The sequence below is a fragment of the Eucyclogobius newberryi genome, unplaced genomic scaffold (genome assembly GCF_026437365.1).
Source record: "Eucyclogobius newberryi isolate DKJ021-1_F unplaced genomic scaffold, fEucNew1.0.hap1 SCAF_2, whole genome shotgun sequence".
NCBI lineage: Eukaryota > Metazoa > Chordata > Actinopteri > Gobiiformes > Gobiidae > Eucyclogobius > Eucyclogobius newberryi.
The window spans coordinates 40,671,841-40,801,840 of NW_027315834.1; the positions used below are offsets into that span (position 1 = coordinate 40,671,841).

Sequence of the window (130,000 nt, forward strand, 5' to 3'; positions counted from 1 at the left end):
CTCAGGAAGGAAATACTCTTCGCAAACCGTATTCGTTTACATGATTATTAGGATGTCCAGCTTCCTCCTTTCCCCCCGTTAGAGCCCGATAAGAGCACCCACCTGGATTAAGCACCGCCACCACATCTGTACACGCACAGCCACCAATTACATCTATAAATATGAATAAGCTGAACCGTAACAGAATGAAAAACAATCTTCCTTGAGATAGCCGACCAAATAGTTTGTTTTTTGCACGTTAACAGTGCTGGACTTTGCTCAATCAAAAAGGAATCAGGAAAAGAAAATGGAAAGGTTGTGTCTGCTACTTTGTCCTTCGTTACTGTATTGGACATGTTCAATAATAACTCATGAAACCAATTAAGGGTCAAAATTAAAAAAAATACATAATCCATAAGCATTAGAACAAATCGCTTATTCAAACATTGCAAGTCTGTCTGTACTTTACTTTGGTTCATTTCATTTTACAGTGAGTACTTTTTATTTCACAACATTTGGGGGCAGGTATCTGTATTCCACTAGTTTGAACTGGACTGAAAGGTACAATTATGAATGTATTATGTATTATTGTATTATTATTATTGTATTATTTTATTATTATTAATAATAATAATAATAATAATAATAAATATATATTTAATATGATTATTATTCTGGCACGTTTATGGACACATTACGGTTTTTGTGTTTCCTTAGAACAAACAGAAATAGACATACAATATATATATATATATATATATATATATATATATATATATATATATATATATATATATATATATATATATATATATATATATATATATATATAATAAAGAGAGAAATTTTGACTTTGAAAATTGCTTTAGATGAGTAAAATTTTAAGGGAGTACTTTAATACCTTCTCATGTGATATTTTTACTTTTACTTGAGTATTTGTTTGTTCCTGTATCTGCACTTTTATTTAAGTAACACAATGTAGTACCACCACTGGAAACAACAACATTGCAAAAATCTGCACCTAAAGATGTTTTGTCATTTAATCTAATCAACTTGAATCCATACATTTGCATGGAACATTGCAACTTTAAATGCCGTTTTCCCAAAATGCACTTTTCTGACATCAGGACATAAAGATCAACCCTCACGTTCGTTTGGACCAGCCTCTTCCATAAAACGGCAGCCCATTCCCCCGGTAGAGCCGGTAAAAGCACCCCCTGGATTAAACTTCACACAACATGCAGCCACCAATTACACCCATAAATATTAATAGACTCATCTGCACATCTTCTTTTTTACCGTCACTATTACCACTAACCCGAGAAGGGTCAAAGATGCTCTTATGAACATCCAATCCATTTAAATGTTAAGCCCAATTTGCATATGCAGAGACTTTCCTCCCCTCGATACATCTTTCCTCCCCCCTGCCATCATCACATCACAAGAGGAGAGTGCATTTAGTATTCACCACTGATTGGATGCTTGATGAGATCTTCAGCAGGGCTTCTCACTCCAGAGGCGACGAGGAGCGCGAGCGTGTGTGCGAAATGTGTGTGTGTCTGCAAGTTTCACGCTGCACCGTTATTCTGCAGCGGCGCGCGGATCCGGGGAGACTTCAGGCTGTAATCACGGCAGACACACACACAGAGAGAGAAAGAGAGAGAGAGGGAAGGAGACGCATATTCTCCATTTCCTACACATATACATACAGCCAGGGACGCGGGCACTTTCCTCACACACTATGGATTTACAGTGTAATACAGGTCTTTTTGGCAAACTACTTTCGCCCCATTGCCGCTCTCAAACTACTCCAAAGTCTCATGAATAATACAAGGATTGGAAATCTGCATCAAAAGTAAAGCGGAATTGAGAAGTAGTAAAATGCTAAGAGGCAAATTGTCCGGAATAGAAGACGAGAGGCCGGAGCAAGTGAGCTGAGAGCGACACTTTAGACGCGCGCCTCTCAATACAGATGCGGCATGTTCCTCCATCATTGTATTTGTCGGCTCAGTTCTGTGTCTGAGCCGTAACAGAATGAAAAACAATCTTTCTTGCAGAGTTGTTAACTTCGATAGCCTACTTTCTCTCGAGGTAAATAGTTGCATAGAAAGGTTTTTGCACTTAAACGGTGCTGGAGGAAGTGGAAAGGTTGTGTTGGTTATACTCTATCCTTAAGTCATGTTCTGTGTGTGTTTTTTTGTTCTGTTTTGTGCTCACTGCTTAAGAAAGGTGGCTATCATGTTCAGTAATTCCTCATGAAAGAAATTAAAATGTCAAAACACAAGCACATGAATGATTATTTCATAAGCACTGTAACAAATTGCCTATTCAAAACTTGTATGTAAATTCATATTTGGTTAAGGCGAAACAGGCAATACTATTTTATTTTTGCTCTGTTTACAAGTGAGCTTGTTCATCAGGAAATCATATTATCCAATCTGCACCTAAATATGTTTTATTATTTAATTTAAATCAACTTGCATCCATAGATTTATGTAGATCACCCCTTCGCACCTACACAGGCCAAACGTTCCAATCTTGTACTTAACAAGACTTTAAACGATTTTGTTTGTTGATATCTAATTCCAAGCCTGATATATTAAAGCTTTAACTTTAAAAAAGGAGGTGAAATTAGAACGTTTACATCAAACTTCAGTAAGATCTAGTTTCCTCAACTACTAGACTTCCTCTGTGAAGTTTTGTATCCACTAGGTCAATAAAAAGAAGCAAGAAACTATAACCTGCTCTAATTTTCCAGACTTACAGTTCAAACATGTATTTATATATGTATTTATATGAAAACAGTACATGATGAAAAACTTGTAGCACATTTGCTTCTTACATTGCTCCACAAGTCGTTTCTCTAAACTTTGGTTGCTATTGTCTTGCAGCGTCTCGCCTTTTTCCCTTTGGTCCGTAAACGTATTGAATAAGAGCGCACAAGAGGAAATGGGGAGCTAATGGAGGGAGATGTTACACTGATAGAGCTGGGACAAGGCCACGAGCATAAGAGCTGCTTCTCTAACCAATGAGCATATATTATAATATTATTTTTGATTGTTTACTGTTGATTTTGGAATGTTAAACCAGAAAGGGTCCACAAGAGGGACTAGGGTAATACTGCTACTTCAGTGCATCAACTCTAAATAGAGCAGTACAATACACTCATCAAATCCAAACTTTACTGAACTAATTTGAACTTGTATATTTTTGTGAGGAAGGGCCAGGGGACACGTCCGAACTTTCACACAGTAGAAGCCTGGAGTGCAGTTGTAGCTGGCACACAAATGCCAACACGTACACACTATAGGATATGTCAACCAGTGGTGCTTGTAGTACACATCTGAAGTAACAGGGGTAATTCACTTGATAAATGTCAACTGAAATGAAGCTATCAGCTGAAAGCAATTTCCTTGTGCTTGCCTGTGTTCTGCGCCAGAGACTTTTCAGAGATTTTCACCCCTCCATCGATCATGAAGCCTCTGTTTTAAGCCAAGGTACACAATGCCCTCAAATTGCTGACATATGGACCAAGAATCACCACAAAAACCTGCCATTTCCACCACGGCCCGCCTCTGTCCAGACCCAGCCACTCCTCGGCTAAACTCTTGTTTATCCAATGACTCCAGTCTGTTTAGGCCATTAAGGCCAAACCATTTAGAAAGAGAAGGAGCCAAGGCAAATGTAATAAAGCCACAATCTGTAGCAATGTTGCAAAGCAGATTATATGAAAAGTCATGCTTTTCAAATTGAATTTGTAACCTAATGATTAGTTCTACAAAGTTAAAGTGGTGTAAACTGTAAATGAGAGTGCAGCAAGTGTGTGGGCAAAACGTGTGATTTAGGCCGACCGCCACGTGGGCCGCTTGCACGCAGTAGCACAGGAAGTACTGAAAAACAAACCATGATAGAGATGAAGACACTCACCACATAATCATATGGAGAGGTTTTCACTGGTGTAAACAGCAGCAGATGAAAGACATGTATTGTGTTCATCATTAAACATGCATCGATATCACTTCAATTTCTCTGTAGGCCATTCAAAGATAATCTATTTAAGGTAATATTAAATACATGTTCTACTGGACGTGATGTGCAAAAGAACAGTCCATGATCACCCAGACTAATGCTGGAAGCACATTTTAGATCTAAGAAAAGAAAACAGACAGCGGGCGCTTGTGGTGTTTGTTTAATGGATTTCATCAATATTGTTTTTCTCTGGAGTTACTTTGTTGAAGGAGTCATCACATTATCCATCCTGAACAGGAACAAAGGGTGTCAATTTTTCCTAAGTGCATTTTCAACAGGCTTAGCATCAATGTGAAACAAATGTTTGGCAACAGGCTAATCACGCTGCTTCTTAAGAATCCTACAGTTTGCCTCTCGCCCCATTCAGGCGAGTGCACTGGTTTTATATAAACAGACAGCCCTTGTGGCACAGAGTTTGATTAGGAGGAGGCCACAAATCCCATTAAAAGTCCATTCATCCCTCCCTTGGTGTTTGTTTGAAGACAGAAGTGTAACAAGGCAGGAGGGTGGTGACTGCTGCTGTGCCACTGCTGCCAGTCTGTGCCAGTGTCTGTTTATGCTTCAACTGTTTAACATAGATCCAGCCCAAAAGAAGAGGGCAAAGATACCAGGGGTGTGGGCAGGAACTGGTGTGCAAACAGAAAATGTCAAATTTGTTTTCCATTTGAAAAAAGACAAAAAAAAAAAAAAAAGTCTGATGCTCGAGCCACTTTTTATCCCAAGAGTTCATCTGTGAAAAACAATTGTGTCCTCGGTTACTTTCACAGTTAGCCCAGCAGTTCCTTGGTTTTAAGTACAAGGAGCTTATCGATGTCCACCGCACTGTTGTCCGCAATCTGCTGAATCTGTGAAAGAAAAGGACATGCAGGTCATTTCCAGTGGTGGTAAGCAGCAAAGTACAAAAATAAAAGTACTGTACTGAAGTCAAATTCTTAGGTGTTTGTCATTTACTTAAAGTACTGTCAGGTTGGACTACACATTTGTCTAAATCGTAGTGAACATGATTAAATTCAAGATTTTACTGAACATTTTGCCTATTTTCCACCGGGTTGACAATTTTGGTGATGTTTTTAATGTTACTTCCTGGTTGGACATGAGCAGCAGATGTGACACTGTTACTTAGCAACCACACTGTAGACCATATCAATACATATCAATTACACAGTAGTTATGATTTGACAAACAAGAATACCTTAATGTTTATTTATGTTTAAACTGTCCAGAAAATGTGTCTGTTGTGTGTAAATTGTCTCTGCAAGTCGCTCTTTGATGACATCATAGAGGGATTCAGCTCTACTTCCTGTAATTTTTTTCCCACTTAAATTTTTCAATTTTTCTTTACAAACTGCAACTTGACTGATGTAAAAACAAAAAACAATTTGAAAATCATGTGCACTTTAACTAATGTTTACAGTGGATACTTTTTACCTCACTATATTTGAGAGCATAAAGGATTTGAATTCAGGCCAACTTTGGGCAAACAGAAATGAATACATAAAATAAAAAATAGGACATTTATTGGAATTAATACTATTTACCAAAATCAGCAAAATTTTCAAAAATCAAAACCAACACAATTAACGCTTTAACAGTTCTCAAATACGTTTTACTCTTAAAGTACATTTTTAAACCTTTACTTCGATACTTATTTTTCTGCTCCTGTATCTGTACTTTTACTTGGAGTACTACAACAACAATGGAGTACTTCATCCACTACAGGTCACTGTGTGTAATTTCATAAAGATGAAGTATCTCTGGTCTCAAACCTGTTTCTCCACGAGTCGTATGGTGTCTTCCGAGTGTGCGTCCTTGGCTTTCTTGACCTGTGCGACGGCGTTAGTGCGCACTCTCCTCACCGAGTCTTTAGCCTTGTTGCCCAGCTGTTTGGCCAGTTTGCTCAGGTTTTCTCTATGTTCACGTGTCACTCTGCAAAGCAATAACAAGAACATTTAAGGCTGAGAGAGAAAGGCAGAAAGTGACAAAAGCTTTATGTTGACAATATTAAAGGATGTGAATATATAGTTTAGTTTATTTAAAAACCCCATTAGAAAAACATGTGCAAAAACCTCAGAGTGCACAGCAAACAACCACACGAAGAAACAATATAACTAAACACACGTTACAAAACATTTAAAAAGATTACATTTCTATGGTTAAAGCGTTGGATTAAAGTTCAAAGTGCATTGCTCAAGCTTGTGGGAAGAAGCTTTTAGCGTGACAAGACTCAGGACTCTGCAGTGGCCAAAGAGCTTGAGTGAATCGAAGGACTCGGTTTAAAGTCTACATTTGTAAAGCGCTACAAGAGAAGGCAGGTCACATCGTTTAAAGCTTTCCTTCTCTTTGGCTGAACAGTACCGAAGCTCACAGTTACGCAGCCAATAAAAAGTCCTTCAGTGGTGCAGCGTTAAAGGTGCATCAATGTGTGTTTCTTGTACCGCTTCTTGCGCTTTAGTTTCTAATGTTTTTGGTCTATACTTTGACATTACCAGATTGGGTCATTATTTCATGTGTTGTCCTCACTTCATTCATGCTTACATTCAGACCGTTATTCTTACAATTAGTCTTACTTCAGTAGAAGTTTCCCCAAATACTTTTTTTACTCTTACACAAGTCATTTCTTAGACCACAACTTTGCACTTCTACTTGAGTAATATTATTATGAAGTATTAGTGGTACTTTTTTGACCACGCTATAACTCTATAATGTATCTTTTACTATTCTATTATATATTTTGTACTATTTGCAAGTACTACTTACTGTATTACTTATTAATCTTCTACATTGACTGAATACAACCTTTTAAATGCACTTCATAAATGTACGAACAAACAGAAAATGTTTACAAGGGTAAATCTGCATAATATACGGTAGAGAACACTTATGAGCTTTACATAGGCAGCTCCATGCTCCGACTGTAAACAACTTAGTATCAAACCACTAATCAGCCACTTTCTACAGGTTTAAGTTGCCGCCCACACGTCAGTCATTCCAACAAGTTTTCACTTTTGCACTTTGTAATCACTCCACAAATCCCATTTCTCCCCCGTTTCGCTCTCCCACTTTTGTCTTTAATTGGCATTTTTTCGTTCTTTTTGCCTCATGGATTATTTGCAAACAATCCGAGTGTGGCGCGTATTTACCACAAACAATACGGCCTAATTACCCATTCCAGAGCCAATCAAGGAGCGCCTTCTCTTTGGAAATGCAAATGTAGGATCGGAGCGGAGCGTGCCGAGACTGATTGCAGGGGGGAGAGTGGTCTGACTCTTGTGTCCCTCCTCTGCCAGACAAACACCTGCTTCTACACACATATATATACACACACACACTCACTGTACATGTCCTTTACACACACACACACACACACACTCACTGTACATGTCCTTTACACACACACACACACACACACACACACACACAGTACATGTCCTTTACACACACACACACACACACACACACACACACACACACACACACACACACACACACACACACACAGAGAGAGAGAGGTGTAGTGAGTGAGGGACGGATAGTTTTGTGCCAGCGTGTTTGATTTGGAGCGGTCAAAAAGAGGCTGCAGAAGGACCCGGCGCACACATCAACACGTCGGGGGCTTTGTAAGGCTAAAGCACAAGCCAATAATTCTGTCACTCACAGTTTAGAGCACGGAGACTTTGGGATTTACCAAAAGTTGAAACGCAACACTAGAGCTCTCCAAGTGATGGATGAATTTATGCATTTGCAGATACAAAGACATGGGAAATTTATCTGGACAAAAGGCCCCAAGAGTCACGTTAAAATGATTACCACAGTCAGAAAAAGGATGTTTTGAATGAAATATGAATTATTGCACAAGGTAGAGGATAGGGAGAATTCAATAAAATATTAAATTACCATTTATTATCGTGGGTCAGTGGATGAAAACAATATGTTTTTTGCTGTTAATATTTTGGAGCAATTTTATGATTAAGCAACAGGAACAGTTGTTTGAGTTTAATTGAATACTTTTTCTTTAATTGTACATTGCTCTATTTTCTTCTGGTATTTTACGTTTTTTTTTTTAAATTATTTTATTTTTTAAGTTATTTTCTCCAAATAACCTGTTGGCTGATATTTATATAAGACAATAATAAAAATAAAAAAACACATTAAAAGTAAACAATTCAATGCAACACTTTTAGCACTTTATTGAATCCCAAGGTCAGTTGTGCCCCTAAATGCAATACTATATATTCTATGGTAATAATAGTAATTAAAAACCAAACCTTGCTTTCATTAACCTTTGAGTAAGACCGACTGCAGTATGGTAAATAAAATGTTTTATTTGGGACCAGATCAGTGAAGCGCTGCATAATTTCAAGGTCATTATAGTTCCACTTTCAATCCATCAGCCACTAATGGCCTGATGAACCTCCCAGAGTATTTGAAGTCCTAATGTTTCTAAAAACCAGGGAAATGTGGAAAAGTCAGACAGAGAAAAAGTGCAGGGAAAGTTTGGGAGCGACTCACTTGGGAACAGGCACTTTGATGACGGTCCCGTCCGCCTCTGGGTTCAGGTTCATGCTGCTCTCTCTCAGGGCGCGAGTGGCCGCCGCCGTCGCCTGGAGACACACAGGACACACACGGCACAAAGATATATGAGTGTGTTGTTAGCTTTAACCAACGGGCAGCGCGGCGAGGTGCAGGTAGTGGTCTGATCCCAGCTGGCAGTCATTAAGGTGCTCCACGTTCAGTGTGTGTGCAGCACAGGCAGCAGTGTGTGGAAACGCCTCGGGCCACTGTCAGCCCAGGCCCACTGGGACACCACTGAGAGGTTGCAGGGCAGAGCGCTGACCCCTGCTGACCCCGATCCAGAGTCTGCAGTGCCGTGTATATACATGGTTACCAGCACAAACACAGATGTGTGCAGGGGTTTGTTCGTTCTAATAAGCTAATTCAAACTATTAAGTCCAGTTAACTCTTTGAGTCCATTACTAATGTCTTCTTTAATGCATATTCAAAATGTAGTCTTCCAGATCTGATATTTTTCAAATAACTTATATGCCCCAATTGTGTTACATAAAATGATTCCAAGTGGTAAATTTATTTTGTATTTATTCATTTATTTTATTATTACAATTCTACAGCCCTGCAGCATTTACACATAAACTATTTCCATTAAAATCTTAAATCCTTATAGTTGTACTGCACCAACAAAATATTGTCTTGCACAGACAGAATTACTTTTGAAATGTATGTGTCCTTCATTTATGAACACAAGTAGTGATGAAACTAAAGATTATTTTACCAATCGATTAATGTAGGGTTTATTCTTTCACTTAATCGATAAGTGATGCTGCTTCAGGACATCCTGATAGAGTTTAATTTAAGCTAAAACTGTTTCTTAATCATAAAACTTCTTCTCTCAGCCCACCATGGCATGTTTTGGAGTCTTTATAGTCCTGATGACGTTTATTTTAATATTAAATTGCTTGACAATCATTTCAATAATGGATAAATTGCCCTTAATCCGATTAACTTGTTTTAGCCCCAATTATCCATTTTATGGTCACTGGTTACTTCTGTTCACATTTTCAACAACCTTTCCCCCCCGAACAACACCGCTCAGTGCTGAAGGCGATAAGAGCAGCTGACTGTGCTCTAGATTAGAAGAAGCTCAGTGAACATCACAACATTTCTGTATCATAAACATAGACACTCTTTATGTATTACAATCAGTTTCATATGCAACACGTCTTCTCTCATGCTAAAATACAAATCCCCTTTCCCCCTAAATCACTAACAGCTCCAGTAAACACAGACCCGCGCACAAAAAGGGAACGAGGCCAGATTCTTAACAGTCACACTGCTCAAACTGCGTCGGCAAACCACATGACAACTCCCCGAGCGGAGCGTTACAAAGGGTGCAAATGTGCAACACGAGCAACACAGCCTTTCATTTCCGATGTGCCGTCTCCTCTTTCTCCATACTTTCTCGACAGCTCCTCCTGGCCTCCTCCTCCGGAGGAGGAAACGCGATGGCAGCGAGATTAAAGGAATTTATTTGTATGCATTAGATTAATTCAGCAGATCTCATTTCTTTTCTTTTGTTAAATTCATCCGGTGCTCTCCAGACGTTCTCTTTGAGCGCCGGGTGATGAATTCAGTTCATACCTATGTTTGATTGTTCTCAGCATCATATTCATCACGGTTTCCTGCCTCCAAAGACCGCTCTGGTGGTTTCTGAAAGCCGAGTGGAATTCTCTGGGAAGCCAAACCAGGCAAGATCTGGTTAATATGTTGGGAGAGGAAGAGGAATCACATTGAAATGCAACATCAAACATCAAAAAGGCCTGGTTCAAAGCAGAGTCTGACTAGGACTGGGTTTGTAGAGAAAGACATTTCATTAACAAACGGAGTATAGTGACTTTAATAGGGCTGTGGTCCTTTAACGTTTAGTCGCTCCATCGGTTGAGTTTGCCAACATTTTTATTTGACTACTAACTATTTTGAAGGAGTTGTATTCACAAACAACAGCAGAAAGGAGAATGTTGTGAGATATGCATTTTCTGGTAAATGAAGTAAATTACTTTTCTAATGTACAACTGTGAAGACAAATGTACAAATAAGGAAACTAACTAACTACCGTATTTTTCGGAGTATAAGTCGCACCGGAGTATAAGTCGCACCGGAGTACAAGTCGCACCGGAGTACAAGTCGCACCGGCCAAAAAATGCATAATAGAGAAGAATAAAACATATATAAGTTGTACAGACAAATAATATCACATATAAGTTGCTTCGGAGTATAAGTATATGTATATAAGTATAAATATAAATATAAGTATAAGTCGCACCCGGCCAAAACTATGAAAAAAGGTGCGACTTATAGTCCGGAAAATACGGTAATATCTTGTGATTTTAGTGTAACTTGTTTGTTTGATCTACCTTTTTACAGATGATACACTGTTTAGTAGTAGTCTTAATATTTGTAATTTCCATGATCTCGTGTAATCTTGTCAGTCCGTTTGGGTCAGAGACTTTGATATTCACCTCGCTTCAGATACTTCAGTCGTCTTCTCGATTCATCGGACATGTCGACTACAAGCCTAGACTTTAGACACACACTTTTCCTTATGCTAAATGACGACGGCCTTCCGATTTTTATGCTCCTAAAGTTTTGCCGTGGTTTGACTACAAATCAATGAATGGAAAACAATCGCCACAACGCCGCGGCTGCACTTGGTAATGGATCGTCGTCGTTAAAAGCTGATTACCGCTGCGTGCAGAGGACTTCGGTGCAGCACGGGGAACATCACCATAATCTGTGTGTGGTCCAAGGGCCAATTTATGAAAGGAGAGTTCAGACTGAAGCTGTGACTGATGCCAAGGTTTGCATGTGTTTTTGCTGTTGCGATGGCTCAGTGAAATTGGGGAAAACACTAACTATCAGGGCTGCTCGATTATGGCAAAAATCATAATCACGATCATTTAGCTCATAATTGAAATCACGATTATTTAATTCAAACTATTGATTCTCTACTGTCAAAATTATATTTTATTCAACTTTTATTTTTCCAATTTTCAAGTAAAAATTTGAAAAATATGGAAACTGTCAAATGAACTTTCATTTGGACGTTAATCAATATTCAAAGGGGCAGAATGTCCCTTTACTAGCAGAGGATTCACCACTTCCTTGTCTCAAATGCAAATGTTTTTACTGGAATGTTCCACTGTAAGGCATTAAACTTAACCAGCTTACATCTATTCTATTTACAGGCATTTCAATTTCTAAAACATACCCTGTATCTGTGAGCGGTGTCGCCTCTCCACAGATCTGAGCTGTAACTTGGCCTAAAGCCACTCGCTTATAGTCACGTAGGTTTAAACTGTGGATAGTTCCAGGCAAAGCTATAACATCTCCATGGAAACAAGCATCTGGCAAATGAAATATTGCACCTTTAAATAAAAATGTGTCTAAAGTTTCCCCTTTGTGAAAACAAACAGTCTACAGCAGAATATAATCAGTGTGTGGTTAGGAAAGCACTCAACATTAAAAATTGTAATTAAATAATTAAAGAGAAAATGTGTTTGTATTTTCTTCATAAAAGAAAGTAAAGTCTTGCTTTGACCCACGAGACCGTCACAGTCAGTACATGGAGCTGTGATCGGGGCTGCCACTGACTAGTCTGCGGGTATTTCTATTGTGTATTACGATTCTTTAATAAATATATAAAAACAAAGATCAAAAATATGCTGCCTGAGCGTCTGGATAGAGAATATTTAACAGTAACATTTATTATTGGTAAAAAATCTAAATGGTTTAATCTTTTAGTCTTTGTTAGTCTTCTGGCATTTGTTTTGCAGTCTGTATAGTCCAGATAACGATCAACTATTACTAGTTATGTGAATAATCAATAGGGCACAATTATTCAGATTCATCGTCACAGCCCGAGCTGTGATTGCTTAAGAGACGGGCCATCTAGAAACAAGAAAAGTGGGAGTGAAGAGGGTCAAACGGAGAAAAATAATCTGTTCCTTCCTAACCTGAGGGTAAAATGAGGTCATTTCCCTTTCTGTGACAACTCACAAGCTCAAGTGCCCACATCTCAGCAGTTATACATACACATGCTGCCATCTTTCACTCAGAACAAAGGACTGCGTGAGAGATCAATCAATTAGCATACGAGACAAAGTCCAAGGGAGGCCCAGATCAGGTTTCACTCCGGTTCTGCGCTCGCTCACTCTTCCTTCACAGAGGGTTATTTTGATAAAGCTTATGGTTACTGCCCGTTTGTCGGCGGGAGACAAACGCAGAGCGGGCAGAGGGTCCTTTTACCTCAGGGAAGCTGCTCATGTTGACCACAATGAGCAGAGGGGACTTCATGGAGATCTGGCCCAGCTGGTTCAGAGGGAACTTCCCGTCTTGAGTCGTCACCACAATGTGATCCAGAGCTCCTAAACAGGACACACACGTTTAGTCACTGGAATGGCGAAAGTTACCCTTCAATTAAACTGGTTTAAAGCTCCCAAGTGTTTAGACATCATCATTTGGACTGTTGGAATTATTGATCTAACGACTTCCCTGTGGAATTTCACATGTGCAACGAGGACAGTATGAGACAGTGTAAGTGTCATAATAAGAACTATAATTATGACCACTGATTGAACAGTATTGTGCTTGGAGTAACATGTTTATTATGCAAGAATTATATTGCTTTTGAAATGTATTCGTCAGCCCCCTTTCTGCACAGATCATTGTAGACAGAAATTCAGGCAATAAAATAATAAAAATATTGCAATTAATAAAATGTTATCGTAAATCCAGTGTGTAAATACAATATGACAACGATTAAGACAATTTGGCGTAATACATATTCATACGTTCACAAAATTAAGATCCATTTGATAAAAAATAATGACAGATGAAGATGATTTAAGTTTAGGCCATCTTGCGAGAACATCTTGCAAATAGGGACGTCACAATATCAATTTGAAGGTCATGATTATAGTGAGAAGAAACATCACAATCTTATGACTATTCACGATTATTAACTAAGACCAAACAACATCAAATCCTTAATTAACTTTCTTTCACAATGTTTAATGGATCTCTATCCTCACTAGCGTTATGAAATCAAACATTCTAATGAAAAAGTAATATTGGCACATAAACAGCACGAAAAAATATGTAGTTTCGCTTTTTTGGAGCGTTCAGTTGATTTTATTTGTACCTGTAATCAACCCTATTAATAAATACATAAATAAAATCCTTAAGATTAAATAGAATAGATTCAACTGAAATGAATCAATGTTGCTGCCAATGAAATGTTATACGTTTTTGTACTTTTACATTATTCATCAAAGTGCTCAAACTAATTGCCCCTGGTGGGATGATAACGTTATTTTTTTAATTCTTAAGTCACAATGTAATCCTGCATTTTTACACTGTGACCGGAATAATCACAACTATTGATTAACCGGAAAAATCATGACATTCCGACTTGCAAGCACAGCCATCAGCCAATCACACACTGGTAAACTGAAGATGAAAAGTGCCTTCTGTGGTAGAAATGGCAGCATTGTGCAAGTGTTTCCATGAGCTCCAGTGCGAGGTGCAGTGGACCTGTGTGTATCCCTCCCCGGCTCAGTCTCTCTCTGTCCCGCTCGTCCATCTGGCTAAGCTCAGACGCTGTTGTTTCCTTCTTCTGCACCTCTGCCTTACATCACTGCTCCCTGCGGCCCAGTGCAGACTGTAGCGCTGCTGCTGGGGAGTGTTTCTGTGCTGGAGAAGGGGGAAGGCGAGGTGAGCCAGAGGTAATGGCACTATATGAGCGGACTATAATTAGCTTTCAAAGAAAACGCTGTGGTAATCATATCCATCATGCAAGTAGTTAAAGAGTACACTCCGTGAAATATGAATACCCTGTACATTTTGAATATTGAGTGTATCGTTTATAGTAAAAAAAATGCTACAAAAAGATTAGAAATAAAACCGTAAACTTTCAAATTCAAGCGTATAAATTGATATTTCAGCAGGGTTTTTTATATTTGTTTTTATAGGCATTTCACTAGGACGGCAACAAATTCATTGATTAATTGCAACTGATATTATAGAAATATTGATCAAGAAATGTAGTCTATACACAGACTACAAAAGGTTTTATCCAGAGGTTTTATTTCTCAGGCAGAACAAGAATCACAGAAATATGACTAAATGTTGTGCTTTTAATGAAAACACCCTTTTAAATGTAAATATTCTCCACCAGGATGTCCTCATACCAGACAGCTTCAGTTCAGCTTTAGCTTTCTAAAATTGAGTACAAATATCATTTTCAGAGGCCTGTCACATTCTAGGCAGCTAATCTATATATATATAAAGACTAATTGCTAGACTAATCGATTACCAAAATAATTGCTATTTGCAGCCCAACCTTTTACATTTGTCTGATAATTAAATATCAACTAATATGTTTAAAAACATGTTTTAACACATGTTTTAACACATCAACTGAACATCATTATCGGGATAGTACAAAAAATATTGAGATATTAATATTTGTCAAAATCGTCCACCCCAGATTGTTACTTGAGAATAAGTGTGATTAAAATGTTTCCATATTTGTAGATTAAGTGGGAGAAAAAAAAAAAAAAAATCAATCAAATTAGATCATATAAATAAATATGTATATATAAAATAAAATATAAAAAAAATATTTTTTTAATAAAGATTATTTACATTATGCAAATGTAAATATTAGCTGATATCAAGTAATAATCAGTGAATCGTAAATCCTAACCAACAGGCAAGTGTTTTAAACTTATAAAAGTGTGAAAAATAAATGCTTTGTAGTGTTGTCACGATACTAACATTTCAAATTCAACTTCGATACTGAGGAATGTACTCCATTCTCAATAGTGATATTTATTAAACATTACAGTCTTATACTAGTAGAAGCTCAAGATACTTCTCACACTGTTTACAAAACAAAGAAGGCGTATCTAGTTTCTATATTAGTTTTAGTATCGATTAGTATCTGATTTTTGATACTTTTGACAACCCTAATGCCTAGTACCTGCAGCTTTGTAAGACATAAGTCAAGTTTTAACTATTAAACCAACTGTACCCCTGCAGCTGAAAGAATAAGGCTGAAAAATGGTATGATAAATGCATTATTTATACGTTATTATGTTGTTATATTGACTAGGGCTGTGCAATTAATACACTTCAAATAGAAATCCAATCATTTCAACTCATCAGTGATATATTTGGGGTTTTCAATTGAGTTCAGACTTTGAAGGAGTAGTGCTGATATTATTGTTTATGCTCTTGAAATATATGTAAAAATGTATGTATTTTAATTTTAATTTAAAACTTGTTATTAAAAAAGGTAAACATCTTTATCTGATATCATTAAAATACACCGAAAACAACCACTTTTCACTCAGAACTCCAAGTACATTTCTGCAGCGTTAACGCATAGAATATTTCTGTGTTTTCTGTTGTGCCAGTATTTAGCCATATCGTGTACGAATCAGCTGGCATTCCCACAACCCAGTGCTTTCAAATTTAGAAGCCCACACCTAAAAATTCCCAGACAATCATGACGTTCTGAACAGCAATCATTCTTAGGCTAGATAACTCCTTTTTTTTTACATAATGACATGATGACTTGTTTGGGGATTGTTTAGTCTACTCCACGTTACCACAGAAACAAGTTCTGTCCATCATAGTTTACTCTGGGAGACTGATCTTTTCACTGCGGGCCCGAGTATAACTTTCTGCCACACATTTAGCTCACACAACAAGCGCACGTATATAGAAGCGTGTCCGTCAAAGACACACAAGAGAGGTCGTCACGCACAAATGTACAGCAAATGTTAAGTAGAGCCAGATGAGGAGCTCGCGGAACAAACACACACATTGTCATACGAGACTAAAACAGACGTCATTTCATTCCACCGACTCATCTCTGCCGTCAACTCTAAGTCCAGTTGCATCCGCGGATTACGGTACAGCTGCTCAAAAAAGAGGGACAGTGGTTTGGGATTAAGGAACAAAACAGGAAAGGCAAGACATACAGATTCTTCCTGGTTGTCCTTCCAAATTCTATATATGTTCCTCACTGATTAATGTTTTCGGAGTTTGAGTTTAATTTTCAGCGTCCAGAAAAATAAAGAGGCAAATGCTTTCATGTATGTTTTTACCTGTGAATGTTTCTAAACGCAACTGGACAGAAAGATGATGGTGGTAAGCATATACACAATAACATCTTAGATACTTTAAACATGTTTTTATGGATAAAACAACCGCAAATGTTCCATCCACCAACAGAGAGAATCAGAATCAGAAAAGGTTTATTGCTATTGTCAATGAACAAAATTCACAACACATAGGAAATTGCTTTGGCGATTTGGTGCAACATAAAACAATGAACAAAACAAGATATAAGAACAAAAACAAGATATATAGAATCAAAAAGGGCATGCATGAAGAAAAACAATTTAAATTTACTATAAGATGAAAATAAAATAGGCTTACAATGCAAACAAAATTCACATTTACATTTACAGATGTAGTGCAGAAAGTGAACAGTGCAGTGAGTGATTGATTAAGCTGTATTTAAAGTGGCAGGTGTTAGGGAGTGTTCATGTGGCGGGAGGTTCTTGCCTGAGGGGAGTGGCCTCCTGTCTGAGGGGAGTGGCCTCCTGCCTGAGGGGAGTGGCTCAAATAGTCCGTGTCCAGGGTGAGAAGGGTCGGCTGTGATCCGACCTGCACGTCCTAGACTCCTGGAGATAGAAGTCTCTGTTTGTCCCTGGCTGTGGCTCCAGCGTACCACACAGTGATGGAGGAGGTGAGGATGGACTCAATGATGGCCGTGTAGAACTGCACCATCATCTCCGTTGGCAGCTTGGCTTTCCTAAGCTGCTGCAGGAAGTACATCCTCTGCTGGGCCTTCTTGATGAGGGAGCTGATGGTGGGCCCCCACTTGAAGTCCTGGGTGATGGTGGTGCCGAGGAAGCGGAGGGAGTCTACGGTGATGATGGGGGAGTCTGAGATGGTGAGGAGGAGCTGGGGGGCTGTGACTTTCCTGAAGTCCACGATCATCTCCACTGTCTTCTGGGCGTTGAACTCCAGGTTGTTACCGCTGCACCAGGACACCAGCCAGTCCACCTCCCTCCTGTAGACAGACTCATCCTCGTCCGAGATGAGACCGATGAGGATGGTGTCGTCTGCAAACTTGATTAGTTTAACAGAGTCGTGGCTGAAGATGCAGCAGTTTGTGTACTGGGAGAAGAGCAGGGGAGAAAGTACACAGCCCTGTGGAGCTCCTGTGTTGATAGTCCGTGTGTCCGAGACATTCTTCCCCAGCCGCACGCACTGCCTCCGATCTGTCAGGAAGTCGGTGCTCCACCTGCAGGTGGAGTCAGGTACATTGAGCTGGGAGAGCTTGTCCTGGAGCAGAGCAGGGAGGATGGTGTTGAATGCAGAGCTGAAGTCCACAAACAGGATCCTGGCATAGGTTACCGGGGAATCCAGATGCTGCAGGATGAAGTGGAGTGCCAGGTTGATGGCGTCGTCCACTGACCTGTTGGCTCTGTAGGTGAACTGCAGGGGGTCCAGCAGGGGGGAGGTGAGGGACTTGAGGTGGGGCAAAACCAGGCGTTCAAATGACTTCATGACTACATGACTACAGACTACAGACTACAGACGGGGGCAGAGTTGGGTTGGGAGAGAGGGTGGTCTCGAACCTGGAGTAAAAGGTGTTGAGTTCCTCAAGGCAGTTTCCGGTCATTGCAGCGTGGGGGGCTCTGGGCTTGTAGTTGGTGAAAAACCAGAGCCCACTCCAGACAGAGGCAAGGTTGACGCCTTGGAGGGCGTCATTCAATGAAGAACAGTATTGTAAATCTATGAGAATAAATAAGCGTCTTTTACACCATAGACTTTTTGGTCTGTATCTAATTAAATATATTTAGCATTTAAACAGGGGTAACTACTCATGCATTACAAAGTTCCTAAAATAAAGCATATTTTAAACATCAAAACATCTTTCCAGATATGAAAGAAAAAATTATATTTTTTTTCCCCTCATAGGGATCGTTCTCAATTTTTTTCTTCTTCTAAATGTTATCAAATGAAAACAAATAAAATGGCCTTCCCTTGCCATTTAATACAAAATGTCAAATTTCTTCCTCCAAAAACTGAACTTTGCTCCAAAATATGTGGTTTTATTGACAGAGGAAAAGCTGTGGCCCTCTTGATTAAAATGACCCAAGCTAATCATTGACCATTAAAAATGTCTGGATAAATTGCACAGCTCTAATAAAAAAGATTATGTCTTACCTAAATTGAATGTGCAGTGAAGGGTTAAAGGGAGGGACTGAAACAGACTCAGGAGCAGCTGAGGTCAGTGGGCAGGAGAACAGAAGTTTAATGAAAGGAAAAGATGAAATGTAGTGAGATCTATAGAGAACAGTGAAAGAAGATATGTTGTGCTCAGTAGAGATGGATGACATGAACAATGATTCATGTCTTTGCTAAGGAAAATCACAGAGCAAACAAAATATCATGTAATTTTAAGGATAACTCCATCTACTCTCCCTCACCGTCTCAGCTACACTTGCTACAGCTACTCTGACCAGCGCTTTGTATTATCTGTTTGCCTACACTTGTTTATTGTTTAGCTACACAAATTCAACTATTATGTTTGCATATAATTCAAACCTAAAACATCAATTGCAACTAATGTTTCTTTCTTTCTCAAAAAACAGTTTGTTAGAGTGTGACACGGAGACGACCTGGATGAAATAGAGGAAACACGGGTAAACCTGCGGTCAAAGTAAGGTCATGAAAGGCAACTGCTTACTCCTGAAGTATAGAAATATGTACATATTAAATATCTATTATAGACAGAAATTGTAATTGTAATATATTGTCCAAAATAATGGGTGCACCGGAGTAAATGTTCCATTCTGTTTGATCTATTATTAATTCTATAAAATATGAGCCAATAACCAACCACAAATTGCAACAAAAATGATTTTGCTGGTGATTCATATTGACAGCTGTTGCATTTGTCCATAAAATGTGGAGAATTTCCTTAAACAATCAAGTCAATGTTAAACATAAGAAACATATTCAGAAACAAAAGACTGAGGAAGTGTGATGGCTTGAATACCTGGGGTGGTCCTGATGCTGAGGTTGCGTGTGAAGTCATTTTTGAGAGCATCAAGCACTGCATTCATGTCCATCTTCACTTCATCCAGATTAATGATATCTTCCACCAGCGCTGAATTTATATTCACCTTAACCGACTGACCCTTTGCCTTGGCTAGAGATGAAAAGACACCAAAATGAATTCTAATAATCAATCGGCTCATGTACTAAGATCCTGCCAAAAGATTTCCAGAGGACGTATGTCAATTATTATTTCATTACAACACAAACCTTTTGCCTTTTTAGTAGCATAATAACGACTACATGCAGTGGGGAAACAGGTCGTCTGTGGACAAAGTGTTGGCACGCTGACGATGCGGACAGCCACAGCAGGAGACCAGAGCTGCTGCAGCAAAGGCCGGAAGAGCAAAGAACGCAGCAGGCCCCCGCTCATCGCCATGACTGAAAAAACAAAGAAACAAGACTTTTAACCTATACAATAATAAGAGGCAGCACTATAACACGATTTTTGTCTGCTGGGAGAAGTAATGACACATCTCAACCAGCAGGAGGTAGACCTACTTCATGTTCAGAGCTGTTTTGAAATGCCTACAATATTACAATTAGAAATAAATCTCTTGTAGATTATATAAACAATATGGCAATTAATCAGTACTCCTTTTCAATTTTCTTTACAGCTCTGCTTAAGTCTCTCATTGGCATTTTGTCTGACTATTTAACATGTTTGCTGAACTTCAGATCAAGTATTAATTTTTACAATCACACCGAGTCAATACCGAGTCAGGAAAAAAGGCCTTCAGCAACTTTGCTGCCCATCAGACGAACAAAACACAGAGACGATTTCAATAAAAAAATATTTAATGATTTTAAAGCACTGTTTAAGGACTACCCTTGATGCTGATGCTTTTGCTTGCATTATTTTTTGTGTCTATGGTGTCTTCTGCTCACATCTAAGGCACATAAATAAACTTTCATGAAAATGATAAAGGGTGGATAAAAATATAGAACGCAATAGAAAGTTGGATTTGATTAGTCTTGTGGCTCAGCAAAAATACTTTAAAGTAGCTCTGCTTGTGTACAGCACCAAAGTACATCTCGGACATGTTAGTGCCATATGAACTATCTCGGACTCTGAGGACCTCAGGGACCGGCCTCCTGCTGGTGCCAGAGTCAGGACTAAACATGGACCGGCCTCCTGCTGGTGCCCAAAGTCAGGACTAAACATGGATCGGCCTCCTGCTGGTGCCAGAATCAGGACTAAACATAGACCGGCCTCCTGCTGGTGCCAGAGTCAGGACTAAACATGGGCCAACCTCCTGCTGGTGCCAGAGTCAGGACTAAACATAGACCGGCCTCCTGCTGGTGCCAGAGTCAGGACTAAACATGGACCGGCCTCCTGCTGGTGCCCAGTCAGGACTAAACATGGACCGGCCTCCTGCTGGTGTCAGAGTCAGGACTAAACATAGACCGGCCTCCTGCTGGTGCCAGAGTCAGGACTAAACATAGACAGGCCTCCTGCTGGTGCCAGAGTCAGGACTAAACATGGACCGGCCTCCTGCTGGTGCCAGTCAGGACTTAACATGGACTGGCCTCCTGCTGGTGCCCAGAGTCAGGACTAAACATGGACCGGCCTCCTGCTGGTGCCAGTCAGGACTTAACATGGACCGGCCTCCTTCTGGTGCCAGAGTCAGGACTAAACATGGACCGGCCTCCTGCTGGTGCCAGAGTCAGGACTAAACATGGACCGGCCTCCTGCTGGTGCCAGAGTCAGGACTAAACATGGGGAATCTGCGTTTCAGTTTTATGCAGCTGAAATCTGGAACAGTCTTCCTGAAGATGTGAGACAGGTTCTACTCTGACAATGTTCAAATCTCTGCTCAAAAACAGCTGTTGTATATGACTGAAAGGATTGTATCTACTCTCTTCTCTTTTTAAGTGAATCATTATTATTTTTGTTCTTATTGGTTTGTGTTGTGCTTATTATGCATCTTTTCCTGTTATGTTAAGCACTTTGAATTATTTTGTGTACAAATTGTGCTCTACAAATAAACTAAATGTTTAGTTGTTTAAAGAATTATACCTCTGACAACCAAACAATTACAAGTAAATATTTAGGCTACACATGAGATTAGCATCTAGGAGATAAAGCTTGGCCCATCAGGTGGCCAGGTGTAGCAGATGGCTTCAGAATATGTGACGGTGACAGATCTTTTAGAGGTAAAGTCAAGCAGAAAAAGGTGCAGATGTTCAGCTGAAAATACCCCACTCTAACCCTCCTTTGTTTTGGAGCTGCGTCCATTTATGGCATGAGTTTACATCTGCTCCATGTATAGTAGCACTGCCAAATAATAGGGGTCTAAACATGTTCTACCAAACTTGATATTACAAACGTGCAAAGATACTTAAAAGGACACAATATAGGTTTTTAGGGTCCAAAACCTTCTTTTCTACATGGAGATGTTACTTTGTCTGAAATGATCCACAGAACGGCATACAACTAAGTACTGTTAGACAAATAATTGAATAAATGAAATATAGAAACGTTTATATTGTAGTGTAAATTTCAGGCAAAGCCATAACATTTTGTGAAATGAGAAAAGCAGGTTACGGACCGACATTAGAAATGTTACATAGTGCAACTTTAAAACAAGAGTCAAATAACACGAATTTTGTGACACAATTATTTATAAGAATGTTTTTTTTACATAGCCGGCTAAGACATACAATTATACAATCATAATGTAATATGTTCGGGCGATTTAGGTCAAATAATTCTTCTTGATAATGAATATTATATAATTACACATTCATTGAAGTAGCCCATAGTACGTGTAATATAACATTATCATTAGAAATAATTAAAAATTACCACGTGAGTCAGTGTTATACATTTAGTTAAACGTATTGAATGGGTTTTAAGAATGTTTTAAGACAAATTAAATAAGAGTTGAAGGTCGACCACACGCTGTAGTGGGCATTTAGGTAAATTTAACAACTCATACGCTTCCAAACATCGCAAATATTCTCATAAATTTCAACACGTATACGTACCCTGAGTTTTAAAGCCTATGGGCGAACATTAAACCTTTGACTGAAGCTGACGGGACCCCGAAAAAGACACGATGGACCAGTTCCTACGTCACAACTCTGCGTCGACTTGAAACGAAACCCAGCGTATGTGATTATATTTTTAACGCGACACACCAACGGGGCGGTGTCGAACGTCTGTGAGCTGCTCTGACCTCCAACGGGAGATCCATTTACGCAAATCAAGCACACACTAGAGACAGCTCCGAAAACACACTACCGCATCATCCTGCGCCTTTGTTGTGACACAAACGGATGTAGTATCTTGGAGCTAACCAATATCGATCACGTTTTTTAGACCGATTAATTAGCAGTCACGCTATGATTTGGACACGCTTTATGTCCTGAACGGGGATTGTATTTCAGCTTTGTATCGCACGAACAAAGGCTAGCTATAGCAAGAAGCAGAAACTGATCCAAGGTAAAAACAGGTTCAAAGCTTTAGCATTTTAGCCCGCTGCGACAAATCCGGGTTCAGGGCTAATACGTCCAGATTTGGTTCAGATTACATTTTACTCTCAGTGTTTCGTTCATGATATAATGGCACAAATATTGTTTACATTAATAATTTTCTCTCAAACTATTTGCGGAGTATACATTCGCTTTCATGTTTAAGTAGCAGTTACAGTATATTTACTCCTTTATATTCTCTATCTATGACAGCACAGACCAAAACATGTTGTTATGCCAGTGCGTGTATAGTCCAGGTTGTTTTTTGACGATGGGGGAGTTAATATTTGGAAACACTTTTACTTTTACTCTTAATAGTAGTGTAAAACCATGCCAAGCTGTGTAAATGTGTGGATGGAGCAAAGTTATAATTGTAATGAGTTAGTTAAGAGCATTAGTTAAGTGCATTTACCAGTTAATGTCTTCTGTTTCTTCTCTGTCCACCTTCCATTCCTCAGGGGACACATGTCGTCTGCCTCAGAGACAGTCGAAAACGCCTCCATCCTTTCTGAAAGTGGTGCCCATGATGGAAACCGCTTATGGATTGGCAACATTGATCCCAAAATTACAGAGTGAGTACCAAGATGTGCGAAAAATAACAATGGATATTTATATTTGATTAAAGAAAAATAATCGGACCTGCAAAAGTAGTTAAACACTGTACAACAGATCTCTAGTGGCTTATTACCTTTTAAAGTCCACCCCTGCTTCTAGATAAGTCCCATCTTACAATTGCGTTGCACTTTTAAAGCTTAACAAGACTGTGGCGCTGATAAAGTGTTTCTGTAGCCCTGGAGCAATGGATAAGTCCGTCCACAACCTGGGACACCAAACGGTCCTGGCATGAATTTAGGGCTGTGCATTTCATCAAATCCTAATCGAGATCCATATTTTATATATATATATATATATATATATTATCCAGGTGTAATCAAATGAGAAAATACAAATAAAACAACCACAGGATATCCAGATAAACTGCCAATAAAACATTCAATAAAACAAACAAACAAACATTAAAACACACTTGCACATATAATATAGGATAAAATCATACAAAGCAAATACACTGGCATCATGGGGAGTTTTTACCAGTGCTTTGAATTCATTGAAAGGCATGAGGTTATCTAATTGAAATAGTCTTTTTTGTTGCTGAAGGCCTTTTTTCCTACTCAGTGTGGCTCTGAGAACTTGATCGGTGAATGCTTGATCTGATGATACCAATGACTTTAAAGTATAATTCATAGTTGTGGGTTCTGTATCCTTCTCCTGAAATCAACCTTAGAGCTGAGCTGAGTTCAGAGGTTTTAAAACTGTTGCTTTTCTGCGCTTTGAGAACTCAGGCGGAAGTGCGCATGCGCACTCCCCCGTGCGGACTGATACAACACACACGTGCGTTTGTTTATTAGCGCGACGGATCGCATCGCATCTCTCGTCTCCCGTAGATTTCCGTCTTCTTCTGAGTCAGCTCGAACAGTCTTTTTCTGTCTTCATTTTGTCCCGTACACTGAGGGAACTATATTATGATAGATCAATGCGCTTAGACACGCGGAAATGTGCTGCTCTCATGGGGACGAGCCACAAGCGGCTGCAGGTGAGCGGTAGGTGCGTTTTATGATTGATACGTGGCAGGACTAATCGGCAGTCCACGTCACGAGGAAATAAGACTCAGATTTGGACCAAAAAAATTGTCCATTCAACCTTTAACTTTCTTTCTTTTTTTTATTTAAGAGGAATACACTTTTTATTTTTAGTCTAGAATCTGGCTTTAAGCTTATTTGTCAGCTCTTGTACATTTATGTAATATCCTTTGGACCTAAACTAAGCTTTGGACCTTACCAAGTATTTGGAGCAGAGTCAAATTAAGCCCTTCATTGACACATAGCCATGGTGGGTTAAATGTCTCGTATTGAACAGGAATTAAGTTATAAAGTAGAGGGAAACACTTTCTTCAGTTTAACTTTAACATGCATCATCCTCATGTTGCTGATTTCAAACAGGAGACAAAGCTTTGGCCCCCATTAGATCATTTTCTTGGAACCAGGAATAAAGTTATAACAAACAAATTGTTATTACAAATATGCAGGAGTAGGTTTTTGCTCGTGTGCATCTTTCTAGTGAATCCATTGAACCAAATGAGAATTAAATTATATTTTTGATCACTAAAAGCTCAGAATTGTTGTCTGTCAACAGCAGCATAAACAGATAGATTTTTATTTTGACCCTTAGGGGGAAACTTTACTGCATAAGGTTAATGCAGACAATTAAAGTCAACAATCAATGCAGCAGATTTAATTAGATGTTAATGTTAAGGTTCCTGTAGTATGGTATAAATCAATGGTCGTGCTCTCTGACTGGCCTGGCTCTGCCTTATGCAGAGGTGAGGTGAGGCATTGTGTGCACACCTATGATTGATGAACTGTGTGTATAGGCTGTGTGTGTGTGTCACAGGCTGACACTGAGCAGGCGGCACTAGGCGTGTGAAAGACGGGCAGCGAGGCGTGGAGACCTGCTCGGCTAAGGACCAGCCATCATTCCTCACTCACCTGCACTGTTTACTGTCCCCAAGTCAGCCTCGACCTGAGCGTGTCTGAGTGTGTTGCACTGTTTGTGTGGTGAACAGGGGTGTCGATGCATTACCGTACTTTAAACATGTCTTTTTATGCATCATCTTTCCCTCTTAAAACATTGTAGCTCCTCTAACCTCAGTGTGTTGTGTGTAATTGTGTCACAATGTGATGGAGAGGAGTCGTTCTGTTAAGAGTAATGGGCATGTTTTTACGCCTGTGGGGGCTGCTTGAGAATGTTCGGGGTGCAGCTCTGGTGGGCGTCTAGACAGGCGTTTCCTTCCCTTTCTGCTGCTCTGCTCTACTTCTGCCTAAATAGGCCAATACCTCACCGTAAAGAGAAAAAACAAGAGAAATGCCCATGGCCTCTGTTCCTGATTGGGAAGATTAATTAGCTCCTGTAAAGCACTTACAACCTTTTGTATGTTCCATTCACCCACAAGCTTTGCAAGATATAATAAATGCATACACAATTTGTTAATTACATTTTGTACTTTATTGTAAATATTAGTAAGCCAAGGAATATATCTGACCGTTTTAATGTACCAAGTTACTTTTTTAAATATTTTTGATTCATTTGATTTGACCAACATATGTTTCTAATTCAATATAATTTTGATTATACAGTATAATAATAGAAAGAGCCAGCAAAAACCTTTAGAATTTCCTGCTCTTCTAATCGCTTTTGCCCCTCTCGATAAAGCAAGTGCAGGTGTGCTAGAGGTTTCATCTCATGTTGATGTGCCAGGTCTTTGGTTCAGTTCATATGTCACCTTCCCATTAGTGGTAATCCATCACCCTTTCTGTTTGGTCCACTCTAGGGACGTCCTTTTACATTTCCATAAGCTCTACTTGAAGTAATACCAGTTAAAACAAATGACTTATCTCATTACACACAGTGTTGTTCCGCAGCCACAGGTGGCTTCCAACTTTAAACACTCCTCTTCCCATCCTGATTCCTGGCACTTTTGTGCGATTAACTATTTGTCTTTAGTATCTGCCTGTCTTGTGCTTGCATCTCCCTTTCCTTCCTTCCTCTTCTGTGCATCCTAAGTGCTTTTATAAGTTCTACCTGGTTCCTACTGTCCTTTGACTTCTCGCCTCTAAGCTTCTCTTGGCTGATCCCCGTCTTCCTCCACCTTTGACCTGAGCACCGACCAACATCGCTGCAATGAACCCTAGTCTCCTTTTCCCCAGCCCTCTCCTCCTCTTCCTCCGGAGGATTTAACAGCCCTCAGGAGGAATGTTCCATTGTGGCTTGGCTCATGGATCCAAACATGTTCTGGGACATGGAAACCATTTATATTTATGTAAATCTGGCTCTGCACAAATTGACATACAGAACATTAGTACAATACACAAATGACAAGATTTTTGGTGTGGCAAGGACTTGTTTTGCGCAATTTTATAAAACATAATTAATTAAATTGTTGTCATAACATTCCAGGGTGTTGTCTGGGAAAAAGCAGAAGTCCTCTCTGCCTGAAGACTCCAGGGAGACATTACGACAACCTGTACCTAAAAGCCAAATCCGTCACAATTGTAAACACAAAAAAATGAACATCTATCAGTCATCTTTGTTATGACACATAAATGCATTGTTTTCCTGGTTGATTGTTGCTAAACACAGGTCAAACAGTACAGTCCCTTCAAGTACACTTGAGAACGATGGGAAGACATTTGTTGATTTCGTTTATTGCTAAAGGAATTCTTGGTCGATTAATGCATGCCCTTTGTATCTATTAATAAACTAAAATGAGGTGTGTTATGGGGGTGACAAAATCTCTCAATACTATAAAGTATATCTATAATCTGATCGTGCATTCATAAAACCACTTGCTCACGGATTTATCGCATTAATTATTTATACATTAAAGCTCTAGTAAACTATATTTGTATGTAAAATGTCAGAGTAAACTCATGTAAATGACTAACAGCTTTCATGGGACTACAAATGAAAAACAGCCTTTTGGCTTATTCAGGCATATTTACAGAATGTTTTATTGATAATGCGCTGTCCCTGAAATAAATCGATAAATAAATAAACTTCTCTCCAAAACTTCAGCCAACTCATTTCATGCCTTTTCCTTTCTGAAGAGGATCACATCAAATCTAAATTACACAACACTAAAACCGGGCACAATTGTGAAGACCTTGACACCATCAACTGACCAGTCGTCTAGAGCTACAGCCCAAGATATCTCGCGTTTCAAGTTTAGTCATCACAGTGGCTTTGAATTATTTTTAACTTGCTCATGTTTACTGAACATGTTTGGCCAGGACAAGGACATAGAAAGTTCACTTTCTATGTCCTTGTCTTGCAGAGCTCCTCAGACTTGCAGAGCTCCTCAGAGACATACGTCAGGGTCGCATTCAGTAACATGTATTCAGTCTTTGGAAAGTGGGAGAATCCAGTGTAACGCTGGCAGATACCATATTTATTTTAAGGTAATCAAACCTTGAATATTCTTGCAGTCAACATCACAAACTCTCCTTTGCTTAATGAAGAAACCCTAACAACATTTGGATACAGTCATCCTGCCATTAAAGCTCCACTCACGGAGCAGTGACAAAAGAGAAGCCCGGCCCTGACCTTTGTGCCTGCCCACATGCATTTCCACATTATTGTCACACAAGACGTTTTCCCATAGCCTCAGGTGGTCAGTGACACGCACACGTCCACACCTTTTCTCACTGCTCGCCTGAACGCTGTCCCGCTGTCTGCTGTGAACAGTGTTTGTGCTGGGCCCCGTGCTCAGGGGGCCTTTGAGGTTTCCTCTGTTTTATTCCCTCATTGTCCTGCAACCGTATCCTCCGTATTGTCTCAATAAAAGATTTACAACTGGGCTCATGCTAATGAGGTGTTGTGGAAACTAAGCTGTCATTCTCATCAGCCGGTTATGACCATTACTACAATAGACAAGTTTTATTCATTATACAGCAGTCATTTTACTTTTCATGTAATGCAGCTTTTGGTTATTCTTCCAAATATAAACTGAAGTTTTGCAGTTATTTATTTTCATGCATGTTTTAATACTCTATTCATGTTTTCTATTGTTTCCTCTTGTCACTCTGTTCAGGTATCACCTTGTGAAGTTGTTGGAGAAGTTTGGTCAGGTCAAACAGTTTGACTTCCTTTTTCACAAGTCCGGGCCTATGGAGGGGCAGCCACGAGGGTACTGCTTTGTCAACTTCAGCACCAGAGAGGTTGGCATTATTTACAGAAACATGTTTTATTCCTTCTTAACTGTAGAATATAAAGGGTCCAAATCATTTCTTGCACACAGACACATTAAAGTACCCTTTCTTCAAACTTTTTAAATGTTTACACCCAAATGAGTGCATCATATGTTGTACAAACACTTGAGACGAGCTCCGCACCGCGGGCAGTTATGTGTTTTTGGAGTGAGCCTGGGGACGGTGATAAGCATCTTGTTTCACAGCGAGCGAGCATCAGTGGGATATGAATCCCTCCCTGAAGGATTAAACGGAGGAAGTGGCTGTTTATCTTTCACTCTCACACGTGCCGATACAGCACTTCATTAGAAACATTTAGCATCAAAGACACTTAAATGTTTGATGAGACGGACCACATTTTTTCACGCTGCTTCCTAAATACAAAGACACACTCAGTGGTGGCTCACATCAGAGCATTTCATCACTACATAAACTGTAATGATTTAATGACTCACTTGCAGTAATCAAGGCTGATTCTCAATCATTGGTGAACAAAGCTCTTCCGTTTTATTCCTCTTTTCACTCTCTTTCTGTGTGTCATTGTTCGTAGGAGGCCGAGAGAGCAATCCAGCGTTTAAATGGGAAACTGGCATTGTCTAAGAAGCTAGTTGTGCGATGGGCACACGCACAGGTGAGGGTAAGTGTCATTACACACAGCATACATGTAATACACATGTCATTCAATTACTGCTAAACTAGTCCCAAATAAATCTATTGGATAATGCCACCCGTGTAGGAAACTCATCATCCCATAAAAGGAAAGAAGTTACTCTGGGTTTTAATTATCTCCAGGTTCCATATTCAGAAGGAGTTTTTTAAAGAAATGAGAACGGAGAATTTTTTACCTTTTTTAAAAAAATATAAAAAGTATTTGTGCAATTGGAAGATCATGAACACCAATTTATTTTGGGATTTCTGCTGTTTTCCATGCAGAGGGAGCCCTGTGGTCCCAGTATATTACTTCTGCCCGTGTTTTAACAATAGTCATCCTCCTGGCCATGGGTGAAGGGAAATCCTGTATAGAGACCAATCACGCACACGCACACACGCACACACGCACGCGCACGCACGCACGCGCGCGCACGCACACACATACACGCACATACACACACACACATACGCCACACACATGCATACACACACACACACGCGCGCTTACATACACACATGTGCATACACACACACGCGCATACACACACGCGCGCATACACACACGTGCTTATACACACACGTGCTTATACACACACGTGCTTATACACACACGCGCATACACACACACACATATACGCACATACACCTACGCCACACACACATGTGCATACACACACACACACGCGCATACACACACACACACATGTGCATACACACACGTGCTTACACACACACGTGCATACACACACGTGCTTACACACACACATGTGCATGCACACACGTGCTTACACACACACGCGCATACACACGTGCATACACACACACGTGCATACACACATGTGCTTACACACACACGCGCATACACACACGCCACACACACACGCGCATACACACACACATGTGCATACACACACGTGCTTACACACACACGTGCATACACACACGTGCTTACACACACACATGTGCATGCACACACGTGCTTACACACACACGCGCATACACACACGTGCATACACACACACGTGCATACACACATGTGGTTACACACACACGCGCATACACACACGCCACACACACACGCGCATTCACACACATACACACACACGCGCATACGCACGCACACATGTGCATACACACACACGCTTACACACACACACACATGTGCATACACACACGTGCTTACACACACACGCGCATACACACACGTGCATACACACACACGTGCATACACACACGTGCTTATACACACACGCGCATACACACACACACACACGTGCGCACACACACACACACACACACGTGCGCGCACACACGCACGCACACACACACACACACAGAGGGTCAGGGTCAATGCTGCTGCAACGGCTACTGAGAAAACCACTGCACTGATACTTAATTCAAACAGTCTTTATTGTGAGAAATCTGCAATTGCAATGTCAAAATATTAAGTAAGACATTTTGGGGGGACATTGAGCATAAAAAATTTACATAGAAAATGTACAGTTTTGAGGATGGTTTTAAGTTTGTTTAGTGTTAAAAATCACCAGTTTAAAAATATTACCAAGGTAGTAGTAGTATGTCATGACAGTATCTCAACACACCATCTAGTGGTAACAAGTGATTCTGTTTTTTTCTAAAACCATTTTCAAAATCAATTTTTTGATAAATTGTTGAACCATGATTTTTACTGTTGAAAATATAAATTACTAAAAATAAAAGAAAATGGTTTTAACAGGTGGTTATTTAATTTACAGACTTGCAGGAAGAAGTGAGTCATAAATAGCTTTGGTTTTGAATGCCGAGTCTTAATTAAAATAAATGATTGACTCCATTTCTACAATAATGGTTACAAATATTTTTCCAGTTTTTGAGCTTTTTAAGATTAATTTCCTGATTTTAAGCATTGAAGACTTACAATCTGTTCCTGCCCTATGCTCTAGGAATAGCTGGAAGGCTGTTGTTAGCGTTATTGTTTTGAACCTATTCTTGGCCATACATGTTATGGACATTCATCAAGATGCTTTGTGTTCGTGACCGGTTCTCCTCTAAGACATTTGACAGCCTCATACATCTGCACATATCTGCCTCATACGTCTGCACATATCTGCCTCATACGTCTGCACATATCTGCCTCATACGTCTGCACATATCTGCCTCATACATCTGCACACATCTGCCTCATACATCTGCACACATCTGCACACATCTGCCTCATACATCTGCACACATCTGCCTCATACATCTGCCTCATACATCTGCACACATCTGCCTCATACATCTGCACACATCTGCCTCATACATCTGCACACATCTGCCTCATACATCTGCACACATCTGCCTCATACATCTGCACACATCTGCACACATCTGCCTCATACATCTGCACACATCTGCCTCATACATCTGCACATATCTGCCTCATACATCTGCACACATCTGCCTCATACATCTGCACACATCTGCCTCATACATCTGCACACATCTGCCTCATACATCTGCACATATCTGCCTCATACATCTGCACACATCTGCCTCATACATCTGCACACATCTGCCTCATACATCTGCACACATCTGCCTCATACATCTGCACACATCTGCCTCATACATCTGCACATATCTGCCTCATACATCTGCACATATCTGCCTCATACATCTGCACACATCTGCCTCATACATCTGCACACATCTGCCTCATACATCTGCACACATCTGCCTCATACATCTGCACACATCTGCCTCATACATCTGCACATATCTGCCTCATACATCTGCACACATCTGCCTCATACATCTGCACACATCTGCCTCATACATCTGCACACATCTGCCTCATACATCTGCACACATCTGCCTCATACATCTGCACACATCTGGTAGTGCACTTAAACACAGAGGCCGATATATGACTGCTGTTCTGTCTCTGTTTTCTCCACAGGTTGGAAGAATGTGTTGGCGGGTGGAGATGTTTGGAAGGTGGTTTTGAAAGGAATGAGTGCGGACATTTGTTTTTGCTCCTCATCTTCGCCCACTTGATCCTCACTCATCCTTCTAGGGTGTGACTGTGAGGTGGAAGCGCAGTTTTGCTTGGTCACGCTGCTGTTTTTGACGCAGACACAAACAAATTCACTAATTTGATTCAATAACGCTGATGTTTGTGCGAGGAGAGCTGCTGTCAATAGTTATTATGGGCTTTGGCCGTGGTTTGCATATGATTTATTCTCCTCAATTTAGTGGTGTTTCTACTTTGATTTGATTCAGATATTATTATGAATTAATATATAAATACCGTATTTTCCAGACTATAAGTCGCACCGGAGTATACGTTGCACCAGCCAAAAAAATGCCTAATAGAGAAGAAAAAAACAGATATAAGTTGCACTGGAGTATGAAATGCAGTTGCAAGTGTGAAAATAACATATCGCATATAAGTCGCTCCGGAGTATAAGTATAAGTCGCACCCCGGCCAAAACTATGAAAAAAGGTGTGATTTATACGGAAAATACGTTATATAATCTGATCTTTAAACAAACAAACAAACAAATAAACAAACAAACAAACAGTACTGATATAAATAAATAATGAGTGTTTGGTGCCACTAACTAATAACTAATGGTACTTGCTGTGGTAATAACTAATTGTGATCCAGAATAAATAAAGCACTACCCCTAATACAAGATGCCTACCTCAAAAAGGACACACTAACAACATGTAATAACTTTCAACGCCTGTAAGGCACACCGTTACTACCATGTTATTACAAAGGGAAATGTACTGTTACTCAATTCTCAAAAATAACACAATAAACCATGATCATAGTATCAATAGAATTAAGACTTGTGCAGAATGCATTTTAGAATTCACGTATCAAACAAGCATATTGATGTTTTTCTATTCTTCTTTGTTTCCTCACTCCTTGCCTGTCTTTGTCCCTCATCTCTCTTTTTCTGTTCCCATCACACTTGTCTTGTGAAATCTACCACTGTGTCTGTTTGGGTGGATCTGTGCTTCTCTTCTGCAGAGGTTTGAAACTTTCCGAAACGAGAAGTCAATGCCTTCCAGTCTGGAGCCATCGTCCAGCGGCGGAGCAGAGTCTCTAACAGCAAATAACCTCAGGTCCGTGTCTATTCTTTGTTCTCCCTATCTGTCAGCATAAATCGCTGTTGACGACTAGCAATGCCAAACCCCTAAAAACAATGTATTTCTGTAAGATTTTAATTCGTCACAGAAGGTCGTAATCACGCTTTTCCCTCTCAAATAAACACTTGTGCGTGTTAAGTGCATAAATCAATCATGGACATCTTTACAGAAAAGGGGCGTAAATGACAAGTATATATTGTAACCCTCAGATACAACAGACTGTTCATCCACAGCTCATTTTACTGTTAGATTCACTGTTATTTACCTCTATTTACATTTCCCTGTTTTCTCCAGTCTGATCATTTTGGTGTTGTTGGGTAAGAGGGCTAAGACAAGCACAGCCATCTTCCTCGCCCTCGTATTAGCCTTTGCTCTCCTTTAACGTACCTTTTTTTCCCTTCTCATTTCGCTCTCGTAGCACAAGCGCTAAGATACGAGCCATTGAGGCCAAACTGCAGATGATGGAGGAGAACCCAGATAGCGACTGCGGGGGCCCGTCTCCCTACATTTATAACAAGCCTCCCGAGAGGAAACGCTGGGAGCCCTACGGTAAATCGCAGAGCAGGCCCTTCCGACGGTTTAGGAGATGACCCTTCCTCCGGCTCCGATGATATGATACCTCCTCCCACCAAACAATAAACATAAGTGGACTGCTTTACAGACTCTATGCAGATGATTGTAAGAGCGCTCGGCCTGGGCCTCGTGAATACCTTTTATCAGTTGGTTTCTGCCCTTTCACGTTCTGGAAATCGACTATCGCTCTACTCCCGGAATAATAATACCATGTGATGCAGGTAGATTATGTTTAAGTTGTGATATAGAGACATTAAATACGTTTTTGTGTTAAGATAACTGAAATGTTTTTGACCCTATAGGGCTTTCCCAACAGTGTTCACTTCAGACCTCAGTGGATAGATGCAAAAATGGTGTCAAATAAAATGTTAATTTGTGATTTGATATTTAATGTGTGTGTGTGTGTGTGTGTGTGTGTGTGTGTGTGTGTGTGTGTGTGTGTGTGTGTGTGTGTGTGTGTGTGTGTGTGTGTGTGTGTGTGTGTGTGTGTGTGTGTGTGTGTGTGTGTGTGTGTGTGTGTGTGTGTGTGTGTGTGTGTGTGTGTGTGTGTGTGTGTGTGTGTGTGTGTGTGTGTGTGTGTGTGTGTGTCGTTTTGTTTTTTTCTGCTACACTTAAACAGTGTACATTGTCTTGTTGAGTGTGTTAAGGGTTTATACAAACATGTAGTGAAGATAGTCTAACAAGATCATTTGAAAGCATTGTCTGAAAAGAAAATGTATTTTTTTTGTTCGGCCAAACTTAATACTCAAGCAAATTATATATATATATATTTTAGGTGCTGTTTGGGATATAAAAAGTGGCACAAGATGATTTACAACAGGCTCGTGCATTAAACCCTACCTCTGAATAATGTTAATGTTTGGAAAATAAAACTCTGAACTTGAGAGAAAAAAAATAATCTGAATTGTGTCAATAAAAATCTAATCGTTAACATTTTCTGGCTTCTGTTATTTTTCACATTTCTGTCCTGTCTTAACAAATAGTTGATTGAACGTGTTGGTGGTTTATTTATTCGAGATCACTTGTGCGCCACACACACATTGACTGATAATCACGGGTTCGTCACGGACAAATTAAAGAAAAATCTGAAAGTGGTGTGTGGCCTCGAACAGATCCTGTAATTAACAGATTCTGCTTTCGCTGTACGGCCTCCTATAGGTGCTACTTTCATTTATTGTTTATGTGGCAGAAATATGCTACTTTTAATTGATTCAAAATAAAAAGGTTCTATAGTCAGACATGTTCTTTATTTGGCATATAGGTCGCCATAATTGTAATCGTTGTTATGGGACCATTAGTTCACTTACGAACATAACGTTCTAAAACATTCTTTGACACAAATGATCCTAAAGGTTCTATTGGTTACTCCAGTCAGTAGATGAATAAGACACAGCACCCCGCACACATTGCTGTCCCAGAGCGTGTCCGCCCTTCTCACGCACATCATCATCTGCGTGTGTCGGCTTCACCCTCCCCTTCTTCCTAAAACTTTCCCTGCGCAGCCCTGAAGCCTGCAGCCTGAAGCCTGAAGCCCTGAAGCCTGCAGCCTGCAGCCTGCAGCCTGCAGCCTGCAGCCTGCAGCCTGCAGCCTGCAGCCTGCAGCCTGAAGCCTGAAGCCCTGAAGCCTGCAGCCTGCAGCCTGCAGCCTGAAGCCTGAAGCCTGAAGCCTGAAGCCCTGAAGCCTGCAGCCTGAAGCCTGAAGCCCTGAAGCCCTGAAGCCTGCAGCCTGCAGCCTGAAGCCTGAAGCCTGAAGCCTGAAGCCTGAAGCCCTGAAGCCTGAAGCCTGAAGCCTGAAGCCTGAAGCCTGAAGCCCTGAAGCCCTGAAGCCCTGAAGCCTGCAGCCTGAAGCCTGAAGCCCTGAAGCCCTGAAGCCCTGAAGCCCTGAAGCCTGAAGCTCTGAAGCCCTGAAGCCCTGAAGCCCTGAAGCCTGAAGCCTGAAGCCTGAAGCCTGAAGCCTGAAGCCTGAAGCCTGAAGCCCTGAAGCCCTGAAGCCTGAAGCTCTGAAGCCCTGAAGCCCTGAAGCCCTGAAGCCCTGAAGCCTGAAGCCTGAAGCCTGAAGCCTGAAGCCTGAAGCCTGAAGCCTGAAGCCTGAAGCCCTGAAGCCCTGAAGCCTGAAGCTCTGAAGCCCTGAAGCCCTGAAGCCCTGAAGCCCTGAAGCCTGAAGCCTGAAGCCTGAAGCCTGAAGCCCTGAAGCCCTGAAGCCTGAAGCTCTGAAGCCCTGAAGCCCTGAAGCCCTGAAGCCCTGAAGCCTGAAGCCTGAAGCCTGAAGCCCTGAAGCCCTGAAGCCTGAAGCCTGAAGCCTGAAGCCTGAAGCCTGAAGCACTCCCTGACTGGAGCGCGCAAAGTGTCCGCGGCGGTGTCCTGAGTGCGTCTTCAGCCTCAATAACACACAAGCTGCCACTCTCAATGTGATTCACTTCCTTTGCTCTAAAGTGGAGGAGGAACAGAGAGCGGAGAACACACGCCTCGGCTCTGCTCACTTCACACATGATCAGCAGTGGTCAGCAGGAGTCAGAGCTGCAGGAGTCAGAGCTGCAGGAGTCAGAGCTGCAGGAGTCAGAGCTGCAGGGCCCGCGCGCCCTCGGTCCATGCGACATTTGGATGTACAAGTTTTGATGCGGTTCGTCGACTCGTCGTCGCACTCCCGACTTCGGACGCGGTGCGAGGCTCCGAGGGCACATGTACTGGAAAAATGAAGCGTTATCCCCTCTCTCAGAGGGAAATAAGATTCTGTCCGAGGGGATTCCCACAAAGAAGGTATTACTTTTGATCACTCTTACGTTGATTTTATAACTGTTAAGAACCGTTAATGCAGTTGTAGATCAGCCTAGGCCTAGTTCTACAATCTTATTTTCAGGGTTAAAAGACTGAAATGTTTTTTTTTACAATTAATCCAACGAATTTGCTATTATTTAGCCAAATTAATGAATTTATTTTCATATGTTTTCCATGCATTTTCATAGACACTTAATAAAGCCAAAGAAGATGTTTAAAGCTTTACGCAGTACGTGTGGCCCTGTAATGCATGCGTGCAGCAGCATATGTGCTGCAGCATATGTGCTGCTGCACGGTGCCTTAGCCAATGCCTGTATTGAACAGCAGCTCGTGTCAAGTAAGATTGATCCTTGTCTTTGACATGTCACTGCATGTATTTCCTGCACACGTCTGAATTTATTACGTTTAGCGCTGCCATTTCTCCCAGGAAGAATTACATTATAATTATAGACATTAAAAATCAAATTTGCAATTTCTTAATGACCCGTTGGCTTCCAGTGATTGGCAGCTGAAATTGACACTGAGTCCCTCTCATAGGCCCACTCCGCGTTTGGAGCTATTTGTAATTACAGGTAACCCCAGCCCCCACCGTCTGCGGGAGCCGTTGTGACTCGCTTGTGGCTGTAAAGAAATCAGTTAATTGTAGTGGATTGATTAAAACGTGTCTTTTGTGGGCACCAGGACATAACCGTTTACTAAGATGCAGCACTGTCTCTAATGTTCACCCCGGGCTGTCGTCTAGGTGATCTGCACCGAGCACGAGGGCACACCGGGAGTCACGCGCCGCTTCACGGACCCACAGCACGCGCCGATGGTGAGCCTTCTTTGCACTTTGCTAAGAACTAAACGCTTTTTAGGCCGATAGTCTGTGTCCATTTGTGTCCAATTTTGGTAACGAAGAGACAATGGTCATCCATCAGAACCAAATTATCAATTTAGCTTCACTGCTGGAACTTGTAACACAACAATAGCCCTATATTTTCATTTATACAGAATCCCAATATGTCAGGACGCTGTGTGTCTCGAATCTAGCTCTGTTATTTGGCACGGGTTGTTTCTTTTGTTATACTGTGTTTATGTGTAAATAGCTGCTGTAGCATTTCACTGCAGGGCTCAGACTGCACGGCCTGTGGTTTATGACGAGGCAGGGGATGTTTTTTGGTAAGCAATAATTCCAAATCCAACACTTCTGAAAAGAGATGTGTTGCATGCCTTTTTTATTGTGATTTGAAAAATGGCCGAGCTCGTTGAGTTAACCTTTTTAAGAAGCTTATTAGACTTTTTAAATTTGTTTTCACTGGGTAAATGGCGCTGATCTTGTTCTGTTGTGTTCATGGCCTCGCCCTGGTTCAGTCTCACTCGGACGCAGAGTCACAGTCCAACATGGAGCGGGAGGACACGCGCTCGTCCCCGAGCACACCGTCCACACCGTCTGTGTGCTCGCCCGCATCCACGGTCAGCTCCGAGCCCTCCACGGGGAAGAATGTGTGCGCCAGCTGCGGCCTGGAGATCCTCGACAGATATCTACTCAAGGTCAGTGCAAACAAATGAAATAAGTCCTTATTATTAGCCGGTGGTGGCCCAAACCGACAATGTTGTTATTCAATATTCAACGCTCATTTACTTTGGCTTGACTCACTATAGACTACAGAAATATTGGTAAGCCTAAATCTGCATACATCATTAATAATAATAATGATAATGATAATGCTAATAATGATAATAATAAATAATAATAATAATAATAATAATGATGATGATGATAATAATAGTAATAATGATACTAATAATAAAAAGCAAAGTGCTTTGCCAGGCACAATAGACAGATCACAGTTTGACACAACATGTTTGGGTTTCAGTGCCTCACACACCGGAGGTGTCGCGTGCCTCGCGTGCATCCCGCTACACAGTGCAGTTTTCCCTAAGAAAAAAATCTAAATTTATAGTATTTGAACGTGTCTACAGTTACATTGCTGTCTTTAATGGGATTGTAATTTGACTGGGATTTTTGAAAAAAACCTGGCACATTGTTTCCTTGCTTTATATAATTTATTATTTGTGTTATTACTATTTATACAACATTTCCCTTATTATTATTATTATTATTATTATTATTATTATTATTATTATTATTATTATTATTATTATTACTGCTTTATATTGTTGCCAATATTGTGATTGAACTGTTAATAATTTCGTGCACAAATTAATTTAGGCCTATTCGAAAATCTTAAAAACCTGAAATAATCGGAGGTGCACAGTCAGATGTTATATTATATATTTGCTATTGATGTCTGTGCTAAAGATGAAGACGCTGGTGTCTGATGGTCTTTGTGCTCGCGCGCGCAGGTGAACAACCTCATATGGCACGTGCGCTGCCTGGAGTGCTCAGTGTGCAGGACGTCGCTACGTCAGCACAGCAGCTGCTACATCAAGAACAAGGAGATCTTCTGTAAAATGGATTATTTCAGGTAGGGTAAGTCTCTGACGCATGTTTCCACAACAAACGTCCTCACACTCACGCACAGTGGCACGCTTTTCTAAATGGATGCGGGTGGCCTCGCGCCCCTTTTAGATCTTCCATTGAGCCCAACGTCCTGTAACGTGCTGAAAGATCCACTATTGTTTTGTCTCTAACTGCACGAACAGCTCGGAGCATTCTGAGAGCTCGTTAGACCTTTACTGTAAACATGAAGCCGCCTCTTTGTGATGCTTCTGAAACGTTACACAAGTTACAAGTTGAGTTTGGGCAAACTTCACATTTGTTTTATAAGTAATTTGACTTGTCACTCTGTCCACGGGGTAGTTTTATCAGCTCAGGACTGGACAGAGGGACGAGTGGAAATCACCGGAAACACACGCGCTCAGGCCAAACCGTGAGCAACGCGCCACAGAGCAAAGCGCACGGCCGCACTGACATAAGCATTAGGCCTATTTCATTCATCTATTCTGAATTATTTGTAGAAAGAGAAGCAAATATAACTAAACATTTCTGTACCATTACTATAGCTTTTTTGTGCCTATTTATATTTGACTGATAGCTTGGAAACAAAACCAGAAAGTCATTATTTGGGGTCTTGTTTTAGCAGGCCCGTTTTAAAATCAATTCTTAATCATTTGTTAGTTATCAACAATAGTACATAGCCAACAGTAAAACGAAACAAACCGAATGCATGACTCCCTCACATTAATCAGGATTGAGTATTTTCGTTAGGCTTAGGACGTTTTTAGTGGAGCACAGACCGTGCAGGATGGTATGCTGACGGTTTACTTACAAAACATACAGAGACACAATGTGAGGATTTAAGCAGTATAGTCTAATACAGAACTGCAGTTACTTCACACGTCAATGTTTAGCTTGGGACAACCACACGTACATTTCATTTGTGTGCACAGTGTTTGTCTCTGTGGAACTGAAGATGCAGTGCGAGCGCAACACGTTTAAACAATAACTTACTCTGCACTGTCAATTTGACCACAATTGAAAAACAAATTAAAACAAGTAAAAGTAACATAAAACAGTTTAGAGAGGAAAAAAAGTTGAACAAAATAAATTAGGATTGTGGAGACCCGATCCTGGGTTATTGCAAATGGCTTGTGTGCGACTGTGGTGCTTGAGGTTAAACTGGGTTCACTCAAAAACCGTGTTATGAAATTTGGAGCCACGGAAGATTTCAGAGACACATTGGTGACCCCGATGCATTAGAATTCTTAGCCAAGTCTCTTAACTGTAATGACCAGCAATTAGTCATTTCCACAGCACCAAAGCACTGCTCCAGAAATGGAACGGTACGAGTGCCACATAAGCAGAATACTCTACAATGTACAGTACTGTGTCTTTTGTGGCTCCTTCTGCAGTGACAGACAAAAACACACTGATATCTTTATTTGTTTTTGCATGTCCAGCAGCTGCCACTCATTTTGCTCGATTTCTTCCTTAAGTGATATTCAGCCTTCATTTGGGCCTTATCTGAGCACGCAACACGTCTGCAGTCTTATTTGTTTACTTATTTCAGTCTTGAAAAATTACACACCTCACAAAAAAGGTGTTCAAAAAAGCCTCAGAAGCATTTCAACCCACACACTAATATAATAAGTAACTGTATGTGGTTATTTAGTTAGCGTCTCTCCAATGTTGTGAATTTGTAGTTGTGAATGAAATAATGTTTATTATTGAATGAGGTGTGTGTAAATGCACAAACACTGGCATATCTTGTGTTGATAACTGAGTATCCACTGAAAAAATGCATAAATAAATCTGGACCTTTCCTATATATATATATATATATATATATATATATATATATATATATATATATATATATATATATATATATATATATATATATATAACGGTATTACGCTGTATTAAATTTCCACAGTATCAACTGATGAGGATGGATTTCCTGGTTGACAAATCTTATTTGTTGCACAAAAAATGTATTTGATAATTGATAGTGGTATTACGCTGTATTAAAATTCATATATATATATATATATATATATATATATATATATATATATATATATATATATATATATATATATATATGTATATACATATATATATATATATATATATATATATATATATATATATATATATATATATATAATATAATATAATATTCATGAATTACTTTGGTCATCATATACATCAAAAACAAATAATAACATCTTTTAGTAAGATTTCATGAACTATAATTAACGATACAAACTTTTAATCTCTCCTACACTACATCACATTACAAGAAATAATAAAATGTCTTCCTTAAAAATCCGACCTATATTCTAAATAGAGTATTGGCTGTGGACCAATTGAATAATAAAACCCAACCATATCATTGATGATTAAACATCACTGACTCATCACTGAATCTAGATCTCCAGATCAATTGCCCTGCCCTAACATCACACCATAAATAATGTCAAGAAGGAATAGGCAGAAGTCTATTTCAGTCCACAACTATGATAATATAACATTTAAAGGAGACTAACTACAGTGATGCACCTTATATTTTATACAAACAATATTTTTGGTTTTGAGCTACTTCTAAATAACATTTTATAGCACTGTTGTACTATGATCATGAACATTGATTTTCTCGTTATTAACTCTCCAACATTAGAACAGGACTGTGTTGGCTGGACCAGCTCTGAGACTTTAGTTCATCTGGCTGCATTAAACCTCTGGAGATGTTTTCTTTGTGTCAGCCTCTCATCTGGAGCTGGACTGACAGCTGCTTTAATGGGGTGTAATAGCAGGAAATCAGAGCGGGTTTCCCTCTGAATATGCTTGTATTTGTGGGGGATGGGTAAGGTGGATGGAGGAAGTCGAGGCAGTAGACAGAGAGCAAGTTGAGCCTCTGTCAGGCCTTGGGGGTGCGCTGTACACGCTCACACACATGAACCATTTCTGGTGGGCCTAAAACAACCCCTCCCTCACAGCGTGGCCCACACAGGAAGTGCAGGACTGCATTAATCAGGGGCACGTTAAGGTAGTGCCACTGTTGAGTCCATGTGGAGCTTCCACAATCCCAGTGCTTTTGTGTTACTGTACTTAGAATCAACTCACCACAGGCTGTTCCAGTTGCCATAGTAATGTAAAGTGCTGAAAGGTTAGATTACATGTTTCACTAAAATGTAGTGCATGTGATTTTATTTTGGATTTGACTTAATATTTTGCCTATATCCCCAGTTTGACAATTTTGGTGAAGTTTATAATCTTACTTCCCGGTTGGACATGAGCAGCAAATATGACACAGTTGGAGGTAGCTAGAAAATATATTATAAACAAGGGCCAAAATCCAAATAATTTACACAATATATGATCTGACAGTAAATATTACCTTTATTTTGTTGAATGATTGTTTGAACTTTCATAAAATTGTGTCGGTTGCGTGTATCTTGTCTTCGTGTTTTCAACGGCACATCGCCTTTTGATGACATCACAGTTCAGTTTTAGAACTCAACAGCACTTTCTGTAATTTTAAAACAGAAGAACCTGACCTGCAATTTTAAGTTGTTTTTTTCCCCATTCAACGTAAAGACCTACTTACTGGGTTCCATATCAAATATGGTACATGCATTGTTTTTTTCCCTACAATGTATTGTACATTGGACTCAGTACTTCAAAAACAGGAATAAATGTCATCTTTCTGTCTTGCCCTATATTTCAACAGATGTTAAAGGGAAATGTTTGACAGGGGGTTTGTAATGTTTTGGCAAGAGCAGGTTATTGTGGTGTGGCTTTATCATGCCATACTTTTTACTTCTACATTTGAAGATACAGGACTTTGGTTTAGAAAAAACAGGTGTTTTTATAGCAAATGAGCTTAAAATAGACCGACATGAATTAAGTATTTGCCTTATGGGTGTTTTATTATATGCACCTTTGCTGTGAGGGGGCTTGTCTCTCCATTGACCTGACTTGTAACTTATCTGTGTTTGGCCACCTGCTTGTTTCCATGGAAATGGAAGCAAGGTGAAACAGGTGGTGTGTCCACCATCAGGAATCACCTGAACATTGACAAAATGTTAAGTAAATTAGATAATTATTATTATTATATTTATTATTATTATTATTATTATTATTAATTTACTTCTAATTGGTTAGTTATTTCCTTTTTGGTTTCACGTTTGATCATATTGTTTCAAAGTAATAGAGACTTGAGGTCACATTAGCTCAATGATCAGCATGTGTACGGACCACACAGTTCGACCTAAGTCATCAAGACAAAATCTAATAGAGATAAAAAGATAAAATAAGTCACAAGATATGCTGCTCCGCCCCCTCTTAAAGGTGAAGGTGAATTGCTGTTAAAACAGACTGATAAAAGAGCCAATAGGTGGTGTGAGTTTGCGGCCCAGGGGTGATATAGGGGTTGTGAAGATTGACGTTACTCCAAAGTAAACACAGGGTTCTTGGGACAAACCCAAATCGAGATATGAAAAAAGGGTAGAGCGAGGGAGGGCTCAGCGGAGCTACAAAAAGGGATGAATTGCTGCTTTTCTGTGTTCTGTCTCACAACATGGAACTGACAAGCTGTCATGCTGGATTAGCCACAATGTTCCACAATGTTTTCCTCTCTACTGTAGGACCAGACAGGAATTCTCCAAAACAATCTAAATGATACTTACATGAAGTATAAGCCACAGAGTCCATTTGTCTCCAATGGCTTCACTGAGTTATAGGAAACTTGGTGGTTAGCCTGCATTAATATAACAACATAAATGTCCAGTAAGTGCTGAAAACAAGACAATTCGATTCTAAGGTAAATGCAAAGCCAAAATTACAAACTGGATAAAATAAAACAAAGTTCATGTTTTTTACAGAATATTTTTTCAAAAGTATTGAAAATCAGACACTAATCGATACTAAAACGAGTAGCTAGTAACTAGATACAAAAATATTGATTAAAAAAAGTTTACCTTTCCTGGATCGTTTTGATCTTGATGTTTTATCAGAACTAGTAAAGACCACATGATAAATAAAAAAGTACTAACATTGTCTAAAAACTTAATTATTTTATGTATTGGTCTTGAAATCGGTCTCGAGCCTATTCCTTTGTGAAAAAATGTAGTTTGAAATGTTACTATTGTGACATGGATGTCTAATGTGCATAGCATTATCATACTGGCAAAAACAAGCATGTAGAAGCTTTTGGAGCTGTCCGGACTATAGTATGCTTTCATCGCAGACAGAGTGGAGTGGAGTGCGGGGAGACTGTGCCAAACCTCGTCTCTTGGCAGCCCTCATACTCCCCGCTCTCCCCCGCTCTCCCCCGCTCTCCTCCGCTCTCTTGTTGCCATTGATGTTCTCTGTTACTATGCTATTTTCCCGAGCACTACAAGCCCCACCACTCTCACACACACTCATCCACTTCCCTCAATCTCTGCTGCTCATGTCATTGCACTCTTATTCTCATTGAGCCGTTGTCCCTACAGCAGTGTTCTATATCGATGAAAACTTTATGGCTAAATCTGGATTGTGTTAATTAAAATACACTGTCCCATTTCAAATAAACACACATAAATAAATACAATTATGTTTGAAGTTTACATTTCAAACGCAGAAAAAACGTGTAATGTAAATATGTAATGAGTAATGTGTATTTTAGAACATGTACAGATATACATGGGATGTCTGTACATATTTTGGATATTTTGTTATTTGTGGAAGAAATGATGGTACTTCAAAAATGGCAGCCTTTGGGATTTGCTAATTGCATCCATTTAAATTGCTATTTCAATTAATTTGCGTTTAATCTTGAAGCCCTATATAGGGTTTTTAAGTGATGATGCTGTGGTGTTTTGAACAAAGGTATTTAAAATTCAAAACTGCACAAAATAATCAGTGGTCTTCCTCTCGAGATAATTTTAGACAGACATTATCAATTATTATTTTTCATTAAAATCTGGGGCTGAAAAAAACCCCAAAAAAAACTAAAAACTGATATTATTTAGTCTTGAACCTGTTAATGTTCCCTAATATGTCTTTACTTAATCAAGAGTCTCAGACCTGTGATGTCACACTTAACAATCCCATCGGCCCAAATACGTTCTAAATTCCAAAATGGAGGCAAAAGTGAAGTGGAACAATATTGTGATTTCAATGGAGAAACAATGGAGGATTACACACAACAGAATATCATAAAATAAGAACCCGCCACAAGATAACCACTCAGATACATGTGAGTAATGTCAGAGCTCCGTTTAGAACATTTACCATTACTATTTACATCATTTGTTTATTTAAAATGATTATGGTAGACAATTTGTATTTTTCCTTCATAAAAAATCCAGATTTTTAAGTTTTACTGGACAGGAACTCTCAGAAATGTCATCGGCCGTTGTCAGAGTGCACCAGCCACACCATTCACTCGTCCTAAGGTGCGTCAGGTGGTTTTAGTTTAGATGCTGCCTGACCTCACTGTTGCTATCGGTTACAGCAGGAAGAGTTAAAGTGATGTCATACACGTCTTTCTTCATCTTGGGTTCTCTGTGTGTTGGTGTGTGTGTACATGTCAGGGCCTTCATGCATCAAGCAGGAAATTGCAGGTGTTGGTTTGTTTGCATTCAAGGCTCAGCTTGCAGCCGCAGTCAGGGCGCTTTCTGAAGGCCACGTCCTCCTCCAGGGGTTCTTCCTTAAGACCTTTACATTCTGCCAAGTGCTTAATTTTAAAAAATCCACTGCAAGTTCTAGATTTAACTGTGGCTTCGTCTATTTGCTTTTGTGCATCACCAAAGATCAGGGATGTAATTGGCTGATTCGTAACTGTGTGGCTTCCATCCTCTGATCCTTGTGTTCTTCTGTCTTTGTTTCTCCCTCTTCTGCAGTAGGTTTGGTACTAAATGTGCCCGCTGTGGTCGTCAGATTTATGCCAGCGACTGGGTGCGGCGTGCACGGGGTAATGCCTACCACTTGGCCTGTTTTGCCTGTTTCTCGTGCAAGAGGCAGCTGTCTACAGGAGAAGAGTTTGGTCTGGTGGAGGAGAAGGTGCTGTGCAGGATCCATTATGACACAATGGTGGAGAACCTCAAAAGAGCAGCAGAGAGTGGTGAGTATAAAACTAGTAGTAGGCCAGACGTTAACCTCCCACACTGCCCAGAGCATATGCTTCATATCACAGAGCAAGACCAGATATTACATAGTCTACGCATGCATTGTTTTTGTGGTTTTGATTAGAGGCTGTAAAGGCCTGGACAGTGTTTCAAAACGTTTTCAAGTATGTCTTGAATTAAATAATTTATTGTCAACCCAGGTTCATATATGTCCCCAGAGAACGTTTAAATTTGTGTTTAATTACTCTGCTTTTTGTTCTACATTTCTGCTTTTTTCAGGCAACGGCATAACGTTAGAAGGAGCAGTTCCAACAGAACAAGACAGTCAGCCCAAACCAGCCAAAAGGGCACGGACCTCCTTCACGGCAGAACAACTACAGGTCTGATTCTTTAGTTTCTCAAACAATAAACTGACAACAAATACATTTTACATAGACTGTATGCTAGTGATGGGATACCAGTCATTTCTGTTTCAATCCAAAATTGCAAATATCCCCAAATCAATTGGACACACCTACGTTTTGTGTTAAAATGCATAGAAACTGCTCAAATGAAGCCTGTCACCTTGGAGTACAGAGGCGTACACTGTTTTTGCTCCACCCAAGCTTGAACTAAATTAATAATAAAACATATGTGCAGAGAGACAAAACAATGAACAATACATACTTCAAAAATCTATTACAATTTGATTAAAAACACATTAAAGAATGTTTAAAAGTCTTCAATTCTTCAGTATCGCTGTGTCAATATCTGGTATCGATCCGCCCATCACTTCTGTATGTGACTCTGACTCTTTATGCAGATTATGCAGGCACAGTTTGCCCAAGACAACAATCCAGACGCCCAAACGCTACAGAAGCTGGCAGACATGACCGGCTTAAGCAGAAGAGTCATACAGGTTTGTATGGACCAGCTACTAAAGCAACATTGAACTGTAACTCGGATCAGTCTTATATAGTTTGTTCTGTTTTTTGTCATTATTATGATTTCATTATTTTTGCATCAGCCATACTTGAGCTTGTATCAGCTCTCTTCTAAAAGCTCTCTGACCTCTGGTTGTGTTGCGTCTTCGTAGGTGTGGTTTCAAAACTGCAGAGCAAGGCATAAAAAGCACACACCCCAGCACAGTGGAGCACCCCAAGGCCATCCCCAGTCAAGGATCCCGTCCTCTCTGCCTGATGAACTGCACTACTCGCCCTTTGGAGGTTCGGAGCGGGCACGCATGGTAGCTCTTCACGGGTACATCGACAGTGAGTTTTTCTTCATCAAAAATCATTATAAACCAAAGTATTATCAAAGCCGTGTAGGTAACAAATGCTTGTCTTTTGCAGGTCATCCTTTTTCAGTGCTGACCTCTCAGAGTCTATCCCACCAGGCCATGTCACTGCCACAGCTTCCTCTCAGCCGCTAGCAATGACCCCTGACCTCCCAATCCTAACTCTGACCTGCTATTAGTAAACGAGGGGTTAGAGAGGAGTCAGCACGAACAAAGTCTCTCTGAACTCAGTCTTGAGGAGGAAGTACTGAAAAAAATCCCTTATTTTGTATTCCTGAGGACTGAGGGCCGGAATCTCCCATGTGCAGCCGCTCTTCAAATGGCAAGTGACTGAATGCCTTGTAAAAGACTGCTTCAAATGTAGTGTCTGCTTGTGAAGGTCGGAGTCTGAAGGAATGACAAAAGAAGCAGGACTGACACGTCGTGCTGTTTTAATTGTGAAGATAAACAAAGAGGTGGACTTTAAAAGACAGAACGATGAGGTAAGGGCCCTCCCTGTATTTTTTATTTTTTGGCAAACATGAAGGATATTTAATGTTAACCGTAGCCACTTCTCTACTTTTTGCCTCAAATGAATTTATTCCCAAAACAACAATTCAGATTTTCAAAAATAGTGAAAACAATCTGTGCCTTACATTTATGGGTCTTTTTTGGATCATTTAACGTTTTGCAGTCAGCTTTTGATAATGTTTGAAATAATATAATAGGCTAATGTTTCAGCAGGCCTTTTACAGTTATAGTTTGTTTTTGTTTTGTTGTCCAAAAGCCAAGACATCTTCGATTGCTATTTTGGAAAGTATTACTTTAAGATTAATTTACAATTAGGCATTGATATTGGTACATGAAACGAGGCTTGTACATAGTTAGGTGTTTATGTGTGTGTGAGAGAGTTGTGTTGTGCAAAGGTAAAAGATGTGTCTTTATGTAGTGGCAGTCTGACAAGATCCAGCAAACCTCAATGTTCTAATTGTATTTATTGAGACTGTAAATTCTTGTAAAGCACTTTCCCCCCTGTAAATGTTTGGTTTTGTAAAGAAAAAGAAAAAAGAAAACAAAAAACTTATTTGATAGACCACGCATCATAAATGTCTTGTGTAATGAAATGCAATAAATTAAAATGTGATTTTTCAGTGGACATTTGTGAATATACACAATCTTGGTTTGCATGCATGTTCTTGTTAATTCTTGTGTAGATCTATTATTACATGTTGGATAAAGAGTTTTAAAGGAATCAGAGACATATTAAAAAAGGGTCAGATCAGAAGCACATGCAATGCATTTTAGTACATTCCAGATATTATTTATAAAGAACTACTACGACTGCAATCATTTTTATTTCAATTTTTATTTTTATTTTTTGTTATACAGTACAAGAATGTTTTTTGGGGTATCTCTTTAAAAAAAAAGCAATACCCCAAAAAACTATTTTTAACACAGTGCTTTATTTCATGACCTTGTTGACCTTTTCACTATTGGTTCCAATAGCTTCTTCGTCCCAGGCTTTTATGCATGTCCGAACAATCCATGCATGCTCGTGGTCATCTGTTAACAGAAAAAGACATGTTTTAGTGATAATTCTTTACAAACCTTGACCTGTAGCCCTTGTGTATGAATGTAGCCAACTGCTTTCATAGACTTGGACTAGTCTATAAAAGGCATCCAAATATCAATGCCTTTTTCTTCTGGACTTAAAGCGCAGTTATTAGCATGTCTAATCGTTGCGGGCTGCACAATGAAACCACAGGTCACTCTGCATGTCACAGGCTGCCACACGCTCAAGTGGCATTCAAGTCATGGCTAAATTTCTCAAATCAAGATAAGCCCGACAATTTGGAGAAAATAACTCGCAGCCACTTCAGACACCTACAAACAATAACGACACGGTGCTAAAAACCAAGCGACTGCTAAAAGAGCTGACAACAAACCAGTTTTTTCATTGTCGAGCAGAAACGAGTAGCTAATTGCAGGGGAAGTGAGCGTTCGCTGGATGCACGTGCATGCAGCTGCACACACTTGAGTGGCGCGCGGGCCTCTCCCCCAGGTTGCATTGCGCGTGGGCTCCCTTTGTGCACACGAGCAGGTCTGCAGCGCGCCGTGATTGTGTGTAATTGGCCTATAGCACTAACAGCCTCTTCAACTTTAACTCCCACCTGATTGGAGGTCATTGAACGTGTCGGACCAAGGACAGCTGCCACGCAAGGCCCGGACACGTCTTTGTGACATTAAGCATACAGTAATTATTCTGGCCTCAGTGTTGCATAAACTCAACGTTCACTGACCTCAATCAGCACGGCTCAATCTTAATGATAATTACATTGAGGCATTTTGATATTTGCGGTAATTTGAGCCTCTTCACTTTGTAAAGCAGCGTTTATGTCAGGATTAATGTCATGTTTAATTGAGTCACTTTATGGTACAGGTGGCTGCTGTGTTGAGGGTATGTATCCTCAGAGCCACTAAATAATAACAGCAAGTAATTATTTTGCAAATACATTATGGCTTGTTCTCAGCACACTATAAACTTCTTTAAGTCTTCTGCATCCTGAATTATAGATTCAACTATTTTAGCTCCAGTAATCAGTGTTGGTGAGTATTCAGAAAGAAAACAAAATTTTAGTAACTGAATTCAGGTTACTCTTTCAATTCAATTTGTTTTTGTAACACCCAAAATCACAACATAAGGGATTTTTCCCCCTGCTTTTGCTTTTAGAATGATTGCTTTAATTTGGAGGTATTTAGAATACAACTATACAGTTATACATTAAAGCGATACATTGCAGTATTTGATTACCAAAAAAAAGGATTCAAACTAATAGGGAAATAACTAACTACAACTTCATTAGCCTTGATAAAGCATAAGCTAAAACCTAATTCACAATGAACAAACAGTTTATCAAGTAGGATTTAAGCTTGGTAACTACTTGGTTGTGGTTATGGTCAGGAGTTTGGGTATTTGTTAAGTAGTTACTAATCCTGAATCCTTCTTAATACACAATTTGTTCCTTATAAATTAAGCATTTGTACTTTATTAAGGCTTTTAAAAGTGTAGCTATTATAAAGTGTTACCTGCGTTTTTACTGTAAGATAATGCAACACAACTAAGTATTCAGAAAACAGTACACTGATTGGACCATGTAACATGATATATATATACAATATAAAATCAATTTCAATTCAAGTACCGGTATTCAGTATTCTGTCACTAAATACATTTTCAACATTGCCAGTAATTCAATATCTCAGACTGTACAGAGGCCCCGATGAAGACCACACCTTTTCTTACTGCGAGATCGACTCTTTTGGATGCCAGATAAGACACATTCATCTGTGTCATACTGTTGTACTGGAGGAAACACATATTGCATATATTCTGTGATAAAGTATGTGCTCACATGCAACAGGTGCTTGGTCAGGTCACTAGAGAACAGAACTGCACAGTTCATCACATGAATATAATAAGCAAGACCAAATGCATTTATTAGTTTATTATTTATTCAAGTTAATACGTGGTTCCAAATAGATAAACACAAATCTATTACATTTGACTGAGATCTAATTTAGCTTGTTACGATAAGTTAATAAAAAGGCCATCTTTGCCTTTTGGGAAAAAAAACAAAACATCTATTCACTTTCAGATCAATTTCAATGCAACATTTGTATTGTGCTGTTGAATTGTTTTGTCACAAGATCTGGACACATTTTATATGATTTCCACAATAAAGCCATCTGTGTGTTTCATGAAGTATTTCTGTTGTTTAGTTAACTTTCTGCTCGATATCCGTCTGGAGAATAACAGCCTGTGTGGACGACCTTTGTGCAGTGAACACAGCACTGAGAGCGTGTGGAAGCGATAATGGCATCTTGTTTAAGTCTGTTTATCTTAATCCTTAAAATACACTCAGAGGGAAAAGTGTTTCCTTCCAGCTTAATAGCAGTGATTTACACACACATGCGCGCGCACACACACACACACACACACACACACACGCACGCACGCACACACGCACGCATTATGGCGGTATATGTTATCACATTTATATGAGCCCAAATGTAGGTTTACCGCACTTTGGTGAAATAATACTTCTAAAATCTCCATTGCAAAAACTCAATCCAGCTCTATCCTCACCAAAACCTCTGTGATGTTTGGATTTCTTGACATCAGAAGTGTGTCTGAGATTGTTTTATATCCTAAGTTTCATTGCCTGGGATCCAGAATAAACACTTATTAACACTAAATACAGAGATATAATTTAGCATTTTCTTCAGTCACAGGATAAACGAGAGGCAAGACTTTTAAGTAACTGTGTGTGAGGATGGTAAGTGGGACGGGACAGCACATGGCCCAGGCACCAGGGGTATTTTGCCTGGCACTGGAAAGTGTCCAGTGCCGAGGCCTCAATTTGCAGGCTCTCAAAGAGAAGCAGTTATTCCAGAAACAGGAAAGCGCTGCAAACTGAACGACAACACATGGCCTCTTTTGGAGCTGCTGCCGCTGCCTACTGCATCAGGACCGCGCACACACTGTTTGTAGCCGAATGCTCAAGCACACAAACTCACATGTAGAGCAGAAGTTGTCCATTCGTTCATTTTAATTATGCATATTTAATACTATAAGGTGATGGCAAATCTACTTCTGCAATTTAACGTAACATTTAAATATTTTTAGTTAGTGAGGATGTCACTGTTTTGTAAATATGCCTCTTGACATAGTAAATAATCCACATCTCACCACACAATAAAATACTGAAAGCATACATAAGTCATTTCCCAAAGACAACTATTGCTTCTGTACCAAAAATAATACATGACCTCTTTGGGAATATTAACAACAGATCCTATTGTTTTGGAAATTGGCACTGGGCCAGGAGATGTTTGCTCATGTTAGCAACAGTTACTGTTACTAAGGTGTGAGGAATACTGCTGATGATATCAAACAAGGGGTCTAAGGGGACAAATCATTTGTAAAGTAATGATGACAAAACATCCTTACAACACAATTTTACATAATTATTATGTAAAATCATGTTGTAAGGATGTTTTGTCATCATTACTTTACTAACACTGTATTTTAATTGATTAATTCATGTTTGAGTAATCCTGTACTTGAAAGACAGTTTCTGTCTTCAGCTACCTAAATTATGCAAATAATTCTGATTTGGTTCATTAGTGTTAAAAATGTCATCAGTAATTAAAAAACAAACAAAAAAAAATGATACAATGAACAACATATACAATAAGGATATATATATATATATATATATATATAGCAACCCTGATTACATTGGTGTTTATTATGTTCTGACCTGCATTCCTGAGGAATCGGCCTGTGTACGTGGTGACCACTCTGGTGTTAGGATTGTAGAAGCCATCGCCACAATCATAACAGCCTTCAGGTATGACACGCTGACGAAGATGACCAGTCAGCTGGGATTCTCCTACACGCAAAGACAAACATATACCTTTGAATCTTTAGGGGAAATAAACACATAAATATTTTGCCGCTAAAGATGAAATGGTTAAGAGACAGCCAACCTGCAGGTCTGAGCCCTTTACATCTTTCAGTGTAAAAGCGCCGGTCATAACCATCACAATAATCCCACTCCTTCTCCTGATACTGTAGCCCATCTGCAAATGTGAAAACGCCCTAGTAGAAGACAGAAAAACATTTGATTCAAACCAGCAATAAATGTTCTTGGTTATAAACAAACGTTACAGTGTACTTTCAAAGCCACAACTAATCTCAATCACAACCACTCCACTTTTAGTTTTCCATTTGTTAACCATACAATTTTATAAAAGACAAAACAAGAAGCGAGCGCAACATAAGTGGTTGTGAAACTAGAAGTTAAGTTAAAGCAGGAGCTAAATTCTCTCTGTAATCAGGTGGGCTTTTGGAAGGACTGATGCAGGTGCAGAGAGGTTTGAGCCAAGGTTTGTCATGGTTCAGATCTGCCCTCAACTCACATGAATCACCTCTGGAAGACAGTAATTGAATTGATGACCACGAGTACTGTACACATGCGAGAACAATATCTTCATGCACACATAGGAGCGATACCTAATAACCACAACAATATTGGTGGATAATTGGTAAAAGGGACCAGATGTAATGCGAGCTATGACCAATGTGAAACACAGTTGCACATGTGGAGACATTATATTGTGACATGTGTGCAGGGGACACACATGCTGGATCACTCACCTGTTTAGTTATGCCGTTTTCCCAAGTGGCTTCATATTTACTTCCATTTGGAAAGTGCAGCACTCCTTTACCATGAAACACCCCATCTTCCGTCTCGCCCACATACTGGGTCCCAGTCGGAAAAGTATACTTTCCTTTTCCATGCATCCTGGAAGAAAGAGTATATCAAACCTGTGTTCAGGACTGTCACAATAACACATTTTGAAGTGTGATATATTGCTACAGAAAATATAACCTATAATATTGAAACTGCTTTAGACCAATAACACTGCAATTATAAAAAATAATAAATAAAAGTTCAAGATGGCGCCGGATGCCCTGGAATTTTGGTGCACTATGGTTTGTCTGTTTTTTTCTAATAAATAAATATAAAAATGTGTTAATATAGTGACTCTTTGAAGTTACAGTGCATATTTGACCCTCTGTATCTTTACTAGTGCAAAGAAAGGTGCACGCAATAGGCCCTTTTACGCTCCACTTCCTGCTACATTCATTCCTTAAGGGGAATTAGCCAAATCTTGCTAAAATATGATGATGAATGAACACAAAGCGGAGAGAGAATTACAGATGGATAATCACAGGCAGCATGTTAAGACTTTTACGTACCATACTTCACCTGGGGATCCTTAAGTTTATAAAAGTAAGTGGTTTTGTCTCTTAGCTATGCTAACATACAATGCAATCAATAATGTTAAAATATCACCACAAACTGAACCAACCCATTACAAAAAACACTCGACTTTGCATTCTATGTACTTTTATCAAGTTTGTATTTTTATATTTAAGTTAACATATGTTATAAAAACACTTTTATAAACACTTAGGTTTCCTCCGGTGACACTGACATATTTACATTGTAAGTAAAAGTCTTGCTGCCAGTGATATATATATTTAAGTTCTCTGCTGTGAGATCTTTTTTAGTTTGATTTATTTTAGCAAGACTGGGCTAATTCCCACAGAGAATTAATAAAACGAGAAGTGAAGATATACAACCTGAACTAGCCGGGCGCGATCTTGAAAAAAGCCTAGAACAAAAGCCTTGAAAATATGGTTAACGTTACATTGATCATTTATTGATTGAAAATAAATAGTAAATATTATGACAGGGGGACACACAGATTTAGTTATTATGACGATAATAACTCGATGATGTGTAATGGTAAGAAGCCATTGCGAGTGACTGCGTAATGCAAGGTGTCCAAACGGTGCCAAATGCTGCCCTCATACCAAATCCTGCTGGCCCTCAGGCTTCCTGCTAAGTTGGCCCAAACAACAAAAAGTAGTACTTTTAATGTTCCAAATCTTTTTAAAGGTGTGGAGGCGCATCGAAACTATGTCAAATGCAAAATTTCGAATGGTTCACTTCATTGTCGAGCCCTCTGCTCCGTTCAAAATGTGGCCCTCGGTGAGAAGAGTTTTGACACCCTCAAAAGTATCTGTAAGACCGGAGACATCTTGGCCCAAGATGTCTCCGGTCTTACGTTTGAAAACAAACACTGTTAACAGATAGAAGGGAGAAAACAATTGTTAACATTTTATAGTTTTTCTCCAAAATACAACAAAATATGAATACTGGCGACACAGCAGCCCTGGACGGAGAAGTTGGTGAATATCATAATTATATCCAGATATGCGATCGGGATTGTTATAAGAAAGCCTGAAAGCTATAACAGCCTGTGAGAGTGTGTTCACGTGTCTTATTCTTACTTTGCTGTTTGGATATAGCTGTTCAGTTTCTGTAAAACTAATTTGGTATTTTTTATTTTTGTTAATAATCCATCCATTTTCTTCCGCTTATCCGGGGCCGGGTTGTGGGGCAGCAGGCTGAGCTGGGACACCCAGACTTCCTCTCCCCAGACACTTCTTCCAACTCCTCCGAGGGGATCCCGAGGCGTTCCCAGGCCAGCCGAGAGACATTTTTGTTTATCAAATTATTCAATTTAGCATTAAATTATACAATTTATTGATTCATTTATTTGTTATTTGGATTGTATTTGTAACCCTTGTTGTGATCATTTTGTAGAAAATAAATAAATAACAGGTATAGTGGCTTCTACAACTACTCAAACTCCAACTAATTTGTTTGATACAAATATTCACCAGCTTCTCCGTCCATGGCTGTTGTGTCACCAGTATCGATATTTTGCTGTAGTTTATAGCAAAACAATAACATTTTAACAATTTGTATCTCCCGCCTTTTTTCACCCAAAAGGGGGCGGGGAAATGACATATGACCGGAGACATCTATTCTGTACAGTTGCCATGACGACGATGTCAAACATCACCAACATTCCCCACACTAGAGATAGGGGAAATCGCAAAGAAGACGGATAATCACGACGAGACAACAAGACCGAGGAATAACAAAGCAATAGCAAGAATCAGACTTAGATTATCTACAAAACGAACTTTGAGGAACGAAAATTGGACAAGAAATGCGACCTACGCGCGACAAATGATGCGATAATTAATAGTGGCTTGTGTAATGATTGACGTACAAAACACATCAGCCAATTTAGTTTGTTTGGAAACATTTAAGTAAAAAATGATAAGAGCATGTTTTACCTGCCATATTTCTCCTCCCCTTCATAGCTGCTCCCAATAAAATCCATAAATTGTCTTCTTGTGATGTGAGAGCCCAGGGCTGGTGCTGTAGAGCTGTAGAGCTGAATCCAGAGTCCTCTGTCCCGCAGACCAAGAGGGATCTTCAGCTTCTTGTGTCCGGAAGAACACGAGCAGCAGCGCTCCAAAGTACACACACTTCAAAGCAAACAGACGTCAATAAAACAAGGCATCGCTCACATGGAGCCCACGTAATGCAACACTCGGATGCCAACCGCCATAAAACAACAACAACAACAACAACAACAACGACAGTAGGTGGTGGTAGTGTAAACACCAAAGAAGAAGAGCAACAAAGCAATGGAAGGAGTACTTTTACGCACTACGACAGTCTGAGGACTACGAAAAGTCTGAGGAATAAAGTCTGGCGGTAATGCAACAATTGGATGCCAACCGCCATAAAACAACAACAACAACAACAAAAACAACAACAACAACGAAACGTCTGAGGAATAAAGTCTGGCGGTAATGCAACACTCGGATGCCAACCGCCATAAAACAACAACAACAACAACACGTGGCAATGGAATAAGAATTTTTAAGGACTACGACAAAGTCTGAGGGGAGGAAGAACTTCTATAGGATACAATGACAAAGGCATCTCATGACCTCTTGGGCTCTGTCAAAGCACTGGAGGTCAAAGCACTGGAAGAACAACTTTTAGGACTACGACAAAGTCTGGGGAATACAGTCTGGCGGTAATGCGACACTCGGCTGTCGACTGCCATAAAACAATAACAACAGCAACAACAGTCTAAGGAATACAGTCTGGCGGTAATGCAACACTCGGATGCCAACCGCCATAAAACAACAACAACAACAACAACAACACGTGGCTAAGCGACCGCGCAGGACGCAGTCTGTGATGACTTTTATTTTCATTTATTCTTTAATATTTTATTTGTGGCGTGGAGCACATGTTTTGGCGGCGTGCGGCTGCAGTGGGTGGCAGTGAATGCACCGTTCCAGTTGGCTGGCAGCCATTAACAGTAACACAACAACAACAACAACAACAACAACAACAACAACAACAACAACAACTTCAAAGTAATATACAACTAAAAATATAAATTAAATAAAAACATTACGTGATTATTTATTTCTTATTACTATTTTTTAATAAATGGTGTTTGAACACAATTAGAAAACATTCAAATTGAATAAAAGACTGGCAGCTTATAGAAATACTGATCCAATATGATGAACATTGTTTTGAAGAAATGCTTCTTTAAAATACAGGTTGTGTTATAGTTTCAGATGGAGGCTGGGCTTTTGTGATCACAGATATTTATTTAATTAACAGTCAATCTCCCGAACTTCTGATCCACAAATGTTGAACTATCTCTTTATTTGTTTGGTTTCGACTCCACAAACAATCACAATTTTGAACATCATGATTAGAATACAATAAACAATATTGAAAAACACTGAAAGAAAGATTAAATGATTCTTACACCACTGCACTCATTCATCCACACAACATTAACAGAAAACCATATAATCCCTCTGATCCACCACTTTCTCACAAAATGTCCACATGTCTTCACACAACACCTCCTTCTTTGTTGCCCAATTCTACTCCACTTTTGCTGAAGAGGGCAAACGAATTTCCAGCCTCTGTCACCTCATTCTCGTCCCATTCGAGCACAGAGGGAAAGTTGCTGTGTCGAGCTGTTAGGTGGAGTCTCCATGACAACGGGGAAACCTGGAGCAGAAGACGGTGGGGAAAATGTCATAGATATCCGGAACATGTCCATGGAATGTGGACTACTTGACACTATAGTTTGGAGTTAAGAAGATGATTGGATCATGATGTAGACCGTAAACGAAGATCTGCTGCTATAACAAAGCAATCCTAATGTTTAAGACGTTTGTTTAAATTTTCCGCTCAGGTCGCCATTCACTACGTCATCAGAACGCGACTCGAAGCTGACGGGCAGGCGCAGTAAACTGACCTTCCACGGTTTCGTCTCTTGTCCTGCAGTCAGGCGAGGACACTGAATGATATTTACACAGAGATTTGGAGTTTCTGGGTCGTTTTACTGCAGCAGGGGACAACCATGCCAACGCTAGATGTCCCGACTTTACAGGAGCTAAAAGTGGATGAAGTGAGTTGAAATCAGTCCTTCTGGGAAGCGTTAGCCAACTAGCATGCTAATGCTTTACACTTGTAGTTGAAACCTCTGCACAGAAATAGTTTTAATGGTCATGCCAAGCTATATTATTGTGATTAAAGCGTTTAAACAACCATGTTTTCCTGTCCAACCGATTTAGCTTAGTTATTGGTGCTAGAAAAGAGACGTGTTATTGTAAATATGGGACATTCTCACCACATACCAGTGGGAACATGTCCTGTTCATGGGCTGTATCATGTATAGCTATGTCTATGGTGCTACTACTGCATCAGGACTATTTATACAGGACGTGTATTTATTTAATTGTGTTGGAGTGATTTTGCTTTGTGTCTCAACATTTGATTGTTTGTTCCACTTATGAAATGGCAATTACTAGTGTGTTTTTGGCCAAAAATAAACATGCATACAGCGTAAACAAGTACATTCAAGACCATAATCTACCAATTGCTCGAGGAAAAAAGGCAAACAATTTTACATTTTATTTAATCACACTGGAAATACAGATACAACATTTTTGTACACCATATAATTATGCAGCATCAACATAGCTCCCGTACAGGGTTAAAAACAGTTAAAAAATTTCAATTGTAATTGTTTTGCTTCTGTCCACCATGGTAAGAGGTTATTTCATCTCGGCAACACGGGCAGCAAAATTATTTCCCAGTTCCAAAAAATAAATGGCAATATTACGCAACTACACCATTCCTTGTAAGAACTTGAAACTCAAAGCATGCCACATCATTAATAAGTGTTCATTTTCAGACAATTAAGTGAACCCAAGCATAGCCGATAAGAGAGCGCCAGCTTTAATCCAGTGATGGACTATGTATTTACTGCCAATTAAGGTATTCTGACACAAATCTTACCCATGTAGAGGAATGAGAGCCCCTGCTTTCAAATGCAACTGCTTTAAGAAAATAATTGTACAATGCAACTGCTGACATGGAGTGAATCACTTGTCACCCTGACCGGCCACTAATGTCTTTATCTCTTTGGTTAATTCAAAACAATTGAACTTTGTTTGTCCAGATTAATGTTTCATCTGCTGTGCTGAAAGCTGCTGCTCACCATTATGGCTCTCGGTGTGACAAACCCAACAAGGAATTCATGCTCTGCCGCTGGGAAGAGAAGGACCCCAGAAAGTGTCTGGAAGAGGGGAGAAAAGTCAACGAGTGCGCCCTAAACTTCTTCAGGTAATTGTATGCTGATATTTGGGTTTTAATGTGATCCGATCAGGGTGGCACTATGTCAGACGACCCTTGGTGTGACAATTTGGAAAGTTTGGTTATATTGTGATTTAGTGCTTCTCTGATTAATGCAGCTCAACCCTCAAATATAGAAAGACACTGATACTGCTTTTCCCCTTCCCCTCCTGTTATTGGTCAGCTTTTATTATCCACTGAGTGACAGTCACATTTAACCAACTCGAGTAGTATGTTAACTCAATTGCCGGCTGTTAGTATTTTGAACAGGTAAATTCTTGAAGAGCACACATTTGAACTTGGATCCTATTGTGACTGTATTACGGCACCATGGGAATGTTCAAGGCATATCTTCTTAAACTATTCAGAGTCTTGGATATATGAGCACTTATTATATTCAATATGATTTAATCCTATTATTTATTATTGTGACTCACAGGCAAATTAAGGGCAACTGTGCCGAGTCCTTTACAGAGTACTGGACTTGTCTGGACTACAGCAACTTGGCTGAGCTGCGTCAGTGTCGTCAACAACAGGACGCATTTGACAACTGTGTCCTAGACAAATTGGGGTGGCAGAGGCCTGAACTTGGAGACCTGTCCAAGGTGAGTCTTTCATTGTATTTGCATATTTTATCTATTTCATATATTTAGTCATGTATTTTTTTCCATGGTAGAATTATGGTGGTGTATTGCAGAAAATACACATTAGCGTTTAATGTATTTAACTGTTGTGTGTTTGTAGGTAACTAAAGTGGCAACTGCCCGACCCATCCCTGAGAATCCCTACAATTCAAGGCCACGTCCTGAGCCCAACCCTGTCATCGAAGGTAAACTGGAGCCTTCCAAATATGGCAGCAGATTATTCTTCTGGACCTGGTGAAGTTGCCTTAGAGAATACAGCACTATGGGCTCTGTCCAGATATATTTGTAATTATTTGTAAAACACATTGCTGTGTCTTTGGATGGATCTTTAAGTCGCTGTCACTATTTAAAAGGAAAATGCTGGCAACAATTTCCATTTAAAGATACACTTACCTTCATCAGAGTAAATGTATTTAATGATCAAATCCAATAGCTTATTCTTAATGTACAATAAAATAAAGATCCAGACTTGAGTTGTGTGAAATGTTGTCATTGTATGTTTTTTATTTTATTTTATTTATTTTTTAAACTAAGGTTTTGCTAAATGTGCCCATAAATGCTGAAAATTGAAGGCACACTCCTCACATCTGTGTGTTGTCAGTGTGTGTATTGTTGGAGCTGCGAAGGCTGAGGTCAGAGAGCAAAGTTCAGGGTCATTAGAAAGCGTTCCTTCTGCTTCCTTCTGTTCTCCAGCCGACATCCTGCCTTTGACCTGGTCTGGACCAAGACTGGGATTCATTTGTGCCGATGTGCACTAAAGACTGTAGCCACTAGTAGACGACGTGCAGCTCCACATAAGCACTTTTGACCTTGAATGGAAGAGGCCTGAACTAAAGCACACTGGGAGGTGGGACATGCATACAGGCATTCACATAGCACTGGGAGCAGCTCAAACCAGACTGGCTACACAAAATACTATTAAAGCTTGTTCTCAAGACTAAAAACGAGGTTCCTTTATACATGTCAGATTTCTTCAAGCTTTAAACTGTCATCTGATTCTTTGGGGACACAAAGAAATTCAATTATCTGACAGTTTTTCCAAACTGAAATCTTGAGTGCTGCTCCTGGCTGTTTTTATCATGTCAACACTGGGTTTGACAAACTGCCTAAAATATCATTGGCTACAAAATAAAAATAAAGCTTTTCCTAGATTGAACTTTGATAGAATGCTTTGTATGTCCAAACAACGTTCCCATGTCGCTCCTCATTTCTCTGGTAGCCCAGTAAACATTGTGCAGTCACAATTAGTTTCCATACGCAGCCATGCATGTGGAGAAGCTCGTAGACATGAGTGTGCACGTCTTGGTGTTTCTGTTGGGTGTCACTGCCAATTGAGGCAGAAATCCCCTGTATGTCCTCAAGGTGTGGCCTAGACCTGTAGCCTGCACAGGAAACGCCTGTGTGACCTGCACACTGAGACGGGACGAACCCGGGACTAGAGGTGAGTGCAGGAATACAGGAAGAAGAAAAGCTGAATACTTACAAATGATTCTCTTGTATTACCATTGAAAGTGGTGAGAGTGAGTGGATAGAGGTTCAGAGGCCTCTGGCTCGTGGCAGACCTGTCTCCATGCGACTTGCAGGAAGCTGAGGGTCATTGCTGTTTGACTCGGCTGCACTGCCGGAAACGTGCTTTGGCACAGGAAATAAATACAATACAGGGCTTTCACAAAGTAACAGGCTGCCCAGGAGCCTGATGCACTAAAATAATTAAACAACTGCACTTGTTCATAACGCACCACTATCAATAATGCCATAGTTCAGGTCAGGTGCAACATCATGTAAGAAGTAGAGATGACGAGCACTAAAAAGCTTTTAAAAAAAAAAGAAGAAAAGTATGTCCAAGCCTCTATTTCTCATCAACCAGAAATGTATTCTTCAATACACGGAATAATGAATAAATGTTCCATGTTTGTATGAGGTATGCAGAAAAAAAACGTCCTTGTCTGAGGTGATGGATCAGGGAACCACACATGTATTGCTTTGCTTTCACAGGACATCAGCTGTATCTGTGCTGCTAAGAGCCCCGAACATGAGGGTGCACTTGATATGACAAACATTAACACAGAGTTTTGTTTGATTTGTTTATGTTGGTACTCCTTTGCCATTTGTCTCTGATCTTTAGACTGAACACATCGAGTGGAGCTTTCATGTCTTGTCAAAAAGTACCACTATTATATCTCCATCCACCACTCACATACTTCAGGACTTAAAAGACACAAGTAGAATATTGAATATTGTCATGCTACAGTACAATGATTTGTAAGATTAAGTTTATGTAATTTGAATCCTTCGTTATTGTGCCCACTTCAAGATTAAGGATGTGGCCACATACTTTAATCCTTCTACATGAGAAACAACAAAAACATCAAAACATTTGTTCACTCAAGGTAATGAGCAGTCAATCAGAAAGAGCCTTTATTTGCAAGAAAGATTTAACATGTGAATTTAGTATTTGTAATTTACATAATTAATACATTTATACAATAATAACAAACATGACACACTTATCATACAGTGAAACAGACAAAAATCAGAAGAGATTTTTTTTTTTACCAGACACCGAGCCTAAATCTGTTTGGTGACAGAGGCATGACCACGGCCTGTGTTGTACATTCTTTCAGGACACGCTTCAGAGACGTCCTTTTACTGCAATGCTCTGCCGTATGACTCTGAATGCTGAGCCTAAGACAACACAAAGAGAGCGTTAGGTCTGACTGGTGAGGGACATGACGGAGCACGAGAGCTCCTGCTTCAGAGTCCATTAATGCAGATCTGCTGCAGGAGCACGGACAGACAGGTAAACCTGCTGTGATATAAACATGCACACCAAAAACATGTAAAAACACACAACTGCCAACAGTCACGCAACGTAAATCATTTTTGTCTTCACAATTTCACGCTTGTCACACGGCTTAGTGCTACACACGCTGTTGTTTTAGAGCTCTGTGTGTGTCTGTGTGTGTTGTTCAGTTCCTTGTGACCAGTCGGTTTGTTTTGGCCGGGTCCCAAAACGTCATCACTTCTCGTTGATGGCTCGACTCTTGCAAACCCTCCGTCCCACGGCTATTTACAAGTCCACCACAGAGACCACGTCCTCTGTGTGCCAACAACAGCAGCATCTTTACAGAGCAGCACTGGGCATCTTATTTTCTGATTGGTCCGATTAGCACTTTAATATGTTTAAGAGCAAAGACAGAAAATAACTCCTAAAACCTCAGAGAGCAATTTATTTAGTTTTTTACTGTTTTAAGATTATGAACCAGTGGTCACATTAACATATTGTAATTATTTCATACTGTACAACCTTTAAAAGTTTGTAAACAAAAACATTTTAAGGTCCTGAATGGAGGCGAAAGTAAATGTGGAACATTGTGTGATTTTATTGAAGGAACTGAGATTAACCTGATGATTAATACTTAAATAAAAACCTAAATTCAGATTTCAGTGAAATACTTACACATATGTTGATAGACAGATATGATCTACAGCTATATTACATATTTAACCACAAATTATACTTTTGGTGAAAATCAAATGCAATTTTGAGGCTAGATACTAGTATTGTGCCACCCTTTGTAACAGAAGAATAAACTAACTGACATTTATACTTGTGGAATTCATAATTGGTGCTTATTATTGTTACAAAGCCTTAAAACCATTACTATTTAGGTCTAATGTCAGTTCATTGTAGTTTACTTCTTTCATCATGACATAGCTTCTATTAATTTTATGAAGAAAAACAACAATAGCACTTACGTATTAAAACTTAACTTCTCAAAGTGACCCAAATCCATTTTTAACAAACTTTGACTCTGACATTTTGCAACATCAGCGAGCACACTCAGAGCACTGAGCGTGTTCCCACAGACGCACTGAACTCCAGCCAGCAGTGTGAGTGCGAATGGTAGTCTGATATGGCCTTAAGGCTGTTGTGTTTGTGGTTTCCATAGGTTTACTGGAGCATTCCTTGGTTGTGCGTTCATCTAAACAGAGCTAGTTAAAAAGGACGCGGGGCTATGGGCTACGCACTGCGGCGGGGTTGCTCTGGGTGGCTTCTATCTCACAGCGGGCTAGCAGAGTTTCGAGTTTCCAACGCATGTCAAGGTGGGTTAGTCCTCTGTGTGCCGGGCTGCTCTGAAGTCCTGGTGGGCTATCACTCACTGTGGGCCCTTGAGTCTCAATCTGTTCCTCCCACCTCCATCAGCCGCTGCCTCATCTGATGACCAAGACGAGCCCTGGCTGGATGTCCCTCGGTCTGTCTCTGAGACCAGATCCCACTGAGCTGTGATGTGCTTTTTCCACTCGGGTCATCAGACTGCGCTGCTCTCATGTCACCTCCAGTTTCCCCGGCCACAGAGTACGAGTTTGGAGCTTATGAAGGCACAAAGAGAGATCTGTAGATACTTCCAACGCAACACCAGCTCTTTCTCTACTGTCCTTTTGTGGCCTGAGCAGGTCGGATTCACTGTTGTCCTTTTGCCAAGAAAACAAGATCAGAATGAGCAGGTTCATGAAGCCAATGTAATGTCATATTCAACACCATTAGTAACTCACGTCACTGGAGACTATCGTCCCGGAAAATACAAGCCAAGTACATTCATGGTCAAACAGTAATTAACAAGCCACATTTTTCTGAAATTCTACGATCTAGTTTAGTCAAAGTAAGACAGAGACAGAGCAGCTTGCTTTTGTGTCCATTCACACCTCTCAACATGAATAATCTCAACACTTCCAAGTTTGGTTAGCCTGTTAGTGCCTGAACACAGTTGTTTAGTCGAGCATGCAGCCAGTTTGTGAGTCAAAACTAAAACAACTTTTTGCTGAAGAAAAATAAACTGACAGGGATTTTTCCTGAGAGGAAACCTTTAGTTTATTATATGACATGTTTCTTAATAGTGCTAAAGTGTTCAGTGTTCTTTAAATAAACAATGTGGAGTTTTGCATGGTGGGGCATGAAAGAATGCAGGAGTCCTGCTGCCCCTCTCACACATGTCAGCAATTTGGCTGCCTTGTGTATTTTGGACGTTGAAAAAAAAGGAACATTTCAAAGTAAACGAAAGAAGGAAAGTCTTATCCGCCTGGCAGCTGCGCTCCGGACCAAATTGCTTTCAGCTGATGCGCTGCAGCTCAAACTTGCTTGGGTAATGTCAAGTGATGCATTGCAATACTGAGAAAACAACACAGACAAAAAATAAATAGGACCAAAACGAAATGCTGGAAAGTTCCAGTGCTTTTTCAGGCGCAGCCCCCAAAGAGGAGACATGCGGACTGGAACTTGTGTCTTTTTATGTCAATTGAAACAAGTGGTTCAGCTGAGACACAGTTCAAATTCACTGGGACATTTGGATGTGGTTCAGGAGCAAGTGTATGAATGAATAAAAAAATTGTGTCCATAGAGGTCATAACTCCGACATATCTGAAAATAGACATGACTTTAATTAACTGCATGTGCCAAACACAAATTTAAAGCCAGCTCAAAGCAAACACGGTTTTGCACAGATAATATTGTGAGACGTAATGAACAATCTGTTTGAGTCACATTCTGGTGTCACAACACAGAAGGATATTCCCCTCATTATGTAATAGAATAAATACACGGTACATGTTTTGCCTGTGTTTAAGGTAAATTGTGACCATGACAGAAACTACAACCATTTGTTATCTCATTATACACAGTGCACTCCAATATGTATTATGCAAAAAGAAATAGTGCAATGACCAACTGACCAAGTTATGACATAGCTTGAGATTTCATCACCTTTTCAATGAGAACCATGTGAAACCTTCTGTCAATTGTAACACATAATGGATCAATAAAACACCACTGGCCGTTTCCACCTGTACACTGGTGTGTTGAGCAAATGCACTCACCACACACTATGTTTCACTATGTTTAATGACACTCTACTGCAGGGAACTGAGTGAGCAGTCCATGCAGACGACAGTGTGGCAGAGACCTGTCTGCTCCTTGTTTACACTGCACTGCCACAGCGATCTGGAAGTGTTTGGCTCTGCTCTCCACTCACTAGGAACTATCAGACTATCGGTGTTTTAAACTGTTCTGATATCAGCTCTGTGGGGACTGAGAACATGTCCAGTCTCTGTGCTCATGGGTCTGCTGCACTGATGAAGAGATGAAGAGAACACTGAAGGAGCAAGGGAGGTGTTTTTAATTGAATTCAATGTAACACACTCAAAGCATTTTGGAGGAAGAAGTCTGTGATAAAATGTGAATATATGAGTATATTTCTGTGATGTATTTTATCTGCATAATAGTGATATTTTATCTGCATCATTAGTCTAAGAGAAGAACGGGTGTGTGACAGCATTTGTTTGTGAAGGGGTCGTAAAGATGGGCCAAAGGATGTTGCCCCAGAGGGGGGGGGTTGCACCCCCCCTTGCAGGCTTTATCTCTACGGAAAAATACCAAGTGCCTTGATGTGAGGCTGACCAATGAGAAATGTGACCCGCCTATTCCAGAATATCTAATAAAACCAACCAGCATGGGAAAAAACGGTGTGAGACGCGGGGGTGAGACGCAGGAGGGTCAGCCAGGCTCCTTACAACGGCTTGGCTGACACAGTCCCCGCGTTTTCTCCCATGCATGCCACACAAATGTCTGATGTTTCTGTGTCGTTTCATATTCTAGGTTGAATTGTGTTCTCAATGTGTTAAGGAATAGCATCGGTGTTTGTCTAATTCCATGACAAAGTCCAATGTAGATGCTAAAGACATCAATCTGTGGTTGAACTGAAAATATGTGGATGGCAATTGGTTCAGCATTCCAAAGTGACAAGCCCAGAGTAGAGCTGCTGCTCCACATCCAGAGCCCAGAGTAGAGCTGCTGCTCCACATCCAGAGCCCAGAGTAGAGCTGCTGCACCACATCCAGAGCCCAGAGTAGAGCTGCTGCTCCACATCCAGAGGAGCTTCCCTGGGCAGGTGTTTCAGGTTCTGAATGTTTCATACAGAGCTGCAGAATATACATACTTGCTTAGACTAATGCCTCCTCAAACAGGTCTTAAATACTCACCTACAGCCTCTAATTGCAGGATTTATTTTGTCTCAAATTGTTAAACATTATACATTATAATTATCTGACATTGCTGACATGACCATTTATTTTGCATTATGAAGAGCACGTCTGAAATGCTGTGAGCAATATGTATTTTCTTCCAGGGTAACAAGCTTATAGCCAGTGGGCTACTCCATGTACGAACGGCCGATTAGCCAAATGTGTTTATTCAGTGTTTAGTCACTATTAGCCCCAGAATGATCCCTGCTCTAAAGGACTAATGGCTGAAACTTCGCCCCGACACGACTTTTCAGTGAAATAATTGATCACATGTGAGAATAACTGGCACGCGTTTCCTCTTGTTTTCCTAAAGAGGTGATATCATGTGCACAGGCTGTTTGGCACAGGCTGTTTGGCCGTCACTATGATAGTGTGATTGTTTGAAGAAGACGGATAAGACAAATAGGTGGTTCTGTGGCTTTCAATCACTTCAAATCAGCTGCACTTATCATAGAACGACCATTGAGCCTCAAACCAACTCAGTAAGTCACAACATTCTTTTTTCAAGTCTTTTATTAGATCATAAATAATTAAATATCAACGACTGTAAAAACAGGTATGACAATTTCCAACAAGAATCATTTGAAATATACAAAGTTACACTAATACAATGCAAAATGCACAAAAGATATTGTATATTTGTTTTTTTCTGAGCTATTAAATTCCGAATGGAAACTTTGGTTTTGTTGCTGCGGGTATCATACAATTAAAAAGGAATTGCTGAACAAAGCATATGTGAATAAATAAATACTGTATAATACTCATAGAGCGCTCATATATCAACTCTGAATAGCCCAAATGAATACATGCATTTGTGCCGTCTGTGTCACTGATATGTTACATTTACCTTTTGACAAATTTGTGTTTCCAGGAAGCCTATGAGGTCAGTGGAGCATCTGTTGCTGCTTAAAGTGGAGATGCACTGCAGCTCCAAACACTGCAAGAGCACTTAGTGTAGGTTACTGTGGAACAATCAGCCAATCAGACAGCACTCTGTGTTTCCTGTAACTTTAAAGAGCTGACTGGGGATAGACCCTTGCAATGGACTGCAATGGAGCACTATTTGGCTGAGCTTAGAGAGGAGATGTCCGAGGGCTGGACGGTATGACCAAAAAATGTATCAAATGATAAAAAACAAAACAAAAAGAAAAAACAGACACCGATTAAGCTCAGAAGTATAAGAATTAAAACAGTTAATTTAGAAATAACTCTTATAATCTTAATAATAATAACACTCTTATTTACAGCTGTTATATGGACAGAAAATGTTGCACCAGGGATGATTCACATTATGTCACAGTATTGCACATGAGTATAACAGTATTGCACATGAATTATAAAAAAGCTTAACACGTGTTAAGGACTAACAGTTTGTTTTGTTAAGTCTGACAGCAGCAGGAAGGAAAGACCTGTGAAACCTCTCCTTCACACAGCGAGGGTGGATCAGTCTCTCACTGAAGCTGCTCTCCAGAGTGGACAGAGTGTCCTGCAGGGGGCGACACTCATGGTCCAGTAAAGATGTTTAGCCAGGACCCTCCTGTCCCCCACCTCCTGCACCGAGTCCAGAGCGCAGCCCAGGACGGAGCTGGACTTCTTGATGACTTTGTCCAGCTTCCTTTCCCTCTCTGTGATGCTAAATAAATAACATTTACACTGGTAATTTTTAAACAGGAACAATTTTGTAAAATCAGTTTATTCGAATAGTTTATTTTAGAAGACTAGTGTTGAACTGTAATAGGATGTTGACATACTGACCCTAAAATGGAGCAGTGTAAATTCTATTATGTCCAGTGTGGACATAAGTTTGTCTGAGTCACTTGGCCCAGGTCATCCTTGAAAATGATTTTTACCACAATGAAAAGTCTGGTTAGCTTTCTGAAAATTTGCCGTTAGCCACATCGCCAGACATTTTTAATGTGTGTGGAATGTTATATTATTATATATTTTCTTAAAAATAAAAAATACTAATTAATTTGCAATTAAAAATAGGAATGAATGGGGCATAGGAATTTGAGTGCATTACACATTAGATTAATTTGTGCACAAATAAACTAAAAGTATTTGTACACAAGAAGAAGCACATACACAGCAGCATTGGTCAGGGTGAATTGGCTTGAGTTGTCTGCTTCATCATTCCATCTTCTGTCAGTTCTTATTGCCTTTCCATCATGTCTTAACTCCAAACCACATTTATGACCAAACATGGCTAAGATCAGCCAGTGAAGCTGCAGCAGAGGCCTGTCCCGGACTCTGGGTTTGGACCAGGCTGATGTACTGAGATGAGACAAGCCAGATGTCTGTGGATGGACCGCCTGAACCACAAAAACAGGATTTTAGGTCCAAGTCCAAGAGCAGAGGGGTTACCCAGAAACACGCAAACTCAACAAGAGCTACTGCTGGAGAGTCGTCTGTTTATGACTGCACACAAATGCACTGACTATGGTAAGAGTGGATATGAGAGCACTACAGGGGCAAACAGTCACTACACATTATTATCAGCATGTGCAACAGGAGCTGAAGTAGAGCATACCAGCAGGAGCAGGTGACTCTGTATCAAGGTAAATTCAAGCACTAAACTATATAAAGTCATATAATGTAAGTTCAGCTTCAAATAGACATTATCCTTTAAACAATATATAAGTAGACATAAATGAGCAATCCATAAATTGTGATTTTATTTGATGGAACGATTAACGTTTTGTATAGTGACTTTTCAGTTTGCAATAGTAGCAGATTGTATGTCGTTGGCAGAGCAGGGTGAGGGCCAAGTTAACATGTTAATAGTGTACAGCCTGCAGGGCACTGGCCTCGCCGTAGCCCGTTGTGTTAACAGGACAGACGTGTTAGAGGAGCATGGACCACCCCAACGCAGCTTCCCTCGGCAAAACTCAACCAGATGTGAACTGAAGGTTAGTGTGCGCGGGACAGTGAACTTGAGTGTAATCATTCTCACCTGCCGCACAGTGGGTGCTGAAACAACTCCTTGAATAGAGCCTAATAATATAGAACCCAACAAACCTCTTCTCGTCTGTCACAATGCTGCACACGATCATCTCCCTGTGTCTGACTCTTAAAGCTAAAACGTGCAGTCTTGATGACACAGACCAACATCCTGGCTCAAGATCTGCAGAGTGCACAACCAATTGCCCAAGTGGCACTGAAGGATGGACCAAATGACAAGAAATAAACATAATTTTACAATGGAAGATGTATTTTCTGTAGAAACACCAAATATGGTCACAACTTTTGCTTGGCCATTATATACATTCTTAAAGGGGACATATTAAATCAACTTCATTCAACTTTTAATCTTGTTATAACGGTGTTTCATCATCAGTAGCTTACCTAAAGTTGTGTGATTGATTCATGCATGTTTGAGTTAATTCTGTATTGTCCTGCAACAGAGGCTTGAGCGCTTGGAAAATTCCCCTTTTCACCTTCCCGCTCCGTTTAAGACTGGTTGATATATGTAGGGTTCTAAAATGTCTCATAACCACTTTTCAAAAACAAAAACATGTCAATGACGCTGCTTGTTACGGCGAAATGTCTGCAGTTTTGAACAGGACGTTTATGAGCCCTAAGCCCTTTCAGATTAATAGTAAGGTGAACAAAAACAACAAAAAGAACCTGGAGAAAAGCATTATATGACTTCTTTAACGTCGTTCCAGGTCAAATTCCCATATAGTCCATGCTTTTCTCCCCTCCCTACCACCTCACGCACCCGCCCTCGCCTTCGCCTCCTCACCTTTACCTTTCCCAGCTGCTGTTTTGGATTAGTCAAATAGGTGCTGTCACCCCCAGTGATCCCTGCTCAGAGCCACCCACTGAGCCGCACTACGCATACCGCACACTTCACTGACTGCCTTTCTGCTGCCTCCGCGCTCACATGCACACTTGGCGCACGAGCCTCCCTGACAGGTGCGTGTCTGGTTCGGGCTGTGAGTCACTACCAAGCATCCCCCTCCTTCCCCCCGCCCGCCGAGACCGACCAAGGTTTGCTCAGTCTTTTCACTTCTACGGAGCCGTGACGGTGCTGGTGTAGCGCTCACACCTCCGAAACGAGATAGAGAAAAGTACTTTGTTGTTCTGCAGCGGGACAAGGGAGAGTCGAGAATTCTCAACGTCCATGGAATCCGCCTTGCCCTTCAATCTTTTCGTAACAGCCTCGCGTTCCTTTGCCATTTTTCTGAAAGATTTTGACAGCTGCAGGTCAGTTTGTCTACGCTGGTGAGACAGACTGACAATGAAAAGGGTTTTGACACGATGATGGCGAGGGTAATAGTGTTATTCTAGTCATTTGTGAAACAGCGGGGGAGAGGTGTGTGCGGGAGAGGGGTAGAAAGGCCATTCGGACGAACAGGGATAATATTCTTTCACAGTGAATCAGTGGAATACATTAAGGGGACTATGATAGATATGTCAAATCAATTGTGTTGTTTCAGTTGTCCGAAGAATGTGAAATGTAATATTATGAATGAAGCTATTACGGCAATGCAATAAAAATTTCAGAGCCCACCAGGGAGCGATGTTCAAGGCAGGCCTGAGGTGCTACATCTGCAGCAGGGATGTCAAGATGATTTGGTTAATCGATAATGGGGATTATTCAGGTCACAATATCATCATGAGAACTTGAAAATACGTAATGAAAGTGAGAATTGTAGACAGAGACGTGACGTGTCTGTGATGTTGTGCGAGTGTGTGGGTCATCGTCTTTATTCTTGTAAATCAGGTACTGCAGATGGAAACTAGCGATTTAGCTGTAATCTAGTGCAGAAAATGTCTGTTATATCTGTTTTTATGAGATTAATTTCTCTGTACATTGTCCCTTTTAAACTAAACTATTGTGGCAAGGTCCATTTTAATCACTAGATGTCAGCACACTCTGGACTATTCACCTTTAAGTTAGAGAAATATATGCTTTGGTTTCACCCAGAAAATGTTATTTTAAAACTAAACTTAAAAGGCTTAGGCTACTTTAAGCCACAAAACAAACTACCAATACCAACAGGACCAACTGCCAATACCAACAATAAAAATGTGTATAATCTGTTATTATCCAAAGAAATCAATGTACAAGATACAAATTCAGAAAAATGTAAAAAAACACACACAACTAATAACGTGCCTGTGGTGGTGTGTATTGTGTATGTTACAAGGCAGTGTTTGGTGTTCAGATCTTCACTTAGCACCAATATGGAAGCCATCAGCTCTCATTGAACTGACAAGTAATGTATCAATCACTCACAGGCTTCCTTCATGTCCTCATGTGATGTGGTGGCTTTAATCAGCTCTCAGCACTGCACCAGAGCAGCTGACATTATAAAGCCATCAAACACACTTTTCCTCTCTTTGCTTCATTTTCACTTTTGGATAAATTCATTTAAACTAACATTTCAAGTTGGTAAAAAGACAGTTTAGATCCCATTTGTCCACTGTGCACACAACTCTGACGTAGAGCTCCAGCAGAGGCATTTATTTGAAGCAATAACATGACTTAATTTTCTCTATGCTGCCCTGTGTTTTTTCTGTTCCTTCTAAGTGCCAGTGGAAAGAGATAAAATCATTTTTTGATTTGATGATCAATTGTTTTATAATGCAAACAGTGCTGTGAAACTACAGTTTGTGTAAAAAATACTTTATATGAAAGTTATAAACAGAAAGTGGAATGCGAATAACCTTTGAATTTAACTTGTTTATTTGTAAATGAAGTGAGCACATTGCTAATGCTCTAAAGCCCAGACAGTTTAATGCATTTAGGTTTACACAAAGTTATTGTCATTTATTATCATCTTATTTTGTTTATCCACAGTTTGAAATTTATGAAAAATTGAGGGTAATTCAGAATTAGAAACAGAAAAAAGTTGTATTACTTTTTCCAGGGAATAAAATTCGGAATATGAACTTGCTTCAGTCGTGAGGTGCAGCATAAAACAATGCATAACAATAATGAAAACATTTAAATAAATAAATCAATAAAATCAAGGCATGCAAAAAAATAAAATAAAAAATAAAAACAACCTGTAAGAAGGAAATAGGCTTAAATCAATATATTTACAGCAAGAACAGAACAACACTGTAAACCATCAGTGCAAATTAACTGCTGTTGACATGCGATGTTCATTCATTATATATTTACATAGAATGCTATTTTGGCTACATTTTATCTTTATCTGTTTTCCTCTTCACTTTTTTACGCACGCAAGAGTGAGCTGTGGATTTATGATGAAGGAAATAGCAACTGTGTCACTGTAGAACAATAGAAGATTCACAGCTCTGAGGCCGACACACGTGTGCTCTCCACAGAGACTCCTCCACTTCTACTGCTGCTGGAACTCCCTTCCTGTGCTCACACACACACACACGCACACGCGCGCGCACGCACACGCGCGCGCACGCACGCACGCACACAAACACACGTGACAGGTTAAAAAGCGAGTCACAGATTTGAAATTTGTCACAAGACACTATTTTCACCTTTTAGTTAATTATTGTGGTCAAGACTGTGTTCAGTACAAAAAGTGTAAATGATAAAAATGTACATATGACCTGTTAACAATGTTTATTTCTATTGGCTGGCGGAAATGTGTGATATGCGCCTGCGCAAAGTTTTCAGTGTTCTTTTCCTGAAATAAAAAGGAAGAGTGAGGACGTGACCGTCTCTGTCCTTCACTTTTCCCATTCAAAAAGCAACCACGTACCTCTCCCAAACTGTCCACCAGCCGTGAGTGGAAGCTCGACCCGAATATCCTTCTTCGAACCCTAGCATCGGAACCTAGCATCAGCAGCGAGGCACCGCGGACAACGTGGCTTTGTCAACACATGCAACAGGTCGTATCTCAAGTGCGCACAACCACGACTAGAGGGCACCGCAAGACCGCGAAGTTGAATAAGCCCTCGTTGATCTGCTTTGTCCACGTATCTGATCAAAATGGAGTCGGAGCTAGAAACTTTGCAGCTTGAAATTAAAGGTGCATTATATGAACTGAATGTTGAACAACTGATAAACGTGTGTTCGACACTAATATCTGGACAGAGAAAAGAGCAACTCACAGACAAAAGTCGTGGCCAACTTATTGCACTGATCACAAGCCATGTTGAAAGAGCTGAATTAGCTGAGCTAGAAGACGAGGGAATGTCTGAGTTGCTCAGTATTAAAGACACTATTGAAAATGCAAAAATGCCAGAGTCGGATTTTGCCCGACAAGGTGAAGACAAAGAAAGAGAAGATTTACAAAAAGAGTTAAATGATTTACGAACCAGGATTCAAGAAAAAGAAGAAGCTATGCAGCAGATTACAAAAAAACTGACCCCACAACCCATGCCAGTGCAAAGACGAGCCCCAACGCTTCAAGATAACCCTATGTGGCGCAAAGACTTTAAGATTGCAGGCCAAATTGGTGAGCCCGGACAAAAAGACAAGCTCACATTCTCTAGTTTGGCCAGGCAAATTTAAAGTGGGCTCAATAAAGGCTACCAAGAAGACGAGATAATAGATGCAGTGATCCGTGCCATCACACCAGGTTTGCAGTTGAGGAGCTACCTAGAAGGTAAAGGGGACCTCACTCTTCCTGCTCTGCGGAGGATCCTCAGGTCTCACTATCTGGAGAAAGGTGCCACTGAACTGTACAAGCAGCTCTCCTCTGAGGTGCAAAGCAGTAAGGAGACTCCACAAAATTCCCTTCTGAGGGCCATGGACCTTCGGCAGAAGATTCTCTTTGCATCCCAAGAAGCAGAGTCAGGTCTGAAATATAATCCGGCTTTGGTCCAGAGTTTATTCATGCATACCATCCTGACTGGCTTGCAAAGTGACAGTATCAAGAGTGACATGCAGCCCTACCTTCTCCAGGAAACCACATCTGATGAAGTCTTGTTGGAGAAAGTTAATGTGGCGTGTGCAAATGAAAAGGAACAACAAGACAAAAAGAAACATGCTGTTACCCAAAGAGCGACTTCAGTTAATGTCGTTCAGCCCAGCGACACCCCAGCCCCAGCAGAGAAAAAGACAGTCCAAAAACAAAGCAGTGCCGCTTTGCCCCCGGAGCTCCTGTCAGAGATTAAAAAGATGCGTTCTGAGATGGTGCTTTTAAATGACTTAAAGGCTGAGGTTTGCCAAATCAGAGAGACCATGCAGAAGTCGACAGCTGTTGCAGCACCCGTCAGCGGAGGACCAGGGGACCACTACTCAGCACCAACCTTCCAGCCGCGTCCACCGTTCCAGGAGCCACGACTGCCGAACCAGTTCGACCCATCTGCTGGGACCTTCTACCCTCAGCATTCCCAAGCAGCTCTTCAGCAGTACCACCCAGCACCAGGCCTGGGACTAACGAGAGGGAATACCCAGTTCCAGCAGCGCTTTGCCCCTCAGCGGTACCACATGCCCCGCCCACAGCCCAGGTGTTACTCTTGCTTTTAGGCAGGGGAGGAGTTTTGTCAGCACTGTTTTAGATGTGGGAGCAATGAGCATTTCAGGGCGGGCTGTAGAGTACAGAGGCCAGTGAGACAGGCTAGAGGTAGTGCTTTAAACTAGCACGGGTCACTCCAACGGGACATGGGGTGACCACAGAGACAGACAGATCCCAGTGTTGTTACGGTTGTGCTAATAGTGAAATTCAAAGTTTAAAATGTTGTTCAGTGTGTAAAAGTGCCCTTTACTGTTCCAAAGAGTGCCAAGAGGAGCACTGGTCCATGCACAAAAGTAAATGTAAACCCTACATCTGTGGTAGTGTTAAGGATAGGATGTCCTCTAGAAGACCAAACAACAAGAAACATTCTGAAGATAGAATACCTTCTGTCAGAGAATTAGTTGGGAGAAAGTGTCTCATTAGGTGTTTTTTAGGAAACAAAAAGTTTGAAGCACTTTGGGACTCTGGCTCACAGGTTTGTGCTGTAGATGAAGTTTGGAGAGACACTAACTTACTCGAGGTACCACTAAAAGATGTGAACGAGTTTATTGACCCTAATGTACCCCTACACCTTGTGGCAGCCAATGGCACAGATATGCCATACATGGGCTGGCTAGAGGTCCCATTCAGACTTACTGATAATGACTCTGAGTTACTCAGAGTTACAATTTTAGTACTTAAAGGTAACCAGCAGCGATGTCCGATTATTGGGTTTAACGTCATCGAGCACTTGGTCTTAGACTGTTTAAAGTGTGGGACTGACTCAGGGGGGAAAGACAAACTTCTGAGGGCAGTTAAACTGGCTTTTCCACATCTCAGGAAAAACAAAGCTGATACTTTCATAAAAGCCGTGAGTGTGGGACAAACACCCGAGTACAATGTGAGAACAACAAATGAGAGAATGACTGTACCCAGTCATAGCTCACTTTTTTATTGAGTGTAGGGTGCAGGCTAAGACATTCAGAGAAGACGTTACATTGATTTTTGAACCTGGAGAAAATCCACAATGGCCTGACGGACTAGAGTTTTGTGACACTTTAGTTTCAGTGAAAGCAGGGTCCATTCCCAAGATAGTTGTCAGTGTACAGAACCCAACCAACCATGACATCACTTTATCTGGTAGAACTACTATTGGTACTGTGCAGTCAGTGGGGTCTGTTTATCCGGCCAACATCTTCAAAAAAGATCTCCTACCTACTGTCATTAATGAAGTCCACATTTGTGAAGCCGCAGAATGCCCCTACATCAGCGAGCAATGGGACCCTCCTGTTGACCTGTCTCATTTGAATGAAGGTCAAAGTAAAATTGTTCAGCAAATGTTAAGGGAAGAGTCTCCATCATTTTCGAAAACTGATGATGACCTAGGGCGTGTGACAAATCTGCAGATGGACATTATGTTAAAGGACACAGATCCAGTTTCTAAAACATCTGTCTGTACCAAAACCACTGTACAGGGAGATGAAGCATTATTTACAGGACTTGATAGCTCAGGGGTGGGTGGAAAAGTCTATTTCCTCTCACTCGTCCCCTGTAGTCTGTGTAAGAAAAAAAGACGGCACACTGCGTTTGTGTATTGATTACAGAAAACTGAACCGCAAAACACACCCAGATCGACACCCCATTCCCCGGGTACAGGATGTGATGGACAGCCTGGGAGGGAACACAATCTTTTCACTACTGGACCAGGGTAAGGCGTATCACCAGGGGTTCATGTCCAAAGACAGTAGACATATGACCGCATTTGTGACCCCCTGGGGCCTTTATGAATGGATTCGAATTCCGTTTGGCCTCATGAATGCCCCGGCTGCATTTCAGCGGTGTATGGAACAATGTCTAGAAGGACTGCGGGACGAGATATGCATTCCTTAGCTGGATGACGTCCTTGTATTCAGCAGGACTTTTGATGACCATGTTGAGGATGTCAGGAAAGTATTGCGACGCCTCAGAGACAATGGGATAAAACTAAAACCAAGAAAGTGTGACCTTTTCAAACCAGAAGTTAGATATCTGGGCAGGATTGTTTCTGCTGAAGGAAGTAAAATGGACCCAGCAGACACAGCTGCTGTGAGAGCACTGAAAAACAAGAAGCCAGGTACTGTAGGTGAGCTAAGAGCAATATTAGGACTGTTAAGCTACTATAGGCAATATGTCAAAGGTTTCTCTTGTGTTGCTAGTCCTTTGTATGATTTGCTCAAAGCCCCGTCGAACACAGAGACTCAGCCGAACACAAGGAAAAAAGTGACGATGAGAAAAACTAACAGTGTCCCTTCCAGTACACCTATTCATTGGACTAGTGTGCATCAGTCAGTGTTGGAGCAGCTAATTGACTGTTTAGTACAACCTCCTGTTTTAGGTTTCCCTGACTTTACTCAACCGTTTGTTTTACACACAGACGCTTCTAACAAGGACTAGGCGCTGTATTGTATCAGAGGCAAAATGGAAAACTCCGTGTGATAGCTTATGGATCAAGAACCCTAATTGCAGCAGAGAAAAACTATAACTTACACTCCGGCAAGCTAGAATTCTTGGCTCTCAAATGGGCAATCACAGACAAGTTTCGTGATTACTTGTACTATGCACCATTCTTCACAGTGTATAGTGATAATAATCCGCTTACTTATGTACTGTCAACCGCTAAATTGAATGCAACAGGAAGCCGATGGGTTGCAGAACTTGCCGATTTCCATTTTTCTGGGAAGTATCGCCCAGGCAGAGAGAACATAGATGCGGACAGTTTATCTAGGATGCCTTTAGATATGGAGACCTACATGGAGGCATGTTCAAAAGAAATGTCATATGACGCTGTGAGTGCAGCTACACAGGCAGTCGACCATCAGAGTGAGGCTAGTGCCGCCTGGTCTATGGGTATTTCAGCAAAATGTGCTACAGTGTCAATGAGTGTGCCTATAGCTCCACTTACTGTTGGACAGATCAAACAAGATCAAGAGACTGATCCCATTGTTGGACATATCATTAGACTTAAACTAGCAGAAACAAAACCGTCAGGGTCAGAACTCAAACAGCTTAGTCCACATATTTTGTGTTTCCTGAGAGAGTGGGATAAGCTACAGTTTAATGACAGAGGTGTTTTGTACAGAAAAACAACAAACAGAACCCAACTGGTTCTCCCTGGAAAAACACAGGTCAATGGTGTTAAAAGAACTTCATGATGAGATGGACCATCATGGTGTTGAAAGGAGTATTTCTTTGGTACGGGACCGTTTTTACTGGCCCTTCATGCAAAAAGACATTGAGGATTATGTTTTGAGGAAATGTGTGTGCCTTAAAACAAAAAGACCCAGTCGTGAAACTAGAGCTCCGCTCACTAATATAGTCACAACGCAGCCTTTTGAACTTGTTTCTGTTGACTTTTTACACTTGGACAAATGTAAGGGTGGTTATGAATACATTCTTGTTATTGTTGACCATTTTACGCGTTTTGCCCAGGCTTATGCCACCACGTCCAAGTCTGGTAAAACCGCTGCAGACAAAATCTTTAATGACTATGCTTTAAAGTTTGGGTTTCCACTGAGGCTTCACCATGATCAGGGTGGTGAATTTGAGAACCATCTTTTTGCCCAATTGAAAGAGTACTGTGGGGTTGCTGGCTCTAGGACAACTCCTTACCATCCCCAGGGTAATGGCCAGGCCGAGAGGTTCAACCGGACTTTGATTCAGATGTTAGACGCTTACAGAGAAACAAAAGAGCAATTGGAAGGACTCACTAAACAAACTGATCTATGCTTACAACTGTACTAAAAGTGAGGTGACAGGGTTTTCTCCCTTCTATTTACTTTATGGACAATCACCACGGTTACCAGTGGACATGTTGTTTAGTTTAACCCCAAACCAAGACCAGAGTGACTGTGATCGTCAGAGTTACATGTTCAAGTGGAAACAGGGTATGAAAGATGCTTATGAGGTCACACGAGAAAATACAAACAAAGCTGCTGTTAGGAGCAAGAGACTGTATGACAACAAACTGAGGTATTCTACTCTGTTACCTGGAGATCGAGTTTTAGTTAGGAATTTGACTCCACGCGGGGGTCCAGGCAAATTGAGAAGTCACTGGGAAGACGTTGTGCATACAGTGGTTCGTCAAGTAAACAAGGACATTCCTGTTTATGAACTGAAACCTGAGAGAGGAAAGGGCAGGTCCAGAACATTACATCGTAATCTCCTTTTGCCATGTGACCACTTGCCGTTAGAGACATCATTACAATCAAAAAGGAAGACAACTGCAAGACATTCCGAGACAACACCAGAAAGGATCCAGTCAGAAGAGGATGATGATGAGGAAGATGAGTATTATCTAGTGCCACACTATCCAAATACTCGAGAGAGGACCACAGAATCGTCTCATGACAATAACCAGCCTGCAGATGCACTGCCAGAGCACGAGCCGGAAGCTGAAGAAGAATATCATCTGCCTGAAGTTGTCTTGGTGGAAGATCCACCTGAGGAGGAACCTCAACTACTACCTTCTCCTACCCACAGTGATACTGATGGAGAGATTCAGCGACCAAGAAGAGAACACAGGAAACCAAAGATATTCACCTATGATAGACTTGGTACACCAACTTGTCACAACATTATGACATTTCCTTTTCGTGCAGAGCAGAATATGCCATGGTTGTACGGTGTACATCCTTGTTCATTGTTTTCAAGAGTTTTATGGACAATGTTAATACATTGATTGGTTTAATTACCTAGAGTTTGGGTTGATGTGTCTACATTTTACTCATATTGATTTTGGGTTTATTCTTCATTATTGAATTGAGACTGTAATTGGTTATTCTTCAGGTACAGGCTGTGATTCGCCACAAGTACTGTGTTTTTGTTTTCTTTATATACCAGGTATATAAACAATGGCACCTTATGTGAGATGGACACTTTAAAAGACTTGATTTTCTGATCAAACAAAATATTGGAATTGGGAGTATGCACTTGATTGAAATTCTGATATTGGTTATGATTGTGGTATGTGCCCATTCATTTTTTGTTCAGATGCTTATGTTGGGGACAACATCTATTTTGAGGGGGAGTATGTGACAGGTTAAAAAGCGAGTCACAGATTTGAAATTTGTCACAAGACACTATTTTCACCTTTTAGTTAATTATTGTGGTCTAGACTGTGTTCAGTACAAAAAGTGTAAATGATAAAAATGTACATATGACCTGTTAACAATGTTTATTTCTATTGGCTGGCGGAAATGTGTGATATGCGCCTGCGCAAAGTTTTCAGTGTTCTTTTCCTGAAATAAAAAGGAAGAGTAAGGACGTGACCGTCTCTGTCCTTCACTTTTCCCATTCAAAAAACAACCACGTACCTCTCCCAAACTGTCGGAGCAGAGGGCGCAACACACACACACACGATGAGGACAGAGGAAGTGGTCAGTGGTGCGATACTTAAAGAGGCTGATCCCCTATAGTTTCTTGCCTAACTTTAACCCAAATCCTAATACCTATGAACTATTTTCTAACTTTAAATAATGTTTTTCGTCTAATAATAAAGGATTTAAGTCACACGGACCTGATTTTCTCCCCATAAGTGAGCCAGGTCCATGAAGTGATTAGTCCCCACAATGTGAAATAGAACGCAGCCACACACACACGTGAAGTGGACTTTATATACGTGTCCAAAACAAAAGCAGAGATGACAATGAAGACAGGATGCCGGATTCAAAATTAACCCATGAGTTTTTTTTTGTTTTTCTTAAGCGACAGATGTGACAATAAATGTGTAAAATGCCCTACATCGCAGCCAGGGTATTTTATAGATGCTATTTAATTGTGCAAATGCCTAAATCAGCGCATCATTGTTGCCCAGTGATTGTCGCGCTCCTGCGTTACCCTAAATTCTGCCCTTAAACACAGTGTGCGTAATTGCCATGAGACAATAGCCTTGAGTAGAAGATTCGTTCACTTATAAAGCCATAATGCACTTTCCTTTATCTTCCCTGGGCTATCAACGCAAGTGTTCAAGTCCCACTTGAGACGACCAAAGATGCAGCAGTCGGTCCTCGTCCCCGCCGCGATCACCACAGTGGCCCCTCGGGATAAAGGTGATTGAAAATACATGAGATTATGGATGTTTCATTGAGCTTTTTCCTCACCCCTTTCACAAAGAGCTAACAGTCAATCACCTGCATAAAGCCACCTAAATATAGGGTTGAAGACTTGTTACACCACTACCCGCAGGCATGGCTTGTAATTGAAACTTTTCCATTCTGCGTTTTCGTCGAATGCTTTGGCTGCCGAGGGGAGATTGGCAGCTCTGAGAGGCCAGCAGATGAAGCGGCTGGCGCACTAATGAATAGACGGCTGATTGCAGGATCCCCGAGATGCAAATTACGCGCCCGCCACCCCTGACGACCGGCAATTACCGGGCCTGTGCGGCGGACGCCTCGTGCATATTCATCACTCCCGCTGGGCATATTGATCAACAACTTACTTGAGGCGAGAAGCGCTCAAATGTGTCATGTATATCTAAGCTCTGAGAACGTGGTGACATTGCAGCCATATCAGCTCTGAGCCTTTTACTACTCAATCAGCAGCAGGGAACATGTAGCCTAGTTATTAATGTGTCGTATTAAAGGGGAAGGGACAAAACGGGTCATTTCGCGTGGAGTTGTAATCCCCATGTTCATTAAGTTCAGTGGATTTAATAGAGGCCTTCGTTTTACTATTGTGCTTTAATTGGCGCAAATACCGGTTGATCTCGGATAATGAATCGCCACCTTAAATACATAATTGCACAGGACTATTTTTCGTCATTACGGCGAATGTGTTATTTTGGGGTGGCAAATTACTTACATTTTGGACAAATACAAATTCAATATATGCAATATATGCAAGCGCAACAATGTTTACAAGTTATTTGTATCAACAATTCATGTTTACTGTTCTTCTTAGTGTCATCTCTCAAAGAATACTGGCCTCCCCAGTTTATAGACATTTCTTTTTCTCTGCAATTAATGATACAGCCAAGTGTAGCATTCAGGGATGGAGAAGTATTCATACAGGTATTAGTAACAATAAAGATGACTCTAAATCTGAAAATGCAGTAATTTGAACTGCCATTTGGACGACTTCTCTAACCTGGCATATACGACTTGTGTCACATTGTGAGGATTAGCCTGATTATGGGGGCCATCCCGGGACCTCACTCAAACACACTGCAGCACCGACTTCAGTCCATGGCATATGAATATGGAAGAGCTGCTTTCAGCAACAACGGAAAAACAAGAGTGCTGCCAGCTGCTGATGGGACCAAATGAAGAAAAGCTGAGCAACATCAGATTTTGAGATCACTTCCCCCAAAACAAACATACAATGATCACATTAGTGGATAACACACATCTATCATTATTGTCTACTGTGTCTGCTTAAGGAGAAGCAGAGTTTGCACTTCTGGACTAAGTTTGGAAACAATAAATACTTCCTTTCCAGAGGGTGGACTTTTTCATCACTATTTGTCCAGCTTTGATTTTGGCTCCAAGTAATCTGCCAGAACTGATCCAGCCGGTAATGCCCAGTGGATTTGATATTTAACATACCAGGTATTAAGAACCTGGCAGACACTCAAAGCAGACTTTCCCCAACATCCTTGTCTTTTCAAATTACATTTTGAACTTCATTCAAATATCGGGGGAAAAACATGCAACTATTCGAACAATTTATTAACTGAAAAAAACATGCTCTGAAATGATCACAGATTTAGATTTATCGCAGCAAAAATCCACGTTCCAAACTAATGCTATACTTTTATGTAGTGAAAGAGTCGTACCTTTGTCTTGATTTATGGCAACATCTAAGACTGTATTTTGATTGTAAACGATTTTGACAAAACCTATTTAAAAATCAAATTGGGCCTGTGGGAGTTTGTAACTTACTGCTAAGTATTGAGGGCATTTGCCTCTGGGTCAGGCCTGTGTTACACGATGTATAGTTGGCACTGCAATAATATGAAATTCTTTGTATCTTTTTAATCAGCCAACTCCTCCTCTCATCTGCAGTCTAGCCACCATCACCTCTTGTATTGTTTCTATCTGGATGTTTTTTTGCCTTTATTTGACTCATTTGGTTTATCTTCTCTAATGTATCACTGTGTACTATATTTGCTTTAGAGTGAGAAAAAATGTGCACCATTATTATCGCAAAAATAACAATACTAAGTACTCAAAATGGCAACTGCGAACAGAAAGCTGAAACCCATGAATATGAAGATATCTTTTGCAAACAGAGACACTTGCCAACTTTCCCTGCGAGCAATTACAGCATTTTAAAGTTCATTTTCAGATCTTCCATTGGATCATTTTCACGCTGCAGAGGAGGATTAAAATAAATTGTGTCCTGGGACTGATTTTTATTTTTTGTTAAACAGAGCTAACCACACACACACACACAATTCTTTTCCTTTCAATTTTTCATCCACTCACCATGCCTATAGATCTGTATCTTAAATATTACCAAGCCCGGCGATAGCGATCGCACTGCACATGCCAAGTGGCCTGACGTGTTTCCCCTCGTACAACGACAACAGACACTGACTGCACCAGCGCCGGGAACAAGGCTCCAGAAGCAGAGCGGTGCAGGTGCTGACCTCCGCAGTCGTTCACATGTGTTCATATAGATGTGTGTAATTTCTCCACTGCTGATCACTATCGTCTTATCGGAACGCTCTGGTTCTGTAGTCAGCCTCTCAAACAACAGACTGAGCCCCAAATGACATCAATCAGACCCGGGGCTGCATTTATGTGTACGATTTCACCTCTGATGTAAACTTTTGATGTTGGCAGCGTGAGAAATGAAAGCAGTCGTGTAGTTTTAAAGAGTTTGTGCATTAATCATAGAGTAAGTAACATTTCTGCTTTTTGGGCACTGACATTTACTGCACGATGTGTGTTTAAGGGCTGACTTGTTTCAGAAATGTTTGATTTCCATACACGGAAATAATTTATTTAAAAAAACTGAGAACTGATAAAAAATGTTGGTGATTGTAGAGAACCTTTTATACAGTGTCAATGTCTGTTGGTTGATTTGGTCCATTTTTATAGGTTGGATAGTTCTATTCTTATTACTACGATTATTACTGAAAACCTTCATTTCAGGTGCATTTATTTTGCTTTATAAAACTACACATATAAGTAGAGCAGATTCATTGTTTTCACTGGTTGAGCTACAACATTTAATGATAAGATAAGATAATCCTGTATTGTCCACACATGGGGAAATTTCATTGTTGCAACACAGAGGAAAAGGACAGATAACTTATAGGAAGATTAAAAAACACTCTCAATAGAAGAACTTTTATAAACAAAAACTCTTATAAACAAAAACTCCTATAGACAAAACCTCTCATAATAAGGAATGGAGGGGAAAAATAAATAAAGATAAAAATAAAATAAAAATAAAATATAAAAAAAAACAGCTAGCGTAAGACAGGATAATACTAATAATAATGGTAAAATAACCTGATGAACCAAATGTTAGTCCACGACCCGCATTTGGGGCGAACTAACCTCATATTTAAGCCACTACTTATCAACAAATGTACTGCAAAACTAAGCAGAAAGTTCAACAGAAACACTGTTGCTTTTTCCAATGTAAAACATGAAAAATGAATTGGCTATAACAGGTAAAAACATGCCTGCTTCTTAAAATAATATTTCTGACCACTTCATTTCCAAAGCAAACTGAGGGTAGGGAATGTCACACACACAGACAGTGCAAGGCCGAGCTGCTCTGCTCATGTGTCTGTGGTCAGATGTGTCTGGGGCCGTCTGCAGCCAACTATAACAGCAGCCGCTCCACTGAAGCAGGAAGCAATCACTTCTGCACCAAAGACTATTGAGAGGCGTCAGTCATGTTCACAGCGCCGAGGATGTCGCACAGTGTGAGGCCTTTGAACTCACCATTTTTCACAATTTTTCCCGCAATTATGAAACAGCTCAACGATATTAAAATTCAGGCAATTTATTTTGAGCAAATGTGATGGAAATGTTACACTATGTTGTGAGTTTGACCGTGGAAAAACAGATTATCTACAAAAAAAGGAATAAATGTGTAAAATGCAGAATAAAACGGACTAAAAAGAGAAAAGCCTGTTTAGATCAGGGATAAATAATGTTTTAAGAAGCCACTAAATAAGCCTAAAAAGTGTATTATTTTTTATTAGCGGGAAACACAATTATGTTGTTTGGATACATCAACAAAATGTATCCAGTGTGTTTTAAAAGACATAGACAAAACTTATTTCAGACAAATTATTGAAAGAAAAATTGCAAAAAATGTAAGATAATGTTTCTTTGTGTTCCTTTTTTTTTTTAGTAATTATTTGTATTTAGGCCTCAAATAAAATGCGAAATGCAACAGTTTGATTTGTTAACTAATTCAACAGCCCAATGGCCCTGACCTTCTTATAGTACTTTTACATTCACATGTTATTGTCATTTATAAGGGATTTGTTTCTTATTTGTCTAATGTGCCTGCTGCCTGCCCTGGTCACATGATCGCTTGTGACAGGGGTCGTGAAAGGTCAAGTGGGGTCACAAGCAGTATCCTGACGTCCTGCCCGTCTAATCACCTGTTTATTTATGTAAGGGCCAAACCCGCACTGAACCTGAGTGAAAGCGAAAGTAAAGCAGAAGGCTAATGAAGTTTTGTTTGATTCTATCTCATGTGATACAGAGGCTCCTCTCAAGTCTCTCACTTAATTCTTCTGTTTATTTTGCATTTTGGGAGATCTGTTGGGCTCAATATACATTTGGCACATTTTATTGAATTGACTGACATGAGGTTCAGAACGGTCAATGCACATTGGTTAATGTAACAAAAACACAGACTTTTCAATTTACTTAGGATTTTACAGTAGTGACTTAGGATTTTACTGTAGTGATTTAGGATTTTAAGATAAGATAAGATAAGATATTCCTTTATTGTCCCACATGGGGAAATTTCATTGATGCAACGCAGGTAGATACAGAGGTAGATACAGAAGAACAGAACAGATCACTTATGAACTTAGGAAGTTTGAAAAACACTCTCAGTAGAAGATCTCTTATAAACAAAAACTCCCATAGACAAAACCCAACAAGGGATGGAGGGGAAAAAATAATAAAGATAAAAATAAATAAATACCATTGCATGTGATCAGGACAGTAATTGCACATGAATATGTGTCACAACGGCACATGGATTGCACATGATTTACTGTAGTGACTTAGGATTTTACAGTAGTGATTTAGGATTTTACAATAGTGACTTAGGATTTTACAGTAGTGACTTAGGATTTTACTGTAGTGATTAGGATTTTACTGTAGTGATTTAGGATTTTACAATAGTGACTTAGGATTTTACAATAGTGACTTAGGATTTTACAATAGTGATTTAGGATTTTACAATAGTGATTTAGGATTTTACAGTAGTGATTAGGATTTTACAGTAGTGATTTAGGATTTTACTGTAGTGACTTAGGATTTTACAGTAGTGATTAGGATTTTGCAGTAGTGATTTAGGATTTTACAGTAGTGATTTAGGATTTTACAGTAGTGATTAGGATTTTACAGTAGTGATTTAGGATTTTACAGTAGTAACTTAGGATTTTACAATAGTGATTTAGGATTTTACAATAGTGACTTAGGATTTTACAGTAGTGACTTAGGATTTTACTGTAGTGATTTAGGATTTTACAGTAGTGATTTAGGATTTTACAGTAGTGATTAGGATTTTACAGTAGTGACTTAGGATTTTACAGTTGTGATTTAGGATTTTACAATAGTGACTTAGGATTTTACTGTAGTGATTTAGGATTTTACTGTAGTGACTTAGGATTTTACAGTAGTGATTTAGGATTTTACAGTAGTGACTTAGGATTTTACTGTAGTGATTTAGGATTTTACAATAGTGATTTAGGATTTTACAATAGTGACTTAGGATTTTACTGTAGTGATTTAGGATTTTACAGTAGTGATTAGGATTTTACAGTAGTGATTTAGGATTTTACAGTAGTGATTAGGATTTTACAGTAGTGATTTAGGATTTTACAGTAGTGACTTAGGATTTTACTGTAGTGATTTAGGATTTTACAATAGTGATTTAGGATTTTACTGTAGTGACTTAGGATTTTACAGTAGTGATTAGGATTTTACAGTAGTGATTTAGGATTTTACTGTAGTGACTTAGGATTTTACAGTAGTGATTAGGATTTTACTGTAGTGATTTAGGATTTTACAATAGTGATTTAGGATTTTACAATAGTGACTTAGGATTTTACAATAGTGACTTAGGATTTTACTGTAGTGATTTAGGATTTTACAATAGTGATTTAGGATTTTACAATAGTGACTTAGGATTTTACAATAGTGACTTAGGATTTTACTGTAGTGATTTAGGATTTTACAGTAGTGATTTAGGATTTTACAGTAGTGATTTAGGATTTTACCGTAGTGATTAGGATTTTACAGTAGTGACTTAGGATTTTACAGTAGTGATTAGGATTTTACCGTAGTGATTAGGATTTTACAGTAGTGACTTAAGATTTTACAGTAGTGATTTAGGATTTTACAGTAGTGATTTAGGATTTTACAGTAGTAGTTGCTATTTTATTAAGAGTATAAGAGGTTTTCTACAAGAGTGTTTTTCATGAGTTATCTGTTTTTTATTATTATACTTCTGTACCTACTCTGTGGTACAAATAAAGGTTATCTTATCTCATCTTATCGTTTTTTTTTAAACATACAACATTTGAGGTGAGGTTTTTTTTGGTACTAGTATAGTGGTATAAAAAATATTACAGTGCATGAATGTTCACTTAAAAATGTGTTGTTTTAGTTTGTAGACGCTGCGTTTAGTCACACTTTATTATTATTAGGCCCGAGCGCCACAAGCTGGCGAGAGGCCTATTAATCTCGTAAGGCCGTGCGATGCACGGCTGCGAAAGTGCGCACGTAGTGCGCACGAAATCGAGCGCGAAGCGCTCGCCCACTTCCAAACACTCACTAACGCACTCCTTCACTCATGCACGCCCCGTGCATACTAATTAGTAGTAGGAAAATGGAACATTACCGTTGTAAACGGGCGAAGCCCGTGCAAAGGTGCGCACTAAACGAGCACTTTACATTGAGATGACGACCGCAAAGCGGTCGTCATCCCCATATAAAGCACTCATTTGCGCTAAGTAGCTCACGAATACGTTCCCCATCTCTTGCATGTTCCGTGCATATAAGCATGTAATGCAAAAATTGAACATTATTACTGTATAGAGGGCCAAAAACACAAAGTGGGCGGAGCCCACTCAAAATTAACGAAAGTACCCGTCAGTGACCAGGGACCCACACCATGAGGTAGGAAAGCGCGAGCGCTTTCCGAAAATGTATAGTTTATGATATTTGAAAAATGGGAAACATTGTTTTCGCATCGGAATATTATTCTTTCTTCTTTCTTCTTCTCGGGACCAACCCCCCTATTTTTCACCCAGTGAACATTGACGAAAAGTCACAAAAATGTTCACACCTCTAAAAATCGTGCCTCTCTACATTCTGGCTATTTCCCTTTTCTAAAACAAAAAAAATTGGCGCGTCAGCGCCCCCAAATGTACCAAAAATGCATTGAGAGATGGGAAATGACCCAAAAAAAATCTGATCGTAGAATCATGAAATTTGGCGTCGAGGTAGATGGTGACAAGAGAAGTAAAAAATATTATTACGGCAACGCCGTCCGCCCAACCAAATGTCGGCCATATTGCTTCAAAAATGGCTAAACATGACTTCGGAGTTTTTCCAAACGTCGTACTTTTACGAACTCCTCCCAGGGCGTTGGCCCTAAAAAGCTGAAATTTGGTGAAAATGCTACTGAGGAGTGGGACATCAAAAGTTATCCAAATTACATTGATACCTCTCACGGTCTCTGTGCGGCGAAGCCGCAAACTGTAGCTAGAATTTCAGAAATCTCCCATATTTAAAATTTCTGCCGTTTGCGCAGATAAAGTACGAATTGCGTCAAATTAGAACCATCAAAAAAGTCAATGAGACCCATGTCATAATTGTTATGGCGTTGCCGTAACGATGACCGAAACCTTTCATGTTATTCCAATGGGGAAATCGCCAGAACATGTTTACACTTTAGACTTTCACAAACTCCTCCCAGGGCGTTAGACATATTAACCTGAAATTTGGTGAGACTCATCTTCAGGACCATCAAAAGTTATGCACATTTTCATTCAAAGAGTCACGGTGTCTGTGCGGCAAAGCCGCACATTTTGCCAAGAATTCAAAATAAAATAGATTTTTGATGGTAAAACAAAGGGGAGAAGATGTGACAGCGTCACAGATTCAGCAGTAGGCGTAATAAAAGGACAATTGGGGCGCGTTAGCGCCCCCTCCTCTTGCGGCGTGGCGGCGGCGTGGCGAGGGCCGATCATTGCCGCTTGCGGCTATATTTATTGTTATTATTATTATTAGTATAGTCAGAGGGTATTTTTTTTACTGTCAATAAAAAGGCATACCATGTTTGCCTCAGGAACAAAAAATTTGACAGACTTGACATTAGGCCCGAATAAAAGAGGAATATTTCTAAACTTTCTAAACAATTCACAATTCCTTAAAGGGAAAGCTGTCAGGTTTAACTTGTGTTACAAACAAAATAAATCTGTCAGTGGGCATTCACTTTAGTTTATTTGTTATGAGAGGAGGGCAATATATCAAGATTTAGATAATATCGTGATGTTGTTTTCAAGATATGAAACGTTTTAATATTAAATAGTTTGTAGTAAAAAAAAAAGGGAAAAAAGTAACAAAAGGGCGGATAATAAAAAGTGATGTTGTAAAGTTTCAAATAACGGTATACTCAGCCATAGTATGAGCCCCTCAGTGGAAAAAATGTTTGGACATCACCAGCGTCCGGGAAAGATCTGCAAAGTTATAAAGGCGTTGATTAATTTAAATTTGAATCTGAATTATCAATACATATTTAAATATTCACAGAATGTTATTTTTTTGTACAAATTGATATCTACAAAAAAGCTGTTGCTGCCCTCTTTTGGAAACATTGCTTGAGTCAAAACATCTTCTACGTTGTATTTACAGCTGAGTGCCACTAAGAGGAGCTAGATAACAGATAAAGCAGCTCACTCACACCAGTGGCTCAAAGTGTGCACAGAAAGCAATCTTTGTAACTCAGAAAGAAGGAAACAGGTTTGTTTTACACCCCTTGTTTTCATTTGGTTTCATATGATGAATAGGGAAGACACTATGCACAATCTATGTGGTGTTGTGTGTACAATGCAAAACACTCATTTGCAACAGTCACAGACATTCTCAATTTATTTGAATATGATGATTAAATAAAACACACAGGAAACCTGTTCCCAGTGTGTGTTGGACTCCACCAGACCTGCCCTCTGTAACCAGTTCTGTTCATTGTTCAGAGGTCATTCAGGGGTCGGAGGGTGTCCGGTTTGGGGACCACAGGATCTCATCTCTGCTGTTTGCAGACGATGTTGTCCTGATGGCTCCATCAAAACTGGACCTGCAACATGCACTGGGACGGTTTGCAGCCGAGTGTGAAGCGGCTGGGATGCGAATCAGCACCTCCAAATCCGAGGCCATGGTTCTCGACCGGAAAAAGGTGGCTTGCCCTCTTCAGGTGGGTGGGGTGTCCTTGCCCCAAGTGGAGGAGTTCAAGTATCTCAGGGTTTTGTTCACGAGTGAGGGAAGGATGGTGTGAGATTAACAGGCGGATTGGTGCAGCGGCTGCAGTGATGCGGCCGCTGCATCGGACCGTTGTGGTGAAGAAGGAGCTGAGGAAATTGTAAAGCAAGCAGAGCAAAAAGGACCAGATCGCGGATACAAACGGTAGAAATGAGTTTCCTTCGCTGGGTGACTGGGCGCTCCCTTCGAGATGGTGAGGATCTCAGTCACACGGGGGGAGCTCGGAGTAGAGCCGTTGCTCCTCCATGTCGAGAGGGGCCAGCTGAGGTGGCTCGGGCATCTTTTCCGGATGCCTCCTGGGCGCCTCCTGGGGAGATGTTTCAGACCTGTCCCACTGGGAAGAGGCCCCGGGAAAGACCCAGGACACGCTGGAGGGACTATGTCTCTTGGCTGGCCTGGGAACGCCTCAGAATCTCCCATGGAGGAGTTGGTGGAATGTCTGGGGAGAGGGAAGTTCTTGCTTAGACTGCTGCCCCCGCGACTAGGCCCCAGATAAGCGGAAGAAAATGGATGGGACACAGGAAACCTTTTATCTCTAAGAATAAAGAGAAAGGCCAAGCAATATCTTTTTTGTTTATCTTGACTTAAACTCTCTTATAGCTATTATTGTTAAACTACCTATTTCTATTTGAGCTTTGCCACCTTCATACAAATGCACAAAAACAAAAAACAAATGCAAACAAAGTATTTTTAAGGACTTCTGCTTGCAACATTTTCAACAGCTAAAAGTATTATAGATTCCAACCTTACGCACCCCATTCTTTTCATACTAAACACACATCACTGGGTTTTTAAAGCTCTTTTTGCAGCCGTTTTTCTTCCTCTGTTGAATATTTCATCTCTAACAGGTAGAAGGGGGATCTGGTTGCAGAGGGGTGAGAGACAAGTGGACAGGAGGCATGCAGAGAGCGACTCAATGGGCCACTACTGCTGATGATTAGATATTTATAGTAAATGATATATGAGCCGGAATGCTTGATTGTCACACATGGAGCGGCAGGTCACAATCTTAATTGTCTAGAAAAAAACGCCACTGTTAGTTTTAATCAACTGGCCTGATCGCACTGTCAATAATGTTAGCAGTTTTGTTTCTACAAATATTTTGTAGACTGTATAGATTCTATCATAGTTATTAAAAAAATAGATGGAATGCAAATGGAAACTCGATATTTAGATATAATCTGATGCCGAACATCTCTGTTTTTATGAGTTTGATGTCTCTGTACTTGAAATAAAGACTAAAATAAACTCTGAATTTGCTTGTCTGACCATTAATAAAGAATCTGATTCTGAACTAAAAACAATGTTATATTTTTATTTTTAGGTTAACACTTCAGATCAAATAAAGAGACGTAAAATAGGCTCTGAGAGATAAACATACTGTAAACACTCCAGGACAAACTTTTTTAGGTCACAGCATTTTAAATATACGTCAAATAAACAAAGACAAGATGAATAAAACATGTTGCTTTTGGCGTTTCGTTATGTAAATATGTGTTTGCTTTGAAGGGACAATGTGTTAAACGACTAAATGCTCTAGAGAGCGACCTTCCCTCTGTGGCTCCTCCCACCTCCTGCACACCTGCATAAAGCCTCACCTGTAGCATCAGCAGCACAGAGCCCGCTGCATTCCTCTGGATCCCACATCACCTGCAACTGCAGACACAAACGGTGAGTCACATTCATTTGTTTTGTTCATCCACCAACCCCTACCGACTCTTTATATCAATATGAACCTTCCACACAATTATGGCCCATGAATAATTGAAAGTTCAGAGTTAGATCGAAAGTATGAAGGAAAGTTGAAGAGTGTTTAAATCTGGCGATGGTCAGATAAAAATATCGAGCTCTTTCACTCCCCGGAATCCACTTTGAAATTTTTTTTCTCCGTCATTTCTCCCAAGTCTTATCTTTCATGCGAACAACGAGCGCCTGTCTAGTGCAGGGTCCTTTGTAGTGTTGTGGGAACGTTGAAGTGAGGATCAGGTGACACCCAGACAGAGAGGTTCCCTTGACCGCTAATCTGCCAATGGGACACACAGCGACACGCACTGAGGGACGGACATGGTTCACTGATAAACACAAAATGACTGGTTGTAAGACAGACAGTTTACCTGATTGCAAAATACATCCTTGACATTATAGAGCTAATTTAGGTTTGCATGCATTTATTTAACAAAATTCGATCGCAATATTGGTTGTTTTCAATAGACAGTAGTCAGCAATGCACTCATTTGAAGACCGCTTTTGTCATTTCAGTGAGCGCTCACGGGTCCAGTTTATGAGGAACAGCTTGTACTTTTGATACACTGAAATACATTTCTTTAAGAGCTGCAAAAGTGCTCTTTCCTCAGACATGTAACAGTAGCTTTAAATTACCCTAGGGGTCGAACTGTCTGGCTTTTGAAGTTATATATTTTGGTCATGACATTTGCTGTTTCAACAATAATCCCCTCATGTTTCAGAATTGGTCAAACACGTTTAACAGCTGTTACGCTGCCACTATATTCATCTCCTTACAGGCTTTAGCTCTGTGGAAGTAGTGAAAGAATCATCTCAAAAGTATGAATATGAGGTATATTTCTTATGTGTGCTTTTTCTTCTAATATGACTGTAATAATGGGCTTATAGGTTTCTTGCATTATCTGTTTTAAAAGAGGAAAAACACAAGATGAAAAGTGAATATGAGGGATGGCGCAGCGACAGAGAAGTGGAATTAATTTTGTTTTTACATATCTACAGCGATTTTGGTGTTTAGATGTTCGATTGTGTTTTGTGTTGATTACGATTTTGAACCTGTTCTTTGTCATTGGTATGTTGTGGATTTTCTATAAAACCATCAAGAATGAAAGAACTTGAAATAACTGTGTCTGACTCAATTGGAGATTTTTTAACAGAAAATCCACATGTTATTTTTGGCCTGTTTAATACCTGAAACCTGAATAAATATTGTCATCTTAGTGTAAAGTACAAGTATGGTGGTTCAGACAAAATGGTTTAGAAATTTACCGAATGCATTTACTGAGGTTGTGGTCAGTCTTTTATCAAATGTATCTGCAGGTTTAATATCTAACTTTTAAAGTTCCTAATGCCACTTTTTACACAACTAAGTGCAGTCATGAGCACTGTGTCATATCATATGGCTTTCAAAGGATACAAGGAGACTTGCTGTGTTGTTCACTGCACACAGCAAGTCTCCTTGTATCCTTTGAATACTAATAGAATACTAATAGAATAAATTGTATTTGTTATACAGTTAAGCTACTCCCTGGTCAAGCAGCACTAACTATCTTCTCTACTGTTTGCAGCTCCATCATGTCCTCCAGCATGTCAATGAGGAACATCTCTGTGACACGCCAGCCCTCTTTTTCCTGCCGCTCTCTAATGGACACCGGGCGCGCCCGCTCCCGAGCCTCCGTCTCCTTCACTGCCAGCCCGCTGACCCGTTCAGCCTCTATCGGCCAAGATTTAAATGGCCCAATCAGCCTCCAACTGAATGGACTCCATGGCAACAGCGCCAACGAGAAGGAGGCCATGCAGAGTCTGAACAGTCGCTTGGCCAGTTACCTGGACAAGGTCTGTCACACTGTTAAAACTATTTAAACACAGCCAAAGAGACCACAGGCGTATCAGGCTTAGAATCAGACTAGGGTTTCTTAACACAGGACAAAAACAGCTTTTAAATGCCGTGTGCCCTTCAATGGCAGAGGTGCACGAAGTACTCAATTAAGTCACTTATGTAAAAGTACAGATACATGTGCAAAACATTACTCAGGTACAAGTATTGAAGAATCTAAAAGTATTTCTTGCAGATTTTGAGAACAATTAAAGCGTACAATAAATTAATATTAATGAATATTAATTCAAATGCATTTTTTCTAATGAATTTCATGCGTATTTTTGTTTGCTCAAAATTCAGGTTTGAATTCAGAACTTTTAGTATGGAAGTCACCAAGAACGTGCTAAGAAAACCTCCTCAAAACCAACTGAAAAATACTTTGTACTTTTCAGTCTAGTTAAAAAAAAAGTATAGATACTTGGTCTCCAAATGTAGTGAAGTAAAAGTAAAACATATCCAATGTAAAAACTACTTAAGTAAAGTACATACATCTAAAACATTTACTGTCCAATGCTAACCACTTATCTGCTTCCATTAGCTTTACATCGTAGAACCATTCAGACACATTTGTGCATCAATGACCTCTTTCTGCTCGGTCCTGTGCAGGTGCGTACGCTGGAACGCTCCAACGCAGACCTGGAGAGTCGGATCAAACAGCTGATGCTCGATCGCATCCCCAAAGGTCACGACCTCGACTCCATGATGGCCCAAGCTCATGCTGTTGAACAGGAGGTATGCATCTAAAGAGACAGAAACACAGTCAAATCAAGTGAAATGGATTCATTTTCAGGATAATACTTTACAATTAATTATTTATCCTAATAATGTACAATATTTAGCTGCTATAACCACAACAAATACAATCTTAGAACAATATTCACCAACTCCTGTCTTTCAATCTGAACTGCATTTGCACATTTTTTACATCAATACCACTACCAAAGAGAAAGAAAGCATTGTTGAAATCATGTTTCTTCTTACCCTCTCACTGTGTGTTAATATTTGTCAGGTGAGGAAGAAGACCTTGGAAAATGCCCGTCTCATGTTAGAGATTGATAATGCCAAACTGGCTGCTGATGACTTTAGAATCAAGTGAGTGTTCAACTATTACACCAACAAGAAGTAACACATTGAGGGGTGGTTGCTTGAATAATGAGATCATTGTTTCCGAGGGGACAAGACCGTATTGATCTCAAGCTGATAACAGAGCATAACTCATTATATCGTTAACTTTTGAGGTGGGAGACGGAGCTGGTGATGTGTCAGTCTGTGGAGCGCGACTGTGTGGCTCTGAAAAAGGCTAAAACGGACCACGAGCAGATCATCGCTAGCCTCAGAGGCGACCTGGACAGCCTGAAGGAGGAGCTCTACTTCCTCAAGAAAAACCATGAGGAGGTCAGTCAATCAATCACCTCTTTCACATTCATCCGGCTTTCACACAGAACCAGATATCTGCCTGACCCACTTCGAGGCACTCAAGAGTTCCTTTTAAAGAGTTGGGCAGAGTAAAGGGGGGTGAGGTAGTGGGGGAGTTGCCTTCTAGTTACAAACAAAAGAGATTTAGTTTCCCACACCTGACCGTAGGCTAATGGTAGTTCTACACTGAACTAACATTGAAATCAATATTCCAATATGCAGAATGTGTTGTAGGACTACTCTTTGGTCATTTTCATTGATAAAGGTCAACAGCTCATATCACATCCATCATCTTCTGTTGTTTCTAAACATGTCACAATGCTGGAGGTGCTAGTAGATACACAGTGCTTATTCACTACTTTGTTTCTATTCCTTCTATAAAATGTATGTCAGCGCTTCTAAATGTATAGCTTGACTTCCTTTTCAAACAAAACAGGACCTTTGGGATTAGATGAGAAACTGGATCTTACTCCCTTGTATACAGTTTCTGCACAAGTTTCCATCATTGTGCTTAACCTTATGAATAAATGTAGTTTAAGAACCTAACTATAAGCTAAAGGGAAAAGCATACGTAGCCTATAAACCAGATCCCATAGCACTGACATGACATAACATCTGTCACAAAGGGAGAGTGAAAGAGAAGCACAAAGTGTGCTCGACCCATGGACAGACTCAATGTGGGGGAGCCAAAAGGCCAGAGGTAAACTGAGCTCGCTACTATTAACTATTGATGGAAACAGTCTAAATAATGGAGCGATCGCCACATCCTTCAAGCCACCACATGGTGTAGGGTTTATACAAATGTTCATCAAGACATGTGTTCAGCACATTCAGCAGAACACCAGTCTAATTAGCCACATGGTTCATTCTATTCTAGAGACATTTGTCTGGACACAGTTGCATTTCCACAGGTAATAAAAAATGCATTCTGAATTATTAAGGGAAAACTAAACACTATTGGGTGTTGAGTTACAGCAATAATGATTTGGAAGGAGAGTGTGTGTCCTACTTCTTTATAGAATAAATTAAGTGCTGTTTGAAATGACACCCTCTTCGCCAACCACACTAAATTGATACGATAAAGCACTTGGGGTGAGGGACATATAATGAAAAACAGGTCTCGATCTCAATGGGCTCTAATCTGATTCATTAAAAAATAAAAAAAAATAAAAAAAATAGGCATTTTCTTTAGCCTACTTCTTTTGGTCACTTTTATTACTAATGCATCCAAGCTCACATAAACAAACTTACTAACTAAAAAAGGGGAAGGACATGCCATGCTACAAACAGTATTGATATTTATGTAATTAGCCTTACTTAAAATGCCCGGCTTGTCTTGTAGGAGATGGAGCAGATGAGGTCTCGCATTGCCCGAGATGAGGTGAACGTGGAGGTGGACACTGCTCGAGGCCCAGAGCTTGGCACCATCTTGTCGGACCTGCGCTCTCAGTACGAGGGCATCGTCAAGAAGAACAAGGAGCAGGCTGAACACTGGTACCGCAAGAAGGTCAGATATACATTGTATTTGTTTAGCTCACATGTGTTTAGTGTGTCAATAAAGTTTCTGTAGAAAGCATTAGATTAAACTCATACTTTTCTTGTGTTTCTTGGCATCAGCTGGAGACAGTGCAGAATGAGGTGAAGCAGAACAATGAGGCTCTGAGAGGGTCCCAGAGTGAGCTGACGGAGAGGCAGCGCTTCCTGCAGACACTGGAGGTGGAGCTGGATAGTCTGCACAAACAGGTATTCAAATGAAGCCAAGAGTTATCACATATTCCACAGAAGTTCAACATTTAAAGCTTTTACGTTGATCTTTGAAAATTTACCAAGAGAGCTTTGGTTAAATATAATTACTTGACATGCTAGAATAGTCCTGTTTTAGACCAGGCTTGACCCTCGTTTGGATCTAGAATAGTCTTGTTTTAGACATGGTTTGAACCTTGTTTGGATCTAGAATAGTCCTGTTTTGGACCAGGCTTGACCCTTGTTTAGATCTAAAATAGTCCTGTTTTAGACCTGGCTTGACCCTCGTTTAGATCTAGAATAGTCCTGTTTTGGACCAGGCTTGACCCTTGTTTAGATCTAGAATAGTCCTGTTTTGGACCAGGCTTGACCCTCGTTTAGATCTAGAATAGTCCTGTTTTGGACCAGGCTTGACCCTTCTTTACATCTGGAATAGTCCTGTTTTGGACCAGGCTTGACCCTCGTTTAGATCTAGAATAGTCCTGTTTTGGACCAGGCTTGACCCTTCTTTACATCTAGAATAGTCCTGTTTGAGACCTGGTTTGACCCTTGTTTGGATCTAGAATAGTCCTGTTTTAGACCTGGCTTGACCCTTCTTTACATCTAGAATAGTCCTGTTTGAGACCAGGCTTGACCCTTGTTTGGATCTAGAATAGTCCTGTTTTAGACCAGGCTTGACCCTTGTTTGGATCTAGAATAGTCCTGTTTTAGACCAGGCTTGACCCTCGTTTGGATCTAGAATAGTCCTGTTTTAGACCTGGTTTGACCCTTGTTTGGATCTAGAATAGTCCTGTTTTGGACCTGGTTTGACCCTTGTTTGGATCTAGAATAGTCCTGTTTTGGACCAGGCTTGACCCTTGTTTAGATCTAGAGTAGTCCTGTTTTGGACCAGGCTTGACCCTCGTTTAGATCTAGAATAGTCCTGTTTTGGACCAGGCTTGACCCTTCTTTACATCTAGAATAGTCCTGTTTGAGACCTGGTTTGACCCTTGTTTGGATCTAGAATAGTCCTGTTTTAGACCTGGCTTGACCCTTCTTTACATCTAGAATAGTCCTGTTTGAGACCAGGCTTGACCCTTGTTTGGATCTAGAATAGTCCTGTTTTAGACCAGGCTTGACCCTTGTTTGGATCTAGAATAGTCCTGTTTTAGACCAGGCTTGACCCTCGTTTAGATCTAGAATAGTCCTGTTTTAGACCTGGTTTGACCCTTGTTTGGATCTAGAATAGTCCTGTTTTAGACCAGGCTTGACCCTCGTTTAGATCTAGAATAGTCCTGTTTTAGACCAGGCTTGACCCTTCTTTAAATCTAGAATAGTCCTGTTTTAGACCAGACTTGACCCTTCTTTAAATCTAGAATAGTCCTGTTTTAGACCAGACTTGACCCTCGTTTGGATCTAGAATAGTCCTGTTTTAGACCAGGCTTGAACCTTCTTTAGATCTAGAATAGTCCTGTTTTAGACCAGGCTTGACCCTTCTTTAGATCTAGAATAGTCCTGTTTTAGACCAGGCTTGACCCCTCTTTAAATCTAGAATAGTCCTGTTTTAGACCAGACTTGACCCTCGTTTGGATCTAGAATAGTCCTGTTTTAGACCAGGCTTGACCCTTCTTTAGATCTAGAATAGTCCTGTTTTAGACCAGGCTTGACCCCTCTTTAAATCTAGAATAGTCCTGTTTTAGACCAGACTTGACCCTCGTTTGGATCTAGAATAGTCCTGTTTTAGACCAGGCTTGACCCTTCTTTAGATCTAGAATAGTCCTGTTTTAGACCAGGCTTGACCCTTCTTTAAGTCTAGAATTGTTGAAACATCTCAATGAAATACTGAACAAAGATCTAGTGCTGTAAACCTGTAGTCGTTTAGTCATTACCCTCCTCTTTTTAGTTGATGGACAGGGCATGTATTTAGCAAATGTCCTAACCGCAATGCTTCTTTTAGTCTGGGTTCAAATGGCAGTGGTTTGTGTAAAAATAAGAATAACAGCAGACGGACAGATTATGGGATTACACAGTCCAGTTATGTTTCAAAAACAAAGCCATCAGACACCACTATTCCAGTCCAAGTCAAGAGCATATGATGGATAAGAATAGATCACAACTGCAATTACAACAGTTACAACACAGGCGGAGTGTGGAATAAGTATGTTGGCTGTGACATTGGGACATTTTAAAGGTATTCAGATCCCAGACCAAAAAAACAATGGCTTCAATTATGTCCCCTCCACAAATCATGTGACACCCTGGAGTGGGCCGCACAAACTTAGCCTGCCAGATCTCAGCACTTCAGACCAAACGTAATGCTTTTGGCATCAGTGCTGTTTCGAAACTGATTTTACCAATGTCTGTCAATTTTATTCACTAGGACTCTAAACCATTTGTAATCCATCTAAAGATGTTTCCATCTTTCCATACTTGGGCCCCCATGTTTTTTTAATAGTACAAATATGTCACTAACATTAATCCAACAATTTAATCCAACTCTTGGGTTTTGATTATGCTCTACTGGACATATCACATCTAAGAAATAAATAAATTAAAAATCCATTTCGATCAGAACCTCGCCTCTCAAGAACAGCTTCTTCCCCTCTGACGTTGGACTCATGAACACAACATAATCAATACACCAATACACAGAACTGCTTGGTTTTGGTATTCTTTCCATTGCATATTTTTGTTTTTATATTTACTCTATTACTATTGTATTTCATTAATGATATTTCATTTTACTTTATTACACAGGCTAATGTAGTAGGATTATTACTATTGTACTTTTGTTATGTTTGCATCTTTAAGTCTAGAATAGTCCTGTTTTAGACCAGACTTGACCCTCGTTTGGATCTAGAATAGTCCTGTTTTAGACCAGGCTTGACCCTTCTTTAGATCTAGAATAGTCCTGTTTTAGACCAGGCTTGACCCTTCTTTAAGTCTAGAATAGTCCTGTTTTAGACCAGACTTGACCCTCGTTTGGATCTAGAATAGTCCTGTGATGACTGCAGTTCAAATGTCTTCCCTGTCGCCGTCATTTATGGGAGAAAAGTGTTTCTATCTTGTAATCCCTTGTTGACAGTAAACAGTCTCTCCCACGCTGATAACTCATCCCAACACAGGCGGGATAGAGTTGCTAAACTGTACTGGGGCTGATGGAGATGATACACACTGATAAGGTTTGCTCTGGATGCCAAGGCAATGTTATGTCACAACTAATAACATGAAAATCCTTTAGGAAGTCATTTTCGTTTCATCGAGATGCATTTTCAGGGTTTGGTTTCTATGAGAATACAAAGTAGAATCCTCATAACAACAGCTTGTTGTTCATGTGAGACCAGGTTATGTTACATTTTATGTGCCAGTATAACGAGGACAGAGGTGAAAGGTTTATCTGGTGTGTTCAGATCTTGGCTCTTGAGGGGAACCTGGGTGAGACGGGTCAGAAGTATTCCTCTGAGATGGAGGGTCTACAGTCCACTCTGACCCAGCTGGAGGACGACCTGGCTCAGCTCAGACTGGAGATGCAGCGCACCAAGACCGACTACGAACAGCTGCTGCGCATCAAGCAGAACCTGGAGCTGGAGATCGCCACCTACAGGCGCCTGTTGGAAGGAGAGGAGATGTGAGTGACTCTTCATTCAATACACACAGGAAATGATCAATCTTGTTATAATTTTATATCTTAAAAAATACTCAAATATGCATTATTAAAACTGGTACATACTGGACATAATCTCAGTGCATGTTGTAAAAATCTCTGATATTTACAAATGATCATGCTTATTTATTAATATAATATTTCTTACTTCTAATTTCTTACTGTACTATTCTTGTTATTCTTGTTAGGGTTAAGGAAGTTCTACCTCCCAAAAGTGAGTACCTTTCCTATAAATAGTGTGTTGCATTTTCAAACCAATGGATGAATTATTACAAATGCTTAAATGCTTCAAATTCAGATAATGTATTTATATAAAATGTACAGGTCAAATAGCCTAAAAACTATGCAACTATATCAATTGTCTAAATACTAAAGTACATCAAAGAATTGAGATAATAATGAGTGAATTATTGATTCTATTACCATTATCATGGGGTTTTGGAGAGGAAGTGCTTTTAGTGGAGTCAATTTGTAACAAAATGTACTTCCTTGTTTTGCAGAGGAGCCTGATGTCCGCACCAGGAAGATAGTGAAGGTTGTTACACAAACAATGGTCAATGGAAAAGTGGTGGACGAGAGCAGTGAGGTGGAACAAATCGAGGAAACTAAGAAATAGAAAAACCATAACAGGTTGAGTTCAGATGAGTTCTTATAAAAAACTATTTTGAAATATATTTTGTTCTTGTATGTGATTCATGTGAGACAAAAGTCATAACTTGTTTTGAAATAAAATTGTAATTTTGTGTTTTTTCCCCTCAAAGTTGTGTTACTAAAATGAATGTGCTGTACAGAAAAAAACATAATATAGAGTCAACTAATACTGAATGTGATATTGTGGTTAGCTTACTTTACTTTGTCATAACCAACATGCTTACATGGAAAAACTAACGTTAATAGTTTTGTGATTGTACTTTGAATAAACATAACTTCAATTCAGTTGTACAGTTCATATTTGCAAATAACTAATACTAGTAAGTCTATAATGGGCATAATATACGTTACTGTTACTATATTAACAAAAAAAGTTTAATAAAAAGGTCTGTTCATCCATTTTTTAAAAAGGGCTCAATCCTTACATTATAGGAAGGTTTCTGTTTTAACTGTTTTATAGGAATGAATAATAAGTACAATTTGTAATCTTTCATATGTCACTGAAGTTGAAGATAACTACTTTATAAAAGAAATATTTCTTAAGGATAGAATAATGGTAAAGTTAACTTCCAAAAACTAAGCAGACTTCTAAAGAGGTTATAAGAAGAAAATACCCAAGGGAAAAAGACAATGTTGTCTTTAGTTGTTGAAACATCTCAATGAAATACTGAACAAAGATCTAGTGCTGTAAACCTGTAGTCGTTTAGTCATTACCCTCCTCTTTTTAGTTGATGGACAGGGCATGTATTTAGCAAATGTCCTAACCGCAATGCTTCTTTTAGTCTGGGTTCAAATGGCAGTGGTTTGTGTAAAAATAAGAATAACAGCAGACGGACAGATTATGGGATTACACAGTCCAGTTATGTTTCAAAAACAAAGCCATCAGACACCACTATTCCAGTCCAAGTCAAGAGCATATGATGGATAAGAATAGATCACAACTGCAATTACAACAGTTACAACACAGGCGGAGTGTGGAATAAGTATGTTGGCTGTGACATTGGGACATTTTAAAGGTATTCAGATCCCAGACCAAAAAAACAATGGCTTCAATTATGTCCCCTCCACAAATCATGTGACACCCTGGAGTGGGCCGCACAAACTTAGCCTGCCAGATCTCAGCACTTCAGACCAAACGTAATGCTTTTGGCATCAGTGCTGTTTCGAAACTGATTTTACCAATGTCTGTCAATTTTATTCACTAGGACTCTAAACCATTTGTAATCCATCTAAAGATGTTTCCATCTTTCCATACTTGGGCCCCCATGTTTTTTTAATAGTACAAATATGTCACTAACATTAATCCAACAATTTAATCCAACTCTTGGGTTTTGATTATGCTCTACTGGACATATCACATCTAAGAAATAAATAAATTAAAAATCCATTTCGATCAGAACCTCGCCTCTCAAGAACAGCTTCTTCCCCTCTGACGTTGGACTCATGAACACAACATAATCAATACACCAATACACAGAACTGCTTGGTTTTGGTATTCTTTCCATTGCATATTTTTGTTTTTATATTTACTCTATTACTATTGTATTTCATTAATGATATTTCATTTTACTTTATTACACAGGCTAATGTAGTAGGATTATTACTATTGGACTTTTGTTATGTTTGCATCAAACTGCCAAAGCACATTCACAAGTTTGTTCATTGGCAATGAACAAACTTGTGAATACAATTTTTAAAATTCCTATGTATGAAAACAATCAATTAACTTCAAAAAAGTACAAAAAGAAGAAGTCAGTTTTAACTAGAGTTGGACACTGAGTGTCTGAGCGGATCCCATCAGACCAAAGCATATTTACACACTAACTACTTTAGCTCTGAGCCCTTGTTCCCTAAAGATGTGTCTGAGTCTGACTGCACACAACTCTCTCACACCTCAAACTGCAGTGCTATAAACTATTATTCACTCATCATGCTCTGTAAACATTGTGTAGTATGGTGTACTATCTATTGTACATTATTGCACTGTGCAATAGGCATTGTAAATAAAAAAACCTTGTAAAACCTTTATTAACCTCTTGTTCAAAGGGACATGTAAGTACCCAGGTATGGGGTGTTAAAGGTGAGGGGGTGTTAAAGGTTCTAATGTCTTTACACATCAGACCACTGTAAGCCCATTAGCCCCTTGCACACACTGTGTGTGTTGTTTGTTTGTTTCCAGATCCAAACTAATCCCAGACATGATCAAAGTCCAATAAGTACTTATATTTATACTTCAACAAACACATTACATAATAAAAATATTTTATTTTAGTTTTGACCAGAAATGGAACAACAACTTCTTGGTTTGATGATTTTGACCTTACAGCAAGTAAATGGCAAAACGTGAGAAAATCCCAGCTGTCCACTGTGAAGCAGGTAATTGAATTTTCACACTCACATTCAAAATGTCTCACTATCAGTCTCACTCTGCTGAGGCTGCACACTGTAGCAGGCAGACCTCTGCAGCTCGTGGTGTTTGATCAGTTTAACAGGCTCCAGACTGCAGCACAGGCTGGAACTGTCCGGCCATGCAGATCTCGTCCTGCTTCTGGCGGACGACGCGCTGGATGGCTGGTGGCAGGCCACGGGGGTTCCTGGAGAAGATCAGGGCATAACCATCCTCGCAGGAGCCGTCCTCCTTCACGGTGCGGCAGGCGTAGGTGATAGCATAGTTGTCATAGTCAGTGTCAATCACCCAGTAGTTGTCACCTGAGGTGAGACAAACAACTTGTTAGTCATTCAAAGAGAAATTGGCTCTAAGGGAAAACAATCATTACTGACCCCCGCTGGACAAGTAACTGGCCAGTCCCTGGTAGTTCATGAACATTTTGCCAGGAGTAGTAGGGTCAGGGACAGAGTACTGAGCAGCCATGTCAGCACACACAACCCAGAAGCTGAAACACAAAAAGACATTCCTTAAACTTGACAAAAAAGAGGTGGGCAATGAGGCTTGAAACATTATTCTGATCGCTGAGTGAGAATGACAATTATTTAACTTGAAACGTACCCAAAGAGAGTGACTCGTCCTTTGGAGGAGGCAGTCATGCTTCCATCATCATCGATGGTGTACTCAGCAGAGATGTTGTCCTGAAGGAAAAGGCCCTCAGGATCCTTCTTCTGCAGAGCGTACCATTTACCTGCATACTACAGGCCAGACACAAGTCAGTATACAGAATAATTCATCTGAGTCATATTTTATCAACACACTCTCTTTGGGTCGAAATCCTCTTTGACGTTGAAGCTGTCAACAACACAAGAAGCAGACAGACTGCGCTCCACACAGGCCAGCAGCACCAGCAGCAGAGGCAGCTTTGAGGACGCCATTCTGTCAGGAATACAACATTTTACTTCACAGAACACACAGTCAGAAGAAATATAACAGAACATTGTAATCAGAACTGATCCTAGCTCATTTTACAAGAATAATTTGATGGACAAATAGTGTTACAAACAAACATAATAAATTCAGTATTTACAAAAACATGAAAATACCCGTTCCCTTTCAAAACACTAACTAATAATGAATACATGTTATTTCTTACCTTGATTGGTTGAGAGAAGAAGGGTTCAGACACTGTCAGGTCGTCTTGTATGTGAGTCTTTATATACACTCTGCACAGACTAGCTTACGGCTGATTTTCATTGCTTGGGACTAAATAAGGTGCTTAAATCTAAAAGTAATCCTGTCGGGTCGAAATCCTTACTGTAATCTGGCTTCTACTTTCAAACCTGCCCAAGACTTACAATAAAAACAATTAGTTCTTTATGAAACTAACTGGAAGGGAGAGTATTGCAAAACGTTCTCAAGACAGTGTAATACATTGTGCCCACAAATGAGATTTACGACATAAATGCAATACAAGGTTTTCAGAAAATGCTTTTTATAAATTTGCAGAGAGAAGGGAGTTTGTTTAGATAAATCATGATATTAAGGATAACACGTGCCACACCGGCGCCAAAGCACAATAATCCCTCAATCATGTGCTGAAGGAAATAATAAGGAATAATTGAAACTGTGGTTTGTGTTCCATCTATTCACTTGACTAACAACGGAATCCTTATTCTGATTAAGTGCAGCTTCAGAGATTAAACACCTAAGCTACATGTTCACAACGTGACCTGAAATATCCCCGGAACGAACTTGGAGAGAAGGCTTTAAAATGCTGCAATGTGTGCAATAATATGTAGGAAAAGTGTGGAATTTTACTGTGTGGATGGAAAAGAGGCCAAGTCACATGTTTGAATAAATCATAAATATGTCTTCAGCCTTTTATTTTATACTACTTCATAATACGTTAGCGTTCCCTGCCACCTTCCCATCAACATTTTAGGATTAAACCCTGACGGCAATCTCTACAATCAATTTCAAAATGATAATTAAGTAATAATAAAAGTGAATGTGGCAGTAGTGAGTTTACTTTAGTGTAACTGCTTCTCAGCCCTGAACAATAAACTGGCAAAACAAATGAGTGAAACTTTTACTCACTTTTGTCATTTCAATTGTATTAAAGCCAATTACTTATCACCTCAGCCACGACACAAACCTGTGGGAAACACAGAGTTGATCGTATTGTCAGTGTATTACAGCCTCTAATTGATGTAATTGCTGTTTACAAACTCTGTAAATTCCTGGATTAATCCCCATCGGTCAAGCTCGTGTCACTAATAAGAAACCACAGTCTCTCTGTGTGTGCTGCCATGGGCTGTTGTGACAGTATTTTGCCAAGTGTAAATAATTAATATGTATTTCTAATATTATTTCTTCCGTTATATGGTAAAAACACAGTATCTCAAAGTCAGGACATGAAGCCTGATCCAGACAGGGACAGCTGATCTATTTTTTCCACTGACTGGGACGCTCTTTAATCCCACACATAAATAGTATCACCCTCAAGACCTGAGATCTCAAATTAGTCACATCCCCAATTGTATTTTATAAATGTTTTATAAATGCCTTTAATCAATGGCCTATGCTCTTTTTTAGCCTGTTCATGGGTGTCAGCTTCCTATTTTATGCAGCATCTTGAGAACTTGTTCTTATACGAAATATATGATATTATATAATAATAATAATAATAATAATAATAATAATAATAATAATAATAATAATAATATATGCTATGGTAACGGCCCATGAATAAATGTAAGTCAGGCCTGTCACGCACCAAAATATAATTTTAGAGGGCCAACACAAAGTTTACTTTCTTCTCTGATTGGCCAGAGAATACGCAAGTTGTAGTATACAACAATTTAATTAAGTTTTAAACTGTTTAATTAATCACATTTTGTATAAAAATTTACACAAATGCATCAAAAATTTAACTAGTATATTTCATGAATACTTACAAACAGTAATACTTATACAAGTTATACAATAATTTACTTTGCAGTAGTCAAATGTTTACATGCTCCACACAATTGCGCCACTGCGAGCAATAGATTCATCCATAATACTGTGAATTTAATCAGTTCTAGAGCAGTGGAGACTGTGTAAGTTGTGATGTGACACATACGTCCTTAAATCATCCACGAACAAGTTTGGGATAGTTGAAAAAGAAATGCCCAAATTTTTGGGGTATAAAATGTTTTTTGTCTTTGGGACGTAGACAAAGGGCCACATTTGGACCACAGACCCACTTTTTCCAGGGGGCGGGGCCAGGATGCTATTTCATTACCTTGCCGACCTTAACTCTGGCATGAAGAGGCTGTACTTGGCCACTGGAGTGGGATGGTCCTAGTCCATATATGGTGATAGTGTTTGAACCAATGACTGATGATGATGATAACTGTGGCATTCAAAAGCATCACATGTGTGGGAGATGTTTGCAGTCAGATCCAGGACAAGAACATTGTTTGAGTTCCCAAAATTAAACAAATAAAATAAATGAATAAATATAATATTGAAATACAGCCTCGGAGCGTTGTTCTTTATTCAATTTCCCTTTATTTGTTTTGTGCAATGCAGAGTATGTCCTCAAGATGGACTTGTGCCAATATAACATGACCTGAGGGCTCGATGGGACGCTGCGTGGTCCGGAGGGCCCGAGAACACACACTGTGGTCAGCTCAATCTGATCAGTCTGACAGAGCTTTAATGGCCAATTCATAGTTCAAAAAAAGCAAGAAGTGTGTTTGTTTACCTGTAGAGCTGTCGTGTGTGTCAGGCGAGACAGTTTCCTCTCGTCTGCACAGCTCTCTCCTTGAATATAAAACGCACAGGTTAATATTGGTCATTTATGCTTGAGGAAAATATCTAAAACTTATAAGCATCCCCAATCTATAAATAAAACAAATGAGTTTTGCAAAAAGATGATGTTGGTAGATCATTTTGCACATTATAAAACACATGTAAACTATATAAAAAGGGAGTTGAACCTGCTCCCTTTCCCAAGAAAATTATATTTCACAATTCATTTTTGCATTTATATTTTTTACATGTTTTACATGTGAAAATTCAAAAAGATTGACATTATTTTTCAGACATTCTGTGTAAAATCTCACACAGCACACGCTGAAATGTTTTATTCATTTTGGGCGAAAGGTTTTCTAAACATAAAGTCCTGAAAATGTGTAGAAAGTTTTCTTTTTTTTTTCTAAATTCGGATTTTACATTGTTTTTACCGCAGCGAAATGATAAATATGTCCAATGTAAAAAGTGTTGTGTTTTCTGCCGCCTTCACGTGCTCTGGAAAATGTGACACTTTCCACTTTAGAGCGCGTTCTGTTCAGGTGCTTGTCGGGTCTTTGTCAAATGAAACATGTTATAAACACACTTTATGTGAACAAATATACGTGACATCGTAAAAAGGTAAATTCACGAGGGACAAAAACAGATCGCAATTGTATTTTAATGCGCTGTGTAAATAGAGATGTCATTATCAAAATAACATGTGGGAAAACGTTTAATATTTTTAAAATGTGACTCTTTTGCTTCAGTCCGCCATACTGAGAGGTCAAAGGTTATCTGGCTTCAAAATTGTTTCTCAGTAGATATTACCATGGATCTATTATATTATATTACATTATATTACTAGATGAGGGCGCGTTCAAGTGCAATTTCCCACTCTCGTATTTAACATAATTCTCATAGCGCGTGAAGGCAGCATTAGTCTTTCATAATATTTTCTAAAGTGATATTTCTACACTTTTGCGTGTGATATTCCAGTCCTTCCACATTTTTATTGTACTGGAACCTCACGTTTCAGCACATGTCTGACTGATGGACTGTAAGAGAACTGTGAACATAATCTAACTATGTGTCATTTCTCTTCACTGTCACATTTTAGCACCAAACTTGTTCTAGCTCATTTCAATAAACACTGTTTTCTTAGAGTAAACAGGCCTAAATCGACAGCTTCTTCATCCGGGTTTACCACACGTGTGTGATCATCACGTGACCACCAAAAACAGGTATAAAACCATAACATTATTTATCTCTGACTTGTTTTGGGGACGTCAGCCCACGTCTTCTTGTATCTGGTTGGTCTATTTTATTCTGGTGGTTATATCACCATCTAGCGGGTTAGAAAGTTATTGCAGCAAAGTAGCCTATAATACATAGTAGTGTTGTGTGGGACTGAGTTCCTCTTGTTGTTGAATTTGAAATGTTTTAGAAAAAAAGCTGAACTTGCTCAGGCCCATAGTTTTGTCACTACAGTGTGTGATGAATGAGTTGACCCCGCCCGCTGTCACTGTGATCACAGATACAACATTCACACTCACACACAGTCTTATGTATTATAGTAGAAGCAGATTATCTATCTGACCTTTTGGTCACCTTAAATTAGACTCCTCCTGTCTCCTTAGGCCAGAACAAAGACTAGACCTAAAGCTCAGAATCAGAAGAAGAGTTTTATTTATTCCCCGGGGGAACTCTTTTTCTTACAGACATGCAGCAAACCAGCACAAGAAATGGAGTTATCAAAAGTACTTTTAAGAGGCTGAGTCAAATCAATTGAAGTTACTTGGACTTAATTAAATATACTTTACAGAAATTCCATACATGTTTATATAGTAGGCCTATATCACACAGCAAAGCCACTGTTAGTCAACATATTTATTGCCTGCTTGCAAAAAAGTATACCAAACTCAATAAAAGACACCAAAAAGGAGACTAACTGGTCATGGGTTTAGGTGGAAATGAATGATAAGCAGGAAAAACACAACAGAAACAAACAATGGAAACCACTGAACACATTTGTAATTTTTCTGAAAATATAAAACATAATTTTTGACTTGGCACGTTCATGGAGCCTGCTGAGTGCTGGGGCATAGTCACAATACCCTGTAGCCTACTAAATGATCAGCTGACATGTTTAGGTAGATCAGTGCTAACCTATCTTCTGATGACAAAGGGATTGTCAGACTCCGCCTGCTCCTTAGCGCTCTCTTTCACTCAGTCCACTCAGCACAACGGGGGGCAATTCAATGTGCGCGTGCCCCCAGTAAATGGACTAATATCTGCTTTATTCACAGGAGTACTTGATGCTATATGCGGATGAGTTTTTGGACATTTAGGGAAGAAGTTTGGAGGTAACAAAGTTGGATAAACTGGAAGATTATTATTGAGAAGACAGGACAAGACAAACAGCTCAAGGTAGGACAGTATGGGTGTGAAAAAAGAGGACGTGGAAAAGTTCCTCCAAGGAAACCCCGCATTTGCCAAGGAGTATTTTGGCAAAGCAATGAGTCCAGGCTTCATCTCAAAGGCCTCGGGACTTCCAGAAAACCAGGTGGACTTCAGCAGTTTTCAGCAACTCTCTCAGGTAACTATAATGAAACATTATACACATTATATGTACACAACATTATACATTATACTTCCTAAACACGTTTCCCTTTAGAAGCCACACAAACTACTTTAGTTTAAATCCACAAATTCACACACAGACTTGCAAGCTGAACTGATGATTGATCTTTCCACTTCTGTGCCTTTTCTTTCTAAGATGGAAGAGAGTAAAATCATGTATGACATCATCACAGAAATGCAGGAAAGCGTTAACATGGAAAAGGTGATATTCACGCTGCTGAAGAGGATAAGTGCCCTGATCCACGCCGACCGCTGCAGCCTGTTCATGTACCGACAGAGGAACGGCGTCGGAGAACTGGCCACCAGGCTCTTCAATGTGAACGCCACGGCTCAGCTGGACGACTGCGTGGTCCCTCCAGACTCAGAGATTGTCTATCCCTTGGACATGGGCATTGTGGGCCACGTGGCTCAGACTAAGAAGACAGTTAACGTCAAAAATGTGGCGCAGGTAAGTCACAAGGCTTCTCCTCACCTTTAGAGGGACACAGACTTTGACATGCCGAGCGAACCAGCTTGCAATGTGTGTAGTTTCTGTTACAATACATGAATAAATGAGATAAGATAAGATAAAAGGTGTGCCGCTCAAGAAACATATGGAAGGGCCGTGTATTCACCCACAAACTACAGTCAGTTAATACGTGTAGCACTGAATGTGTGGATGTGTAAATCCCATATCAGACATAATCCATTTATTTCAGTATCCCATGGGCCTTTGCTTCAGCTCTGGATTAGACACCCCTGGCATTTACGCAGCTATGAGTAGAATATAAAACCGATCAACGTGTACTCGAGGAGGCCTTGTGGCTCTTCACAGACGCCCTAACGTTGAACTTCTCCTCTTTTTCACCAAACAATTGAAAGATTTTTAATACAGTTTGATTCCTTCTTTGTCGTGTGTTTGACCCCAAATTAAACTGTTACAGCTGTCCTCATTCTACCCTGCACCTTTCAGCGGACCAATGAATAAAACTAGATTCTAATTCAAATCTGTCTTTTTCCAATGTCAACTCAACAACAATGTGTGTTTTTTTTGTTGCTGTTATAGAACGAGTATTTCAGCTCGTTTGTGGATGAGCTCACTGACTATCAGACCCGCAACATTTTGGCGACGCCGATCCTCAACGGCAAAGACATGGTGGCGGTGATCATGGCTCTGAACAAGACCACAGGCCCTCATTTCACTGAACAGGATGAAGATGTGAGATACAGAACATGTACACTCAGCAAAGGGCTGGTTTCTCACAGTTTATTACTCTTCATACGCTCGCTGGTCTTTTAGGTTTAAGTTCACATTACTTTTCTATCTATTGTGACTATAAATGGTAAAACTATCCAATAATGCCTGAATAATGTAATTGTGTATCAAATTTGGTCAATTTATTAATCCCATTAGGCGGAATATGTTGTTTCTAGCTTTTTGAGGCATTTATATTCACACTTTTCGACAATTGAAACTGTTTTCTCATTAACAGATTTTTCTGAAGTATCTAAAAATCGCTAATTTGAACTTGAAAATCTTCCATCTGAGTTACCTCCACAACTGTGAGACACGTAAAGGCATGGTAAGCACATTTGTTTCCACAATCCATTATTACGGCCAAAGCAGGCAAACTGATGGTAAATGTGTTGTGTTTTCACAGATGCTGCTGTGGTCGGCCAACAAGGTTTTTGAAGAACTGACAGATATCGAGCGACAGTTTCACAAAGCCTTGTACACTGTGCGAGCCTACCTCAACTGTGACCGCTACTCAGTGGGTTTGCTGGATATGACCAAGGAGAAGGTAAATCGATCCATTCATCTTGACAAACAACAGATGAAGTCAATATTCCCTACATGACACGAGGCACAGTGTGAATGGAAAAACTCATAGAACCACATACTATTGCACCAGCACAGAATTATTGTAAAGTGCTCAAATGTCTACTCTGAGACAACGTCTGTTGTGATTTTGGGCGTTACAAAAATAAATTGAATCTAATTGAATATTTGTGTTTATTACAGGAATTCTTTGATATTTGGCCTGTACTAATGGGAGAGCAGCCGCCGTACTCTGGACCTGTCACACCTGATGGACGGGTAAATATTCACAATCGATTAATCGACAGCTGCATCTACAAACCTGCCCTGTGCTTTCTAATGTGCTGCTATAAAGCAGTCAAGTGTCAGCTTCATCTGGATCACATTTTGTTTAAAATCTCTTGTTTCCCCGATTCACAATTGTTAATAGATAGTTTTAACACAAATTTACTGTATTGATTTTATCTCCCTTATGCTTTTAGGAAGTAATTTTTTATAAAATAATTGACTACATTTTGCATGGAAAAGAGGACATCAAAGTCATACCGTAAGTCACAATCCAAAAATACATTTTAATCCCAATTTTAACTTTAAATTATGAAACTAAACCCTAAGGCACCAATGTATTGTCTCTTCTTTCAATCAGCACACCTACCCCGGACCACTGGGCTATGGTCAGTGGTCTTCCCACGTATGTTGCAGAGACTGGATTGGTAAATTTGCATTCAACCCCGTAAAATACAATTTCATGTTATGCAATTATTTTTTTTCTGATTATCATCTTGATTTTGACATTAGATTTGCAACATCATGAACGCCGGCGCTGATGAGACGTTTAAGTTCCAGGTACGATACTGTGCACAGTAATTACAGACAGGAACATGATTTAACTCTTTATTCATCCAGACTGAGGCACTTGACAGCAGCGGTTGGACAATAAAGAACGTCCTGTCACTGCCAATTGTCAACAAAAAAGAAGAGATCGTTGGTGTTGCCACGTTCTACAACAGGAAAGATGGGAAGCCTTTTGATGATCATGATGAACAGCTCATGGAGGTAAAAATGAATAACTAAACTAAACCCAGACAAGTTATGTTTAAGATTGTCTGTGTAACTGTTGGGCTGCTGCTTGCACCTTTAGGCTTTGACACAGTTTTTGGGCTGGTCTGTCTTAAACACAGACACTTATGACAAAATGAACAGGCTAGAAAACCGGAAGGACATTGCACAGGACATGGTGCTGTACCACGTCAAGTGCCGTAATGATGAGATCCAGAACGTACTTGTAAGAATGCACTAGAATGCTTTTTATTTTGAATGCTATCAAATTATGACAATGATAATGGAATAAACATATGTTGTACAGAACACCAGGGATGTTTTTGGATGCGAGCCCAGTGAGTGTGAAGAGGAAGAACTTTTACAAATCCTGGTAAGAACAAAAAGCATAGTAGCTTGATAGTTGAAACCATGAAAGTACAAATGAATATTGGTTATACTTTTTTAGAAAAAAGACCTGCCTCCACTGATAAAGAAGTTTGAGATCTACGCGTTTCACTTTTCCGATTTTAACTGCTCTGAGTTGGAGCTGGTGAAGTGTGGAATACAGATGTACTATGAGGTTGGTGTGGTCAAGAAGTTCCAGATCCCACAAGAGGTAAGCAGCACAAACTAAAGGTTCACAAGGCTCGTTACAGACGTTCTAAAATACCTATAAAATGTATTGTATCTTTCTAGGTGCTGGTGCGTTTCATGTACTCTGTTGGTAAAGGCTACAGAAAAATCACATACCACAACTGGCGCCACGGCTTCAATGTGGGACAAACCATGTTCACACTTCTCACGGTAATAAAATATCAATAGGAGTATAATTATTTTCTTAAATATTTGTACAATAACCAAAGTGTTTTTTCAGACAGGGAATTTGAAGCGATATTACACTGACTTAGAAGTAATGGCCATGATAACAGCAGGATTCCTCCATGATATTGATCACAGAGGGACCAACAACTTGTACCAAGTCAAGTAAGTGCTGTGTTTTACGATGCACGATCATAGGAATGAAAGCTTTAAAACAGCATTTTATTTATGACAGGTCAGGCAACCCTTTGGCAAAACTACATGGCTCCTCCATATTGGAGCGACACCATCTAGAGTTTGGAAAATTTCTCTTGTCTCAAGAGGTAAGAGCTATGACAAATATTGTATTCGGTTAAGAGACTCATCTTCAGATATGTTGATATCTTGACGTACACTGTTGGCAGTCGCTGAATATCTACCAGAACCTCAACAGGCGACAGTCGGAGCATGTGATTCATCTCATGGACATCGCAATTATTGCCACTGACCTGGCTCTGTACTTTAAGTCAGTTGACACTGTATAACATACTATGTTCATGTATTAGCAAACATAACATTGTTGTTCATGTGAATTCTTATTCAGGAAACGAACCATGTTTCAGAAGATTGTGGACCTGTCTAAAACTTATGAGGAAGAAAAGAAGTGGGTGGACTTTATGTCATTGGAGACAACAAGGAAAGAGATCGTAATGTAAGTGCGATGCAAGACAAATCTAGAGATATTTCGATACAGCTTACAGTTTATATTTCAGGGCCATGATGATGACTGCATGTGACCTATCAGCTATTACCAAGCCATGGGAAGTGCAGAGTAAGGTGAGAAACCCTTATGTTATATTGTTGTTCACAACTAAAGCTAAAGCAGTCTATTAATGTTCAAGTGTACTTGTCACTAGGTGGCTCTGTGTGTTGCTGAAGAGTTTTGGGAGCAGGGTGACTTGGAAAGAACTGTACTTGAACAGCAACCTATTGTAAGGTTTCAAATCACCAACACAATTTTCAACAATAACGTGTATTAAAATACAAATATGGTATGTTTTTCTCTAGCCAATGATGGACAGAAATAAATCAGCTGATCTTCCTAAGCTTCAATGTGGTTTCATTGATTTTGTCTGCACATTTGTCTACAAGGTATTGTAAAATACACACATGCACAATGCATGTATATCCCAACATTTAAAAGCCCTGTCTAATCTATCTTTATTTTCCTTCAGGAATTTTCACGGTTCCATCCACAAATCCAGCCAATGTTGGACGGTCTCCTGAACAACAGAAAAGAGTGGAACGCAAAAAAGGAGGAATATGAGGCTAAACTAAAAGCCATTGAAGATTCAAAGGCTGTTCAACAGGCTGCTGCTGCCAGTAAAGGTACTATATTCACTATAATCTAGAGTTCAGTTTATGAAGTGAACACACCTTAATGAGAATTGTGTCTGCTTTGTCAGTTGACAACCCAGGAGGCTCTAAAACCTGCTCTGTGTGCTAAAGGATGTCAGAACTGCCAACGTGGAAGAGAACTCACTGACCCGAGTCAGAAGTTACATTTATGTGCTGAAGCAAAGTAACGTGATTTTTGATGCACAACATCTGATTATGACGAGATATTAACACGCCTCTTACTAGAAGGTGCTTTTTAAGTTTTAAGCTATTTAAAAATAGCTAAATATGCATCATACACAATTGTAAATAAATACTATGATATACTGCATTTAGAAGAAACAATAAATTGCAGGTTTTAAAACTACACCATATAATTAATACAAACCCAAACCAGTGCAAGTACTGCTTTTACATGTTATTGCTCAACAGCAGTCGCCTCACAGTGTTCATGCTGAAGTTCATAGTCTGTGATGACAAAAGAGTAACTCATAACAACGTCAGTTTTGTAATAAAACGACAATGTCTTCCAGTTAAATAAGATTTACTTCATGCAAATTGGATTGCTTTAACACCATAGAGGCAAAAAGAAGATTGTGGTGAGATAATTAGCCCAGGATTTTGTGCAGAACAGTTCAACCACATTGATTTGTAGCTAAAAATGATGCCTTTATTGTAAATACAATACTGTAATGATCTAGACCAAAACAGATGTAAATGCAAATATATATCTAAACTTAACTGTATTAATTAAATGTAAAAACTTACTGTCATATTTTTTCATTGTAAACTAAATAGTTGCATATACCATGTATAAAACATGTCAACTCTTTAATTTACCATATGTCAGTGATGAATGTTTGCTCATAGGGGTGGGCGATATTGACAAAAATGAATATTGAGATTTATTGTCATTATTGTTATGCTGATGACGATATACCTAATAATGGACAGTAAACGTGCAAACATATCCCCTTACACCTTTATTTTGAAGATTAAACAGCTGGCTGTTTTATTTTTACAAACTACATTTGCAGCCTTTTCCAGTAGTGTTTATAATGTACTACTTTTGCTCATCTCCAAACAGCTCTTTTTTTATATATATCTCCCACCTCTAGCTCTAAGAACTAACAATACAAACAAAAACAAACTTTTACTATGCATTAAATGTAATCATCCTGTGTGCAAAGAAGCTAACATAATACATGTATTCTAATGATCTTATCATGCAATGAGAGAAATAGAAGTAATTAATTTCTTTGTATCTGCAAAGCTTTGAACCAGTTACTATCAGTACCAGTACTATAGACATTTCAAGGAGTTGTAACTTGAGTTTTATATTGCTTTCCAGTGTTAATATGTATACTCATGTTTCAATTGATAACCTACTTCTATAAGGTTTATTTTAGCAGCTTTTGTAAAATATGCAAATGATTGTGTACAGTAGAAGATTGCCTTCTACTAAACAATCACTGGAGAATGTGAGAAATCCTGTAATATTAATCATGTAATTACAGTATTTTGGACCATTAGCTGTAAAGTGTCGGCCATAATAAAGCAAACGTATTTTTATAGTTTTATTATTTAATTTATATATAGTGTCTGGAAATGTTTTTTACTCAATACAAACACATGTAATAAAAAATAAAAAAAAGATAACGGACAACATTTTACATTGGAAACTGGACAAAGCTCTATATCCAGATCATAGTGTAAGTAAGAACATTACACAACAAAGTGCCTTCAAGTAATGCTTCTGTCCACACAGCATTTTATACTACTGGCCTGTGACCTCAATCCTGGGATTGCTGCTAAACTAGGCCAGGATTACAACATCGTTCCTCCAGGTAGCTCATCTTCTATTGAAGGACAGTAGAGTTCATACAGAAGATAGGTCACATGAAGACACATTATTTAAGGATGGTCTCCGAGGTTGCTGTGGGACAGAAACAAAATTATGATTTAAGCTTTGAATCCTCATGTCTTTGTATAAAATAAAACTACAGTAACTCACCTTCAGACAACTGTTTGTATATACGCTCTTGCTCCTCTCGCAATTTTCTCTCAGCCTCTTCAATCTTCCTCTCCTCCTCAGCAATGGGCTTGAGATAATCTAAAAAAACTTAAGTTCAATGCCTGTAAATAATGCCATATACTTGTACACCTAGTAGCCTATTTTTTTTTCAAAATGTTTAAATAAAACTATACCTACCAAACCTCTGTTTGCCAATGCAGACTCCAAGCAGAAGTGCAGACCATCTGGCCGTCTGAAACAGATAGTTCAGATCAAAGATTGTAAAATGATTTTTGAGCAGTCCATTTATTGCTTTATAGTGATCACTGAAAGAATAAATAATGGTGAACCCTGCTTCACGATATGATCAAACTCTTAAATGTGGTTCCCTAGTTGATATAAATGTTCGGTGTTTAATTGGCAGCCTCTAGTGTAAAGACAGAGAAGAGTCTGGTGAAGGAGAAACATGTTGAACTTTGGTGTTCTGAAGAAGGACGCAGCCTAGTCAATTATGCAAAGCAAAAATAAATATAAAACATACAAGAGAAGGCAACATAACACCTCCTTGTATGTTTTTGATGACTGATCCCAGGCTTGAAAAACATAGCCCTTTATCAATCTAACGGTTTATATTACCATTTGTGAACGTCATCACCGTCACTGCTAGCTTACAAGAGCTGCAATGCTAACTAATCCACAATAAATGAATGAACTTTTGGGAACGTTCAAATCATGCTTTAATTTATACGTTTGGTTTACATAGAAAAGTCCATTTCAGGCCACTTTTACCTTAATAAACGGCGAAACAGCAAGTGGAGGAACCATGGCGAGAGCGGAAGTGATGTCAGAGTAGACCGGAACCAGAAGTGGACCAGAAGTTACCATGGTAATAATAATAGATCCATGGGTAAATCCATGGATCTATTATATTACCTGGATAGGGTACGCCCCCTCTGCCTCTGGCTCCAAATTGAGTAGTGGCCACTTCGCAGAATGCAGTCTTTTGGTCGGACCATTTCAGGAGTTCGGCCTCTAAAATTACCAAACATGCTAATTTTTTTTTAGTCTAAAAATAAAATAGAAGGAATTTCACTCTTCAACTGTTTCTAAAATACTTAAAAAATACATTTTTAACCTTCCGGTGAACGGTGTACGCGCACCGAGCGCGCACGTAACCCTCATGAACGAGCCTCGGGAGAACACGTGACAGAAACTAAACACAAACAGAAGAAAGAGACACGACGAGACCACGATACACGTAAGTTGTGTTTGTATGTCATTCCTCACGTTTCACACATCGTTCCATATGAAGTGTAAAACAACGATTACACAGTTAACACGAGCTAACGTAAGCTAAAGTTTAACTACACAAAGATGCAACAACACGTCGTGATGGCTCGTGCTTCTGCAAATAAATAACTAATTATTTCTCTTACTAAATGTTCTAAGAGACAAGAGGTTATACACAGATCAAGGAAAACTAGAGAAAGAAGGGAAATAAAGTGATGTTTGTATTATGTGCTATAAAAAACAACCAATAATTCAAATATAACCTGCTATAATGGGTCATATCTTACATATATAAATGTAAAGGTGTTTAAAAGTGACAGTCCTGTACTTACAGGGGCTGAGACCACATTTGAGGTTTTATTACATATTTCATAATGACGTGTGCTGTGTTTAAACAAAGCACACGCTTGTTTTGTATAGGAATGTCATGGATTTACTTCCATGGAATATGCATTTGAGGTTTTATTACATATTTCATAATGACGTGTGCTGTGTTTAAACAAAGCACACGCTTGTTTTGTATAGGAATGTCATGGATTTACTTCCATGGAATATGTAGAGATTTAGCAAACATGTCAGTTATGTTCTAACTTCTAAGGTTTAAACTTATGCATAAATAAATGACTTTTGGTTCTAGCTTTAAAAATTAATGTGAAAAGAGGAACTTTTGTGTTACAGAGCGAAATGTAAATCTGTCAATAACATATTCCAGCTTTTCTCTGTTAAATGTGCATAATATATCAATGTTCTAATGAGTATCTTTCTCATCTTCAGTGCTGACCAGTGAGTTTAGTCTGTCTGTGCTGTCCAGAGCTCTACAGGTCACTGCAGGTCACTACAGGTCACTACAGGTCACTACAGGTCACTGCAGACCTAATCACTGCAGACACAGTCATCTCAAGTAAACTCCTGACGACTCCAAAGCAAAAGGTATTTTAATAATAACTTGTGCCTCGACTAAAAGTAAACAGTGTAGAATCAGTACTTTGAATTTATAAAATGTCTGTTTTGTTATGACCAAAAAAACTAAATGATAATTGTTTTTCAAAAGAGCCACTGCTGTGTCACATGTGTCTGTGAAGCAGCTTCAGGACAAACATGTGAAGTGTATGTTATATGACTTGTATAATCTAAACATATGAAGTGTATGTTATATGACTTGTATAATCTAAAGCTGTGACATGTTCTGTTTGTCTCTCAGTCATACGATGGAGCTGAACGGTGCAGTTACTGAAGTACAGAAGACTGCGTAGCCATGGAAACAAAGTCTTGTTAAATACTGAGATATTCAGTATTTAACGCAATAATGTCACATTCATGTGCATATAACTGATGTAAAAAGAGTGTTTATTTTACCATTATTATTAGTATTATTTTGTCTTGCGCTGTTTTTATTTTATCTTTATCTTTATTTTCCCCTTCCATTCCTTATTAAGGTATGAGAGGTTCTGTCTATAGGAGTTTTTGTTTATAAGAGTTCTTCTATTAAGATCGATCTATTAAGAGTGTTTTTTAAACTTCCTATAAGTTTTCTGTTCTTTTCCTCTGGATCTACTGTGTTGCAACAACAAAATTTCCTCATGTGTGGACAATAAAGGAATATCTTATTTTATTCAGTTTGTTCTATTTGACTTATACAGGTTGTTTTATCATTGTTAATATTTTTATGTTGCACTGAATCACCAAAGTAAGTTCCACTGTTTGTGAATTCTTTTCTTTGACAATGGCAATACATTTTCTGATTCTATTAATGATGATAATAATAATGAACAGTACACAGACTCCAAAACACCTTAATAAGGGACTCCCACATTGTAGCTTTAAAACTCATTGGAGCTTTAAAACTCAACTAAAACTGACTAAAATCAATTTATCATTTGTAGTTATAATCAGATTTGCATTTATTGAACAAGTTCATTCATGTTCATTATTCGTATTGAATACATTAATAAACAAATGTGTTTTGTATTTATTAAAGATTGACATGATAAAAAAAAATGACACAAAAGGAAACTGAATATAATTAAATACTGCTTAACTCAATTATGTAACAGAATCGATGATTATATTTTATATTTCTTCTCATCTGATTAAAAAAAATGCATATTGGCCAAATTATATTATGTAAATAAATAACTGAAAAGTTAATAACAAAATAAATACCCAAACCAAAAACTACAGAAAATGATGAGGACGTTATTCCACCTCTAAATGTAATTTATTGTCATTAAACCAGACTTTTTATCTTAACACTTCTTTATAATTCTCTTAAATATCAGAGCTTTACAATATGATACATGTATATTTATAGATGGATATAACAATCCATCATTATACGTTACGTAAACAGACTATTTCAAGCCGAATTATTCCAAAAGTCGGTGTTGACTGTTCTCAGTCTGTCACGCTGCTGTAACGTGCGCGCTCCCGACGCCAAAGCCTCACGGCGATGACGTCACAAAAGTGGGAGGAGATATACCACTGTTCAGGAAGTAATGCGGAACTAAAAAACTTTTTTGGAACCATGCGCCAATGAGCAGCTCCATAGGTTTCAATGGCGGCCATCTTGGCTTCCGGGGGCTTGGGTAAATCATAATATTATTATAATAGATCCATGTTGTAAATAGGTCCATGGATGAATACAAGATCCATAGATAAATGTAGTTATAAAACAACATTCTTTTATCATAAAAAAGTTAAAAAGTGAATCGTAAAACTTCGTCATCAGATATTTAGACCTTACTCTCAATACTATAATTTAAACAGAAGATAATTCTACTAACATTTTAGATTAAAAATGTTATTAAGGTGAATAACCTAAATGTTGAATGAATAGCATGGTAACAAGACACACAGAATACTTGAAAAGTATTTATCACAGGGTAGGCTTATTCAAAACCGATTGATAATACTTACACATTTGTAAATTAAACAGTATTTGCTTTATAATACAACAATACAAATATTTGTTTTGCATTTTTATATGGCCTATATGAGCATGCAAACTATTGGCAAATGTTAGATAAAGCTGTAGCAGATATAATATTGCAGACTAAATAAATAAATAAAATATCAGTTCCAATGACCCTTCTAAACGTCCTCAGTCGTTATCATAGATGCAGTCTGTAACAAAAATGAATAATTGCTGTAACCATAATCGGAAATATTTACATAAAGATATGTTTGTGCTGTACAGCACATGTTTGATGCACTTAAAATAATTTACTAACATACCATCTCCAATATCATCGTAGATATCTCCATCACTGTAGGAAAAGAAAAACAAATCATATAAAAATGGACTCATTTGTTGTTTCTTGTACTTTTATCTTGGTGTGTATACTTACTCCGTAACAATGTAGCTGGTTGACACATGACCAACTGTGATCAACAAACAAATATTAACATTCATCTTGAATCTAAATGACCATGTTTGATTTACTTTCCAGCACAAGACTCACATTTGCCATCTTCATTTCTACAGATTAATTTGTTATCGATTGCTTTCACAATCACGTCAAGTTTCTCCCCTGCTTTGAGTGGCAGCTCTTTGTTACTCCACTTCTTGTTGGTAAGATTTGGGACAATGGTCACCTGCTGCAGCACTATGATCTCTCCATCATACTAGAATTACAAGTAAACAACTACAGTTAATTCACCTTTTCAAAATTGTGTACAGTAAACAAAACTTTACTAAAAGGACCAACCTTAAACTTCTTTCTGAATTCCTTCTCTTCTTTCTCTAACTTCTTCTGCTTCTTTGGATCTAACTTGGACATGCTTCATAGACAATAGAAATGTTTTAGTATTTTTATTCTTCCCCACATTTCATAAATCCTTATTAGAGGATCTACCTGATGAGGGATGGAGGAGGGGGAGGCATATTTTGGGAGTCCACATCATCATAAATCTCTTCATCAATGGCACCTCCCGTATGGTCTATGAAAACATACAAAGGGTCAGGCTCCAACTTCTTTACTGTATCTTAATACTGTTGCATTTCTTACCTATGTGTCCTGGAAACTGACTTCGCGAGGGCAATCTACAAGGATAAAACACATTACTATTTGACCACATTAATTAGTCTCAAATGAATTATTCTCTTAATTAACCAAGTAGATGCATGGTCACCATTTTAGTTGGATCATTTTTATCAGGATGTAAAATGATTTGGAAATGTTAGCAGTATTAGTTTGATTGTCAGATTTAGAGGGGGAAGATTAAACAGGTTTGGAGGAATCTTACTACGGCATGCATTTTACACTTTAGTGCTGGGAGCTCGTCTGCTCCGTTCAAGCATCCAGTGGAAGACTCGCGGCTTCAAGGGAGACTGCAATGGTTCTGAGGGACTGAACAGCCGACCACACATCAAAAAGGTTTCTATTTCTGCATATACCACTTTTCCAGAGTAAACTGAACCAGGTACAAAAAAAGTGGGCTCTAAGTTCTATTGTTCATTTATTTCTAATCGTGTGCATGTTCTTACCTAACATCTACAGATGAATCTACATCATCATATATCTCTTCTCCACCCACTGGAAGAGGAGGTAGAGCCACTGCAGAGAAAAGTGCATGACTTGTGAGTAATATACAAAAACATATGAGAAGGAAAACCAATCTTACCCCCAGGGCCTTTGTTTTTACTGCAAAACACATAAATACATTTTGTGATGGTGCATTGTATTTTACATATTGACTTTTTTATCCATCAAATATACTGTAAATGTGTTAACCTCTTATCAGGAGTTGCCATATCAATGTCATCATAGACATCAGGTTCAAAGGACTGCTCAGCCGTTTGTTGTTTTAGAGAGTTGTAGTCAATTTTCACTGACGCTATCTTCACATAGCCAACTAAAATGAGAAAAACAGATTCAAGTTTTGAAAGCTCCAAACTCCACTTTCACTTTTTAAACTTCCAGGTCACACACTTGATCCGTCTTGTGAGCGGCCCAACCACTTGCCCTCGGGGTTGCCCTGGATACGGATGATGTCCAGTGAGTCTCCCTGCTTCAGACTAAGCTCAGTCTTACTGCCTTTAAAGTCCACACGAGCCTTGCCTTTCTGTAGAACCTCCAATGGACCCACCAACTGGGAACAGTTCACATTTTAAACACCGCATAAACAAATGCATTCAAAGTACAATGACAAAAGCACTGCTATTTCCTCACTAACTTTAAACTTCTTCCTGGCCTCTTGTTCTTTCTTCTCTCGTTCCTTTTTCTCGGCTTCTATGCGTTTTTTGTCTTCCTTGTCATCTTTTACTTTCCTCTCCTGTTTTTGTTCAGCTGCTTCCCTTCATAAAAATAAATAAAAAAGTGTTACAAAGCCCAGGTTATTACCATAAATAAACATATCCAATGTGATTTATAAAATATTTGACATAAACGTCGTTGTGTTGTCAACCAGCCACTAGAGGGAAGTATCACTCAATGGACACAGTAACAGACAAGGTTTTATCACTGGGTTTCCTGAGAATGCTTACCGATCGCTGCACCGTATATTTTTTTATTTAATCAACTAAATGTCCTTAGGGCAACATTTGGAAATTGATTTTATTTTTTTATGCTTTATTTTTCTTTATTTTTTAAATAAAATGTAAAATTATAAAATTATATCATTGTTCTATATAAAATTATATCATTGTTCCTTACCATCTCTCATCAAGATCCTCATACATTTCACCATCTTCGTCATCATCTTCATCTTTTGTCTGTGTCATAAGAAGCATTAAAAATACACTTTAGTTTCTGAATCATGTCTTTTTCTAGGCCAAACGTTATACAACAGACATGGCCTCATCTCACCTTTGACATCTGGCTTGGATGAACTGCAAATAAAACATAGAATATAGTATCAAAACGATTACATGTATTACAGGTTACTGGTGAACACTGCACTGTGGATTATGCTTTGTATTGGGTTGACTTTTGCTTTTAATTTGTTAAATCTGTACAAGGTACACCAATGCACAACATGAACGCAAAGAATACTGCTGTGCCCTTTGAAAGTACTTCTAGAAAGATGTAACAAACCTGGCGGCAGAGGTGGAGGCGCACTGGTCAGTATATCAACATCGTCATAAAACTCTTCTGTTTCATTTCTGTAACAAGACAAAACTCTGGTGTTTATTAAACGTGATCTGTTTAGTGGTTGTGGCAATTGTAACTTACATGGCTCCTGGGTGTCTTGGGGGCAAACTTGGAACAGGGGGTGGCATCGGGGTCACATTGTTGCTAGGGTGAGGTGGTGGAGGTGGGACTATAGTCTTCTTTGTATCTTTAACAACAAACATATGAAGATAATTGAATGTATCGGCTTTAACATTTAATTCAATGGTGTTATCTCCAGTAAATTAAAGAAAAATGTGACGATTACTCTAAAGTTAACGATCAGTGGAAAGTAAAGCTATAGTTTTTATGAATATTCATCCTAAAACAGCCTCATTCTTACTTCCTCATGAAACAAAGTCCACTGTCAGACAGACTGGAGACAATAAAGACTGGATTTATTGCTAGAGACTGTGGCATAGTATGTATATTGTGGTCTCTAGACTAATACTGGCAAAAACTGGTTTGAACATTATACTTTACCAACTATAGGGATAAAGTTGTGTCTGTGTGTTTTCACACCTCTGAATGTAAAATGTTGTGAAAAGGAAATGCTCTCAAAACCAGCAAATAAGAGGAACTCCGAGCTGTCACAAGATCTTCCATCAGCAAAACAATGTCAGCTTAAAAAGCAGTTGATGGAAAATATTCAGAAAATCAGAAAATGAAAGTGTTTGTAAAATATACCCAGAGACATACATTAATAAAGGTTCTGCTTGTTGTGGAAAGTTTTAGAATTCAACTTTACTGGACTCAAGTTTGAATTAAAGAGACTTAATCGTTCACCCAAACATTATGCAACGTTTCCCTAAAAGACAAAGAATAGTCCACCTGCAGCTGTAGCCTGTGTAATAACACCCGTCATAGAATGCAATACATTATAGAACTGAATAGGTAAATTAATATTGACGATTTAGTTTGCAGTGCACATTTTAAACACGCCCAGATGTATTAACATTTCAGGAAACACTGTTAAACTACTCTTAAGAGTGAACTCTTAAACTATAAGAATCACATGCATTCCAAAACCTTTAGACGTCTAAGCACTGGGGTTGAGAAATATGACTCTATGTCCAACAGTTACGTCATAATGCATTATCTAAATAATGAACACAATTAACTATTTACTAATAACACACCTGAGTCAAAGTTAGTTTTCAACTTTGACTCGTGTTATTAATAAATATTTAAATAGACCCAATTGCTACCAACTTGCAGAAATCTCTTGACCAGGCCTGAAAAAATGAAAGCGTCAGCTGAGGTGAAACTTCTTTAGTTCCTCTAAATAAACATAGACATGTTGTGATAAAATGTGAATATATGAGTATATTTCTGTGATATATTTTATCTGCATAATAGTGATATTTTATCTGCATCATTAGTCTAAGAGAAGAACGGGTGTGTGACAAACTGCATTTGTGAAGGGGTCGTAAAGATGGGCCAAAGGATGTTTACCCTAGGGGGGGTGAGAGCCCAGAGGAGTTTGGGTAATGTTTACCCAAGGCTTGATCTCTACGGAAAAATACCAAGTGCCTTGATGTGAGGCTGACCAATGAGAAATGTGACCCGCCTATTCCAGAATATCTAATAAAACCAACCAGCATGGGAAAAAACAGGGTGAGACGCAGGAGGGTCAGCCAGGCTCCTTACAACAGCTTGGCTGACACAGTCCCCGCGTTTTCTCCCATGCATGCCACACAAATGTCTGATGTTTCTGTGTCGTTTCATATTCTAGGTTGAATTGTGTTCTCGATGTGTTACGGAATAGCATCTGGTGTTTGTCTAATTCCATGACACATGTTAGTGCCAAAGTGGAGCCATGAAACTCTCACATTTTAAAAAGGTGTAAACAGCTCTAGTGTCAAAGGAATAATTGCTTTATCTAGATTAATTTACTGAATAAAGTAATTGTAAATAAGTGTCATTGTTCCTACATTTTAATATATAAATTGGCGTAATTAGTGGAAAAGGTTTACAACACAACCTTGTGCAATAGTTGTGCACAACAAGAGGAAAAGGTAAACTATGTGCTAATCATATAAAACAATTGAGTATAATTATCCTTAGTAAATTGTAATACTTTCATACTTTTTATCAGCATCTGGCCAAACACAGGCCACTCTCTGCTCTGTTCAATTATCATGCAGAAGATGGAACAGGATTTTGTCCCATCCTCTTTGTGAGCCTTACCATCAGGAGGCGTTTCAGCTCCACTCTTATAAACCTCTATGTTGACGTCTGGAGGTCGGTTTGGTTTAGCTGGAGCTGGACCCAGGGCTAAGCTGTTGGTGAGCGGGTTTCTCTTTGGGCCACCATCTTTAATGTGAGGGGACACCTTCTTCAGACTAGGCTTCTTACTGGGAGGAGGCCTGAGAGGGGGAATATTGTTGGAGACATTTAGAGGCAGTTTGTTGATTGCACTTGGCCTCACGACCGTGTCTTGTTCTGCTGGTTCTTTGTTGAGGAAGGTCTGTGCAGACTTTATGTTCAAAGTTGGCTTAACAGCAGGGATAGGAAGTATGGGTTTGTTCACAGAGTCTGTGATCACTTTGTTCAGACCATTTGCCTCCATTTGCTGTTGTAATTTGAAAAAGTTGTTGGTAGGTTTGAGCTGTGCCAGGGGTATTTTGGGCGCGGGAGGTGGTGGAGAAGATACGGAGTCCTCTTTGACCCGAGGTTTGGTGCTGATAACAGGAGGTTTGGGGAAGGTTGGTTTGGCGTCTGTCCCTGTAGTTTTAAACCCAGGCTTGTTCGGAGGTGTTTTAGGCTCAGACATTTGAGTAAAAGATGGTTTTGTGGGTAACTTTTGTTTAATGAAATGTGGATTCGTGTCCTCCTGGGAGTTTGCAAACATACCAGCCAGGGCTTTGGTTTTGTTTGGTTCTGGGGCCACTGTGTCACTGTTAAAAGATGGAGTGTTTTTAGTAAAAAAGGGTTTAGGAGGAATAGCTGCACCACTCTCTGACACAGGCTTTTTCATTTGCAGCGTCTGCCCTGACAGCGTGTGATGGAGTGGTTGTTTGAGACGTCCTGGACCAATGGAGGGAGTGTCTTCGCTGTTTGCCTGAAAGCGAGCCATCATCGACTTCACATCCGACTTGTTTTCCTGAAATAAATGACAAGCAATGGGATTAGTGGGTTGGTTAGTAAGTTGCCACACCTATTACAATAGCTCATTCCGCTACATCAGGAAGTGCAGATAAGAGCAGGCTCTGCTGCTTTTCGAAACGAGTGAAAGTGACTGTGTCTGTCATTACTTTCAACATCATCAGTACAAAAAAGCTTTCAGGATGTGCTGTGACTATATTCTCATCATATTTCAAGGACACAGACACAAACTATAGATAAGGATCACATGTTATGTCACATGCAAACATTTTTAGACGTTGCTGTCTGTGAAATTAGGGGAAAAGAAAATATCCAAACTTCTTTAACCACATTCAACTTAAAATGACGCAACATGTCCCTTGACAAATGAGTTGCAACAAGCGCTTCTCAAAAATATTGGTGTTGCTGCAATTTGTGAAAAACCTGTCAATTTCATATGTAAAAACATGAAGCAGTTCTCCAAAATGCTTTGGTTTGTGCAACTATCAACTTCACTTAAATGATATACCGGTACTTCAATATCTATTGTATGAATTGACTGATCTACAGTGTGATTTGTAAAGGAAACATGGAAATGAAATGA

The 130,000-nt window shown here is 39.5% G+C and overlaps 9 protein-coding genes and 1 long non-coding RNA gene across 15 annotated transcripts in view; 6 read left to right on the forward strand and 4 right to left on the reverse strand.

Moving 5' to 3' along the window:
* Positions 1 to 4,151: 4,151 nt before the first annotated feature.
* Positions 4,152 to 22,836, reverse strand: mrrf (mitochondrial ribosome recycling factor). Its single transcript, XM_072455346.1, has 7 exons — positions 22,717 to 22,836; positions 19,936 to 20,106; positions 19,667 to 19,819; positions 12,826 to 12,944; positions 8,518 to 8,609; positions 5,775 to 5,934; positions 4,152 to 4,853 (listed from the first exon to the last, which is right to left on the reverse strand). Exons 2-7 carry the CDS (start codon positions 20,102 to 20,104, stop codon positions 4,776 to 4,778), a joined length of 771 nt encoding a protein of 256 aa, XP_072311447.1. The 5' UTR covers positions 20,105 to 20,106; positions 22,717 to 22,836; the 3' UTR covers positions 4,152 to 4,775.
* A 127-nt stretch (positions 22,837 to 22,963) lies between these two features.
* Positions 22,964 to 34,761, forward strand: rbm18 (RNA binding motif protein 18). Of its 2 annotated transcripts, none has more exons than XM_072455347.1 (6): positions 22,964 to 23,173; positions 23,661 to 23,774; positions 28,850 to 28,976; positions 29,557 to 29,643; positions 33,679 to 33,773; positions 34,216 to 34,761. In XM_072455347.1, exons 2-6 carry the CDS (start codon positions 23,668 to 23,670, stop codon positions 34,385 to 34,387), a joined length of 588 nt encoding a protein of 195 aa, XP_072311448.1. In that variant the 5' UTR covers positions 22,964 to 23,173; positions 23,661 to 23,667; the 3' UTR covers positions 34,388 to 34,761. The 2 variants fall into 2 exon arrangements, with proteins under 2 accessions (XP_072311448.1, XP_072311449.1); XM_072455348.1 differs by having other exon boundaries at positions 22,965 to 23,173; positions 29,557 to 29,637.
* A 1,929-nt stretch (positions 34,762 to 36,690) lies between these two features.
* lhx6a (LIM homeobox 6a) lies at positions 36,691 to 49,118 on the forward strand. 3 transcript variants are annotated; one of them, XM_072455349.1, is made up of 10 exons: positions 36,691 to 36,870; positions 36,916 to 37,127; positions 37,888 to 37,959; positions 38,499 to 38,678; positions 39,495 to 39,616; positions 46,485 to 46,705; positions 46,989 to 47,089; positions 47,512 to 47,607; positions 47,785 to 47,959; positions 48,041 to 49,118. In XM_072455349.1, exons 2-10 carry the CDS (start codon positions 37,050 to 37,052, stop codon positions 48,118 to 48,120), a joined length of 1,125 nt encoding a protein of 374 aa, XP_072311450.1. In that variant the 5' UTR covers positions 36,691 to 36,870; positions 36,916 to 37,049; the 3' UTR covers positions 48,121 to 49,118. The 3 variants fall into 3 exon arrangements, with proteins under 3 accessions (XP_072311450.1, XP_072311451.1, XP_072311452.1); XM_072455350.1 differs by having other exon boundaries at positions 46,488 to 46,705; XM_072455351.1 differs by lacking the exon at positions 37,888 to 37,959.
* Positions 49,119 to 49,402: 284 nt separating this feature from the next.
* morn5 (MORN repeat containing 5) lies at positions 49,403 to 56,834 on the reverse strand. The gene is made up of 5 exons (XM_072453926.1): positions 56,753 to 56,834; positions 54,188 to 54,335; positions 53,518 to 53,629; positions 53,289 to 53,420; positions 49,403 to 49,527 (listed from the first exon to the last, which is right to left on the reverse strand). The coding sequence occupies exons 1-5, from the start codon at positions 56,797 to 56,799 to the stop codon at positions 49,427 to 49,429; spliced, it is 540 nt and encodes a 179-aa protein (XP_072310027.1). The 5' UTR covers positions 56,800 to 56,834; the 3' UTR covers positions 49,403 to 49,426.
* A 1,836-nt stretch (positions 56,835 to 58,670) lies between these two features.
* ndufa8 (NADH:ubiquinone oxidoreductase subunit A8) lies at positions 58,671 to 61,263 on the forward strand. Its single transcript, XM_072455352.1, has 4 exons — positions 58,671 to 58,917; positions 59,974 to 60,137; positions 60,586 to 60,751; positions 60,891 to 61,263. Exons 1-4 carry the CDS (start codon positions 58,870 to 58,872, stop codon positions 61,026 to 61,028), a joined length of 516 nt encoding a protein of 171 aa, XP_072311453.1. The 5' UTR covers positions 58,671 to 58,869; the 3' UTR covers positions 61,029 to 61,263.
* Positions 61,264 to 95,294: 34,031 nt separating this feature from the next.
* On the forward strand, positions 95,295 to 103,032 carry LOC140368358 (keratin, type I cytoskeletal 18). Its single transcript, XM_072455353.1, has 9 exons — positions 95,295 to 95,555; positions 96,205 to 96,330; positions 96,608 to 96,690; positions 96,837 to 96,993; positions 98,357 to 98,521; positions 98,632 to 98,757; positions 102,147 to 102,364; positions 102,589 to 102,614; positions 102,901 to 103,032. Exons 1-9 carry the CDS (start codon positions 95,295 to 95,297, stop codon positions 103,014 to 103,016), a joined length of 1,278 nt encoding a protein of 425 aa, XP_072311454.1. The 3' UTR covers positions 103,017 to 103,032.
* Positions 103,033 to 105,296: 2,264 nt separating this feature from the next.
* Positions 105,297 to 106,712, reverse strand: rbp4l (retinol binding protein 4, like). The gene is made up of 5 exons (XM_072455355.1): positions 106,594 to 106,712; positions 106,259 to 106,376; positions 106,059 to 106,195; positions 105,833 to 105,945; positions 105,297 to 105,760 (listed from the first exon to the last, which is right to left on the reverse strand). The coding sequence occupies exons 2-5, from the start codon at positions 106,373 to 106,375 to the stop codon at positions 105,537 to 105,539; spliced, it is 591 nt and encodes a 196-aa protein (XP_072311456.1). The 5' UTR covers position 106,376; positions 106,594 to 106,712; the 3' UTR covers positions 105,297 to 105,536.
* A 4,690-nt stretch (positions 106,713 to 111,402) lies between these two features.
* pde6b (phosphodiesterase 6B, cGMP-specific, rod, beta) lies at positions 111,403 to 117,974 on the forward strand. Its single transcript, XM_072455356.1, has 23 exons — positions 111,403 to 111,816; positions 111,997 to 112,308; positions 112,906 to 113,058; positions 113,333 to 113,422; positions 113,501 to 113,641; positions 113,863 to 113,937; positions 114,141 to 114,205; positions 114,305 to 114,371; positions 114,457 to 114,504; positions 114,565 to 114,714; positions 114,800 to 114,943; positions 115,025 to 115,090; positions 115,166 to 115,315; positions 115,396 to 115,503; positions 115,574 to 115,683; positions 115,754 to 115,841; positions 115,923 to 116,023; positions 116,102 to 116,209; positions 116,271 to 116,334; positions 116,415 to 116,489; positions 116,566 to 116,649; positions 116,733 to 116,886; positions 116,964 to 117,974. Exons 1-23 carry the CDS (start codon positions 111,658 to 111,660, stop codon positions 117,002 to 117,004), a joined length of 2,553 nt encoding a protein of 850 aa, XP_072311457.1. The 5' UTR covers positions 111,403 to 111,657; the 3' UTR covers positions 117,005 to 117,974.
* Positions 117,975 to 120,104: 2,130 nt separating this feature from the next.
* LOC140368308 (uncharacterized) lies at positions 120,105 to 121,783 on the forward strand. The gene is made up of 4 exons (XR_011928154.1): positions 120,105 to 120,167; positions 120,974 to 121,129; positions 121,251 to 121,306; positions 121,401 to 121,783. It is a non-coding gene; the product is annotated as an uncharacterized lncRNA (long non-coding RNA).
* Positions 121,784 to 123,118: 1,335 nt separating this feature from the next.
* The window catches only part of fyb1b (FYN binding protein 1 b), a 7,532-nt gene continuing 650 nt past the window's right edge, over positions 123,119 to 130,000 (reverse strand). Inside the window, exons 2-18 of one of the 3 annotated variants that reach the window (XM_072455357.1) lie at positions 128,500 to 129,415; positions 126,373 to 126,478; positions 126,235 to 126,302; positions 126,007 to 126,029; positions 125,854 to 125,912; positions 125,375 to 125,495; positions 125,131 to 125,290; positions 124,933 to 125,053; positions 124,823 to 124,842; positions 124,686 to 124,755; positions 124,207 to 124,241; positions 124,054 to 124,138; positions 123,907 to 123,979; positions 123,661 to 123,823; positions 123,547 to 123,580; positions 123,434 to 123,465; positions 123,119 to 123,322 (exon numbers count right to left, since the gene is read on the reverse strand). In XM_072455357.1, the coding sequence (XP_072311458.1) occupies positions 123,300 to 123,322; positions 123,434 to 123,465; positions 123,547 to 123,580; positions 123,661 to 123,823; positions 123,907 to 123,979; positions 124,054 to 124,138; positions 124,207 to 124,241; positions 124,686 to 124,755; positions 124,823 to 124,842; positions 124,933 to 125,053; positions 125,131 to 125,290; positions 125,375 to 125,495; positions 125,854 to 125,912; positions 126,007 to 126,029; positions 126,235 to 126,302; positions 126,373 to 126,478; positions 128,500 to 129,415 (2,109 nt within the window). In that variant the 3' untranslated portion in view covers positions 123,119 to 123,299. Of the gene's footprint in view, positions 123,323 to 123,433; positions 123,466 to 123,546; positions 123,581 to 123,660; positions 123,824 to 123,906; positions 123,980 to 124,053; positions 124,139 to 124,206; positions 124,242 to 124,332; positions 124,549 to 124,685; positions 124,776 to 124,822; positions 124,843 to 124,932; positions 125,054 to 125,130; positions 125,291 to 125,374; positions 125,496 to 125,853; positions 125,913 to 126,006; positions 126,030 to 126,234; positions 126,303 to 126,372; positions 126,479 to 128,499; positions 129,416 to 130,000 lie in introns of those variants that run through there. The other 2 variants (XM_072455358.1, XM_072455359.1) reach the window with 2 other exon arrangements.

What these genes read in the sequence shown, in the direction of transcription:
- lhx6a (XM_072455349.1), top strand. Translation starts at nt 37,050, where the DNA reads ATGTACTGGAAAAATGAAGCGTTATCCCCTCTCTCAGAGGGAAATAAG. An exon ending in CAAAAGAGCAGCAGAGAGTG is followed by an intron (nt 46,706 to 46,988) that starts GTGAGTATAAAA and finishes TGCTTTTTTCAG; the next exon opens with GCAACGGCATAACGTTAGAA. An exon ending in TAAGCAGAAGAGTCATACAG is followed by an intron (nt 47,608 to 47,784) that starts GTTTGTATGGAC and finishes GCGTCTTCGTAG; the next exon opens with GTGTGGTTTCAAAACTGCAG.
- pde6b (XM_072455356.1), top strand. Translation starts at nt 111,658, where the DNA reads ATGGGTGTGAAAAAAGAGGACGTGGAAAAGTTCCTCCAAGGAAACCCC. An exon ending in CTGTCACACCTGATGGACGG is followed by an intron (nt 113,938 to 114,140) that starts GTAAATATTCAC and finishes TTATGCTTTTAG; the next exon opens with GAAGTAATTTTTTATAAAAT. An exon ending in ACAAGGAAAGAGATCGTAAT is followed by an intron (nt 116,210 to 116,270) that starts GTAAGTGCGATG and finishes TTTATATTTCAG; the next exon opens with GGCCATGATGATGACTGCAT.
- mrrf (XM_072455346.1), bottom strand. Translation starts at nt 20,104, where the DNA reads ATGGCGATGAGCGGGGGCCTGCTGCGTTCTTTGCTCTTCCGGCCTTTG. An exon ending in CAGCATCAGGACCACCCCAG is followed by an intron (nt 12,945 to 19,666) that starts GTATTCAAGCCA and finishes TGTCCTGTTTAG; the next exon opens with GAGCTCTGGATCACATTGTG. An exon ending in ACATGAGCAGCTTCCCTGAG is followed by an intron (nt 8,610 to 12,825) that starts GTAAAAGGACCC and finishes GTGTGTCTCCAG; the next exon opens with GCGACGGCGGCGGCCACTCG.
- morn5 (XM_072453926.1), bottom strand. Translation starts at nt 56,799, where the DNA reads ATGGATTTTATTGGGAGCAGCTATGAAGGGGAGGAGAAATATGGCAG. An exon ending in TAAAGGGCTCAGACCTGCAG is followed by an intron (nt 53,421 to 53,517) that starts GTTGGCTGTCTC and finishes CTTTGCGTGTAG; the next exon opens with GAGAATCCCAGCTGACTGGT. An exon ending in CCGATTCCTCAGGAATGCAG is followed by an intron (nt 49,528 to 53,288) that starts GTCAGAACATAA and finishes TTCTGTTAACAG; the next exon opens with ATGACCACGAGCATGCATGG.
- rbm18 (XM_072455347.1), top strand. Translation starts at nt 23,668, where the DNA reads ATGTCGTCTGCCTCAGAGACAGTCGAAAACGCCTCCATCCTTTCTGAA. An exon ending in TCAACTTCAGCACCAGAGAG is followed by an intron (nt 28,977 to 29,556) that starts GTTGGCATTATT and finishes CATTGTTCGTAG; the next exon opens with GAGGCCGAGAGAGCAATCCA. An exon ending in GGGCACACGCACAGGTGAGG is followed by an intron (nt 29,644 to 33,678) that starts GTAAGTGTCATT and finishes TCTCTTCTGCAG; the next exon opens with AGGTTTGAAACTTTCCGAAA.
- rbp4l (XM_072455355.1), bottom strand. Translation starts at nt 106,375, where the DNA reads ATGGCGTCCTCAAAGCTGCCTCTGCTGCTGGTGCTGCTGGCCTGTGTG. An exon ending in GGACGAGTCACTCTCTTTGG is followed by an intron (nt 105,946 to 106,058) that starts GTACGTTTCAAG and finishes TTTGTGTTTCAG; the next exon opens with CTTCTGGGTTGTGTGTGCTG. An exon ending in CAGTTACTTGTCCAGCGGGG is followed by an intron (nt 105,761 to 105,832) that starts GTCAGTAATGAT and finishes GTCTCACCTCAG; the next exon opens with GTGACAACTACTGGGTGATT.
- ndufa8 (XM_072455352.1), top strand. Translation starts at nt 58,870, where the DNA reads ATGCCAACGCTAGATGTCCCGACTTTACAGGAGCTAAAAGTGGATGAA. An exon ending in AGGAGCTAAAAGTGGATGAA is followed by an intron (nt 58,918 to 59,973) that starts GTGAGTTGAAAT and finishes TTGTTTGTCCAG; the next exon opens with ATTAATGTTTCATCTGCTGT. An exon ending in AACTTGGAGACCTGTCCAAG is followed by an intron (nt 60,752 to 60,890) that starts GTGAGTCTTTCA and finishes GTGTGTTTGTAG; the next exon opens with GTAACTAAAGTGGCAACTGC.
- LOC140368358 (XM_072455353.1), top strand. Translation starts at nt 95,295, where the DNA reads ATGTCCTCCAGCATGTCAATGAGGAACATCTCTGTGACACGCCAGCCC. An exon ending in TGGCCAGTTACCTGGACAAG is followed by an intron (nt 95,556 to 96,204) that starts GTCTGTCACACT and finishes GGTCCTGTGCAG; the next exon opens with GTGCGTACGCTGGAACGCTC. An exon ending in AACACTGGTACCGCAAGAAG is followed by an intron (nt 98,522 to 98,631) that starts GTCAGATATACA and finishes TCTTGGCATCAG; the next exon opens with CTGGAGACAGTGCAGAATGA.